The 144179-nt window shown below is 42.1% G+C and overlaps 7 protein-coding genes and 1 non-coding gene across 11 annotated transcripts; 1 reads left to right on the top strand and 7 right to left on the bottom strand.

Annotated features, from left to right (window-relative positions):
- Nucleotides 1-12657: 12657 nt before the first annotated feature.
- Nucleotides 12658-25679, bottom strand: Pgbd1 (piggyBac transposable element derived 1). The gene is given in 8 exon segments (XM_060372860.1): nt 12658-12823; nt 12826-13676; nt 16615-16672; nt 17569-17686; nt 20861-20949; nt 23116-23245; nt 24110-24579; nt 25370-25679. Coding segments are annotated over 7 exon segments (1704 nt in total). The 5' UTR covers nt 24536-24579; nt 25370-25679; the 3' UTR covers nt 12658-12791.
- Nucleotides 25680-26737: 1058 nt separating this feature from the next.
- Zscan26 (zinc finger and SCAN domain containing 26) lies at nt 26738-39271 on the bottom strand. 2 transcript variants are annotated; one of them, XM_021649809.2, is made up of 6 exons: nt 39131-39271; nt 34831-34906; nt 34661-34720; nt 33631-33948; nt 33250-33364; nt 26738-30159 (listed from the first exon to the last, which is right to left on the bottom strand). In XM_021649809.2, the coding sequence occupies exons 2-6, from the start codon at nt 34843-34845 to the stop codon at nt 29258-29260; spliced, it is 1410 nt and encodes a 469-aa protein (XP_021505484.1). In that variant the 5' UTR covers nt 34846-34906; nt 39131-39271; the 3' UTR covers nt 26738-29257. The 2 variants fall into 2 exon arrangements, with proteins under 2 accessions (XP_021505484.1, XP_021505485.1); XM_021649810.2 differs by having other exon boundaries at nt 34831-35017; nt 39131-39241.
- Nucleotides 39272-48631: 9360 nt separating this feature from the next.
- On the bottom strand, nt 48632-50136 carry Nkapl (NFKB activating protein like). Its single transcript, XM_021649811.2, has one exon. It carries the CDS (start codon nt 50096-50098, stop codon nt 48914-48916), a length of 1185 nt encoding a protein of 394 aa, XP_021505486.1. The 5' UTR covers nt 50099-50136; the 3' UTR covers nt 48632-48913.
- Nucleotides 50137-59785: 9649 nt separating this feature from the next.
- Nucleotides 59786-69683, top strand: LOC110556156 (zinc finger protein with KRAB and SCAN domains 4-like). The gene is made up of 3 exons (XM_021649808.2): nt 59786-60458; nt 62071-62227; nt 66152-69683. The coding sequence occupies exons 1-3, from the start codon at nt 60042-60044 to the stop codon at nt 67012-67014; spliced, it is 1437 nt and encodes a 478-aa protein (XP_021505483.1). The 5' UTR covers nt 59786-60041; the 3' UTR covers nt 67015-69683.
- An 8250-nt stretch (nt 69684-77933) lies between these two features.
- Nucleotides 77934-78015, bottom strand: Trnas-gcu (transfer RNA serine (anticodon GCU)). Its single transcript has one exon. It is a non-coding gene; the product is annotated as a tRNA-Ser (tRNA).
- Nucleotides 78016-99694: 21679 nt separating this feature from the next.
- On the bottom strand, nt 99695-118519 carry Zkscan8 (zinc finger with KRAB and SCAN domains 8). 3 transcript variants are annotated; one of them, XM_021649799.2, is made up of 6 exons: nt 118356-118519; nt 112979-113478; nt 111581-111749; nt 109037-109125; nt 108620-108743; nt 99695-107400 (listed from the first exon to the last, which is right to left on the bottom strand). In XM_021649799.2, exons 2-6 carry the CDS (start codon nt 113393-113395, stop codon nt 106439-106441), a joined length of 1761 nt encoding a protein of 586 aa, XP_021505474.1. In that variant the 5' UTR covers nt 113396-113478; nt 118356-118519; the 3' UTR covers nt 99695-106438. The 3 variants fall into 3 exon arrangements, with proteins under 3 accessions (XP_021505474.1, XP_060228848.1, XP_021505475.1); XM_060372865.1 differs by having other exon boundaries at nt 108620-108773; XM_021649800.2 differs by lacking the exons at nt 108620-108743; nt 109037-109125.
- A 6860-nt stretch (nt 118520-125379) lies between these two features.
- LOC110556152 (putative olfactory receptor 1F12P) lies at nt 125380-126366 on the bottom strand. The gene is given in 1 exon segment (XM_021649797.2): nt 125380-126366. A coding segment is annotated over 1 exon segment (987 nt).
- A 15762-nt stretch (nt 126367-142128) lies between these two features.
- On the bottom strand, nt 142129-143073 carry LOC110556163 (putative olfactory receptor 2B8). The gene has a single exon (XM_021649816.1). It carries the CDS (start codon nt 143071-143073, stop codon nt 142129-142131), a length of 945 nt encoding a protein of 314 aa, XP_021505491.1.
- Between the last annotated feature and the right edge of the window lie 1106 nt (nt 143074-144179).

Raw genomic sequence — 144179 nt, forward strand, 5'->3', positions numbered from 1 at the left:
TTAAGCAAACGAAAGTAGTGCAAAACTTACCCTGCCTGGCGTAAAGGTTAGTTTAAAATTCGGAGCAGTTTCAGCAGTGTCAACTGGCACGACTAAAGATAAGTAGATCTGTGAAACAGAATTGAGTATGGGAAACGAAACATGTATGTGTAGATGTTCAACGTGATAATAAGAGCATTGTGAATCGCAGGAGAAAGAAGGAACTACTTGACAAATAGCACAATGGAATTCAGGTAGCTAAGTGAAGACATAAAATATAATTGGGTTTTTACTTAACATGTCATACAAAGGTCAAGTCCATTCTAATGTCAAAAAGCACTTTCATACTTTAAAAAGAAAATATGGGATTTTTTCTTTATGAACTCCAGGCAGGATTTCTACTGAACTAAAGGTGGTGGTTTGAATGAGAAGATCTCCATAAGTACCTGCATTTGACTATGGCTGTCTGGGATTAGAAGGATTAGAAGGCACGGCCTTGCTGGGGTTTGAGGTTCAAAAGACTTCTGCCCTTTTGAGTTAACTCTTTCTGCTTTCTGTTTGTGGATGGAGGTGTGAGCAATCACCTGCTGCTCTGGCACCTGCTGTCATGCTCCCCATGGCGGTGATGGACTATTGTCCCTGTAGAACTGTAAGCCCCAAAGAAATCCTTCCTTCTATAGGTTTCCTTTATTTGGTGTCTGCCATGGCAATAGGAAAATTACTAAGACACTGAACAAAATACAAACTGAAGAAAAAAAAGCCTTACCTCATTAAAAATTAAAACTAGACATGTAGATATAGAAAGGCCAGAAGCTAGTAGAAAAGACAGTTGAAAGACTAAGAGAACACATTTGCAACACACAGCATCAAGAAAAGATCATTGCACTGAATATAATGCACACAAATATAAAAATCACAGCCAGATGGGAAAAGTAGATAATGATATATCCAGGCTATTTACAGAATAGAGATTTTGAGTGGCCATATTGTTGCATCTAGAACCTGAATCGCTAAACCAGGTCTGGTACTTTTTCCTTAGAGATTAAAGTATATGATACAGTGATATCTTCTCCCTGGAAAATTTGGTCTGGTATGTCCCAGATGGCATAACTCAGGTCTTGACTTACGTGGGTGGCACCTATGTCTTCACTGGAAATATTTCTGTCCTATAGCAAATGTATTTTACCAAGGCCTTCAGTATATCACATTTTGTTCATGTTTTCTGAATGATTTATCATCAGTGGAGATAACAAACACAATTGCTGGGCATGGTGGCATACGCCTTTAATCCCAGCACTCAGGGAGGCAAGGGAAGGCGGATCACAGTGTGTGTAAGACCAGCCTGTTCTACAGTGCAAGTCCAGGACAGCCACAGACAGAGAAACTCTGTCTCAAAAAACCAAGAATAAATAAATAAATAAATAAATAAATAAATTGTACTGCCACTCCGAGTCCTTTTGACCATAATATGATTCTTAGGAAAGGAATTGTCTTAGACACTGTCCTGTTGCTGTGAAGAGAAAGCATGATCATGGCAACATTTAGAAAAGAGAACATTTAACTGATATGGCTTACAGTTCAGAGGGTTAGTTCATTGTCATCATTGTGGTGATCATTGCAGACTGCATGCAGATATGATGTTGGAGAAGTAGCTGAGAGTACTGCATCGGGATCCAATGGCAGCAGGAAGAGAGAGACACTGGTACTGCCGGGCTTTTGAAACCTCAAAGCCCACCCCCAGTGACACAGTTTCTCCAACAAGGCCACACCCACTTCAACAAGGCCCCACCTCCTAATACCTCTCAAGAAGTGCCACTCCCTTATGATCAAGCATTTAAATCTATTAGCCTACGGGGCCATTCTTATTCAAACCATCAGAGTATCTCTGGAAAATGCCAGAAAAAATGTTCATCTTTTGCAAATATGAATTTCATATTCTCCTTTCCAAAAAAGAAAGAATACACCTACAAATTCAATAACTGCATATTACATGCCAGAGATCCTACTAGTCTGTCTTTTAGGAAACATACCACATCTGGCACTGCAGCTTTGATTGGCACAACTACCTTGTTTAGTCTGCAGTACCTAGCTGTCACTCCCTAGGATCTGTCTGGTTTTTCAGAGAAATGGCAGCTGAGAAAAAGGAGGGGGATGATGAGTACAATTTTGCATCCCCAATTAGCATTTTCCATTGGTGATTATTGTACAGGACACTGGATTGTGTAAGAACCTTTCTCAGGTAACTATATAATGTACTTTGAGCATATCCCTCCTTAACTCCCTTTCTCCCCATTCTGCATCTCTGTTTAGTACTGTACCTGTAGAGCAGTGATTCTCAACCTTCCTAATGCTGTATTCCTTTAACAATGTGTTGTGTTGTGGTGACCCTTAATTATAACATTATTTTCTTTCATTGTTACTTCGTAGCTGTTACTTTGTTGCTGTCATGAACTGTAATGTAAATATCTGAGGATCTTTTGATTCCCAAAGGGGTCATGACCCACATGTTAAGAACCCCTGCTTTAGACAGTTTTGTTTCTCCTTTTGTGCCATAAGCACATATATGATTTTATGTATCTGTATAAAATCTAGGAACTATAAATAAAAGTATGTAATATTTGTCTTTTTGAAACTGAACTAATTTGCTTAGTATAATTATCACTTTTGTACTCAATGAGTACACAATTGTACTCATTTTCTGTAAAAGATATAACTTTGTTCTTTGCAATGAAAAAAAATTCTGTTTTTACATTTTAACCCATTTCTCTGTTGAATAGATGCCCAGGTTGTCTTCAGAATTTAGTTATTGTAAATAGTGATGTGATAAACATTGCTATGTAATTATCTCTGTGTTATATTTACTCGGAGTCATTTGGGTAATATTCAGCAGTGATAAATTTGGGTCATATGGTACATCTGTGTATACCTTTTGAGCCTCCATACTGATTTCCACAGTGGCTGGACTAGTTTTTATTGCCACCAGCAGTAATTAAGTAGTCTGTTTTATTTAGCATTCTCATTAGCATTTTTAAAATGTCATCCTGACTAGAATAAAATGGAATCTCAATCTAGTTTTAATTTGACATTTCTGATATTTAGTGAGGTTGAGTTTTCATTTGTTTATTGGACATTTGCACATCATTTTTAAGAACTGCCTGTCGATTTTCAGAGGCCTATTTATTGATCGGGTTTTTAATTTACTTTGAGTTTTTTTGTACACTTTAGGTATTAATCCTGTCAGTGTTGTAGCTAATGAAGATTTTCTCCCATTCAGTAGACTCTTTTCACTTTTATTTCCCTTGCTGTACAAACACATTTTAATATTTTCAATCATAATGAAAGCCGGGGCTATTTGACTCTCTAATTAGTAGTTGTTTTAGCATTCCCTTTGATCCTAGCTGTCTTGAGGAAGGATTATTAGCCACAACCAGATAGACTGGTCTAATGTCAAATCCATGTGCTTTAAGCATCCCTAAGATACCTTAAGGAATCTACATGTCAACTTTAGTTGTCTCCTCAGATGGCACTATCCCAGCAACTGTTTCCGGTTATGCAGTGTCCCGATTGGCGGGAGTTCAGCAGATTCCTAAAGAGGGGGGTGGAAAGAATGGGGGGACACAGAGACGCAAGTAATGAAGCCAAGTCTGTTTGTCTGATCAAGGCCTCGTTTATTAGAAATTTTTACCCAACTTATATAGGGAGAAGGCAGGAAAAGGGGAAGGCTAAATTACTGCTGCAGGAGATAGGAAGAGTGCTTTCATGGTTTTAATATTGCATCTGCAAGATACCATAAGGATATTTTCTTAAGGTATCTCACGGATGCTCTAAAACTTACAGACGGATGTCCTCACAAATCTATCACCCATGATTTAGGGTCCTAGGTAACTCTTTCACTAAATAGCTTTGTCTCCACTAAATAGCTCTGGGTCACTATTTGACTTTGGCTTCAGTAAATAGCTTTGGCTCCAGGCAATGCAGGACCTTTTAACACATCACAAGCTTTGGTGAATTGCAGGAGCCTGCCAGCAGTAGGAGAGTGGGGAGTGAGGACTGAAATAATTAAAGCAAGTCACACTACACACGGAATCAGCTCAAGAGGGCTGTCAGTAAGACTGTAGCCATAAGTCTATTCCACAATTCCTTTTTAAAGGCAAAGCAAAACCAAGCCACATCAACACAAGAAAAAAGTTTATGGAACTGCCAAAGTTGTTTTCTTAAACTGCTTCCCTGTAGCAGATATGGTCCAAGGTCACACAAACACGTTTTAATGTCGAAAGTCCTCTTATCTCTGTCTCAAGGTGAAGGCCAGAGTGAAAACATGCTTTTCACTAAATACTCAACAACAAAGCAGCTTGACAAGCAAGCAGCCCTTCACAGTGAATTCACTCAGGCCAGAGGGAAAGTGCTTTCTCTGGTGATCCAACGAAAGAACTATAATGTGATTGGCACAAACAGTTCTTGCGTCAAAAGCTGCTATGATTGGTACAAACACCATTGCATCATTCTAACTATAAAGCAGGTTGTTCAGCTTACTTTTTCCAGTCAGCCAGAAAACACCCACTCATGCATCTCTCTGGGATTATCTGTTTGTAGGGTCCTCTTCCCCTGTTGCCATATGACTGAAGACTTAGGACCACGACCCAGAACTTCCTGGTGCCATTTGGGATAGGAAGTAGCAAAGGCTGGCCATAAGTGCTTCTGTTAATCAACTCTTTGTGGCTTTAACTTGGATGGTGGAGGGTATCATCAAGTTTCAGACAGAAACTGAGTAAATTATTATCGCCCCTATATGCTGAGTTGGGCAGGAACCTGACGTAGAGACATACAAATATGAAGAAATGATGGGCTTTTACCGTGGGTTTAGTTACCTTGTGGGTCTACTTTTCAGCAAATCAGTTTCTACATTACCTGCCAGACATATATAACTGATTCACAAATATTCGTTTTAATTCATTTCACATTCAAACCGTTCCTCTACAATTACTTGCTTCCATACTTGTCTTCTTCCAGAGCAGCAGTTCTTAACCATCCTAATGCTGCAACTTTTTAATACAGCTCCTTATGTTGTGGTCACCCCCAACCACAAAATTATTTCGTTGCTACTTCATAACTAAGTTTTCTACTGTTACGAATCGTAGTGTAAATACCTGATATGCAAGCTATCTGATATAGGACCCCTATGAAAAGGTCGTTCACCCCTCCAAAAGGGTCGCGACCCACAGGTTCAGAGCCGCTGTTCTAGCGTGTGCGACTCCAGAAGAGAAATACAGGAGGATTTAGGAAGGAAACAACACAAACAGACAAAAAAATAAAGGCGAGCAGGTTTACGTTTTCACCACCTCTCTCTTCTCTCTTCCCACTGTCGATTAAGAGTCAAGGCTGGGGCCGGATTTGACCCCGGAACTAATGAGTCAGAAACACAAGCGGCGAGCTAGCAGTCACTTCCGGTCCCCCTGCGCTGGTTTCCGAATCCACAACAGCGCCACCCTGCGAACTCAGCCTCCAACTGTGTGGCTGCGGATTGGGCCCATTCCTGACAGCCGTGCGTCATCGAGGCTCCATAATCTTGTAATTCCCGAGAAAAGCTGCTTTTAGAAAGAGGGAAGGAAGGCTTAATTTGGCGCCTGGGCTCGAAACCGATGACGCACTTCCCGTCTTTGTGGTGGTCAGTGGCTCCGGAGCTGGAAAGTTGAGACTGGGCGGCTTTGCCGACTCTGGGGTTTCCAGAAGGTTTAAGGCCCTTATTTGGAAAGTGGTGAGGGAACGGTTGAGCCGGCGCGATCCTGCGCTGATTCGGGGGCTCAGAGACTGGGTGAAATCCGAAAGAGGCTGGATCTTCCCGGCTCAACCCCAGTTTGGAGGTACCTGAGACGGGTAGAGAAGTGGATGATTAATTGATTGTGCTGGGAGTGGAACCCAGGGCATCTTCTCGTAGGCAAGAACTCTTTCCCGGAGTTGGATATCCAGACCTTATTTCTATTTCATGATGTTGGGAATTGAGACCACGGGCATGCTAAGCACCATTCTACCGGTGAGCTCGTTCTACCGCTGAGCTAGACCTTTAGCCATACCATCACTCTCCTTTCATAACCGTGAACACGAGGTAGCATCTGTTTCATACACTTTTCTTTGTCGTAAAATAAACTACAAGTATCATGACATGTCATTCCCTTAGTCTTTTTAAAAACAAATTATTGTTATTTATGTGTTTGAGGGTTTCACCTGAACGTGCCCACGGAGGCCATAAGGTGTATGGTACCCTGAAACTAGAGTTACGGATATTTTATAAACTGCCACAACTGTGCTGAGAACGGGGTCCTCTGCAAGAACCCCTGAGCCATCTCTCCAGACTTTAATGCATCAATGAATTAAGGTATGCACATGCTACGGTATGTGTGTGTAAGTGAGCAGACGTTTTGGGAGTTGGTCCTCCCATCTTGTTGAGGCATGGTCTCTCTTGTTGTTTTTTCTTTTTATAGACCATGCTAGCTGGTCTATAAGCTTCTGTACAATTCCATGTCCAGTCCCCATATATAACCCCAGGAGTGCAGATGTGAGCCGCTGCATCTGACTTTGTGGGTTCTGGGGATCGAACCCAGGTTATCAGGCTTGCTTGTCATGTGCCTCTACCCACCTCTACCCACTGAACCCTCTTGAAGCTCATAGTCCATTCTCTTTAAAAAATCTGCCACAGTTCTCTGGAAGTCACTTCATATATTTTATCCAGACTCTCATCAAGCTGCTCACTGGGGACAAAAGGGGGTGGTCTTGGGTCCCCTTCACATGAATCAGTTGCCCACATCCCCCAGTTGTATTAATTTTTTTGTTTTTCGAGACAGGGTTTCTCTGTAGCCTTGACTGTCCTGGACATGCTTTGTAGACCAGGCTAGCCTCAAACTCATATCGATCTGCCTTTCTCTGCCTCCCTGGGTGCTGGGATCAAAGGCAAGGGACACTATGCCTGGCTGCATTCTTTTTTAAAATCACATATATTTATATTTGTTTTTCAAATTTCAGATCTCTCTATCTATCTATCTAATTTTATGTGTTCTGCTTGCATTCATGTGTACCATGTGTATGCCTGTTGTCCACAGAGGTCAGAAAAGGGTGTTGCATCCCCTGGCACTGGAGTTATGGGTGGTCATGAGCCATCATGTGTGTGCTAGGAACCAAACCAGGCTCTCAAGAACATGGTAGTTTTAGTCTTGAGCTGTTTTGCTTTACCTCTTTACCTCTTGCCTCAGGGCCAGGGATGGGGCAGCCCATCCATCCCCAGACAAGAGGTCTTGAAGGATACTTCTAAACAAACATGCTTGGGCCTGAAGTGGAGCAGCCAAGCCCTCCTTCAAAACAAGCTTTCAAACAAGCTTACTAAGGTAAATTATATGTAATGAGGTATATTGCTTGTAATCATGGTATGTCACTTTTCTCCAGTGGAGAGAAACCAACAAGGAAAAGTCACAAAGCTTTTAAAAATTATCATTATAGAAGTTAGATACCATCACTTCTGCCATATTTCAATAAAAATGAGCCATGAGCATTCAAGGAGAAGAAAATTAGATTTCCCCAACCCCCTACTGTTCTTTGTGGTGGTGATGATTGAACCCATAGCCTTGCACAAGCTAAGCAAGTGCATTTCAACTGCACTATATCCTCATCCCATTTATATTATGTATCTTCACACTAAGTTCTCCAGGTTGAAATCTTCTCAGCCTCCTGTGTGTTTTGAATTTCAGGCCTGGGCTGGTAGGTTATCACCACCAAGGAAATGAGCCAGTTCTAGCCAAATTAAAGTATAAAGGAATATTTACTGGGGGCCACTCTAGGGTGGGTTCACTGGTACCAAGGAATGGGGCCAACGCAGTCACTATGCAGAGGGATGTGGTTCTCTGCTCTGCCGGCGCCAGGGCAGTCACTATGCAGAAGGTTGTGGTTCTCTGCTCTGCCGGGTGTCTGGATTTTGGCTTGGGTGTGGCTTCCCAGAGAGAGAAAGGGGTTTCTGTTTCTCTCAGGGGCAGCTTGAGAGCGCCCATGTGCTAGGCAGGGGTGTGGAAAACAGTGTTACAGTTTAGCTCTTTTAACAATGGAAGCTTCAGCATTCCAAAGCCTGTGGTGATCCCTAAGTGATCTCTTGATTAAGCTACTGTGGTAAGCACTGCAGAGGTGCTGGTAGAAGCCCATGCCTGGTCAGGGTGCAGCAGAGGCCCAGGCCCAGAGAGGCCTGGGCCCAGCAGGCCAGATGGCAGGCCTGGTGAGACAGGGCTGCAGCTGGTGGAGGAATGAATGACAATCTCAGGTGGTTGTGGTGGAAGGCTGATGGCATCACACAGCCAATCAGCAGCATGCACCCAGCACAGTTATTTGAAATCAGGGATTTATAAACCTTTGGGCAGTGGGAGGGATTTCGAGGATGAATGTGTTGGATTCCCTGGAGTTAGGGATACTTGATTTTTGTGCCTCATTTTCCATGCAGTATCGCGGTGCTAGCACAAGAAGGCAAACACAGTACTTAATTATCCTAGGCGTGAGGGGAAAATCTCCAAGTACAGGTGAAGGTCACTGAAGACTAAGATCCTTAGCAGGAGAAAGAGGCACCATGCTGTGTGGGCACACACTCCACTGGACCCAGCACTTGGGTGATGGTGGTAAGCCTGGCCTCTTGATAGCTCAGCAGCTGCCAGAGAGGCTTGGTCCCGCGCACATACCGTCAGCTGAAGACCTGACCGTCCGGATGGAGAAGGGCGAGAGCATGGCGGCGATACAGCATCGGCGCAGTTGCAGCAGCAGTTGGCCGCTGCTCCTTCTACTCTCATTGTTCGAATTGTTTGCATCAGTACTGGTAAAGCAGGCCACACTCATGAGCATATTGGGATGGCTTCAAAAGGTGGCTCAAACCCATCCAACACTAACCAGCGCATGGGTGAGAGACTATCTGAGTTCCGGAAGAGAGGCCAAACCTTCAACCAGAGTTCCCACAACGCGTTACGCCAGAGAGGTCTCAGGACCAGAGGCCTGTCGGTGTGTAAGGAATCCAGCAGTGCTCTCAGAGTACAACCCTTCCTAGTTGGTAGCATTGTGGACCTCAGTTAGGAACAGCATGGGTAAGGTTAGACTGTTCAGTGAAGTGACAAAGAACCTAATTCCCCACCACAGGGACAGTTTTTCCATTGCTTTGAAAAATTGTCTTTCATCAGAACTCACTTGTGCCAGCAGTACTCAGATGTTACAGAGCCTGCTGTGTCAGACTGCTGCTGAATGTCGCATGATAAATAACAGACCTGGAGATTGCCTTGATACTGACTTGATACTTGGAAGACAAATTCAAGTTACGTATTCAGCACCACCACAGATTTAGTGGACTTTAGTAAATGCATCCTAGAGAGCAATTTTATTATGTAGCTCAGTTGGGCATTTTTTTTCTTCCAGACCCAGACTTCTGCCCTCTGTGACAGTCCTTGTGGGCAAGAGGTCCCATGTTCATTTGTGATTTCCCTTGAATGGAAGGAAGGGCAAGCCTTAGTAAGGAAATTACTTCCTACTAATTATATGGTATATTTAGAGTGTCCCAGATGAGGGCCAAGTCTGGACCCTACTTCAGAGTATATAAGCAGATAGGCAAACCAGAAATCTAAGCTTTGTAATCATTTAATTATTTACTGATAATCAGAGGATTCCAAAGTCCTTGACTAGATCCCTGCATGTTTTTTGCTCTTGTTTTTGTTTTTTTTGAGACAGGGTTTCTCTATGTAGCCTTGGCTGTCTTGAACAGGCAGAGATCCACCTGTCTCTGCCTCCCAAGTGCTGGGACTGAAGGGATGCGTCACCACTGCGTGGTTTCCCTGCAAGTTTTTCTCATCAGTTATTATCTTACTCCAGTGTCCTCAAGTGCAGCAACAGGGCTAGTAAGATGGCGTGATGGATGAAGGATTGCTGCCAGGCCTCAAGACCCGAGTTTGATTTTAGAACTCATATGGAGAGAATGGACCCCTTTGTGCCTTGACCTCCACACAGACATGTGTATACCCACACATATACACACAAATAAATGTAATTAAAAGAAACTAAGTTGGCATTTGAAAAAATAATGATGCAGCTATTTATTTGGATAAGCTAAAATTTTTAGTTAAGTTTAAGTATCCTGCAAGTAACTTAAGATCCAGTATGGCTGTAGAAGACATTCTTTGGAAGTTTATTTCCTACTAATGGACAAGCACTGAAAAAAAAAAAGCCACTATTTAAGGCACTGTTCGGGCAGTTCTGTGAACGTGGTATGGGCAGATGTATGTTTTTAGTGCAAGGACACAGGAAGGTAAACAATGAGCGTCCTTTGGTACAGATCAGCAGGAACTGTAGGTAGCCCTTTTCTAAGGCTATGGTCCTTCTCAATTACAGAAGGTAGACCTCTTCCCGCAATGCCACTTCTGTGGCATCACTTTAAAGCAAAAGTCAAATGACGCTCGATGGCCCACACCTGTAGGGCCAACATTTGGGAGGCTAAGGATTGCCATAACTTCAAGGCCCGATTGGGCGGTTTTGTTTTCTTTTCATGACTCTGTCTGAAAAAGGGAGGAACGAAGGGGATAGGAGGGGAGAAAAGTGAAGGATGAGAGAGAAATAGAGAGGGAGAGTGCACTCAGTCTACTTCAGTGACAGGACATATACAGTTCTCAGCACCTTCTGTGGAATGGATGAATCTATTATTACACACGACTTAGACTTGCCCCTCAAGAGTACTGCCGAGATGGCTCCATGGTTAAGAGCACTTTTTTCAGAGTATCTGGGTTCAATTCTCAGCACCCATATTGTGGCTCACAACCATCCAGTTCCAGAGGATCCATCGCCTTCTTGCCTCCATGGGTACCAGGCTCTCTCGTACACAGACATACAGCAAGTAGAAGACTCGTACACATAAAATAAAATAATAATGACAAACTACAAAAAAATCCCTTTGTGGTGGTTTGAATGATAATGACCTCCACAGGCTCACATGCTTGAATATCTGGTCCCCAGCTGGTAGAAGTGTTTAGGAAGAACTAGGGGTAGTTTTGTTGGAAGAGGTAGATTAACTGAGGGCTGGCTTTGAAGTTTCAAAGCTCATATCATTCCTAGTTGACAATTTGCCTTGTGCTTATAGATCAAGTTTTAAACTCTCAGCTATCGCTCAGTGCCATGCCTGCTTGCCATGATCCCCACCATTATGGTCATGAATCCTCTGAAACTGTAACCCCTAATAAATACATTCTTTTATAAGTTGTCTCAGCAACTGGAAAGTGACTAAGACACCCTTCTACCACAGATACATACATAATAAAACAAATATTGAGATAAAACTGTTTCTAAAACACAGAAATGATATAGAATCTTTGTCTTTAGTCTAATCCACACCTACAACACTTCAGCACTATGAGGTCATAGTTCACTTATTCCAAATGTCTCTCATTGGATGAATAATCACTGATGACCTCAATCCATACTCATCCATCTTAGGAGATTTTAACATGGGGTTTATGTCAATAGCCTTATATTTGCTTTTCTCTCAAGATAACTCTATTGTTACTCAACTTGCTTCATGACCTCCCTGTCTTTTGACTTCTCCCAAATCATAGTCACGACATACCATTTCCTTCAGTATTCAAAGGTACGCCTTCACACACACACACAGCAATTTCATGGCCAGCCCTGTCTCAACTACATACAGTGTGAGGTACCTGAGATAGTTAGTCCCTTATACTTATGTCTTGTTAAAACATTCTTCCCTCATGAGTTGTATTTTGAACTATGGGTTCAGTGACATTCTATAGAGTGTAATATTGCCTGCATTTTCAAAATGCCAATCTCCAAAACAAAAGAAACAGGAAACAAACAAACAAACAGACAATGGGGAAATGGCAGGGTTTTAGTTTTGCTCTTTTAATATACAAAATAATTTAACAAGTGTTTTCACGTATCTGACACAAAATTAGACATAAAGGAAATACAAATTCAATACTCACAAAATGTTTTTAACATTATTTGCTGTAGCAATCCTTGTAAAAAATACCAGTTACTTACACCATCTCCATTCATTGGCTTTGGTAGGGTAGATCTAATTACAGTTATAATTTTTTGTGTCTTGTTACTGTGTACTTTATCTGCCCTAATCAGTCAGATTAATGTCATGTCCCAAGTAAAAGCATGCTACACACCTCCGGAAACCCAAGAGATCTAAAGGAGACCCTGGGTTACAGATTCTATGCAGCTGCCACGCATTGTTCATGGCTACATCGATCATGTAACTAACCAAAACCGAGTACCATTTCTTACTCCTTAGTCCCACCCTGTATGTGGAAATAATTTGATCCATTTTAGCTACACCTTTCCTGCAGTCCTCGTACAATTTCACTATGGATGGCTGGCTCACCTGAAGGAACTCTTCATCATCAGCTACACAGCTCACTTCACTGACTGGTTCTATGCCCACAGCATTTGAACACAGACTAATAAAGCCATCCCCATGCCAACGGCATAACATTATCTCATCATTTTCTTCCACCCTGAAATCAAAATACCCTCTGTTCATCTTTTTCATATGTTCTACCTTCATAAGTGGACATTTTTCCATTCTGTTTTCACGAATTGATCCTGTAGCCTTCACTCCCTTCTTCTTCAAAGCTGACATCAATTTAATACTTGTAAAGAAGTTATCAAAGCACAGATGATAGGGATAGTGACCTTTCTCCAAAAGGACATTAGCAAAGCTCATGATTAGATTTCCACCTAGCCCAAGGTCCAGCTCCTTATCTGCTTCCACAGCCGAGTCTTCTTGGTAGGGCTCAAACCAAACCAGATAACCTTGTGTAGTTGTACCACACCAAATTTTATAGCCAATTCTAAGAGGCTTTCCATTCAGAAATTGGTCACCATCAAAGCATTCACACATTGACTTGTCAAAACAATAGTATTCTTCTAGGGGGGCATATAAGAGGAAATTTTTATTCATTTGCCTTATGAGAGGCCTCAATTTTGAAAACTTATCTTTTTGATCTAGGTGGCTATTATCTGCAAAATGCAGGTATGAGAAAATCAATTCAAATCTGTCCCTTTTAATTGCATTTCTAACCAGGGACTGATCAGAATCAGAGACTTCCCAATACATGCCCCTCCTGGGATGCCTGACAAATCCACTCCAGAGCAGGACACCAAATACACACCGCATTTCCTGCACTGTGACTTCCAAGCTGACATTTTTCTGGGAAGCATAATTATTGGTTTCATTGACAATCAAGTTGAATGTTTCATCATCAAAAAATAATTCAAAGAGCTCTACTGGGTTCAACTTCTCACTCTTGAGATTCAGAAGTCCAGAATCCAGTGCTGACCAGCTTGGAAAGTTGGGCTTAATATCCCTTTTAGTCCAACTCTTCTCAGGGCCACTGGACACCTTTAACTTCTTTCTCTCAGGCTGCACCTCAGGCTCATTGTGTTCTTCTGCCTCTGAGTCATCAGAAAATGCAAGCCCTTGAAGCAGCTCACTCACTCGAGATTTGTCTTTTTCCCGCCCCTTCCGGGTAATGTCTCCAGCTGCATACTGCAAGGATGTAATGTGCATCCTGGCCCAGGAGTCACGGGGAGGGTGGAACTTCCTGAGAGTGTTCAAGTTTGAGACTGTCTGTTCAGTAGGGAAGGTAGTACTACCAGGAATGCGGGGTGCACAATCTCTGGGAAAGAAAAAAGAACATATGCTACAAAGAAAACAAAACGAAAACCCCCAAATCTTTCTTCCACACAATAAATGCAAAGTAGAATCCTTTTCTGGGGGAAATCTACTTCTATTTTTGGTGTTTTCCTGGAGAAGACTTGCTCCACTTGGTGTTCTGAATTCTCCCCACCTTGCACTTATTCTCACGTTGTAACTAGCTGCTGAATTTGAGAAGCTGGTACAAATCTGATAAGCTGGCACTTGGAGTACAGTGTAGGAGCAGGATGCAGACCTCTATGCTGGCCTCTATGGGAGGCACTCTTCCATTGTGAGCCTAGTTAGCTCTGCCTCTAAGCTCCTTAGCAAGGTTAGCTTCTGGCAGCATTACTTGAGATTTCCAGATCTCTCCCACTCTTGTGTCCCTGTTCTCTCTTAATGGGAACACAATCTTGTGTCAATTCACTGTTTACCAGGTCTTCCCACAGCTCTCAGGATTTCTGAGCAATGAGGACTTAGCACCCCTTAGCTTTACATTCATCTGACGGATAGATTTCTCTGAGGAGAGAAAAAAAAAGAAACTCAAATTCATTGTACTTGAACTAATTTGTGTGTGATCTACAAGAAAGCAAGCTAACACTAAGATGAGTATTTCATTATGCTTGTACAATTATGATACAATTTAATTATTATTATTGTGTGAGTGTACCATAGTGCTTGTGTGGATGTCAGAGGACAGCTGAGTAGAGCCACTTCTCTCCACTTTCTGTGGGTTCTGGAGGCTGAACTCAGAGCATCAGGCTTGAGTGGCATCCTCTACCTACTACCGAGTCAGCTCACCATTTCGCCTGTTATTCTGTGATTTGGGGGAGGAAAGACATTAGTACCTGGGCAACGTGTGGCAGTCAGAAGACAACTTTTGGGAGTTGGTTCTCTCCTTCCATCATGGGACCCTGGGATGAAACTCAGTTGGTCAGACTGTAGTGGGAGTTTTGGTTTCTTTAACAACCCAGTTCTATTATGTGAATACGTTTTTGTTTTAATCCCAGATGTGGGATAAGAGGCTGTTTCACAGCAGGTGATTATGATTTGCCTCCTGCACTTGCAGGGCTGTAATTTTGCCAGCTGAGGATAGTTCATGTTTGGAATTCTTAGGGTATAAATCCCAGAGCCTTGAGAAAGAACCAGGAGGGGGTGTTCTGAAGAAGGAGGCTGCTGCTTGCCCTGCTCCTGGTTACTGTTTCAGTTTGTCATGTGGATGTGAGCAAAGAAATGAAGTAGAAGAAATCGGATATCCTATTGGCAGAGATCAACTTTGCCAAAGATCAACTGCCCCCAAGGAACTTGATTAGCAGGAAGTAGTTTAGAGAGGTCTACACCCCTTTCCCCTCTAACCTTCTTTCTCTTCTACCTAGTGTTGGGGGATTGGGGTGGAGAAGGATGGCAGATATAAGAACCCAAATAAAATAGCTAAAGAAAATGCACCTATTGTCAGACTTGCATAGCAAGTATTCTTCTTAACTGCTGGGCCATCTTGCCGCCTTGCTGTTGTTAGTATTTTTATTTTGTTTTTTAAATTACATGTATATGTGTGTGTAATGCATATGTGAGCTCAAGTGCCAAAGGAGGCCAGATGTATCAGAACCCCTGAAGCTGGAGTTACAAGGAGTTGTGAGCCACCCAAAGTGGGTGCTGGGAATAGGACATGCATCTTCTGAAAGAGCAGCAAGAACTCTTAACTACTGAATCACCTCTCTAACCCTCTGTTGCTTTTTGTTTTAATTTTTAAAAAAATTTATTTTATTTTTGAGACATAGTCTCGCTCTATAGACCAGGTTGGCCTGGAACTTACTCTGTAGCCTAGGCTGAACTTGAAATAAAGGCAGTACTTTCTTCTTGCTCCATCCTTGTTAGTCCTGGAATTATATGTATGAGACATCACACTTGGCTCTTGGCTCTTAAGGTGATAATATGAGTTCTGTCATGACATGCCTTTCAATGTTGAAATCTAAACTCCAAGAACTATGGTGCATTAAGACCAATATGGTGAAGTCAGGCTCTAGGGAAGAGTGAGGTAAGGGACAGGAGTGGAAGAAGAATGTGGGGTTGCCAGAGGCTGGGGCTCTGAAATAGAAGGTCTGCTACCCCAGACTGTAACTACCTCAAAGTGTTTTGAAACAATAAAGTATTTTTATTCTAATAGGCACTGAGTCATGGTTTCAGGCATCCACTGCCGCATATGCCCAGCAAGCAAAAGGGCAGATTCTATGCTGCGGTTATAACTGCTAGATCAGTGGGTACTGCTTCTTGTTCTATACTGGAACTTAGCTCAGTCCTCACTAGCGTCATTAAATATTCACTCTTCTTTCTTTTAGCTCCAAGATACTTCTATGTTAGGCATTGTGGAATAGCTTAGTGGTGGAGTACAGAGCAAGGCTCTCGGGTTACTACAAGGAAGAGGAGGAAGAAAGAAAAGGAGATAGATTTCTATATCATCTCAGAACTAGCTTCCTCTTTCATGCATGCTCCCACCAAACACTTATGACATACCTACTACCATAATTGATTTGTCTGTATCACATTTCCTTTTGATCCGTCCCTACCTGCCTACCCTCAGTCCCCTCACCACTCTGACAGCTCCTTCTCAACTGTCATGGCAGTTTCACTCCTGCCAAGTCTGTCTTTTGGTTTCTCTACTTACACTTCTGTGAAAATATAAGGGAAGAGTGATCAGGCAGGACAGAATAATGAAGAGATGCTGGAGGTAACTGTGTGGCCTCGAGCTTTTGCAGTTGGTACATACTCACGGGACATCCTTGCATGTGGGTCTCATGATCACAGCAGAGCACTGCCTAGTCTATACTGTTTCAGGGAAGCAGGCTTTGACTCACTGGTTTTCCTGCTTCCATGTACCATCTTATGTCTGCAGGATCTGATCCACTCAGGACACAGACACTTACCTATTGGGTATTCTTGAGTTCTTCCCACCTTGTACCATTTCTTCAGAAGTGTCTACCTCTAAATTAATAAAATCATCATGAGTGGCAGTTCCTCTGCTAAAACAATACACTATTATCCCACAAGTTAAAATTAAATTAACAATTATTCCATAAATTCAGAAAAATAAAAGAAAATAATCTCTGGGAGTAATGAATAAATGTTCCCAATGAAAACAAGTAAAAAGCATCAACATATGTCTCAGAAACACACATTCCCAATCCTAGAAAGTGTGGCGCAGGGGCTGGGTGTGGTGGTGCACGCCTCTAATGCCAGCACTTGGGAGGTAGGTGTCAGGTGGATCTCTGAGTTTGAGGCCAGTCTAGTCTACATAAGTGAGTGCCAGGCTGGCCACGGCTATATAGTGAGACCCTGTCTCAAAACAAACAAATCCAAAGAACACACCTGCCCCCTCCAAAAAGAAAGTGTAGCATGGCATGGGAAGATAGTTAGAAAGGCCAACTAGGGTACCAGACCAGCTAGAAAGAGGTCCCAAGAGGGCAGTGGACATTTAAGGGAAGTTAAACATGGGCAGTAGTGTTCTCAACAAGGAGAACTTCCCTTGGGGTGATCAGGCAGAGGCACTCATGGGACTCTTTGGCGTGTGAAAGGATCTCTGAAAGTATTAAGCTATATGGAACCAGGCTGGGATTGAAGATGCACGGAAGGCATTGAGACAGAGTGCATAGGGACAGTAACTGTGGGTCACAGGGAGGACTAACAACCAGGGCCATCAACAGAAGACAATATGACCAGGAAGGGTGCAAAATGGCAAGGGCTGTGGTAGGTCTACAAGCAGAAGCCAGGATGGAGGGCAATAAACTGTAGCATGTGTGGGCTCCCAATGGCCAAGTAGAGTTGGGATTGATGATGGGAAAAGAAAAACACACATGGAGCCAGCCAGAACCTGTCCTTACTTATTCCACCCATGACCTCCTGCTGAGCCGAGCTCCCACTGAGCCTCTTCTGAGCCAGATGGGAGCACTCATCTGAGCCAAAGGCCTGGGCAGTTTCTTCCCCAGTTTTCACCAGTGGCTAAAAACAAAGAAAAAAAGAAAAAGAAAAGAAAAACTCGATGAAGAGCTAAAGATGGTGTGGTGGTTTGATAAGAATGGCCCTTAAATTCATAGGTTTGAATGCTTGGTCATCAGGGAGTGGAACTACCTGAGAGGCATTAAACAGTGGTTCTCAACTGTCTAATGCTTTGACACTTTAATGCAGTTCCTCATGTTGTGGTGACTCCAACCATCAAATTATTTTATAACGGTAATTTTGTTACTGTTATGAATCAAAATTAAATATCTTTGGAGATACAGGTTTGCCAAAAGGATCAAGACCCACAGGTTGAGAACTGCTGGATTAGGAAGTATGTCCTTGTTGGAGCAGGTGTGGCCTTGTTAGAGGAAGTGTGTCACTGGGGATGGGCTTTATGATTTCAAAAGCCTAAGTCAGTCCCAGTGTCTCTCGTCCTGCTGCCTGTGGTTTTATATCTGTGGTTCCAGATAGAGAGCTCTCAGCTACCCCTCCGGCACCACGCCTGCCTGCACACTGCCATGCTCCTCACCATGATAATGCACTAAGCCTCTGAAACTGTAAGCCGCCCCCAAGTAAATGCTTTCCTTTGTAAGAACTGCCATGGTCCTGGTGTCTCTTTACAGCAACAGGGCAGAGCCCTGACTAAGATGGTGTTAAGGATGTTGAATGCTGTAAACCTGTAGTGCCAGCCATGCAGGGCACTTTGTAAACATGTGTGATGCTTATGCTCGGCAGCAGCACATCCCACTGCCACTCAGGGCTGAGCAAACGCGGACAGCTGATAATGTGTGGGACGGCTCACACCGCAGCAAAGCTGTCCCGCGTGGTGCAGGGCTTTGGAGTGCCCTGCTGGGTGAAGCCTACCCCAATACACATCTACTGCGCCTGTGCAAAGATGTCTGAGCCTGTTATGAAATAACGATAAAAAGAAAGAAAATAATTTCAGACTGTTTCCTAGAAGAAAGCTGGCACAGAATAAAGATACCGTCACAAGCGTGGACTTGACTCAACTGTTCTGTTCAGGATCATTTCCTGCTGCAGTTGAAGAGCACATCAAAGATATAACAAGGAGTTGTGAGGCTCTTTTTAATAGACTTGGGTCTCTATAAATGTAGAAATCTGCAAAGGTTTCATTTATAAAATTACCTAAAATATTTCAAAGCTACATACGTTTAAAAAATATGTTATAATAATTATTTTGGTGGTTGCCTATGGTTCTTCATCTTTATTTGATACTGTCCTCAAAAATCTACCATGTAGCTTTTTATTAATCTCTTAACTTTTTGTTTCATATTCTTATTTATACTCTTTTTCCATTGCCTGAACAGGATAAACTCTCCAGTCTTTCCCAGACTGGATGTAGGCTCTGATAATGGGGTCCAGTGAGTTTCAAGATTACATAATTTCTGTTTGCCTCATGACTACCCCATCCCATATGGCACATTGACTTAATTCAATATTAAAAAGCTTTCCTTTTAAAAAAAGTTTTCTTTGAAGGTTATGATATAATCTCACTGCATCTCCTGTCCCTTGCCTCCCTCTAAACCCTCTCATATACTCCTCCTTTCTCTTTCAAATTCATGGCCTAATTTTTAATTAATTTTTGTTACATGCATATATATATATATATATATATATATATATTCCTGCTCATCTATATAATGTTACTTGTATGTCTGTTTTCAGCCCTGACCATTTGGTATTGGGAAGCTTTCCTTGTTTAAATAGTATAATCTCTTTTTACCAGTTCCCCTTTATCAACATATTTGCCTAGAAATCTGTATTGGTTTCCTTAGTTCCTTAAAAAAGGGCACAAACTTTATAGTTAAAAAAAAAACAAAAAACAAAAAACATATTCTCTCATTGTCCTGAAGGCAGAAGTCTAAGATCAAGGTATCAGCAGGTGCCCTTGAAAAGCCCTAGGAGAGGACCTTTCTTGCCTTTTTTCTTGGCTTCTGGATGTAATCAGTAATCCTGGGTATTTCTCTACTTGTGGGAGTGACACAGTTATCTCAGCCTCTGTCACCCCAGGTATTCTCCCTCTGCCTTCAAAAACAGACGTTAGTCATTGGGTTTAGGCCCACTCAACACAGAATGACCTCCTTTTAACTTCATTACATCTTCAAAGAGATCACTTTCAAATCAGGCCATCTTCATTGGCACCTACAGTTAGGACTTCCCATATCTTTTGAGGGGACAAAACGTTACCTCGGCTTCAGTTAAGTTTCTGTCTGTCTGGTCTTTCACAGTGTGACTCAGTATTAGTTTCCATCTGTGCACATGCACACCTTTGCCCTCCGACTCTCTTGGACTCCTTACATAATTCCATCCTAATTCCACCATTGGTTACACGTTGGCGCAGCTGTCTACTCTGTCATTTCCTCACATATAATTATGTCGAAGACTTCACAGTGTGGAATATATACTTTAAAATATATAAATTTTATATACTGGTTTTTGAGACAGGGTTTCTCTGTGTAGCCTTGGCTGTCCTGGACTCGCTTTATAGACCAGGCTGACTGCAAACACACAGAGATCCACTTGCCTCTGCCTCCTTGAGGGCACTGGGATTGCAGGCATGCGCCACCATGCCCAGCTCAATACTGTTTTATTTTGTTTTTCCTGTATCCATGTTACATTTATAGCAATTGGGTTTATATTTAAAGGATGTATAAGTAGGTTGCATTTACAGGTGAAGCGGTTGATAAGAACATGAGGTATTAGATGAAACCATAAAGATAGTTCCTGGAGGGAGCAACTAGAGCAAAAGACATGGAAAGACCCATCCCATCCTATGTGTTTGCGCTTCTTCCTGTCTCTGTATCTCCGAGACAGGGTATAGCTATGTAACCCATGCTGGCCTAGAACTTGTGACCCTCTTGCCTCCGTTTCCCAAGTGCAGGAATTATAGATGTGTGCCACCACCCTCTTTGTTCCTCTACCTTGAGATTAGAATGTGCCTCCAAAACATGGTACAAAATAAGGCTGAAGCCATTAGCATTGGCTCTCTGGATGATGAACACGTGGTCTGCGAAGGTCTGACAAAGTGAACGTGAAGAAACTGCACCTCCCTGAAGGCTTTCAGGCGGAGAGAGTGGGCCAAGAGAAGGGCAACAAACAGGTCAGGGGAAAGGAGGATCACATTTGGCTCCCATAAGCTTGACAGCTGCTCACCTGGAGTACAGGTGAGTTAGGCTCAGGCGGTGCTGCAGTGCCTTTGGAACTTTCTTCCTGGAGACAAGCTATCCCTAGAGGAGCACATCCTACGCAGAGAGAAGACAAGAGTCATGCACGAGACACTGTTGCCTTGGCAAGTTCCCTTTGTTTAGATTCAGCCTCCCAAATCTTCTGTTTTTAAAACATCTAAGCCAAGACACAGATTTTCTGAACTGAGATAAAAGCACTGCAGGTGTTTCTAAGCTTCAGAAGCTTGACTGTTGCTCATGCACAAAGCTAAGTGGGAGGAATAGACTTAGCAGTGTGCTTTACACACATAAGTAACACCAGTTAAGAGTGTAGGTAAGAGATAAGGAAAGCTGCTGGTGCATGCTGCACGTGGGCCACATAGTCCACTGTGGTCAATCCTCACACAAACCTGTTCTCCTGGTATAAGATAGACATGCGGTAGACAAAGGGCAAAGGTTAGGAGCCTTACATTTTAGAAGTAGCTCTGAATCTTTTGGCCTTTTAGTTTTCCTAACTATTAACTGAAGGTGTTACACAAGAAGATGTTATAATTCTGGGCTGGCAAGATGGCTCAGTGGTTAAAGGTATCTGCCACTAAGTCTCACGACCTGATTTTGATCCCCAGAATCCACATGGTGGAAGGTGAGAATTGATCCCCACAATTTGTTCTTTGAGCTACCCATTCTTGCATACTTGTATGTGCACAAACACTTCTCCCCACCAAACACACAAGGTAAATAAATATTATCATTCCACATATTATAACTTTGTATAATTTTGAAAACTGGCTTAGTTATGGGAATGGACAAAAACCACAGAACTTGCTGTTGGTCAAAACCATAAACTTATAGCTATAAAAAAAGTAATTTAGTGGATACTCAGTGAGTAACATGAATAATAAATTGCATGCTTGAGTATCACATATTATTATTAATATATTGAAACAATGTCTCACTATGTTGCCCTGGCTGGTCTTGATGTCCTGGGCTCCAGTTAGACTTGGTGGTATATGGGTATAAACCCAGCACTTAGGAAGTGAAGGCTGGAGGAGGAAGAGTTCAAGGTCATTCTTGACTACATAGTGAGCTTGAGGCTGACATGGGCTACATGAGACCCTTTCTCAATCTCTGCAATCCCAGCACCGTGGCAAAAAAAAGAGTGGGGACATAGCTCAGTTAGTAGAGTGCTTGCCTACCCTGGCTTTGAGTCCCAGCACAGTATTAAAAAAGAAGAAGACAAAAAGGAGGGACCAGGGAGATGGCTCAGTGGATAAAGATGCTTGCTGCTAAACTCACAGACCTGAACTTGATTCCCAGAACTCACACAGTGGAAGGAGAAAACTGAATCCTGCAAGCTGTCTTCTGATCTTCAGACTCGTGCCATGGCTCCTGTGAGCACACAAATACACGTGTACATGGCGGCGTGTGTCTTTAATCCCAGAAGTCGGGAGGCAGAGGCAGGTGAGTCTCTAGTTCAAGTCCATCTTGGTCTACATTAGTGAGTTCCAAGGCAGCCACGGTTACATAAGTGAGTCCCTGACTCAAAATACAAAGCAAGCAAACAAACAAAACCCCAATCCCCTCAACCAAAACAACAACAAACACACAACAAACACACATGGCAAGTAAATGTAGACAAAAGTTTTAATGTATCTGTGACTTGATTTTAAAAAAGTAAAAAAAAAAAAAAAAAATCCTGAGCTCAAGTAAATCTTTCTTCAGCCTCCTCCACCTCCTGCGTAGCTGGAACTATAGGCATATGTTGCTATGACTAATTTCACTCAAAATTTGTTAAGTAAATCTCAAGTATTTTAAGTTTTTAATCGGTTCTATCTATCTATCTATCTATCTATCTATCTATCTATCTATCGTGTGTGTGTGCGTGTTCATGTGTGTGTGTGCACTCACACAGACATGCCCACTGAGGTCAGAGGACAACTTGCAAGAGTCAGATCTCTCCTTCCACCATGTGGTTCCTGGAAATCTACCTTAGGTTGTCAGGCTGAGAGGCAAGCATGTTTATCCCTCTGAACCATCTTTCTAGCCCTTACATACTTTAAATATAACACACACACACACAAACATACACACACACACACACACACACACACAGAGGACAAATAACTTAATTACTTTATATACAAAGACAAGAAAGAAGGCTTCAAGGCCAGAGACAATCTCCTCTAAGGAGACCATGTGCCTACAGTGGCCTCCTCCCAGCGTCCCTCACCCTCTAGCACTCACCACTCACTTCTTGGGGGAGCTGTGGAGGGTCACATGTCAGGGGAGTGACCCCAGGCTGGAGAAACTGGAGGCTCTGATATGCCAAAGAGGCTCCTTGATAGTCTGTCACCACAAGGCGCATGTCCTGTTCCTGAACATAGAAAGTAGCCTGGAGACAACAGATTCACCGTGGCAAAGTATCCTGGTGGGAGCCAGTGACTCCCACAAGGGATCACGGAACAAGCTCCATTTACCCCTCCAAAGCATGAGCAAGAACCGACCCAGATTCATTCAGCAAATTAGCTCTGCAAACTCACTCAGACAGCCCTTCTCAGTACCTAGGGACTCAGCAATCAAGGCAGGCAAGACAGACAAAGGACCTACTCCCAGAAACACACAACAACAGCATGCCTGAGCTACTGGTAAAAATGTAGCGAGGACTGGAGTCAGTACACTATCTCAAAACGTCCTCTCTAATTTACAAAGTAACTACAAAGGGGAAAAACAATAATTCTCTAGAGAAGAAATCTGAAAGCACCGCCATGACCAGTGAGTAAAGGGCGGAAGCACCCCAGTGTGCTCCCTGAAAGGACTGACAAGAGGACACACTGCCCTCTGTGGCAGCTGTCTAGCAAAACGTACAACCTGGTGATCATGTGCGGACTGCAAAAGACATTTTCTTGCTCTTCATAAACATATACCAAGTACTCGGAGGTAAAGGAACATGTTTGCTATTATCTGTCATCTGGTTGGGGGGAGGGGTGGGTTTACATAAATGTGCCTGCCTATGCACAAAAAATGAATTGGGCTTGCACAGGAATATGGGGTTGGTGGGTGCACCATGGAACCAGTGATACCAAAAACTAAATCTGGGTGAAGAGAATACAAGTGTTCTCTACCGTTTTTGTAATCCTTCTCTAAATTACTAATTATTTCAGAACAGGTTAAGCGTTAGCAGACACACACTCCTCGCCCTACTGTTCCTCCCACATTAGCGCATTCCTTCCATTCCCACCTGCTGCCCCGTGTCTCCATGTTCCGAGGCGAAATTCTCCAGCAGTGTTGCTGCCTCATCACCGCTGCGCAGAGGATACATCTGCACCCAGGCCTGCAGCTCCCCTGGCAGTATGGTCAGGAACTGCTCCAGCACCAGCAGCTCCAGGATCTGCTCCTTGCTGTGGGTCTCTGGCCTCAGCCATTGACGGCAAAGTTCCCGAAGCTGGGCCAGAGCTTCGCAGGGACCGGGAGCCTCCTGGTAACAGAACTGCCGAAATTGCTGGCGGTAAAATTCCTGAGTGTGAGTCCTATCCTCATCTGAGTTGCCTGGCTGCCCCAAGGCAGGATCTTCCACCTTCACGGTCACAAGGCTGCCTTCCTTCTCAGGGGCGGAACCCGGCAAAACGTCATACATGTTGAGCTTAGAAACTGCAGAGAGGTTCATCTGGCTGAAGTCTATGCTTCAGAAGTGTATTTCTACATAAATATCTACAGCACAAAAATTGAACAGAAAATTAAAGTAAAAAAGATATTGAACAGACATTTAAAGTGAAGTTTAAATCTCATGAAACAATTTTATTTTTGTCTCCACTACGCTGTGCTCAAAGGCTAACCCTGTGCATCCAAATCATATCCTGAACACTAAAGGAATTGATCCCGGACGTAGGGGATATCCATGAGAGAAGAAAGGCAAGCAATAATAATGACAGCTCAGGCATGGTGGTGCATGGCTGAAATCCAAGCATGATGCAGTAACAGAAGCCAGTGTGGCCTGAATCGCAGTCCATTACTGTCATGACACCACCCTATCCCCCCCATCCCCAAGTTTCAAAAACTTCTCCCTGGTCCAACTTCAAACTCCCAGAATATAATCTCATTTGCGTTTTACCTTTAATTCACCACCAAGTGTATTAAATACCTGATTATTTTCTACGTGTAAAGTTAATCCTGGAATTAAAAAAAAGTTCCCACCTACAAGAAAATCATGGTCTTCCCAATTCCTCATTCACCACGCTGACATTTTTCCTCCCCACTTTGTACTGGTCCATCCTTCCAATGTAAAGTCCCATGACAGGTGACCTGTTCTGTAAGTGCATAATCTTCCATGGCCACCCTCAAACCTAATATACAGATGGGGGAAACTGAGCCACACAGGTGGCGGCGGGATGTGCACCGCTAGATGCATGCGCTCCGTTCTTCAGCTTCTATTACAGATCACAGCACAGCCATCCCTGCCCCTGGCAGACCGCTAAGTAACCTCTAGAAACGCGGCACGTACCTGGTACCCAACAAAGACCGGTAGACTTCCTGACGGATGTACTAGATGTACCTGAGGTGCATTAACCAGGGCTCAAGCGTGCCCAGAATATAAGCTAAGACTGTATGCCAGCGCCTGGCGCACGGTAGCTAAGCGTGTCTATTCGCTGCTTAAAAGTTTAGGGAATGTGTGCAACAAGGGATGCGCGGAAGCTCAGGAAAGGCTGCTACCGGAGGCCAGAGTGTCACAGCCTAGAGGCGCTTGCTGTCAGTCCCCGAGCCCGCGACGGCGCAGCTCGGTGGGAAGGGGTGAGGGACCGGGCCACTTCCTGCAGACGGAGCCGAGCGCCGAGGGGGCACTTCCTGTAGACGGAGCTGGAGACCCAGGGGCTACTTCCGGTGCGGTCCCGGTCTCTGGTTCCCCTGGTGGGGCCAGGTGGTGGTTTTCCCGCCTGGTACCACCTCCCGTGATGGTTCCCAAGAGCCCCAACACGCGCACATTTACATAAATAATTTCAACGAAAACCTGTGAGATGTACCTGACGGAGAGCTCTTGCTTGGCATACTTTATGGGTTCGGTCCCCTAGACAAAGCCAAGTCGGCCTTTACAGGCCTTGCTTGTAGTCAGATGAGTAAATACGCACAGGGCCACAAGCCAACTAAGGATACAGATTTTATATGCGTGCGAAAACCCACGTAGCGTGAACTAGCTATACTTACATTTATTTCCTATGTGTGTGTTTGAATGCCCGGTACTGGGTAGGCCAGAGAACAAACTGGAGTCGGTTCTCTCTTGCTATGAGGGTTTGAACTCAGGCCCTTGTGAGTCTATCCCCAGAGGACCCCTACACGCTTTCTAAATTCTCAGGACATCCCCTTGTGCGTTTTGTTCAGTGAGCTTTTGAAGCGCTTATGGAAATCACAATATAATTTTGCACTTCTTCTCTAAGACAGGGTATATATATTTTTTTCCACAGCAGCTTTCAAAGAAAAAAAGTTCTGTATGTTTGTGAGCATACGCATGTGCATGTGGGTGCAGAGGCCGGAGGTCGATGCCCAGATGCACTATTACTCTCCGTATTATGTTTTAGACACGGTCTCTCACTGAATCTGGAGCTCACTGGCTGGCCAGCAAGCACTCTTCACCCCCACGAGGATTGTATCTGTGTCCTACCATCTCTACCTTTTTACATGGGTGATGGGAATCTGAACTCAGGTGCACATGCTTGTGTCACTGGCATTTCACTTGAGCCTGTCCCAGCCCCATAAAGCTTGGTTTATAAACATCGCAACAATGGTATTCCATTGTATAGGTTACAATAATTTACTTAAGATCAATAATGCAGGCTTAGGTAAGCAATACCAAAGAAAACACCATTCAAAAAGGACATTCTTTTTTTGAAGTTTTAATTTTATTCAAAAATTACTCCGAAACTTTACAACTCCTTACAGTTTACAGTACTGTCAACATCACTATTTCCATAAGAAAGTATTCTCTTTACACATCAATAATTATTTTATGCTGCTTTAAATATATTTGTTGGGTAAATACCACACACACAAACAGACAAAAAAGATAATGTGCATTTAAAATTTAGATAGTTCTCTAATGTTTAAGGGTCATGCTCTCTAATGTTTAGGATTAAAAGGTGTTAATAGAAAGGCCAGGAAAAAAAAACATCACTCTCACACAACCAGTGATGATTAATCAACACAAAGAGTATGTTCACCGGTAGAAATACAAAGCATGTTCTAAAGCAGCCTCCATTTACTGAAGGACAGCTAGCTTTCTTCTGAGGTTTAGGAATTACAAGTGATAAAACTGCCTACATGCGGGTTTTTGTATGAACATATCAAGGAGATTGATCCTATGCTATAGTTATTTGGGTGGTGCTGGGGACCTAAACATAACCTATGCCATCAGTTCTTAAGGCCACACAACTGCTGAAGTTGCAACTATAACATGCAAAGTATGGGCAAGAGGTCAAAAAGAGGTTCTTTCTGGTCTAGTCAGCCCCCTTGAGCAGCTTTCCCCAAATTTACTTAGTGAGTATATCTTGGGCCAAAACTTAGACAAAGGAAGCAGGAGAGGGTCTTGCTTTGTGCAGAACTAAAAATTTGGCTAAAAAGGGATAAAAGGTAAGATTATTATCAGAATTGCACCTAGCAGTCCTGTTCCTTCCTTATATCTGACTGGCAGCATGCTGACCAGAGTTAGACTTGGTGACTGGCCCTTGGTCAGTCTTGGACAGACTCCAGCCTTTTCTATTGGGTAAGAAAAAAATAAAGTTTATAAGTTGCTATTTACTTGTAAGCCAAGTGGAGTGAAACCAAGTTGTAATCATCACAAGAGTCTCCGCTCATCTTTCCGGAGAGGCCTAAGTTAGGCCCCTTTCTTGGAGAACCACTACCATAAGCAGTAGTTACTGACGGGCTTGGGAACAGCCCTCCACGATGACTTCTCATCACTAGCAAGACAGTCAACATGACATGATGACCACAATCACCTCTCCAAGCAGATTCTAACGGTCGGTCAATATTATTCCAAAATAATATCATTTCAAATTTGCATCATTGGTATCAAAGGGAAAAAGCCATTTTCCCCCCTGAGACATTCATTAAAGAGTGTTTTTCCAGCAGTCACTGTACTGGCACGAGAGTTGCCCACTGCTACTGCTTGGAATACTTCCACACAGTTCATTCAAACGACTCATAAAGTCTCCTGCATAGTTAAAGGAAAACTTTGATTTATAACTTGAAGCTATACTAACACGGTGGTTAAAAGGGGTAGGAAATATCAAATGCACAAGCTAATCCTGAGAGCAAAAACTAACTTTGCTTTCAGAAATGCATTCATTGATCATATGTGGGTAAAGCCACATGAAACCAGTATGTGAATTCAACAGGGAAAATGTTCAGTTAATCTATGTTAGACTCTTGGAATATATTCTCAGAGAATATAGTCATAGGTGAACTGAACATAATTTCAAGCATTATTAGATTTATATTGCGCTCATATCTTTTTAAAAATAGTTTTTGTGGAACATTTGTGTACAGAAGCCTGAGCAGCCAGAAGAGGGAATCCGATCCTGTGGAACTGGAGTTGCAGGTGGTTGCGAGATGCCATGTAGGTGCTGGGAACAGAAAAGGGATGCATCCTTTGCGAGCGCAGAATGTGTTAACTGCTGTGTCATCACTCCACTCCCTGGGACTGTTTTTCACGTGTATGATGCTTACATGTATGGGTGTACATGTGTATGGGTGCCGGTGTACTGGTAGTAACATCAGGAGCCTTCCTTGATCACTCCACCAATCGCTTTCCAAACTCTCCCACCTGAATCCTGTTTGCTGATACAGCTACTCTGGCTAGCCAGCTTGCTCTGAGGATCCCATTTCTGCCTCCTGAGGGGTGGGGCCACAGGCAGGCTACTACATCTATTTGACTTCTATATGAGTGTTGGGGATCCAAAACATTGTCTTTACACTTGCATAGCAACTGGTTTAACAACTAAACCATCTTCCCAACCCTTATTAATTTTATTTTATAGGAGCCTGTTGCTATAGTACTTCCAAAAATATCAGCTTATTCTCATTGTATAAATCTATAGGCACTTGGCTTGCTGATTTAAAAGTTTTCATTCATATATGAGGCTTAAGAGACAAATAATCAAGTACTTATCACATTAAAAGCTCTGAGAAGTCCTGTAATGAATAGTTATTTCACTCTGATCCCACTATCTAGGGTGAAATTCTTATAGTTAATTATGGCTTTATGTAAAACAAAGAGGGAAACAATGGAGGCAAATGGATTCCAATTTGGCTTCCAAGAATGATGATGCCACTGTGACTTTTTAAAAAGCTCTATTTGCTTGTCAACGTAACATTCTACTATCTCAAACAGAGGACGTCATCAAGCCAGTTTGCTCTTGTGGTGATGTCTCTGATGCTGAAAGAGCCCTGACTTCTGCCTGAAGGCTTCTTTGCATTCACTACACTGATAGGGCTTTTCTTCATTGTGGATTCTCACGTGCTGATCCAGGTGGGAGTTTAGACGGAAAGCTTTCTGACACACTGTACATTTGAATGGTTTTTCTCCAGTGTGAATCCTGTGATGTCGAATAAGGTCAGAAGTCAAACTGAAGGCTTTCCCACAGTCGTTACAGTGATGTCTTTTGGAACGACCATGGACTCTCTGATGGTGGGTGAGGAGGAGAGCTTTGCTAAAGGTTTTTCCACACTCCTTGCATTCACGGGGCTCCTCCTGACTGTGAATTTTTTGGTGTCGATTAAGATGAGAGCTGCGCCTAAAATTCTTTCCACAATGGATACACAGATAGGGTCTTTCTCCAGTATGGATTCTGAGATGTTCCAAAAGACCTGCATTCTGGCTAAAGACTTTTCCACACTCTTTGCACTGGTAAGGCTTCTCACCAAGATGGATTTTCTGGTGTCTGATGAGGTGTGAACTCCTCTGAAAGACTTTTCCACACTCCTGGCAGAGGTGACCCTTCTCTTTAGAGAGCGTTTCCTGGGCTTCAGGAGGAACAGAACTCTGACACACTACAGCTTCACTAGGCTTTTCTCTTGCATGTCCCCCTTCATGTTCAGTTAGGTCTGAGTTTTGGACAAGTCCCTCCTTAGTTACCAAGCATTGGCTGCTAGTTTTTTCCTTGGGTATGGCTGGTTGCTTTACCAAGCGCAAGTCCACACACTGGGCCTCAATGGGTTCAGACGTTGTGCAAGATGATTCCATTCTTCCATAAGAGTCAGTCCCTGCAACAAACTTTCCATTTTCAATCCTTGCCTCCTCACCTGAAACATTAAATATATATACATATATATCACTATTTCATTTTTGGTGTTCAGGGAAAGGAATCTGCAAATAGGAGGAAAGTTTTGAAGTAAGCCATGTGTACAAATTTAAAAGAATTAAGAGAACAATTTTTTATATGTATGAATGTTTCACCTGCCTGTACACATGTGCACCCCATGCAAGTAGTGCCCATGGATACCACAGAGAGGATCTAGTTCCCTGGAACTGGAGTTACAGAATGTTGTAAGCTGCAATATGGCTGCTGGGAACTTAAACTTAAGCAAAAACCAGTGCTCTCAGCAGCTGAGACATCTTTTCAGCCCTCACAAATTACAACAAAACACAACACAACACCCAAAAAGTTTGCTATGATTAAATATACATGAAGTGGTTTACAAGAAATTATGGTGTTTTTGTTTTTTTTTTTTTTTTTTTTTTTTGAGATAGGGTTTCTTTGTGTAACAGAGTCCTGGACTCTCTTTGTAGAGCAGGCTGGCCTTAAACTCACAGAGATCTACCTGCCTCCACCTCCCAAGTGCTGGTATCATAGGCATGCGCCACAATGCTCAGCTTTTCGCTTTTTTTTTTCCTGAGGTAAGGTTTTAATATGCAGAATAACCTGGCCTGACCTAAACCTGGAAAGCAGTCCCTTTGCCTCAGCACCTCAAGTCCCAAGATTACAGTCATGTGCCAGCATATCCAGCTTGACATCCAAGAAATCGTTAAACATGTTGGCTTTGGGGAAGGATAGGGGTTGTGATGATTTATTTTAAATGTCCTCAATTTTATTATGTGATATATGTCACACACACAGAAGCTACTATGCATGACTGTATATTCTTGATTGATTTGTCACATAGGGAGCAAAATCACTATAAAACTGGGTCACCTGAGGCCCATCAGATTAAAGAGGGGTGATGGTACTTTGAAAAATGAAGATGTGTTGTCACAGTGCTGATTGTATCACTGAGTAGTATGTAATCTCAGGAAATAGTTTGTCCTTACTGATACATCAACTGCACCAGGACCATAAAGCCTTGAGAATAATGCATTCACAAAACATCATGTTGACATATGAAGTGTTCCCCTCCAAGAGAAGAACAGCAGTTTCCTTAACCTACGCAAAGGCTGCAAGTTTTCCTAACCCTGAACAAGGAAGGAGACAGCAGAGGCATGTAAAGTAACTGTTATTGGCCCGTTTCAGTTGTGGTCTAGTTACTGTCCCCTTCCGCTAACCTAGGCCTAGCCCTGGAAGCTTCTAGTCTTCACATAAACTCATCTAGGCCTGGAAAGTTTTCAGCCTATGAAACTTATGGCTTAATAAGCTCAGCCTTTCCTGTTCTTACTGAGCTCCGGGCTGGCTGGTTCAACCCAGCTGTTCTGGCTTAAACTCCTCTCCCAGCTGACTTATTCAATCTGTTACCTCCCCCCCCCCCCCCGGCCTCGAATTGCTCTTCTTGGGCTCAAGCTAACTCAAGAATCTGCTCTAATCTCCTGGTTCCTCATTCTCTTGCTCATTCAGTCTTCACCTATGTTCTCTCTCTGCAAGCTGTCCCTCTATTACTGTCCCAGTAAAACTGCTTCTTCTCTCTCATTACATATATATATATATATATATATATATATATATATATATATATATATATATACAGCATTCTGCCTGCACACCAGATCTCACTCTAGATGGTTATGAGCCATCATGTGGTTGTTGGGAATTGACTCAAGACCTTCGGCAGAACAGCGAGTGTCTTAACCTCTGAGCCATCTCTCCAGCCCCTCTCATTGCCTCTTAAGTAGCTTTCCTTTCATCGCTCTTCTTTTGTGAATTGGCCCTATCCTATTCTGTCAAACCTTTCTCTGATTGGTCGCATTTTCTGCCACTCAGGTAGACGTCACTGTCAAACATGGTAGTCCCTTCTACAAGCTAACTTTACCTTCAATGCTGGGACTAAAGGCGTGTACCGCCATGCCCGGATCTAAGGTTTGCTTTACTTGAAACTGGCTCTATACCAGGCTGCTCTTGAACACAGATCTGCTTACTTCTGTCTCCTGGATTAAAGGTGTGTTTGTATTCCAACTGGATCACAGACCTACAAGATCTATGCATGTGATCTCTTGCCAGAACAGCCATGTTTGGAATTAAAAAATTCTTCTACAGAGGTCAGTTTTGGAAAGAACACCCAGTCATTAGCAGATTTGTTTACTCAAGGTCAAGAGCTGAAACAGATCAGGGCACAAAACAAAACCTGACCCTTTAACTATGGAAAGAAAAAAAGAAGCCAGAAACTGTTAAGATAACGTAACATGAGAGCACAGATGGGGAAAGTGACCCAGACTCAGAGGAAGGATAAAGGGGGTGAATAGGGGAGCTGGGGAAGCAGGAAAACTGGAAGGAGAAATGAAATGGGGCATGATAGAAGGGCCTACACTTGGGAAGCACAGGACAACTTGTTATTAAACTTGGGGGGGGTCTCTTTCTTCTTTCCTCCCCAAGTGGCCACAGTGTTTCACATGTGAAAAAAATAAAATAGTATTAACCAGTTAACTCAGGGTTTTAAGTCAGGGGAAACATTAATACATTTGTATTTAAATAAAAGAAGGTAAGTAACTTAATGCAAGTATCAAGAAGCTGGTCTACACAGTTATAGGTGAAATCAGCAAAGGCTACACAGGAAGACTCTTGTTTCAAGAAAAGAAAAAGACACTAATTGTAAGAAATAGGGCAGTAACACAGGAGAGCCAAAGAGACTGATCTTAACTCTCCTACCCCCATCACTGCCATTTATGGTGATTTGAAGGAGATAAGAGAATGCATAAGGGACTCATGCCTGAGATTCTTTGCCTTAGCTAAGAGCAGCAGGTAGGTCTAGATCCACTTGGTGTGCTGTTCATTTAAGTTGTTTAGAGTGGCTGATCTTTCAAATCTTGACTGTGCTACTGACTAAGCCTACTGCATATGCAAAAAACCTGACTAGTGAGGCTACAGTGTAGGCTGTATATATAAATTACACGGCAACAGACCTAACAAAACCAAGAAAATGCCAAGGGTGCCATAACTCAAATGCAAAAGGATGCTAATTAGTTCTTACCCGTCTCCTCAGGCATCTGGACCTCATGCTCAGACAGGACCAGCTGCTCCTGTGCTTCTCTGTGAGAAGCTATCTCTCCAACCAGCACAGTCGGTCTGGTTCTTTGGGCTAAGTCCTAGAGATAAGAACAGATAATTAGGAAACTGGTTTACAAAAAAACCACTTCAGTGTTAGAAAAGAGAACAAAGAGAAACTTTAAAGAGGCTAAGAAAGAGGCAGAAGAGTGGAGAGCCTCCTCACACCAGGGGATGTCAAGGGTGAGGTGAAGCTGAAACTGACCAGCAGTGAGCAGTGCCCCTCCCACTGCTGTGCCGATGTCCACCTATGCGACCTCGGGGCTCACTTCTTACTTTCCTGCAAATGGGCACCTGTACCCCTTACCTTCTGCTGTCCTGCTTCTCCACGGTGCAGCTGCAAATCTTCCAGTATTCCCACCAGTTCCTCCCCAGTCTCTGGGTGGCGCTCGAGCACCTGGACCAGCAGATCTCCTGGCAGGATGGTCAGGAACTGCTCCAGCACCAGCAGCTCCAGGATCTGCTCCTTGCTGTGGGTCTCAGGCCGCAGCCACTGTCTGCAGAGCTCCCTGAGTCGGCGTAAAACCTCTCGAGGTCCAGTGCTTTCCTCATAGCGCAGCTGCCTGAACTGTTTGCACAATGGCTCCTGCACAAGGCCATTTCTTTTTCCTTGAACTTTGAATCCCTGTTCCCAAGTACAGTAGTTTTAACAGTGGCTTAAAGCAGTCTTGGATCTCTAACTATAACTCCTTTGCTACCTTAAACTTGAGTCTCCTTTCTACTCAACTCTGCACATATACCCTACGCATTTGAGAAATGTCTCTCTGAAAACTGGCAATCAAAGCTTGACAGTTTGCCTAGCCTTGCTAGTAGCCCCACTTCTCACTACATAGCTCTAGCTGGCCTGGAATTTGGAATATAGACCAGGCTGGCCTCACAGAGATCTACCTGCCACTGAGTGCTGGGATTAAAGTCCTATACCACCACACACAACTTCTAGCCCCTTTTAAGACTAATGTCACCAAGAAAAGAATAACTAAGTTATTCTTAAGACACCAAGAACTCTGTAGACAGATCAACCATGATGCGATCAACAGGCACCAGCACTAAATAATGACTGGCTAGTTTGTCCAAGACAGACTGACTGACAAGAACTGTTATGTGCTCCTCTTCCTCACAGCTTTTGTCCTTCCCCTGTTTAATCCTGAAGTTCTTGCCAGGGCCCTGAAGACAGGGCTCAGGACAGTCTTCCTGTTTCTTCCCAACATGGATTCCTATCTTATTTCACCACCACTCATCTCTCTCATTGGACTGAGTGACAAGTCACTAAATTTCATCTGCTAGGGCCCCCATGGTCAGACCTCCGATACCATGAACAGTAGTGATTTTCTCATTACCTGAAGCTCCTCCTTCAGATTCAGGGGAGCGAAAGAGTATGCACGATTGTGAGGGTGGATCTGGGAAGAGGTACGCGTGGGAACAGAATATGATCAGAACATGTTGTTGAAAACTCTTAAAGAACTTAAAAAAATAAATAAAAATAAAAAACACGTGAATACATACTTACCAAGGCCAGTGCCATATCTTGTTTCAGGCACTTTGTCTTGGAGAACTTTCTTTTGACTGTATCCTGAGGGACACTCCTAAAAGCGTAAGTCACAGAAACAGCACTGCTAGTAGTGAGAACAGCCACAAATGACCTTTCCTTAGGGTTGTTTCCTTCTATTCATTTGTTTTCTCCAAAACAGCTATTCCTAAATATATATAAACAAAGTGAGAAAATGTTGCCACCCAATCTAGAAATAGTAATAGATTTGAAAAATTACCATTTTAAAACTCTCAAATGGTTCAGTTGAGCACCACAAATGAATGCTAAAACCAATTGGGTGCCAAGAGGGAAGAACAGAATATTCCCCATGTTAACCACCTCGCTGTGTATTAATAAAGAGAAGATAAATGTGTCTGGCAGTTGCAAATGTAACCAAATGATCAAATGTAGCAGCATCAATAGTAAGACACCAATGCCCAGTAACCTATTACCTGTGGAACACTTTTAATAATTATTATTTATCATGAATTTACTAAAGAAAATTTCTGAGAAACCCAAAACTCAGTCCATCTACAACAGGAACGGTCCAATTTTCCCAAAGCAAAAAGCAGATGTTGGGAGGTTACCGTTTTAGATTAAGGAGACACAAGTAATTGAACAGTGTGAAATCTGGTACTTCATTAAGAACAAAACATTTAAAGCCAGGCGTGGTACAACTTTATGAGGCCATCCTAATATATTTAAAAGCACTACTAGTGTTTTCTTGTGATGTGGTCTTGCTTTGTTATTCAATGAAGCATTGTATGCCTGAGCTGAAACAACCCTTGCATTCCAACCTCTCAAGTAGCTAGCATGTAAGTGGCATGACATATTAATAGAGGCTTTAAAAAGTCCAAGAAAGTGATGATTATTGGACAGAAAATATTAGGTTGGTATTGTGGTGGTTAGTTTAAATGCCACTTCTGGGCACAGGGTATGAAGATATTTCATCAAACATTATTTTGGATGTTTCTGTATTTTTGGATGAGATTTAATGTTTAAATTAATAGACTATAGACTGAGAAAAGCAGATTATCCTTCATAATGTGGCAGGCCTAGCCAGATCAGCTGAAGGTCTGAGAACAAAGGACACACCCTCCCCCAAGTAAGAGAATAAGACTTCCTCTCTAGCAGCTGTCAAGTCAGACACCAGTGCTTTCCTTCTGCCTTCAGCTCTGAACTGAGAATTCAGTTACTCTGGGTTCTAAGTCTCTTGCCTTCAGATTTGAACTAAATAATAAGCTTTTGTGGTTCGTAGGTCTTTGGCTTGTACTAGAATGAAATTATTTGCGGTTTTGTTTTTAGCTTGCTAATTCCACCCTGAAGATATTAGGTGCCACAATCACGAGGCAATCCTTAGAATAAATATTTTGACTATTTTCCTGTTTTTTTTGAAAATTAGCACTTATTAACTGTGCACACTCATTATGACGTGTCACACACATATTCTTATAAATTACTACCTCCACTCCCAATGAGCCTCTTCCCAAACAATCCTTTCAACTCTCATGCTTTAATTTTAATAAATCTTTTTTGACATCTACTGACCAAAATCAATACGAACATTTGTCCTATTTCTCTACACAACTCTAATAAAGGGGCGGAGAAGATGATCCTGTGGTTAAGAGGACAGCCTGCTCTTTCAGAGAATACAACCCTTGCTGCGGGCTCTAGTCACAGCAGCCCCAGGAGATCTGAACACCTTTCAGGCATGCAAGGATAACTCAGCGCAAATACCTGCATTTACAGAGAATTTAAAAAACAAAACAGAACAAAACTCTTTTTAAAGGCAGTAAGAACTCTGACACAGGCATAAGGAATTAGTGGTGACTCAGGTCTCAGGTCTATGATGCCAACCCAGTACACAGTAGCTTAATATCTTTGGGAGGAGCTCCAGCTACCATGACATTGTATATATATAATTAATCAAGTTCTTTTTAAAAATATATGGCCAGGTGGTGGTGATGCACGCCTTTAATCCCAGCACTGGGGAGGCAGGGGCAGGCAGATCTCTGTGAGTTCAAGGCCAGCCTAGTTTACAGAGTTCCAGGACAGCTATGGCTACACAAAGTGTCTCGTAAAACCAAATAAATGAATGAATGAATGATAACGTGTGTGGGTATTCTGCCTGCATGTCTGTCTCTATCTGTGCATGGCATGCCTGAAGAGAGACACAAGAGGATGTAGGTCTGTTGAAACTGGAGTTACCAGTGTTGGAGCTGCTATGTGGGTGCTGGCATTTGAATGGGGTCTCTGGAAGACTGGCTAGAGCTCTTAACTGCTGGGCTATCTCTCTAGCAGCCCCGAGTTCCTTTGTTTCTACAGCTTCGTATCCCTCCAATACACTCTTCTTGAATTTTCTTGATGACATGGTCTCCTACTCAGAGTACTTGAACTCAGTGGCTCTCAATCTTTCAGAGGCGACCCCTTTGGCAAAACCATATCTTAAAAAAAAAAAAAGGTATTTACGCTACAATTCATAACAGTAGCAGAATTACAGTTATGAAGAAGCCATGAAATAATTTTATGGTTGGGGGGCCACCACAATATAAGAAACCGTACTACAGGGTCCCAGCATTAGGGAGGTTGAGAACCACCGCTCTAACTGGTCTTCCCGACACCAACATATTTCCCACACTGCACTTGTGATCACCCTAAGAAGGAAATGAGGCACATCTCTCTTGTGCCTGTTGCGCAAGACTCACCATCACCATTAGGGACAAGCTTAACACATCTAACATGGTCTACATTTTTCTTATGCTTTAAAAACCAAACCTGTGATACTTTGCTCTTGGTTCCTTATGTGGAAAACCCCTCAGAATTTTTAATTCTTCTTAGTGATCAGTCATAGCTCCTGTCTCAGCACAAGCCAAAAGAGTTGTTCCACCTGTGCTTCGCTTGCTAATTCAATCTCTGCGGGAGACCTATTAAGAACTTACACCCTTATCCTACATATAAAACTTGATGTGGAGAGTTGAAGAATTTGGGAATTTACATAGTTCTCAAAGCTGATCTTCAGTTTTTTGTTGTTTTTTTTTTTTTGGGGGGGGGGCGGGCGACAGTTCGAGACAGGGTTTCTCTGTGTAGACCTAGCTGTCCTCCTGAAACTCACTCTGTAGATCAGGCTGGCCTCGAACTCAAGAGATCAGCCTGCCTCTACCTCCTGCCTGAACGCTGGGATTAAAGGCATGCACCACCACGCCCGGGCAAACCAGATCTTTTGTTAAATTTTTTTTTTTTTTTTTTTAATCCACAGACCCCAAATTTTTAATTTGTTTTTCCCTTCCCTTTTGCTTGTGTGCATCGGAGCCAGAAGCGAACGCTGTGGGCTCCACCTAGCTACAAATATCACACTCAGTCTTCACTTTCCGCCAGAAATCCTGCCAGTTTTTCTTTCTCCCAAGGGTCGTATTCTGTAGCCACTAACGGCAATCCTCCTGCCTCGGTTTCCCAAGTGCTAGATTTATAGAAATTAGCCACCACGTTCAGACGCAGGTTTTTAATTACATCCAACTTTGAATTATTCTTGATTTCATTCTGCCCATTTCATAATACTCCCATCATGACTTTCCAACTGCAAGTGCTTTAAAACGTCAGATTATGTATTTCACCCTAAAACCAAGTTCCACACACACACACACACACACACACACACACACACCTTGTCCACACACTTATTCTGGCAATCTCACTCACAGCGCACGAAGCGAAACACCTTGGTGACGTTATTCCCTAAGACAGACAGACAAGCTCCAGCTTTAGCTCTGTTTTCGCTGTTCTCTCACGAATGCCTCTTAGAGCCGCCCGCGTCTACCCATCGTCTTCGGATTTCCTATTTACCTACAGTGGAAACTGATTAAACAGGCAGCAGAAGCCGTGCGTGGTAGCGCCAGCCTACGAGCTCAGAGCTTGGGGGGTGGCAGAAGGAGAAACTGGACTTCCAATCCGGGGTATCCTCCGCCAAAAGAGCGAGGCCAATACGGGCTTCATGAAACGAGCCCCTTCCCCCCCCCCAAAAAAAAAGAATCTACAACAAACTAAAACCAACCGAACGCAGGCTCACGTCTGCAATCTCAGCATCGGGATGCTAAAGCAGGAGGCCAGTCGGGAGTCTGAGCTCAGCCTGAGCCACACAGCGCGTTCCAGGATTAGCTTGCGCAGCACCAAAGTGTCTCCACAACTACGTCCTCCGCTTCGTCCCTCTCCCGTGCCCAAGAGCAGCAGCCCCGCACCCGCTTCGGGTCCTCCCAGCCCCGAGGTGTGGAGCGCGTCTGTATACCTGCCGGACACGGTGCTCAGGGGTCCAAGGGTTGCGGTTCTCACTCCGCTGGAACACGACCGCCCCGCGTCCTCTCGCCCCGGCCGCAGGGTCAGTCACGTGTCTCTCAGTGTCGGCGTTCCAGCCCAGTAGCTTCCGGCTCCACTCTAGGACGGTGGGAGGACCACGACTCCACTCGGTGGTGTGTTGGCTGCGTCTAAGCTGAAACATTTTGTTTACATAAAACAGACCCTTTCATTTTGACTGTTTCCACACACAGCCGTCATGTCTATCACTAGAATTACAAAGCTCTCCCTGTAACTACAGACACCAACAGAGGCAGGAACTGAAGCTAAGTGGGGCTTTAGCTAAAAGCTGGCGTGAAGTTCCAAAGACTCCTATCTGTGCCTCCCCCTTGTTTGCAGCCAAGAGCGCTTAGTCTGATTAATATCCGGTGGCATCAAAAGTGAGTTCTGCAGTACCTTAGGCCAGTGGGGTGTAAGCTCAGTACAAACGCGGCATTAAGATGGTTTGTGTGCAGATTAACCCAGAACAAACAGATCGTTACTAGGCTTTAAGTGCACAGTCCTTTGTATACTGTCTAATACAAAGTCCCCTACTATCCTCACCTCCCCTGTCATTCCCCACTGTTACCCATTGACTTTAATGAACAGGCTATTTATCATGATCCAATCATCTGAGTGAGAACTCCAGAAAGGCCTCCAACTCGTTCATGAACCCGTACCTGAGAAGACTTTTGCATGCTTGGAATTCCCACGGTATGAACAGATGTCAAATGCCCTTTTAAAGCTTCAGAAACCCATAAATATTCCTGGGTCCATTCAGAACTTCAGAAAAGGGCTTAGCCGTGAAATCAAAATTTGAGGTCAAATTCTACAGTAGTCTGTCATACCTAGGAATATTTTCAGTTCTCTGAGAATTACAATGCTTTTTTCCATTTGTCTAATTGTCCTCCCCTTTCTAGGTTGGAAGAGTGAAACCAATATTTCTTAGCCTGCTGACAGATTTTAGCCTTGCCAGCTAACAGTTCTGGTAAATGGCTTAAAGTCTCCTACTTTCCAGTTATCAGAAAGTGTTGGGAGACACTGGTCTGCTTTGATATTTAGATGTCAGCGGAAAGACTGCTTTCATCCAGGCCTGCACTGGAGTCAGTGATAAGTCACCAAGTCATCTCCTTTTGTTTGAGACAGCGGGTGGGATGTCTTGTCAAGGTCACACCTTTTGCTTGACTTCCTTGTGAATTCACTCATTGTGCTGAGGTGCTTTTGCTCTGACTTAAAAGGAGTCTGGAATAAAGCAAGCTTCCGATAGAGCCTCTCAGAAAGGCCCCATGTGTTGTGTGTTGGTTTATTAATTTCAATCCTCACTCCCGACTTAAGAACTGTTCAATTCTGCGGGCAGGCTCCGACAAGAAAGTCACTGATATTCTGCTGTAACACGTCCCCTTTCAATGTTAGAGCTTTTAAATCTTAACCCAGAGAAATGGTCCAGAGGTTAAGAGCCCTTGCTGCTCTTCTAGAGGACCCAGTTCACAACAGTTTGGTCCTCAGCTTACAACAGGCCGAAACTCCAGCTGCAGGAGATCCAGTGGTTCTTCTGACCTCCCGTGGTCACACACACACACACACACACACACACACACACACACACTCACACACACACACACTCACACACTTTAGAAAGAAAACTGGCACGTCTTGATCATCTCTCCAAAGATCATTGAATTCTAAATTGTAAATCCCACCCTCAGGTCACCTAATCTCCAAGTTCTAGCAGCTGTAGAGTTTAGAGTTGTAAACTGTTAAGTCGGGTTCCTGCCACTCAAAGATCAAAAGTATCCTTCAAGTCCAATAACAAAAACCTGAGCAGTCTCAGGGAATGCGGTTCACCAGACTGCAATGGCTGAGTGCACAGCTTACAAAATGTCATGAATTGCCTGCAGGTCTTATGTAAATACGCTCCTGAGAGTAGAGCTTCTCTCTTAGAAACACTAATGGTGATGTGTGGCTATATTGCTGATAAGTCCTAGTTCAAAAAGGAACCTAATAAATCCTTTCAATAAAATCTGAATTACCAGACAGATTCCTTCTCTTTCCCGTTGAGCCTTAGTTAGCAATTCAGATGCCCAGAACTCGGGATTTATTCCAGTTGGGACCTCACCAGGCCATACCTAGCAGACCCTTCTTTCAAAATGAATTACTAGGTATGCTCTAAGAGCAGCGGATCCTAACCTGTGGGTTGTGACTCCTTTAACAAACCCTCTATCTCCAAGAATATTTACATTATTATTTATAACAGCAGCAACATTACAGGTATGAAGTAGCAATGAAAATAATTTTATGGTTGGGAATCACCACAACATGAGGGACTGTGTTAAGGGGATAGCATTAGGAAGGTTGAGAACCACTGTTCCTGAGGAACTTGCAGATACTGCTGCTGACTTCTGTGAAATTTTTTTGATTACCAATATTTGGTGGTATCTGGGATTTTGGACTATGGAGGAATCTGTGAGTCAACCAGCTTCCTGGGTAACCAAAGCTGTCAGTTTTCTTTCTTTCTGGCCTTGTTTCATAGCCTCCCTCCCCCTCATGGTTGACTTTCCAATAGTCTTGTTGAAGATCTTTAGAACTGCTTCAGATTATTGTTTTTTAATGTGTGTGTAGGTGTTTTGTTTGGATGCCTGTGTATCTCTTAGAAGATAACCTCCTGGTTGTTACATACTATTTACAACTTGAAAGGGTTCATGCCCACACTCTCTTCTACCTTCTGTAATTTCTTTCTGAAGTCAGGGATACTTTTGTGAAAGATACATCAGAGTCACCCAGGGCTTCAGGATCCATACTGACAATTTCTGATACAATTCAAAAGAATTGCTTCAAGAATTTGGATGGTCTTTATTGGATTTTTGTTGTACTTACAGGACCATGTGCAGTCCTAAATTTGGGGCCCCTTTCTAAGTCCTTTGGGACTTAGATACATTTCCAGATGTTGCTACCCAACTAATTTTGAATTCCAGTTGTCTACGAGCCTGGTGGCTAGAGAAAGGGTCCTGGGACCCAGTTTCTTCTCTGACCTTACTCAGTACCAGCCCCCCACAAGCCTGGTGAAGAAGACACACAGGGCCTGAGAGCCTGTTACTGAAAAGTAACAAAACGGGGCTAAGGAAATCAGCCCCTCTTGTGGGGTCATCCTAGTAAAATGTCCCTGAGTCTTTCCAACTCAGGAGGTCAAAGGTAAAAAGGGGAGTGAAGGCCCAGTAATACCCCAGTGGCTGTTCATCTTGGCCTACCCCCAGAGGGATATTTTTAAATTTTTACAGCATTTATTGTGTTTTATACAATTGTTTGTATATGTGTGTGCACACGTGAGCCACAGCATGCATATGGAGGTCAGAGGACAACGTGCAGAGTCCATTATGTCTTCCTACTATGTGAAGAATCAGCTCAGGATTGCAGGCTTGCTGGCAAATGAAATCAGTGGGGATAATTTTCAAACAGCCAAAGATGAATCTACCGGGTACTACCCCGCACTGCCACTCATACCGCCACACCATAGCAGCGCTTTCTGTCCTTTTCTCTACTTCTATAGTACAGCAATGTTTCAGTCACTATTCTGAGTGTGTGTGTGCGTGAACATATTGAGGGCAGAGGTCACCCTCAGATGTTGTTCTTCAGGAGCTGCCTACTTTGATTTTTGAAACAGGGTCTGTAACCAGGTCCGGGGGTTTGCCAGCTAAGCTGGGCAGTCTGGCAGTGAGCATCAGGGATCTGTCTCCTGCGTGCTGGGATTTGAAAGCACATGGCACATCTGGTTTTATGTCACCGCTAGGGTTGAATTTAGGTCCTGGAGATTAGGCAGCAAATACTTCATCAGCTGAACTGTTTTCCTTAGCCCCCATTACTCTGAACTTTGAGAAAGAAAGTTACTACATATTCACAAAAACAGGCATATTAATAAATAAACCTTCCAGGGGAAGGACTGGATAGATGGCCCAGTGGTAAAGAAAACAACATTGTTCTTTCAGAAAACCTGGGTTCGGTAACCAGAATCCAGCTCACAACTGCCTGTAATTCCAGTTCCAGGGGATCCAACACTCTCTTCCACCCTCCATGACTATCCACGAATACATGACATACATTCACACAAATACTTACACCCATAAATAAAAATACATCTAAAACTGAAAAAAAAAAAACAAAAAAACAAAAACAAAGCTATGGGACTGGTAATTATTATAAACAGTAAAAATCTTACAAATAAAAATCTTACAAATAAAAACCTACTAAATTTAATTCAAAGTTAAATATTAGCAAACCTGTAAATTTCTCATACAAATGGACTGATAAAGGTAGATGATTTTCACTCATGCTAAATATTTTAGTAAAACCCAGTATGCATTTCTGACCAAAAGGAGAAATATTAAAATAAGAATTGGGGGACACTTCCTATATAAAGTAAAAATAAATATTGTCAACCCAACCTTCCCTTTGATGGTAAAGTATTAAAAGCACCTCCATAAAAATCTAGCTGAACTTGTTAGATTATACAGAGATTTGTATTTTGTTTTCCAAAGACAAGATGTTGAAAGCTTCATTTCCAGCCTGCAGTATTATTGGGTTGTGTTAAAACTTTCATGAGGGGCCTAATGCAAGAGATCTAGGTCACCACGGGGATGCGTGCCCTTGAGGAATTATTAGGACCTCAGTGTTTGCTTCTTGGCTGTCATGAAGTAAGCATACCTCTGACCTGTTCCCTGCCACGATTTCCTGCCTGTCACAGGCCCCAGCCTGAAATCCCTGAACATAAGCCAGAATAAACGTTTCATACTTTCAAGTTGTCTTAGGCATTTTGTCACAGCCATGCAAAGCTAACAAATACAGAGAATTGGTGCTGAGGGGTAGACTTGATGATGTTCTGCCTGCCGCAGGCAGAAGACAAGAATTTTGATAAATTTGGGCCACTAGGATGGCTCAGGGGGGTAAAGGTACTTGTTGCCAAGCCTGACAAAACCCAATTCGAACCCACTTTTGAAAGGAAGAACAAAAGAAAAACTTGTATGCACAACATATACATATCAAAGAAATAAATATAAAAAATCAAAAAAGAAAATTTCCAAATCTAGTGTTTTAAAGAAGTTGTGACCCTTTGCTGCCTGAATGCTAGTATTGCATGTATGTACCAGGCCCAGTTCTTACCAAGCTATTCATAGCTGAGGATCAGAAATCTTTCTCTGTGTTATAGATACTTAAAAAATGATTTTTTTGTATGTTTGTCTGCATGCATGTGTGCACCATGTTTGTGTCTGGTTCATGCAGAGGACAGAAGGTGGCATTGGGTCTCCTGAACTGAGGGTACAGATGCTGCGAGTATTCATGTGGGTGTTGGGAACTGAACCCAGGTCCTCTGAAAGAACTGATAGTGACCGTAACCAGAGAGCCATTTCTTCAGCCCAATGTTAGAGATATTGAAAGAAAGAAAAAAAGAAAGAAAGAAAGAAAGAAAGAAAGAAAGAAAGAAAGAAAAGGTAGGTGGTGGTGGCACACACCTTTAATGCCAGCACTCAGGAGGCAGATGCAGGCAGATCTCTAAGTTCAAGGCTAGCTTGGTCTATAGAGTGCGTTCCAGGGTAGCCTGGAATACACACAGAAACCCATGCCTTGAAACACCAAAACCAAGCAACATTAAACACACACACACACACACACACACACACACACACACACACACACAGAGAGAGAGAGAGAGAGAGAGAGAGAGAGAGCTATCATAAAATACTTTTTAGGACCCCCTTATGGGAGGGATTTTCATATTTTATAAAAGCGTATTTTTTTGTGAACCCATAAAATAATGGCCTATGAGAAAATCATGCTTCAAGTGTCCAATTGTAAGTTAATCAGCAGCAGCACTAATTTACTTCCTCTACCCCAACTAAAACTCACTTTAATTCTGGAGAGTTGATCAACTCCCTGTATCAGCCAAGTTTACTTATAACTTGATTCTAAAGTCAAGCACTTGACCCATGCCTGCAATCCCAGTTAAGGCTGGATCAGGAGGACCACTTTGAATTGGAGGCTACAGAGTGAATTCAACACTCAAAGTAAGCCTGGGCTATATAACAAAACCCTGACTCAGAAAATGGGGGAGGCTGGGTGGGAGGTGATTCTAATGATTTCTTCAAATATTAGACATTTCTGTCCTATTTTTATTCTACAACCCACAATTATGTAAATCCATAAAAAAATCACTTCAAAGAAAAAGCTGCTGTCTATTTATAGCATAGCCTCCTGAGGCAAATGGGATATACACTCAAATTACATACCTCTTTTAAGGCAGACTCGCCGGCCAGGTCCCTCTCTGATGGCGGCATCCTATGGTGAGCAAGTTGTGCGCGCAACAGAACCGCTGTGTGCACTGAGAAGCCGTGCACTTGCTCAAATGGCGCCTTTTCTCAAGTGAGAAAGACAAAGGTCTGAACAACCAAGAAGAAAGAAAAGTGACAGAGAAAGGTTAGCAGGACCGTTGATAAGTTAACTTTTTATTAGTTGGAGAGTTTTTATGATAACAAGAATGCCACAGTCCCCAAATAAAATGGCCAAATGAACACATTAAAAGGACAGCAAAATCAGAAATACTGAAAAAGATGCCTTACTCTTGAAAAGGGAAAATAATAATAATAAAAAAAGCCACTTTCACTGACCAGAAAAAAAAAGTTTTTTGAAAAAGTACAATGCTGGTGGTGATGTTGGATTATGAACTGGGGAATCTTACTAGAAAGAACCATTTTCTACTCAAAATCAAATTCACGGAGCTTAGGTTTTCACTCATAATTGTCCCAGCAAAGGCAATTTCTTAGACTCCTAGCCTTCTATTTTTTCATGCTGTGCTGCAATTTGTAATTATTTAACTTTTTTCGTTTGACCCCAGTAGATCGTACATTCTATGGTGGCAGTGGCTAAGACCAACTTACAGACTTAGCCACAGCACTTCCAACAAAGCACCGTTTTCCTCTTTACCCAACAAATATTTGTACATATGAAATACATTTCAAGGCTGGTGCTCACAGCTGATGAAAAGGAGCGACCACAACCACAGCCCACTTCTGCAAGCCTCCATAGTCCTTGCCCTTGCCTGGGGCACCAGCCTGCTGTCTCTCCTCACTCCCATGTCATGAACCAACACGTGTCATTTGGCTTGAGTTCATTTCTAGTGACATTAAATCAGAAGAGTTCCACATGCCCAGTAACACTTAAATACAATGGGAAGTGGAAAATCACTTAAAAATTAGATTTATATGTACTGGCAAAAACCCTTTTAAAGATGTACTGTTAAGTGAAAACAAAAGTCTCTACCCCTGTATATAATGAGGTATAGTTTCTAAAAAATGGAATGTGCAGATGTACAAGCTAAGCTTTCACCAATTTCCCTCAACGTCTGTTATTGAGACCTGGAACAAGTTACAACATTGAATGAAATTGTCCTTCCATACCATATTGTCCTTCAAGATTCTTGAACCCACTCCATCCTGTCAACTCTATGGGCCTGACTAGTTAGTGTTTTGATACTTGTAAAGGAAGTTTCCCACCTGAGATAAGTTAGTTTGGGTAGCGCTGAGATACTAGGGGCAGTAAATATCAACCTCCTTAAGGACAACAAAGGCCTTATTGCAGATCTGAAGTGCAGCTCACTCCGAGGTCTTCCTCAGAAACAAGAGATCTCTTCAGACACTGCAACTATCTCCTCCCTTGTGTCTTCACAAGTGTTTTCTATTTCTAGGTGGCCCCAGTCTACCCTTTGGAAGACTTAAGTGCATGGATCTTCTGCTTTTCTATCTTGATGTATGGATAAACCCTGTGTCCATTTCAAATAGGATTCAGCCAATAAAGCCAAGCTTTTATTACGAACACACACATTTTAAAATTCAAAGTTAGCACACATTTGTTGTTTATCGTGTTTGTTGAACATATTCGCAGGTAGCCACATCTTCCTTATGTAGCCGCCACACTGACCATGCCTGCAGCTCCCAGAGTAAGCTATTCTGTTCATTAGGCAACAGCACTTATTTTAGGCAAGTATGTAAAATCTTGTTAAGAGTACCACGTCAGGAATGTTCTCTTCTGGAAGTGACTTTGGAAGCCCTACTAATATGGTGCTGTGGTGAGGGTCATGGAGTACACAGCCTATGGTGTACCCATTGGGTGCTGGTACCTGAGGGTAGGTGCTCTTGGGAAACTGTGCGCAGGAGCCACACTTCTCTCACTGTGGAAATGGAATGAAAACAAGTGGAAAACAGAAAAATGGTATTGAAATGGTGGGAACAGGTAATTCTGGGAGATGTTTACTATAGTCTGCTTGGTGTAGGGACATGATTGAAGATGGGTTTGTTGCTTTGGAAAATGTGGAGGCTGCCAGTGAGCTCTTCTCTCCTACAACGGGGGAGGTAACTGTAGTTAAAGAACTTGCAGAAAATCCAGAGATTCTCAGCAAATCTTGTTTAAAAAATGCTTCACTGATAAAGATGGCACTAAATACTAAGACTCAGTGAAGAACCAAATGAGAAATACCTAAGAATCTAAAATACATGACATCTTAAACCACTGTAAAACACTTATTTCAGTTTGAATGCCTTAAATTAGTGGTGGATAAAGCTTTCAGTAACTTTTAGTAATATAGGTGGAGAAGAAACTACTCTCAAGTACTGCTATTGGCAGAAAATACCTCAGCTTCTAAAAGACTGCAGATAAACACAATATACATGTTTTTATATCTATTCTCAAACTAAACTAGGCTCTGATGTTCAGAATTTATGAACTCACCTCTTATAAAGTGTTTATAAAAGTTCTGTTATATCAGTAATTTCAAGAATAGTACATATTAACAGGTCACCAGAATACAGCACTGCAGTTTGCATCTATGTATCCCATCTGGCTCAAAACCGTGGTCTTCCCATTGACAGTGAATGGAAGCAGGGGAAAAGTGTGGCACAGGGTCCAACGAAGAGCAATGTTTTCTTAATTTTACAATGCACAGCACTTGACTACTTTCATATTATGAAGAAACAGCATTGTATCAAAGCAGGAAACTGTGCAACCCCTTCAAAAACAAATGTTCTTTCAAGAGATTTGGCAGCTCTTTTGTTCTATGAAGGAAACCACTCTAAATGAGCCATGAAAGAGGAAGAGGGAGAAAAAGCCCAAGTTCTATTATCATTATGCTGAAAACAGTTTCTCAGAGATTTCAGTTACAAAAATTCAATTTCTTTAACCAAGTCTGTTAACTACAGCTGAAGAACACAGTCCATTGAATCCAAACAGCTCCAAATGATTTCAACTTCTTGGGATATTGTTCTCAAAATTGTTTTGTCCTCTTGGGACAAATGACTCCAAAAGGTAAAATCCTCCTAGGAGGGAAAACCAAACCAAACCACCCCTCCTCCCCAAGGAAAAAAAAAAAAAACCGATCACAATAGCAGATGGGAACAGGGCACACATCAGCATAGTGGCATTAACTTTTATTCTGCAAAATATGGCCTTGTATATGCACAAAACCGTGGAAGGATACATAAGATAACTTGCTTTTTGGCGGGTGGGAATCGGTACTCGTAAACCAGGGACAGGGGTGACATTCACTTTTTTATTCATCTCCTGTAATGTTTGTAAGACTGTCTCAGACATCTCAAGAAGTACTTTGTAACACAGTAAGTACAACAGCGCTGGTAAACGGTAAAGCCATTTACTATTATTTTGGTCATACAAAACCGTTGTTGTTAAAAGACCCGCAGTATTCTCACTTGTCGTCTTTCCCTTTTGTCTTCCTGTATACCATTTCTCGGAAGCTGGCTAGGATCTTATTCTCTCTCTTCCGCCTCTCTTCTTGGTTGAAGGACGCAAGGGCTCTTTTCTCATCAGCACTGTAAATCTGGTTCTCCTTACGCAGTCTCACGGCCTCCATTCGGCGATGCCTGCTACCACTCATGACGTAGCCTGAACATTCAAATGAGGCAATCTCTTCACTAGTCAACCCAATTTCACCTCTTCGCGGGATCCGCTTTCCAGCTTTTACATATTCAGCCATAGCTGCGCCTTCACCTGGAAGCAAGGCGTGGCCATAATTCAAAGGTTTCTCGTCTTGAGAGGTGTGTAGTATAGGTGCTTCTGGGCCTATTAAATCCGTGCTATCTGCACTCACCAACTGTTCCTTCCACGTGTAAGCTTCGCGGCTTATATCACTGCATTCCTTTTTAGCCCTCTTCTTCTTCTTGAGCTGTTTCGCCCGGTGTTTCTTTTTCTTCTCCTTCTTCTTGGTTTTAACTTTCTTTTTATCACTATCGGAGCTGGAATGAATGTCCGAGTCTGAACTGCTGTCATCACAGTGCTCCCTGTGCTTCCTTTTGGAGGGCTTTTTCTTTCTCTTTTTCCTCGTGGAATGACCGATCTTTGTCCTTTTTTCCTCAGTGGTGAAGTCTGAGCTGCTGCTCTTCTGATTCCTCAGCTCATCTTCGGCCGGTGTATGTTCATCAGAATCTGGGTCGGGAACCTTGGGTGACAATCCCCACACCTCGGGCGCTCCCAGCTCTCCGATCCTCTCTCTCTCCTTCAGCCTCCGCTGCCGGTAGCTCTCCGCCTTTTCCTTCTCCTGGTCCTCGGCCCACGAGCGGTCCCCCGCGTAGTGGTGGTGGTGGGAGCGGTGGTCGCCGCACACGGAGGAGGAGGGCGAGGAGGCAAACGCGCGGATGCCCAGCGGGGGCGGCCGCTCTCCGAACCTCGGGCGGCCGAAGGCGTGCGCTGGGCGGGCGCCCTCGGCCCCCAGCGGAGGCAGGACACGCTTGGGGCCGCCGAGGTGAGGGTCCAAACCTCCCCCGCGCGGGGACCGTCGGGTCGGCCAGGCCGACGGGGGGCTCTCCGAGCCCCGTCGTCGTCTCTGAGAGCCCAGGCTGTCTTCACTGGGGCGGGGCCGGGATACAGGCGACATGGGCCGACTTCAAGCAGCGGATGCGGCGGTTACGCAAGAAGCCACGACGGCGCGGAGAGCGTCCACCGCGGGCAGCCCCGGCGCACGGCGCAGGCGCACTAGGAACCGGCGGGGCGAGATTCCCAGCGCGGCCCCGTGCAGGCCTAGTTCCGCGCCTTCGACGGAAGCGGAAGCGGCCGGAGGCTGCGGTGGAGACCCGTCCTCGGCCTCTGTGATTGGGACGTCCGCTTCACTTTTCACGGTTACATTCCCTGCTCTGAGCCTCCTGGGCACCAAAAGGCATTTTCATTAATGAGTCCTTCTGCTTTGTGTGTTTTTTCCGTGTAGTCCTGGTTGTCTCCCCTGGAACTCGCAGGGAAATCCACCTGCCTCTGCCCCCGGGGTGCTGGGATCAAAGGCCTGCGCCACCACCTCAACGCTCTTTTTAAGCGGCACCTATGCAGCCACGGCTGGCTTGGAACTTGCGAGGCAAGCAAAGGATGATCTTGAACTCCTAATCCTCTTGTCTCCACCACTCAAGCACCAAGATGGACGGTTTTCATAACCACAGCTGTGATGGCTATAAAAACTTAACTCTGCACCAGGCATCCCTTTAAATGGGAATTTTAGAGCAAAGATCAACAAAAACTCCCATGGGTTCCCAGTTGCCTGCCTCCTCCACAGAATGATGTTGACTGCTGTAAGATAAGAACGTAAGAATGCCTACTATGAGATAGTTACACCCCTGCCTTGGGTTTTTGCAAAACGCGTATCTGTTCGGGAAAGGGAATGAAGCAGTATTCTCTATCCCTGTGAAAGAGACAGTTCAGGGGAGCAAAACAATTTCCCCGCGCAGCTGCCAAATTTCAGTCTTCCTCCGTGGATTCGAACTCTGGAACACACCCATTTGCTTTGTCTGTTTGTTTGGGTTTCTTGTTTGATTTGGATTTTTGTGTTATGCTGCCATTTCATTCCTGCCTCCACCTTCTCTGCTTAGTTAGGGGAGGATTCCTATTACCTGTACTGCCTCTACTACCTGCTGCAAAAGGACTTGACAGCTGGCTGGTGTTGCAGGTCTGCACTCCCAGGAGCTAAGGAAATTGAGTCAAGAGGATCTCTAGTTCAGGGTCTTATGGCAAGTTTATGAGATTCTGCGTCAAAAAGTAGAAGAGTGTTGGGGGAGGGGCTGCATAGTAGCAGTGGAGTAGGCCTAGCGGTCATAAAAACAAAGGCACGAGCGGTCATAAAAACAAAGGCACGGTGGTTGCCGGTGGCTCAGCAGACAATCCTGTTTATCCCCATTGGAAACAACCCAGATGACTTCTGGAACCAAAGTTTGCGTTTAAGTTTCTGAGCTAAATGAAGTAATTCCAGAGTCTTCTTTTACTTTGGGTCACAGACTTCCGCTCCAGAAACATAGATGTGTTAGTCCGTAGGTTTTTCGTTAGCTAGGGACTTTTCTTCAGAAATCAGTCACTTGGAATTACCTTCTGAATCTGAAGTGGCAAACTTTGCTGCAGAATCTGAAAATACAAACAGACATTACCATTCAGCAGGCTGAGCTCAGCTGAAAAACTCCCAAAGAAAGTAAGATAAGTCAAAACTTAGGAATGATGCCTTGCTGAAGGTTCGCCTGTTTAATGTTTGTCTTTTAAAGGGGGCTTTACTATTTATTTATTTATTTATTTATTTATGGATATACCATTTGTATGTGAGTGCCTACACAGGCCAGAAGAGGATGTTGAACCCCCAATAGCTATAGTTGCAGGCAGTTGTGAGCTGCCTGATGTGGGTGCTGGGAACCAAATTCAGGTCTTCTGGAAGAGCAGCAAGTACTCATAACTGCGGAGCCATTTCTTTAGCCCTGTGGTTCTTGTATGTTTGCTTGCTTTGTTTTAGACAAAAATCTCATGTAGACCACTACTTGAGACTCACTACATAGACTCCTGAGGCTGACCTTGAACTCCTAATCCTCCAGCCTCTTCTTCCTGAGGGTTTGGTTTATAAGCATATGTCACCACACTCAGCTCTGATACTAGGACTCCTAAACAATAAAATGAGGTGAAATTGAATATGAATGGGGCAGGGCACACTGTTCTAATAATATTCTTCAAATGAAAAAAATCTTTTAAAAATCTAGACTCAGGGGCCGGAGAGATGGTTCAGTAGATAAGCACATCAGTTGTTCTTCCAGATAATTGGAGTTCAGTTTCTAGCACTTACTTACACAGTAGCTCACAATGGTCTGTAATTCCAGACCCAGGAAATCCAATGCCCTCTGCTGACCTCTGCAGGCACCACGTATGCACTTGGTACATAGACATACATGTAGCCAAAATACCCATGTACGTAAAATAATGATTGTAAAAATTAAAAACAATCGAGAACCCATTTAATGATCATGGGTTGCATTTAATCTTTTAAATCTATAGCCTGTATCTACATAAATGACCTGCATGTTTCAAATTCAATGTGTTGGTGTTAGGAAGTAATTAGCACAAGGGGTTAGCCTTCAAGGTTGAAATCAGTGATGTTATAAAAGTCCCAGAGAGCTGTGTTGCCCCTTCAATAGCTAGATGATGCCCTCAGTTGAGAATGACAGATGTCTGAAGCATCTCATATTCCAGAACCACAAGAAATAAGTTTCTGTTATCTATAAGCCATTTAGCTTAATGGTATTTATTTATAGCAATCCAAAAATACTCAACTTTATTTTTTGTCATAAGTTTGAAGAGTCCAGTGTAATTGTTTTGTAATGTGCCCTATAAATTTATCTGACTGGTTTTGATGTAATACAGGGTTATCTTGCCAGATCACGATGGTGAAATTATGTAAAATGCAAGGTTTTTTTTCAGCGCCTGCCCTTGGAGACCTTTTTCAATGCCGGCATGGAGACCTTTATATTTTTTAAAAGTTTCAGGCACTATAGCTGGGCAGATACCCAGCTATTCTAACGCACCTATAGTGGCCTGGCCTACGTGCCCAGCCACATGGCCCATTACCTGCCACTTTAGTCTAGCCTTGGCACCTCCTTCTTTGCCGGTGTCTCAATGGCGACCTCCATCTCCTCTTTCCTCACCTGAAACCCCCTCACTGGGATCGGAAGTCCCCCTTTAACACTCCAGCTTAGCTGTTGTGTTCAGTTCTTTATTAAAACTGATCAGAAGGTGATGGAGACAATGTTTATCAAACATTGATGCCAGAGATGCTTCATAAAAATGACAATGCTATAGTCAGGCCTGTAATCAGATCTGCACCTGGCACAGACATCAATATTTGAATAATGCTGGTATAATCTTTACACAGTGCAAAAACATCACCCCAACAATATAACAGCAGGCATTTAACATCATTTTGTTCCAACATGTATTCAGTAAGAATTCGTAACAAGTGAATTAAAGTACAAATTAACAACAAGGGTAAGCTGGAATTAAGTTTCTTTCCAAATTGCTTTAAATTGCTTTTACAGAAACATTTAACGATCTTTGCACACAACATATCTACAAAGGCAATATTTTACTTTGCTTCAATTGAGATATTTACTAAGGAAAACCACTTGCAAAAATGGAAAAAAAAGTTGATATGGAGAAGAGTGTAGAACATAAGTTTGCTAAAACATTGAATCAAGTATTATGTCTGTTTAGTGGTTAATACTGTGGGGAAAACTCCTGAGCAACGTTTAATCTCTCTGTTCAGCATTTGCTGCTTTGTAAGTGGGGTTAATGACATCCTTTAACTTATGGGATGAAAATGTGAAGATTGTCCTTGGGAAATTTGTTTTGTGATGTTTTGTTTGAGACAGAGATTCACGTAGCCCAGGCTGGCCTCAAAATTGCTATGAAACATGGATGAGCTTGAACTCCTGATTCTACTTTCTAAGTGATGCTGCAACTGTAACTATTATTCTTTCTTTCTGTAAATGGACACATTGTTTTTAGAATTTTATAACAATTCTCATTGTAATAGTAATTTCCTATGGGGGGTGGGTGAGGGCACAGGAAATTAATTGTTTGTGTGTGTGCTTGTGTCTTTGTGTGTGTGTGTGTGTGTGTGTGTATCTTTGTGTGGGTAGTACTTGCAGGCAGGTGCCTTTAGAGGGCAGGGTCGCTGGATTCCCTGGACCTATTGTTACAGGTAGTTGTGACGGCCTGAGGTGGGTACTGGCAATGTAACTCAGCTCTTGAGGAAGACAGTACCTGCTCTTAATCACTCAGCAACCTCTCCAGCTCCAGAGACAGTACATTGGGAAGAGAATCTTGCTGTGGTTGGTGTGCAGACTCTTGGACTCAAGCCTTTAGGATGACTTTTTTGTTTGGTTGGTTGGTTTTTGTTTCTTTGGTTTAGGAAGAGCAAGAGAGTTAAGAGTAGGGAGGGACTGCGATATATAGATCCTAATCATTTGTGGATATGTTAAAAGTCTTGTTTCTGGAAGACTCCTGTTTCGTGTGCTGTTCCATATGTGTGTGTCCCCTATGTATATGGTGTCTTAGTTTCTATGATAAAACACATGCTGTGATAAAACACATAACTGAAAATAACTTGGGAAGTAAAGTCAGGAACCCACAACCAGGAACTGAAGCGGAGACCATGGAGAAACACTGCTTACCAGCTTGCTCCTCCTGGCTCACTTGGCTTGCATTTTTATGCAGTGGAGGACCACCTCCTTGGAATGACACTGGCCGTAGTGAGACAGGCCGTCCCACATCAATCATCAAGCATATACCTTCACAGACTAGCTTGGAATTTGATGGAGGCACTTGCTCAACTCAATTTCCCATTTCCCATGGTATCCCAGTTGATGTCAAGTTGATAAAAACAAACAAACAAACAAACACAAAACTAGACAGCACATCTGGATACCTATTTCTGTAGGTAACTGTAGATAATGAGATCTTAGTTCACACTGACATCTTAAATCTCAATCTAGTCCTACAGGATGCATTTTGAGTTTTTTCAATATTTATAACTTCCAAGAGAGTAAAATGGTCTAATGTCTTTAGTGTATTTACTTGTTTAATTACTTGTTCCTGCTTATGATCATTTTCCACAGATCTCCTCTCAGTTTGGCTCAGTCCTTATATGGTACTACTAGTGTGGTAATTAATTACCGTGTGTGTGTGTGTGTGTGTGTGTGTGTGTGTGCGTGTGCGCACGCACGTGCCGTATTAGCACAGCTCAGTCAGAAAAGTGCTTGCTGAGAAAGATGAGGACTTGAGTTTGATCTGCAGAACTGGTGTAAAGACTCTTGTAATCCCAGTGCTGGGGAAATGGAGACAGGGGGATCCCTGAGGCTCGCTGGCCAGCTAGCCTCTCCTACTTGGTGAATCTCAGACCAATGGAGCTTAAAAGCCAAGGCTTTTCTGTGGTCTCCACAGTCAGGAGACCTGCTCAACTGTGCACACACACCTGCCTCACAAATGAATAAACAACTTGTGGCACTAATTCCGGACACCTTTGAATGCATCTGTGCTGGCATCTCCAGAAAGGACTGGCTGAGGGGAGCAGAAACACAGTGATTGTGGGTGGTGCTGACCCATAGGCTAGAATCCCAGGCTAAATAAAATGAGTATTAGAAGAGAGGCAGATGGCCAACCGACTTTATCTTTCTCTGCTTCCTGATAAGCCAGGATGTAGACACGACCAAGCTCCTTCACGTTGCTTCTGCTGCCATGCTCCTGCCATGATGGGCTGTACCTACCCTCCAACGGAGAGCCCAGATGCGTCTTTCTTAGGTTGCCTCTTGTTGGATGTTTATCACAGCTGTGAGATATAACCTCTGGTGTATTAGTTAAGTCTGTGCCCCTCTGACAATATCCCAGATGGACACAGCTTGGGAGAGAAGATTTGTTTTGGCTCATGGTTTTAGGTGGATTTCAAGCCATTGTGACAAGAAAGGAACAGTGGCAGTAGCATGAGGCAGGGGCTCTGCATTGAGAGACCAAAAGATTAAAAATCAGTGACTATTATTTTAAAGTCTAAAGCACAGGGCTAAACTAAGGCTAGCTAGCTGGAAACAAGTCCAGTAATGCCCTGAGGGGAAGAACTAGTCTCACTGCATTCTTTTCCTGCCCATTAGAGATAAAGTTGCTAGGAAACTGGCCCATCCCCCTAGGGAGGGACACCAGATCATTAATGTTTTGGGGACCTTCCTATAGCTAATCAATTCAAAATGCAATATCCCTTTTGCGTTTCGACCAATAGATGCTTGCCAGGCAGGAATCGCCCCTGCTTTGGGCATGCTGGGAGGGACCAGAATCTTTAAATCACCAAACTAATCTGAGCACAAGGCTCTTGGCTCTCACCGCTTTGGCAGTGGGGGGTGTGGGCCCAAGCTGCAGCTTGTAATGATTTGTAATAAAAAGATCCTCATGTGTTTTGCAACGGACTCGACTCCTTGCGGTGGTCTTTTGGGGTATCTCAATTCGGGCACAACAGCACAGGTTAGCTAACTAGAAAGAAAAAAAGGGAGGGGGAGACAGAGGAAGTTACAAAGACCTACTTCCTCCACTTAGGCTCTGCTTCCCATTTTCCACCCCCACCCCAATTAGGTCATCATATTACGAATGCATTAAGACATTATTCTGTTTGTGGGATAAAAGTGTTTGTGACCACAGTATAGAAGGTGTAAGGTTTATCAATCTCAATAGGTTTTTCTGAAGCCACTCAAATTGACAAGATACACAACTGCCTAAACCAGAATGGGGCTTCACTCTGGGCTGAACTGCCATCTCCTTTCCTGTTTCTATTAGTCCTACTTAGTAGTTTTTGGACTGAATTAGTAGTTTTTGGACTAAAGAAGAAAGGTAGATTTTACTATAGAAACTTTTTTTTTGTAAGTGTACAAAGAACATTACAATGAATCCCATATGCCTCTCGCCCAGCTTCAGCAATTACCTTGTTTGCATTATTTTATTTGTTTTATTTTTTTCCCCTAAGTATTTGCTTTAGCAAATCTCACACATGTATCGGCTCACTTATCTTTACAAGGATTTCAATATAAACTTCTAATGAATAATTTTAAACAATGATAGAGAGGCAGGAGAGATGTCTCGGTAGTTAAGACCCTTTGCTGTTCTTGCAGAGGACCTGACCTGTGTTAGCTAGGTTTTTGTTTGTTTGTTTGTTTGCCAACTTGACAAAACTAGAGCCATCTAAGAAGAGGGAACCTCAATTGAAAAGTGACCCTATTAGACCAACCTGTAGACAAGTCTGTGCGGTACTTTCTTGACTGGTGATTGACGTGAAAGAGCCCAAACCCACTGTGGACTGTGCCGTCCTTACACAGGCAATCTGGGGAGAGATATGAAAGCAACCCAGATAAACCAGGACAGCATGCCAAAGAGCAGCATTCCTCCAAGGGTTCTGCTTCTGCTCCTGTCCTGACTTCATGATGGATGGTGATTTGAACTTGTAAGCCAAATAACCTCTTTTCTCCCCAAGCTGCTTTTGGTCGTTACAGCAATAGAAACCCTAACTATGACAGGAACTGTGTTGAATCATAACTGCCTGCAGCTCTAGCTCCGGGGGACCTCATATCCTTGTCTGTCTTCTTCAAGCACCAGCATACATATAGCACACACACAGACACACTAAATAAAAGTAAGTCTTATAAGAATGATGGCACCATTCTAATAGTTAAACTGCCAATAATTGCTTAGTTCTACTGAGCTCTAGTTTTTCCCATTGTCTCAGCTATATCTTTTTACAGATTTATGGGAAGCTTACCAGAGAAGACCTCTCAGACACAGTGTACATCCAATCAAATTCTTTATTCCAGCCAGCCTCGGACCACACCCAAGTGTTGGTTGGGGGATGGGTCATCTAGGTGTGGCCCAGAGTGTTTTGGGGAGCAAGCAGTTTAAAGCAAGCAGTTTTAACAGAAGCTATGATAAGCAGTTAGCCAGCTGGAGAGGGGATTCCATACAAACAGGCAGTTAAGATAAAGGGTTAGCTGGAGGGGCTTTCCACACAAATAAGCAATTTCAACAAAGGTTAAATTTAGCTAGGACATCTTCACCTTTAGTTCCTAGAACAGAACTGGGTAGTTTTCCATGGGATACTCCAAAGAGATCAGATTCCAGTTAAACCTGGAAACAACCTCAGGAAGAATATAAGATGGAGGAACCTCTGCACTAGCCCCATCACAACAGTTGTTTGTTTTATCATTGAACCTGGCTGAGCAGTCTATTGGGTTTCTTTTAATTAATGACAGCCCACCTTTTTCAGGTATGGGAGCCTCCACATCTAACCCTTGTGCTAGTGTGTCAGTCAAGGCTGTAGAGAAACAGGAAGGAAAGAAAGAGTAGAAAAGGAACTGGAGGCCATAAGAAAAAGGAACTTTTATTCACTTGTTTCAATTGCTGTCTCAGAGGATTACTGCCTCTGTCTGCTAACCTAGTCAGAGTTAGTTAGTCCTGGAAGCTTCTAGACTCTATGCAATCTACCCTAGACCTAAATGCTTTCAGCCTCTGAGGTTTACAGCTTAATAAACTCATCCTTTCTTGTTCTTTCTGAGCTCTTGGCTGGCTGGTGCATTTCAGCTCTCTGGCTCAAATTCCTCTCCCAGCTGACTTACTCAATCTGGCTTCTTCCTCAGTCTGTGAATTGCTCTCATTGGCCACAAAATAACTTAAAGCAATTTTTTCTAATCTTCTGGCTCCTTCTCATTCTTTGGCTCCTTCTGTCTTCACCTATGTCTAGCTTGTTCTCTTTTCCACCTGCCTCTGTTTATCTGTCCCAGTAAAACTCTCTTTCTCTCACCATTTCCCATTAAGTAGCTTCCCTTTACTTTTTCTTCTAAGAGTTGGGCATATCCTGCCAAGTTTTTCTCTGATTTGTCACTGTTTCTGCCACTCAATTAAACATCACTTTCATTCATGAGTGTGTCCTTCTACAAACTAACTTCATCTTCAATGTTTGCGATTAAAGGCATGTACCACCACGCTTGGACCCAAGGTTTTCTTTATCTGAAACTTGCTCTATACCAGGCTGGTCTTGAGCTCAGATCTCCTTGCCTCTGTCTCCTGGATTAAAGGTGTGTTTGTAGCACACAAAGTTAGAAGGTCTTTGGATGTGCTCTTTTGCCAGAGCAGCCATGTTCTAAGTTGAAATTTCTCTACAAAGTAGGAATTGGGTGTCCATGAAGCTGGGACTAGAGAGTTTCTGGAAGTGCAGAGAGGCAGCTTGGATGCTTGCCATGCACAAGCTTTGCTGCTGAAGAACACAAAAGAGTTGGGAATTTCTAGTTATTTGGGTAGGTGCCATAGTCGTGGCTGTACTGGCGCTTTTCATGCCTATAGTATGTTAAGAAGTAGTGGGAAGCAGGGTCTAGAGTCATGCTCGGGAGGATTTTTCTCTCAAGTAGTTTGGCCTGGAGAGAGAGGAAAGGGAGCAGCAAGAAGAGGGCGGGACCAGGGGCACCGGACCCTCCCGGCAAGTGTTTCAGGGTTTCTAAGAGATACCAATTTTCCTACAATTTCCCACCTTTGCCTTCCGTAAAGTCTACTTCCAGGCTGAATTTTCGTGTCAGCATTGCGACAACTGTGAAGAACCAAAGACCTCGGGTAATTTACTTCCTAGGCTTAAACCTAGACTCCAGTGTTTCGGGGTCTATAATCCTTTCCACAACAATAATGGGTTAATTTGGAGAGGACCATCGAGAAGAGCATCCTAGAGAGCCCAGGAAACGGTTTGCGTTCCCACAATGCTTTCTGTGCTCCAGACAGTGTCTGGATGGATTCTGTCGGTCCCGGAGCACCCCTTAGAATATTCACTGCGGGTTTAGAGAGGGGTGCAGAGGAGGGCTCCGCAAAGGCCAGGGTTGTAGGTGACAGCTGTGCAGTTGTGCCTCTGGGTGTCCGGGGCACGAGGATAGGGAGGAGACATCCATACCGAGTTCCCATCTTCCAAGAATCTTCTGCAGATCCACATCTTGCAGCTAGCGTGAGCCCTGGCTTGGCCCAGAATGGCTAGAGAGCCAGGAGAGAACGCAGCCCTATCCTCTAGATCTGCAGAAGAGGAGATTGGGTTTCTGGTGGTGAAAGTGGAACAGGAAGAGGCCTCCCCCTTGGCAGAGGAGGCCAGTTGGCTGGGCAGCCCTGGGCCCGACCGCTCACGCCAGCGCTTCCGTGCTTTCCGATACCCTGAGGCGGCCGGACCCCGGCAGGCGCTGAGCCGGCTCCGTGAGCTCTGCAGACAGTGGCTGCGGCCTGACATGCACAGTAAGGAGCAGATCCTGGAGCTGCTGGTGCTGGAGCAGTTCCTGACCATCCTGCCAGGGGAGCTGCAGGCCTGGGTGCGGGAGCAGCACCCCGACAGCGGGGAGGAGGTGGTGGCGCTGCTGGAGTACTTGGAGAGGCAGCTGGATGAGACTCCTCCACAGGTCTGAGACCTTTGCCCTGTGCAAAGCAAGATCCCAGGGGGTCATTGCTTAGATCCCGAGAAGTGACTGGACCCGCTCAGAATAGTTCAGTGCGTAAAGGAAAATACAAGTGTTGCGGAAGAACTCAGTCCCAGTGAAGCTAGGGTAGACTGTGCTGAGCAGGGTGGTGAACGTTTATGTAAGTGCTTCCTTAACTCGTGTGTTAAGACACAAGTAAAGGTTTGAGCACGGTGGCATTGGCACAAACGACTTTGTAGGTGTTTTCTTAGCTTATCAAGGTGTGACAATGGAGGGAAATAGTTTTCTTAGAATCTAGAATCTATAAAGTTTTGTGTTTTTTGTTTTTTGTTTTCTATCCAAATTCATGGACCTCTTGTTTGAGCCTCTGGTAGAAAACAGGTTGGTTTAAACCTCCATCTTCTGGCCTTAAAAACACAACACAAAACAAAACGACAACAACAAAACTACCACCAACAAACCCAAATCCTTTTCTTTTTCTTTTCTTTTTTTTTTTTGGAACTTCAGACACAACAAAAATATCAACAATGTGTCTATCATATTGACCCAAATCCCCCTTTCAGTCTCCCCCAGTCACCACATGGCCCTTCTCTCCTACATACAACCCTCCTTTTGTAACCTACTAAGTTAGTGTCACTTGTGGAACACTGATTGTTGTCTTGATCCTGTGCACAAGATCAAGCCACAGCCACACTGAGTTCATGAGTTATGTCTGTTCCAGAGGGTAGCCCTTTGCATTATTCTTCCCCACCCCAGGTTCTTATGTTCTTTCTGCCTTATCGTCCATGAGCCCTGGGGACCAGGGGTTGGTGTAAATGTCCTGTTTAAGGATGAGTACTCAATAGTAAGTTATTCTCAGCTCATCAACCCACTCAACTCTTTGACCAGTTATGTATGGGTCTCTGAATTAACCAATGCATGAACACCCACTGCATGGACACCCTATACACCAGAAGAGGGCAGATAGATGGTTGTGAGCCGCCACGTGGTTGCTGGGAGTTGAACCCAGGACCCCTGCAAGAGCAAACAGTGCTCTTAACCATGGAGCTGTCTATCCAGCGTTAGAACTGGATTTTCTGTAAAAGATGTAGGAAATTTGAGCATCATCCTACTATCGATGCTTGCAAGGAAACTAGACTTTAATGAGGCTGTACCACTGCTTATGGTCTCTGTTAATTGGTTCCACATGCTGCAATTAAATTTGTTAGTTTCTTTAAAAATCCTGTTGGGTAGAAATTATTATGCTTAATTTTCAGATAAGAGGTTGATCTTTTCAAAAATAGATTTTTTCCCCCATCAACTTTATAAACATAGAGGTACGAAACAAGAAAGCAAAGTAAGGGTTCATAGTAGGCTCTGCAGTGATCCGCCTGAGCTCTTGTTATAGCATCACTACTTAGGAGCTGGATGGCATGCACAAGCCGCTTAAACTGGGCCTCAGTTTCAAGTTACAAAGTTCCAAACAATTCCATAGTTCACAGGGCCGTCTGTATTTCAGCGAGTTTGTATTTTCATGATGCTCTTAGCAAGTCTTCACACTAAGTGTGATGGGAAGGTTTGATTGAGTAAATGACAGGAAATGGATGACTTTTAGGTCCCTTCTGGTGAATGGAGCCGAGAACATCTCTGCTGCAAGGTGGCATTGCTGACGCCATCCCAGGACTCACAAGGTATCCGGTCCCCGCCAATGAAGCCTTTGTTCAAGCAGGAATCTCAGGAATCTTTGGAGTGTTCACCCTTACAAGCCAGAGGTGAGAGGATGTTTGTGAGGGTATGTGTGTGTGTGTGTGTGTGTAAGGGTGTGGAGTGAAAGAGAGGAGACCCAACTCAGCGCCCTGCACATGCCTAGGGAGGATGCTATACCACATTCCCGGTACTGCACTATATGAACTATTATAAAGACTTCATTTCGTTTTATTCAATGGTCACCCAAAAGATTTTTGACAGTGACTTTCTAAGCCTACCACCGATCAATTCAAAGACTAAGACTGAAATGAAAACAAACAAACAAACAAAAAAACCAGAAAACTTTTTTAACCAGTCCTGTGAATGGTAAGATGTAATTAAAATTGATATCTGGAAAGAATGAATCTACCTTTAGCAACATACTGTTCTCCGGATATTTAATATGTATGTGTGTATATGTGTGTATTTTTGGAGGCCTCTCTACCATACCCATTGTTGTTTGGCACTAGGAATAGAGCAATCAGTAAAACTGAATTTTTTGCTCTGATAGATATTAAATTCTACTGGTACAAGATACATAAAAGAAAGTCAGTAGTGTGATTTTGGGTCTTCAATAGTGCTACCAAGAAAATAAGGTAGAATTTGTGAAGCCAGGCTATCCCAGGGTCTTAGTTACTTTTCTGTTGCTATGATAAGACACAATGACCAAGGCAGCTTGTAGAAGAAAGAGTTTATTGAGGTTTTGCCGACAATTTCAGAGAGTTAGAGGTCATGACCATCATGGCAGGGTATGGCAGTCGGGAAGCAGGTAGGGCACTGGAGACAAAGCTGAGAGCTTACATTTTCATCCACAAGCATGGCACAGAGAGAACTACTTGGCAGTAGTATAGGCTTTTGACGCCCCAAAGTCCACCCCAGTGACACACCTCCTCCAACAAGGCCATACCTACTAGCCCTTCCCAAACTGTTCTGCCATCTGGGGACCAAGACTCCAAACATACCAGACTATGGAAGCCATTTATACAGACCACAAGACCCGGAAATCATAGAACTGCTATAAATAAAGCCTGTTAACCTTGCAAGACATGGAGGCTACATCCCAGGGTAGATCCAGAGCTTCTTTCTGTCTTAGCTGGGCTAGCCTCATGGGTGCGGGGGCAGAGGAGATTCTATGGCAGCCACCAGGTCCGCTCCACAGCCCCAGATGAACCTCTTTCCCCTTTCAACATTCAGTGTCTTCCTTACTGGTGGTCTTTCCATTAGGTCCCTGTGGTGGTTTGACTAAGAATGGCCCCAATGGGCTCATATATTTCAGTGGTTTGTCATCAGGCAGTGGCACTATTTGAAAAGGATTAGGAGGTGTGGCCTTCTTGGAAGAAGTATGTCACTAGGAGTGGGCTTCGGGGTTTCAAAAGCCCACTACAGCCTAGAGTCTCTCTGTTTGCTTACAGAGCAGGATATAGTTCCCAGCTACTGCTCCAAAACCATGCCTGCTTGCTGCTATGCTCCCTGCTGTGATGATAATGGACTAACCACCCCCTGAGACTGGAAGCAAGGCCCCAATTAGGTGCTTTCTCGTCTAAGAGTTGCTGTGGTCATGATGCCTCTTCACAGCTGTAAAACAGCTGTCAAGACAGTCTTTTTCTCTGCAGTTCTCCATCCTCATCCTAAGTTTCCACTTGACTTTCTCATCATTTCATAACAGCATAAGTCTTCATTTTGAGCTCACTCAAGAGGACTTTTCTGTTCTCTGGCTGCCTTGGAGGATTCTCTGTGTTCTCAGATCTCTTCTAATCCATCGCTTTGAACAGGCTCCTCATTGGTGGGGTTTCTTTTTTAACAAGCACAATTCAGGAAATCAAATTAAAGGATATATATATATATATATATATATATATATATATATATATAAAATGGTAGTTTACATGTTTGGCTTTGCTTGTTTTTAGCACTGTTGGGACTTCAGCCAACGGTTTTACACATGCTGGGTAAGCACCCTGCCACTCAGCCGCTGCTGAAGCTTTACTTTGTTGTTTTAAAGTATAATAAAGAATGATCTCAGCAAAGGACCCAAAAGCCAGGCTTCTGCTCTCAAAGATTTATAGTTGAAGGGGATAGATACAGCATGTCATTTGGGGCTACTAAAGTATGATTATATAATCTAGATTTTCATATTCATTTAGTTTTTCATGTCCTGCTTGAAGTTATCAGTGTTTGGGATGGTACTAACATTCTTTCCTTTTTCTCCTGATTTGTTTTTTCTCACCCCAGACCCAGATTTTATTTTATTAAAAACAAAAAGCAAAAAAACAAACAAAGAAACAAAAACCTAATGCAATGAGCCTTCACCTTCATTTTAAGAAAGCAAACCACAGGTCTTTGGAAGTTTGGAAATTTGTTTTCTAAGCTTTTTCATTTCCTGGACCATTTATATGTTCATATGAAGGTACTTATTCTTGGAGTAGTTCTTACCATTCATATAGCCACAGGAAAGCACTCACCTTAGTTCATGCAGTATTTCTTATCTTTGACAGTTTGGGTTTTTTTGAGACAAGGTCTCTCGGTATAGGCTAGGCTGGACATGAACTGAGATCTTCATTGTTTAGAGCCTCAGGTGCTTGGATTATAGGCATGCACCACTGAACCTGGTTAGTTTTGTGTACAGTTAAATAGGTAGAGATATGCCTTAAAATACCTGCCCCCTTTTGAGACCCCCTTTAAACAGTTTGTATGTGACTTTGCATGTACCTCAGTTTGGGAATGTGAAAAGGAGGTACCAGTGGGATTAGTTATTGTTTTAGGGTTGCTGATCCTCTAACTTGGGTGGATAGAGCAGATTCATGTCAGATGAATTTCTATAGAGATGAAAGGCAGGAGAACTCTGTTATCCTAGTTTCGTTGGAAAAACCTAGCAAGCACTATCAGCTCCCAGTATCTTTTTCTTTGTGTGTTAGAAGCTGTTTGACTCTTAGAAGCAGATGGCTGTTTTTTTTTTTTTTTTTTTTTTTTGTGTGTGTGTGTGTGTGTGTGTGTTTGTGTTATGGTTGGTTTGAGTGGGATGAAGTAGATTCAACCCTTGGGAAGAGTCTTGCTCTCGCATAAACTCTCAGTAAATGTTGACCCCTTTCCATTCTGTACGCTGGCAGGGAATGGAGGCTGGGGGACACTTCAGGAAGTGGGCCACAAAGCATAGTTGGGAGTCTAGAAGTGACTTTAGATGCTAACTACAGTCCTTGACCTTAGAGGCGAGCATGGCAAATCACAGAGGGTAAGGTGGCTTATCAGAGGCCACAGAGTCCTTTGATGGGTGCCTCTTAGAACTCCCTTGTCAGTGATTGTGAGGTACTGTCTCTGCCTTGAATAAAAAGAACAGAGTGACAGTGCATATCACGGACCAGCGATGGATTTCTGGGAGTCCTTACTTCCTAGGTTCTTATAACATGTTTCAGAAATACTTTTACTTGCTTTATGTTGCTTTTGTCCAATCGTTATTTGGAAAACATTTAATCTTAGGTGTGTATCTCAGCCTTACTATTCTTAGGGTCCATGCCCTCACCCGTGGATCATAAGACAGTGCTTCCTTTCTTTAGGCTTCTGGGTAAAACCTCCCTAGAAAAGAGAGGAATGCAGAAAAAGAAATATTTTTAGAGCCTACTATTCTAGACAGTGAAAAGGACTTATAAAGTACAAAAGTTTTAGAATTTTCATGTTGAATTAAATGGTTTTTAGGAATTTTTTTATTCACTGGTTGGCCATTCTGTATCATGGTCTTCTCCCCTCTTACTGTTTTTCATTTAATTCCAATTCATTGGCAAGTTTCTTTCCTCACCAGCATTCCGGTTGTTCCTTTTATTCCCACCCCTATTCCTGCATGTAAATACTTGCTCTAGGCATGAGGTGAGCTCTGTAACTTTTGCCTCCTTGCTGTTTTCCTCAGAGCTTTCTCCATTGCAAAGCATAATTGACACCTGCTGACAATTGTGTTTCAGGGCTGGAAATGAAGACTGAGACCAGCGACTTGCCTCCAGCTGAGGAATACATGGAGCAAAAGCCTGAGCAGACAGTGTGCTTCCTGGGTGAAGACACTGTCCCCGTTCCTGCAGGTGCAGAAGCCAGTGAGCAGGAAGGCAAGTTACAGACAATGCAGAAGACTGCCACGGGAAATAGGCGGTTTTATTGCTGTGAATGTGGAAAGAGTTTTGCTCAGAGTTCAGGCTTGACCAAACATAGGAGAATCCACACTGGAGAGAAACCCTATGAGTGTGACGACTGTGGAAAGACCTTCATTGGGAGCTCTGCCCTTGTCATTCATCAGAGAGTTCATACTGGTGAGAAGCCATATGAGTGTGAAGAATGTGGCAAGGTCTTCAGTCACAGCTCAAACCTCATCAAGCACCAGAGAACCCACACTGGGGAGAAGCCCTACGAGTGTGATGACTGTGGGAAAACCTTCACTCAGAGCTGCAGCCTCCTGGAACATCACAAAATTCACACTGGAGAGAAGCCATTCCAGTGCAACTTGTGTCCTAAAGCCTTTAGGCGCAGCTCACATCTCCTGAGACATCAGAGGACCCACGGTGATAAAACTGCTCACAAGCCTCTGCAGGGAGAGGCCTTGGAAGGTCAGAGTAGGTTGCAACGCCAGTGGGATGGCGCCGGAGCTCCAGAGACTTATCCGTGCGATGAGTGTGAGAGAAGTTTCACCCGGAACAGAAGCCTTATCGAACATAAAAAAATCCACACTGGTGAGAAACCCTATCAGTGCGATGCGTGTGGAAAAGGCTTTAGCCGAACTTCATACCTTGTTCAACATCAGAGAAGCCATGTGGGGAAAAAAACTGCCTCGCACTGATCTGTACCGCATCTGCCAGAGCTGGTGCTTCCGAGACAGGGAGCCGAGGACACCGTGCAGCCCTTACTGACTGCGGAGGGGCCTGGGTGTGGCCGATACACACCAGTGTTAGATGTGATAGTCTGGCTGAGGTGAATTACCTTTTGTGTTCGAAAAGACTAGAATAAGACTTAATAGTAGGAGGATATGGGGTTATTCCCTGGATGAGGTAGCACTGAGGTGCTTTGTTCCCACTCTTTGGGTTTACAAGGCCTCCCAGAACAGTCGCCCTTAGCCCACACATTTTCCTCTTGTGCGGATGGTTCCAGATTTTGGAGTATGTCCTTCTTACCATTTGTTTGTCATCATGAATCATGTTTTGGTCAGATCCCTGAGGTCTTGGCTCCCCTCTCTTGCCTTGTGTTTGGGTGTTAGTGAACGTTTACTACAGGGACTGGTGAAATTACCTTCAAAACTCTGAAAAGCGACATAACTTGGACTGTTTGTGTGTGCATCTCATTCGCTCAACACACTTGAGTCAGCACAACACACTTCATACTGCAATGAGCTCGCGTAGGAGATTCCATGTATCTTTATGAGGATGGAGAGTATGGCAAGGATGCCTCAAGCAACTTCTGCAGACATAGAAAGACTTCCCTGCCCAAAAAACTCCATTAGGGCACATTTACTTGTTCAGTTTTCAGTTAGTTAAAGAAAAAGCAATCTTATCTTCATAGAACAAAATATTTGGTTAGGGGTTCTATTGCTGTGAGGAACAGCATGGCAAAAAGCAACCTGTAATGGGTAGGGTTTTCATTTCCACTTAGAACTCATTTGTTACACTGTATCACTGAAGGAAGTCTAGGCTGGAGTGCAAGGCAGGAACCCGGAGACAGGAGCTGAAGCAGCGGCCATGAAGGAGTGCTGCTTCCTAGCTTGCTCCTAAAGGTTTGCTCAGCCTGCACCTAGGACCACCAGCCCTGGGGTGTCTCCACCCACAGTGACCAGGGCTTTCCCACATCACTCACCAAAATTGAGGTTTCATCTTCCCAAATATTGTGTTGACTTAAACTTGCCAGCACAACAAAGGATGACACAGTTGGTGTTGATTCTGTAGTGCTTAATGTATCAGTTACTTTTCTCAGGGCCGTGAAACAAACAAACAAACAAACAAAAAACTGAGAAAAACAACTTGAGGAAGGGATGGTGTTTTGGGTTCATGGTTTGAGCTGAAACATGGTGGAGAAGGCATGGGGCAGACGTGAGACAGCTGGTTGTGGTGTGTCAGCAGGCAGGAAGCAGGGATCAGTGCTGATGTTCTAGTTGGCTTCCACTTTTTTTTTCCACTTAATTAATTCCTGGACCGCAGTCTGTGGGATGCTGATGCTCACATCCGGGTGAATCTTCTCTCTTGGATTAAAACTATCTGGGTTTACCCTCACAGACATGCCCAGAACTGTGTCTCCCAGGTGATTTAAAATCCAGTCAAGTTAACAGTGAAGATGGACAATCACACTCAACATCTCATTTCTCACTTTTCCTATTCTTTGGGCCTAGTCAAATTTTAGGACACGTTTTATATCCCTCTCCTCTTTGTATCAAACTGAGTCAAGCTAAAAGTTCCTCCAGGTCACCAGAAGATCCACACCAAATGTTTATCATTATTATTTATGCCTCCAAAACTGCCCAGTAGGTTGAAAATGGAAAAGCATTGATACACGTATCATACACTTAGGTGTATGAAAGCAACCACAGTGGAGAGCAGGAGACAGAAATGTCTGCTAGAAAGCTGGCTGAGAATCCTGAATGGAAAGTGCCCCGCAGTACCAACCTGGGAAGTCAGGGCTCAGGACGGTGGGTTAGTTCTAAGAAGGAGGGTTCGAATGATAGCCCACATGGTTCGTCCAGGTCATCTGTGGTTTTTGAAGGCTGACATTTTCTCCTATGTTTTTTTTTTTTTTTTTTTTTTTTGGTGAAATGATGCCATGCTTTAGTAAACCATCAGCATGGTATTCTGTCTGCTCACGGCACCTTTTTCGAATTTCTGCTTTGAAGTCTCACAAGCTAATTTCTGGCTTTCAAAATGTAAGGGCTCTCCCTTTAATAATCCCTTAAAAATCTTTCATTGCCTTCATTATTGCCTCGTTTCTGTCTGATTAAAACTAATTTAGCCTTCCATAATCCTTTAGACTTATCCATGGAATCTGATAGCATTATATTTTTCCTTTTTTTTTTTTTTTTACTTACTGTCATCATGAAGCAGCTAGCCGATTACTCTTCTCCTTAATGGTTTTTTTTTAGGTTCAAAACCAAGTTGAGACATAGTATAAAATTCAAGCAGGTTTAAAATAAGTGATGTGACAATTTTTTTTTTTTTTAATATTTGTTTATAGCCCTCAACTTCAATACTCAGACTCTCCATAGACTGCTCAGCTATGTTTTTTTTTTTTTTTGGTCTGTAGTTTGGTTAGTTACTACATAAATGTTTGTGAAGGCATTTTACAAATCAGAAGACTTCAAATGGAACTTATATTAACAAAAAAGCCCTGTGCCTCCTTTTGGCTTTTGAACTTAAAGTGTCTCTGCAGAGGAGGGAAATATGTAAAATTGTTTCTAGAGCCTACTATTCTAGACACTTATAAAGTACAAAAAATGCTACTTTTAATGTTTTATTAAACAATTTTTAGGAATTTTGTGTTGGCTGACTGATTGACCATTCTGTTTCATTTGTACAATTGAAGTGAAACATAACCTGTTTCCTTCCTTCCTTCCTTCCTTCCTTCCTTCCTTCCTTCCTTCCTTCCTTCCTGCCTTCCTTCCTTCCCTTTCTTTCTTTGAGTCAAGCCTTTTCTATGTGGTTTTGACTAACCTGGAACTCAATATGTAGAACAGACTGGTCTTGAACTCGCAGAGATCTGAGTCCCTGGAGTAAAGGCATGTGCCACAATGCCTGAATTAACTTACTCATTTTCCTGTCTCTTTTGAGTAAGATATTGGTTTTGGCACTTTTCCCGTACTTGGTAGAATAAGACTTTTCAGTGAATGACCCATCTAACTTTCTTCTTTTTCTCATTTTTAATTTCTTTTTCTGGTGCTGTCGATTTAACCCAGAATCTTGAATATCCCAGATATACCACTGATCTGTCTCCTCAGATCTCTTGCTTTTTATTTTTAAGACAGAGTTGCCCATCCAGGCCTTGAACTCAGTTTGTATCTCAGGTTGGACTTGAACTATTGATCCTCCTTCTTCAACCTCTTACATAGCTGGAATTGTAGACTAATATCACCAGGCCCAGCTAGATTTCTTCTTCATTTTAGTAAGGAATGTGTGTATACCTGCAAAAGATCTTATCTGTCTTTCCTTTACTAGAATAATTTACCTCATAAGGTTGTGAGCATATACAAACAAGAAGTAATATGTGAGTACTCTGAAAATGCACATTGGTAGAGAAATGGAGATGAAATGCTTTGTTGTCTCAAACCTCTATTAGAAGTACATTTGCTAATGGCAAAGATTGTGTTGATAGGGTTCTTAAAGTTTTGTGATGGTGATGCTCTTCTTGTAATCCAGTCTGTGCTCTCATCTCCTTAGAGACCCACAGTGAGAACTTCAACCACTAAGAGACTTAGCTAGCTACTTTCCTCCTTTTAACTCATCTTTGTTTTTATCTCATGATAGCCAAAAGTAGGCTTGACAAGTTCATCCAAGGAAAGTTTTCCAGTCAGCTTTAGGTACCGTCTGTGTATTTCAGTACTTCCTACCACAGAAACTTGTTCAAGATGATTTGCTTTTTGTGAGGTTTATGTCGCTGTGGTAAAACACCCTGAGAAAAGCAGCTTATGGAAGAAAGGATTTATTTGGCTTTCAATTCTGTCACTGTGGAGAAGTCAGGGAGGCAGGAACTTGAAGCAGCGAGTCACCCACAGTCAGGAGTAGAGAGCAAAGAATCAATGCATACATGCTAGTTCCTGGCCAGAGTTCCCCTCTCTTACATCTTTCAGAGTCCTCTTCCTAGGGAATGGAGCCACCCACAAAGGCTAGGCCTTCCTACCTTGATTAACATAATTGAGACAATCTCTTGTAGACAAGGTCCCGCCAACCTAATCTCCAAGTGATTCTAGATTGTGTTAACTTCACGAATAAAACTAACCTGCACACTGACTACAGAAATATATTTTTGCATTTGTGTCTGCTCAGACTTTTTGCTTGGTTTCTAGTGTTAGCTATAACTTCTTTTTAACAACACCAGCCAGTTCAACATGCTGGAGTTTGAACATAGCAAGTTTCTGTCTACTTTCTTGATTCAGAGTTTAACACTGAAAAGTCAGGTGTGGTAGTACAGGCTGTAATTCCAGTGTTTATTGGATAGAGGCAGGAGCTTAGCTCCATAGTAAGTTTGAAGTCAGCCTGGAATACATGACAGCCTGTCTCAAACAACAACGCCAACAAAAAACAAAAACAAAAAAAAGATTTCATACATTCTTACTTACTTGCATTTTCTCTTTAGAGTTTGGGTAATTATCTAAAAATCCTTGAGGAGTTCATTTGCTTACTTGTTGCTCCTGATAAGCCAGTCCATCCCATGCTTAGTCAGCTGTTAGATCCACATGAAGGGAGTGAACTGCTTCCCCTGACCAAGACTACAAAGCTCCTCCTCTCCTCCCTTGCTGCCCCTCAGTGAACCCTCCCCAAAGAATATTGAACCCACTACAAGAGAAACCAGGGACAAGGATGCAGGCCCTGCACAATTTCCTGGGCAGGGGGGCGGGAATGAAGGTTCGGTGAGGACGGTGCTAGCTGGCCAGTTTTCATGAGTGGACCCCTGAGACACTTACGGTCTGGTCTAGAACTCCCAGCCTCAGTGTCCTACCTCTTCCTAGCCACAGAGGAGCCCACTGGGGCTTTCCTGAGATCCAGTTCTTGAAAGTACTGGATCTCATAATCTGAATTTCATGCATTTGTGGAACACATACAACAAACTTTAAACAGAAACACTGAGAAGACAAATGCCATTAAATAGTGAAAATGCCTATCTTAAAAGCATTTAAAAGCCACATTATTTCTGGATTATAGAAAACCCAGACAATGCCAAAGTCAAAAAAGTCAAAGATGAGAACATACTTATTCCTCCTCAGTCCCATCACCAGCAGTAGCCACTGTTTTTGTTGGTTTGGATTTTTATGTTTATAGCTCTGACATTTAGCTTTTAATCCCCATTCGTGTTTACATTTTCACTTCATGTACTGTGTCTTAGCCATCTTTAATCCATCATATAAGTTCAGTTTAGTAGCTGCAGTAAGAGTCCCCATAGCCTGTGCACAATGTTCTTATAGTGACCCCTCCCCCCTCACTTTCTTCATCCCATCTCCGTTCTTTCCTTTCTCTTTCTCTCATTCTGCTATAAAAGTCGTCAGGGTCCTTAGTAAGGCAAGCTAAAACCAATTAAAGAAGCATTATTATCAGAAAAGTAGAATTACTGTTAGTTATAACTTTATTGTGTCAATCACAGTAGTGGCACTGGACAGGCTAGATGATGCTTCCTTTAAGCAGAATCTCATTGTTTATTACTGAGGGCACATTCTGTTACACATGGCACAGAGTTCATCCAGGGACAAGGCTGCTTTTGTATCATATTGGGCTAGACTCAGAGCAAGAGGACCCCTGGCACCTCTGAGCAGGACTAGACAGAGTTAATCTTAGCACTGTGAATGCAAATTGTCTTAAGGCACCCTGACACCACTGCAGAGGATTCCACTGTTGACTGAGCAGCCTCAGATTTTCAGAAGTCTGATACTTACTAGCTGCAGTGCCTTGCACAGGTAGCCAGTGCCAAGAAGTGACAAGCTACACTGTAAAATTTATTTCTCAACAAAATAATGAGATGTCTGCCTATCTGCCCACTCATGAGCTCCACCCACCAAGTGTCTCAGCCAGGAAGACAGGCTAACACTTCTTTAAATCTTGTAAAAAGAGCTTTCCCTTCCAGTGGGTGTGACAATTTCTCTGAGAACTTGCCCAGCGAGGCTTTGGCAGTTATCATATTAAACCATCTTTTTCTATCTTTGGTCTTCGGTGAATTTGTTCACAGAAGGGTCATCACTAGCCTGTCACTGCTATTCCCAATATGGTAATTAAAACAGTGAAAACACATTTATGTATTTGTGGAGGTTCCATGATGTATTTTAACCATGGTTAAAAACCTGTAGTTCTTGGTTGGAGTATCAGTCTCAGGAAAGACCCCTGTGCTCAGAGTTTTTGCTTCTGTTGCTCTCCTTGTGGAGTTCCTGTCCTCTCCAGATCTTACTGTTTCCCACTTCTTTCCTAAGATTCCCTGCACTCTGCCCAAAGGTTGCCCATAAGTCTCAGCATCTGCATTGATACCCTGCAGGGTAGAGCCTTTCAGAGGTCCTCTGTGTCAGGCTCCTGACTTGTTCCCTCTTTTCTCCTTCTTCTGATGTCCATCTTTTTTGCCTATGCATGGAGATAACGTAAAGACCCCTGTACAGATTTAGCCCATGGCAGTTTAATATCCAAGTGGGTTCCATTGTAATAAGAACAGGGACTGTCTCTGACATGAACTGATTGGCCTGCTCTTTAATTACCTCCCTCTGAGGGGGAAGCAGCATTACCAGGCTACAGAAGAAGACAATGCAGCCACTCCTGATGAGACCTAATTGACTAGGATCAGAAGGAAGGAAAAGAAGACTTCCCCTATCAGTGGACTTGGGGAGGGGCATGCATGCAGAGGGTGGAGGAAGGGAGGGATTGGGATGGAAGGAGGGAGAGAACCACACGGGAGATACAAAGTGAATAAAGTGTAATTAATAAAGAATTAAAAAAAAAGGAAAGAAAAACCCTGTAGTTCTCAACATTACTTTAGCTATTCTCTCCAGCTTACTTTTCTGAGGGCATTAAATAAACCCATGCTTTACTTCATTTTCTTCCACAGAGTAGGTAGTCATTAAGAGCACCAGCCTGAAGAGATTGCCAAGGCCTCACTGCTTTCTACAACATGTCATGTTCACTTGTCTTTACAAACTTCTTACCAACTGTGTAACAGGAGTAAATGCCCCATCGCCCTTACAACGGGAAACTGTTTACAGAACACATTATATTCTTCCATTCTGAGCAGCAATTTGTAACAAGTAGGCACGATTTTCATATTTGTGGGCAACTTCCCAAATGTCTCACCGGCAGTTGGTTAGGCTCTATAATTGGTGTGTGTGTGTGTGTGTGTGTGTGTGTGTGTGTGTGTTCATTAAGTGGGTTAACTTGCCGGAGACCGAGAGGGAGATGCCGGAGGCTGACCGCCCCAGTAAAATTCCTATGACTCGAACTCCCCTGTTCCTGGCCTTGAGTAACTTCCTAACAAAGGGCCTTCAAGACAAATGGCCTTCAAGATAAATTGTCTCCTCGGAGACAGGCAGGCTGGAACTTCCGAGAGAAACTGCAAGATGTTCCTTTTCCAGGCCTGCTGAGGCTGACTCCCCCCGCCCTGCTTGCCTGCTTCCTGATAAGACTGCCTTAAAATGAAGTAGCTTTCTTTCAATAAACAGACTTTGACAAGACTTAGCTTGGTCTCGCTCTTCTTTCTCGCCCGGTTTGCCTTTCAGGTAGAGGGCCTTCTCGAATCCTACCCAATAACTAAGTCCCGAGGGTCGGGGCATTAACTGTAGAGCTCAGGTAGGTGCCACCCTAGAGTTGTAAGTTGGACAGGACATTGGCCTTGAGGTGAAGGCAGGTCTGTCCATTTCCTATTCATAGATGCTTAATATTCATTATGCAAATTTACTTAGCATAGTCTACATATGGCCAACGAGGTGGTTTCAGTCCTTTCTATTTGTAGACAATGCTGAAACCAAGTGGTTTCAAGCACATATCATCTTACACAGGTATGAATTCATCTCCAGGATACAGTTAAAGAAATGAAAGATGATTTGCATTTTTAAAATTTCCATGTGCTGCCAGTTTGATTTTCAGCGAGGTGATGTAAGCGTGCTTGGTAGAACCATAGAATGTACTAAGTAGAATTATAGATACATACTACAGGTATTTTTCCAAGTAAGAGTCCCCCTTCCCAATTAACTTTAGTGTGTCTCAAGGTGACACTAGACTAATCAGGACACTTGGAGTACTGGAGGAAGAGAAAACAGAGGAAGTGGATCTGGGACAAAAAGGATAGTGGGAGTCCAAGGTGGCAGGGTTCTGCTACACGAATGGTGGTACCTGGACTGGCGCCAGCAGGATTGCACCAGTCCACTTGACCATCTCCGCCAGCCAAAAAGATAGCAAATCCTTTGCGGTTAGGAGTGTGTGTGTGTGTGTGTGTGTCTGTGTGTGTGTCTGTGTGTGTGTAGGTGGGGGGGTACGTCAGTTATATTCCTCAGTTACTCTTCACCTTGTTTTTTAATGCAGCAGAGCCTACTGAATCTTGCTTGGCTGTCGAGCAAGCCCCAGAGTCCTGTTTCTAAAGCACTGAGATTCCATAAGGTTCTGGGGATTCAACTCAGGACCTACCAGGAGAAAGAGTTTCTATTTTTCCAGCCTTTTGTTTTGTTTTCTTTCCTCCTGAGTCCGAGCCTCAGTGCTGGCCAGGCTGGCTCCCTCCTTAGCTGCTTACGTCTTTATGCTCTTACACTCACCCTGATTCCTGCTACCTCTGCCCCAGGGACTTACATTTTATTCATTTATTTATTTCTATTTTATTGATGTGCCAAATTTCCCCCACAAAAAGACAGGTTTTTTTTTTTTCTTTCCCCCTCTCTCACGAAGAGTGTTTTGACAATGGCTTTACAGCTGTCCCTCACTCATTGACTTTCTGTTTTTTGTCCTGCGCCCTGGTCTCCATTTCCTTGACTTAAAATTTAAGAGCTGAAGCGATCACGTGGCAGCTCCCCCCCCCCCCCCCGCATGGCTTGAGCACTTCTAGTTTCAGCAGGAAATCCTCAGGATGTTTTGTGACCAGTTCATTTCTCCACAGGGACCCATTTGGGGCAGCTTCTGTCCTGTGTCTGGGATTGATATCATGGTTTTGGATCTGTGATGTGCTTTCAAGTGTAACCAGGTTTTGTATCCATCTCTGCAGTTACTGCTCATTGCTCTCTTTTCTAAGAAGAACCCCTTTCAAGAAACATGAGGTGGGGAACTTATGTCAAAAAGTAATTCTATGGCCTAATACTTCTGTAACTCAAACTGAACTGATCCTGGAGAACTCTGGAAGCTGCCTCTCAAAGTTTGCAAGGTTGCATGCCAAAAGGACGGTATTATCTTTGAAAAAGGAACCTCAGGCCTTTGAGCCAACTAGGGTGGGAAACTCTAGTTTTTGGTCTGGTCCTGAGGCGGAACTACCAACCAGAGTGCTTCCTTAGTATATAAATTATTTTCGTTCTTTGTTAGTAATTTAGCTTTAATTGAATGTTTAAAATTTTTTTTTTCTTTTCAGTATTCCATGACAACCTTACTGACACACTTTTCTGAGTGTGAGGCATGTATCCTAGTTCAGTTTCCATATCTCAGAGGGGCCAAGCCCCAACTCACTGTTCAACTCCTTCTGTGTAGAATTGGTACTGCCCGTAGTGGCATCAATTGCAATAAAAATGCCCCCAGGCATGTCCAAGACCAAGCTGATGGAGGCAACCCTGAATGAGATTTCCTCAGATAACTCTGGGTCAACTTGACAGTGAAGCTAACTAGGAGATATATTGATAAATTTTTTTTTCAAGTAGCACTCTTTCATACATATGCATTATATCATGCTCTTCCCTTCCTCCAACAATTTTTATCTTTGTTTGATCTCAAAAGTGCAAACTCAAACCAAAAAGGAACAAAACGAAAATAATATTTGCTGTGTCTGGTGTGAAGGGTGATGGACAACAATTTTGCTGTGTAATCTTTTTACTGTTTGAATTGTGTGAATGCAGTACTTACCCAACACAGAAATAATAAAATAAAAATGTAAGGAAACATGTTATTCATTTTCCCTTTTGAAGATCAGCCAAGAATAAGCCACAAGCAGAAACTGTGCAATGCTGATGTTTCTCAGGAAGCAATCTCCAGTATAAGCAAGGACTGTTTCATAGAACAAACTGTTTCTGTTTGTGATATTTCTAAGAGAAACATACCTGTTCTTGTGAAAGACAAGGTCTGTGAACAATGGGAGCTTTAAATGTGAGCAGAGTTATCCAGGTATGATGACTGTATCTCTCCCCAGATACTCAGGGTTGAGGAAGATCCTGTCAGCCAAGGGTTCAAACTAGCCTCTATGAGACTCTGTGAAAAATATTATTAAATATAAAATTATTGTTAAATATAATTATCAAAAACTTTAGCAAGAATAAGATTGATCTCTTTCCTTCCTTCCTTCCTTCCTTCCTTCCTTCCTTTCTTTCTTTCTTTCTTTCTTTCTTTCTTTTGTATACACTTACACAGTTTCTCTTTGAGACTGAGTTTTTCTCTGTTTCTGAGGCTGACCTGGAAGTCACTAGGCAGCCTCAGACTAGCCTTGAACTTGTGGTAATCTTCTTGGTCCTGGCTCCTTTGTATTAAAGATATTTTTTGTCACGCACAGCTGAGACACATATATTTTCATGAATATAACTCCTTGGATTATTTTTGAGCTCCTTTGGGTTGTTATGCAACATTTTTCTATGGTCTTCAATCTATTTGATTATTTTCTTAGTGGAAAATGAAAAATTGGTGGAGCATTGAGGCATAAATCAAAGAACTGACAGAACTGAGTTCACAGTAGAGATAAAGAGCAAGTGTGGAAACAGAATGTAAAGATTGGAGGGAATTATTCAACTGGGTGTTGAAAAAGGAATTAACTGATCAAAAGTGAACACCCGTTATCTAAGATTCCCTCTACAAGGGAATCCAACCAAAAACAGGACCCTCAAGCACTTAGCAACTAGGACTGATGCTAGAGCACACAACAGTCAGTCGATGAGGATGGGATTCGAACCCATGCGTGCAGAGCACAATGGATTAGCAGTCCATCGCCTTAACCACTCGGCCACCTCATCTTGTGGGGAGCTGCTATTTATAATTTCTTCTCCCATGAAAGATTCCAAGAAACCTTTTGTATTACTTATTTTAATAACCTCTGTCTAGCTGAATCTTCAAAACTGTCTGAGTCATATATCATAAAAACCACAACAAAGAAAGACGTAAGCTTATTTGGCACATTTGATGGGTTGAGCCAGTATTTGGCACTCAGGACTGGGCAGGCAAGGTAAGGTCTTGCCAACTTGGCTCCACGCAGTTCTGAGTATGTCTTGGGACCAGGGACAGCAGGGAGCTTTCATGTACCTTGCTCCTCCACAGCTGCTGTTTACACTCAAGGGAAAGAATGTCCCAGCTTTTCATACAGAACTCCTCCCAATCCCTGGTTTCTGGGTTTCCATTAAAGGCTCTTCAACTCCTTTTCTTTTGTTTCTTACATACTCTTAGTGGAACTCATAATGCTCCCTAGATCTGGCACCAATCACCCTATTGGTGGGAACTTGGTTTGAAAGGAAGTGGTGGGCAGCAAAGCTGTTCTGGCTTTGGTGAAGGCAGTGAAAGTTGATGTTGCATCTAAGGCAAGGGTGGCCTGACTGGGAACCTCTGCTGTTAACTAAAGAAGAATCTCACTGAAGTTTGACAGAGATCATTCTCTTTCCAGCGGCAAGGTGGAGAATATATTTGTCTTCATCATCTTGGTTACTGGTTACTTAGGTGTACAAGTAAGCAAGAAAACAAAACAAAAAAACCACTACAACAAAACAAAAAAGCCTATCCCTAAATTTGTTGAATTATTGAAGTAATCTAAAGTTAATTAAAAATTGAAGCATCAGAATTAAGGTGAACAGATATTTCAAGTCGTTAAAACTTCTTAGTTAACAACCAAAGTTTTCTAAAGGAAAACCAAAAAAAGTTCAAGCTGGTGTGTGCTGCCTTATATCTATAATCCCAATACTTGGGAAGCTGATGCAGGAGAATTGCCATGAAAGTGAGGCCAGCCTGAACTACATGTGAAATCTTGTCTAGAAAAAGTAATAAAATTGTGATGTTAAATGTGTTATCGGCAAAAGTGCTTTTTGAAAGTTATGTAACACATAACTTACCATTTTTTAGGTCATTTGCTATAAAGGTTGCTGCTTTTATCACCTAAGTAAACAGAATAAATACAGAATACTAATCAATTACTTGCAATTACATCTACTAAGAAAAGAAAACGTAGTAGAGAAAAAGACCTCTCCAAATATTCCATATTTACTCTTGAGAAAGAGCAAGTGATGAATGAATGTATTTGAAGCTACTTATCCAACTTGCATGAAAGGCTATCAAGATGTTAGTGTATCTCCTTTGTGAAGGGAGAAAGCCTTGGGCATATTGGAGAAGTACTATTCCACCCAGCTGTATCCCCAGCCCTAAAAAAGCTACTGTATCATCTGCCTTTCTCTAACCTCACTTAAGATTTCTGAAATATTGCCCACAAAAACTCAAATAGGCCAAACAAGGTTGCTAGAGAATTGCATGACACTTATTAAGCTAACAGCTTTAGGACTGGGAATGTGGCTTAGAGGTAGAGCACTGGGCTTACGTGAATGAGGATCTGGGTTCAAATCCCATGGTTCACAAAAGAAAGTTACGAAGTGCATGCTTTCCTTTAAGACTTGGGCACAGAATTATGACCTGTAATGACTCACTGACTGATCGTTTAAAAAGTATCCCAAGGCAGGATGTAGTCATACCAGCAGTCTCGGCGGGTCAGCCCAGCCAGGGGGACACAGCGAGACCCTGTCTCAAAAAAAAGCAAACAGAGAAAAAAAATCATTTTCCTGCATAAATATGCCATATTTTGTGGTCTGGCCTGAGAAGAACCAATAATAAAGAAGACAGATAGACTAACAGATACAGTGAAAGTTGAAGCGAAAGGTCACTATCATAGTTTCTGAAATTCTCAACTTCAACCTCAAGTAACCAGACAAAATTACAAATCTGAAGCCTGATCCATGGGGTAATAGAAACAGGGAAAAGTGCTCATAAGCCAAGCCTGGCTCCGCTACGTGGGCAGGGTCAGCAGCTGTCCCCCACACTGGCTAAACCTCTGGGAGGCAGAGGTACCAGCGGGTGGTGGCACCAAGCTGGGGCTGCAGGGCAGGCGATGGAGCAGCGTCCTTCCATCAGACTCTATTCTATATCTGGAGTTTAAGGCCTGAACAGTAATAGTTCCTTAGCTTGGACTATGCTGAGCTCTCTTCTACAAGGTACCTTTTTTTTCTTTTCTTTTTTTTCTCTCTCCCTCTTTCTTTCTTGTCTTTCTTCCTTCCTTCTTTTTTTTCTCCTTCCTTCCTTCCTTCCTTCCTTCCTTCCTTCCTTCCTTCCTTCCTTCCTTCCTTCCTTCCTTCTTTCCTTTCTCCATTAATTAATTTTTATCTGGGTGGAAAGTTTCCCTCCTTCCTCTCCTTCCAGTTCCTCCCTCTCTACTCCCCTCCCCTCCTTTCCTCCCAGTCCCTTACTCTCTCCTCCCCTCTCCTTCCCCTGCTCCCCCTCCCTTCCGTCTCAGAGAAGGAGAGACCTCCATGGGTATTAACCCTCCTTGGCATATGGTACCTTTTTCAAGTCATAGAATCCCAGAGCCATGACTAAGAGATACAGTCTTTTCTTTTCTACTTGTCCAGGGTCACAGGACGTGCAGGATTTTGTTTGTTTGTTTGTTTTTGTTCTGTTTTAAAACAAGCTTAGTTTGTGTCTGTTCATCTCTAATTCTTACCGAGTATCCGATAAACACTGATATATATCAGATACTAGAATATGGATTGCACCCCCTGCCAAAGTTCAAGGGATACGTAATCAAGTTAGAATGGTTTAAGGTTTGGTGAAATCCTTAAGAGTTGGTGAAATCCATGGTATTCCTAAAATTAAGGAAAAGTCTTGGAATAGCTGATGCTGTTCATCCTAGCAGTTGGGAGGCAGAAGCAGGAGGATAGCCTAGATTATTGAGTTGGACTGCTTCAGAAATCTCCCCAAGTAAAGGAGTAAAATAAAACAAATGAGAAAGGGCCAGAAGGCACTCTTAGAACATTGCAGTATCCTGATCCCCAAACTGGAATCTCCGAACTATGTTGCGGTGGCAACTTTCTCAGGGTGTGCGCTGAACTTGAGTTCTCAGACAGCAGGAAGTGTGTGAGAGCTGTGTCCCTGTGGGTTCCCAGAGCCTCATCTAGGTCCATGCCCCTCTAAGTCAGTTGCCAGTGGCGGGACTTTCCCACCTGAATGCTTCAAGTGTGGACATGAGCACACATCTGGTTCATTCTCATCAGGAGTGGACCAGATGATCCGCAGGGAATTCAGGCATGGGCGGCTGTGTGAGTGCCATCCCAGGTTGCTCTAATGCATGATGAATCCAGGTTTTTTTCTAGGTACTCGGTTTATATGAGATCCCAGGAGAGTGCCCAGATACTCTCAGATTTTTCTCCAAGGTGATGTTAAAGGAATTGAGAATTATGGCGAGTACCAAGTTTTAGGACCTTCCAAAGGCCACCATAGCTGGATAGAGATCCTAGCTATATTCTCTCACCCAGAAATGTAAATCGGGTGGATATAGAATAAAGCTTCCAGGATACTGCTATGTGCTTGGTGGCTTGCTTGGGGCTCGTCAGCCTTGCCATTATGCCTTCCTTGTCGCTAAGTTTTGCACTCTAAGTGGAATAACTCATTTTCCTGGGTTAACAAACCAAAGTTATTTTGGATATGCTTATTTCTGATGCTGCAGTCACTTATTTTATACAAGAAATTATAAACATTTTTGTCTCCCTTAACACCACCTTTAGGAGAATAAAAAACATTCATATTCCCAAAGAAAAGGGATATATTTCATACCTGTTCATTTGTCCTTGATGAGAATCTATAGTATCAACCACGAGATTTTACTGCTTATAAGCCAGGCTGTTGTCCACCCTCCCCTTCTCTTTCTCACTACTGTGGCCCTAAATGATGTAGCCTGGGCTGCTCTAAAATCTGTGCTCCTCCTGCCTCAGCTACTGAGGTACTGGGATCACAGCGTTTAGCTGGTGCTCCTTACGAAAGCTTTGCTTGATGACCAAGTGCTGAAAGCAGGAAACAGCAATTCCACTGAGGTAAAAATCTCCCATGAGAAATTAGGTCAACAAGTGTCCCATCTGTTTTACATAGTGCTTGGAGACCTTTCCAAGAGGACAGTGTCTTCTTATGAATGAACTGTGGAAGAAACATACTTCCTTCCCTATGTCAGCAATTCATCTTCCTTACTGGCCTTTTCCATTCAAAATGTTGTTTTTGGAGCATTTATATCTAGGTGTTTGAGAGTTCGAATAGCAGGTGCTTTTTGAAGGTGACCTTAGCTTATGTTTTCCCAGCCTTCAGAGTTCTGGTAGTTCCCCTGGGCTGCCACATGGGGCCACATTGATATCTGAGAACTGAGAAGAGATGGTCCTGCCCCCCACTGGCTGCAGCACTTGGGAGAGCACCAAAGTGGAGCTGGCCCTGGTGGTGTGGGCACCGGTGAGCCAGCCACTCGTGTGTGGGCACCGGTGAGCCAGCCACTCGTGGGTGGTCTCCGGAAAGCAGGTGCTGCCTCTTGTCTGAGTGGCTTGGGAGAGCTGGCCCCAAAGACATGAGAACAGGCAGACAAAAAGGGACGAGGAGATGAGTGAAATTGGGGTGCATAATGTTGTAATGCCAGGTTCATGGGACCCTCAGAGATGACCAGGAGACGACTCCATGCAAGAGCAAGAGAGCTTTATTATGAGAGAGACTGAACTCGGGACCCAAGTCTCACTGACACAGCAGTAGAGAAGTGGGACCTTGAGCTCTGAGTGAGCAGGGTTTTTAAAGAGAAAGTCTGTGAGCAGGGGGTTTCCATGACAGCAAGCAGGGGGGCATATGTCTTGACGTTACAGGATTAGGTAAAAGTTAGAGGGGTGAGGTGACCTTCTCTGAGGCACATAATCACAATTGCCTAAGGCATATGATCACAATTGTTATTCTTCTGAACTATATCTGAAACATTGGGGAGAATTTTCCCAGCTGATTCCCAACTGATTCTCACTGATTATTGCCAGGGAGATTGTCTCTATTTTTCTATGAAGTATTTATTCTGTGATATTTCCTGGTACCTGAGTTCAGCTCCCAGTTAAGATGGCTCTTTATTTCAAAATGGAGTTATACCCAGGCTAACTTAAACTCTTTAATGTGAAATTCAAAGAATCAATAAAAATACTCTTTTTTTTTAAGATTTTAAGGTCTCATCATTTATCCTTGGCTGACCTTAAAAATCTTGTGAAGCAATATTTTTAGTGGAGGATCATCATGAGTTTTTGATTTTTCTGCCCCACCTTCTAAGTGCTGGGATCATAGGTGTTTATCACTACCTCTAGCTGGTTGTCCATATTCTTGAAGGCTACTTTCCCAAATTATTCTATCAAACCTAGCACCTTGATAACTGTTTTACCATGAGCTACACCCAGAGAAAATGGGCTCCTAATGCTCTTCCCATGAAATAGAATTAAAAATGAGATGATTATTTTAAATAGTCATGCAGCTATTCATGAAAGAATGATCTAATCAATTTACACTGAAGCTGAGTCATGTGAGCCAGGAAGGAAACTACTGCCAAGAATTGGACTAATCTGGAGAGTCCTGAGATGCCAGTTACATCTGGCAGGTGACAGTAATTGATCAGCAGTCCAGCCTTTAGTCCCTGTGATAGCATTAGCATGAAGAGGGATAATCTCAGGAAGTACCAAGCCAGGGGCAGCAGATGAATCAGGACAGATGTGGCGACTGTTTCTCTACCAACAGAACCTCAAACTGAAGTCTTTATCTGGGTAATGCAACTGGAAACCCAGACAAAAAGATGAGGGGGAAATGTTCCAAGTGGGAAACAAGTATTGGCAGGGGGAATGTCTTGGTTCTCCATTTGCAATAAAAGGGTCTTAGATTTATTTGCAGAAAGTCCCAATAAAAGAAGCCTCAGAATGAAGGTGTCTAGGCTTGGATTATACATACACCCAGTGGAGTGGCTCACCAGACTCTTGACTCTACTCCTTTCTAAGACTACCCTGAGCTATCTGTGCCCCAAGTCTGGTATGAGAGGATAGCTTTTTCTCACCAAAGGTAAGACTTTTGTAACTGCCTTAGCTGGGCCTGAAAAAAAACAAACTCGGACTGGAGCCTACCTCCTTATGTAGAATGATTTACTGCATCAGACACAAAATGTAATGCAGAGCAACCAGAAGACTATAGGGTTTGATTCAGGGATTGTCTAATAAATCAGTGGGACAAATGTCTGTACATTTTGAGCAATTAATGTATGACAAACTGGTCCTGTACAACAATGGGCAAAGACGGAAACCTCGTAGTTAGTAAGTCCCAGTGTCATTTGCTGGGTGGCTGACTGGTCACGACAGCCCTTTGATGTGCTGGAGAATTGTTGTGCAGACTCACGCATGCAGATCCACTTAAATTTCAAGGGGCACCTTTGCTCCGGAACTTGCCAGTCCACACGGTGCCAAGGCTAAATTTTATAAAGAATTCAACTTGAAGACTATACCAAAGGAATATTAAGGCTGACAGTCTGAATCACTGATAAGTCTATGCCAAATTATTCAGTTACTTCCACGATCATTGTTCCAAGGGTGTTATTTGTACTTCACTGACTTTTATACGAAATTCAGGAAAAAAAAATCTGTTCATATGTGGATTAAAAAGATGAAAATAAAAAAACAAAAAGTTTTCTTTTCTCAAGAAGCAAATGCTTTCTAGGTTTTAAAAATCATATTCAAAGTAAAAGGATAATGTTGCAGTTGTCAGGGTGGCTTAATGAGCCTAGCTCTGTTCAGAAAGTTGATTTACCAAGTAAAAGCCAGACACGGTGGCACATGCCCCTAACCCTGCCATCTGGGAGGTAGGAGCAGGCACATCACATGATCTAGGCTATCCGATCCTGTTTTTTGAGATGAATGCAAGCCTGGGTTACGTGAGACTACGAGATTTTACATTGTCTTATAAAATCAAATAAAAATGTATCAAATGGTCAAAACAACAACAACAACAAAGAAAACAGTGGGCAAAGGTAGAAATTACAGTTTCTACAGTATATGTAGCTGTAACTCAATGTCCATATGGAACAAGTCTGAAGATTGAATTGGCTCTTTTATTCATGTACAAAAATTTATATCAAACGGATTATAAAGCATGCAAATTATATTATTTAAGGATTATAGTGATAACCTTCAAGATTTAAGGGACAAAAATTCTTCACAAGACATTCAAGGTAAGATGTGTATGTGTGTTTTTGTGTTTAAGAATAATAAGAATAAAATAATAATATTGGGGCCAGGCACGATGACACATGCCTGTAATCCCAGCACTCAGGAGGCAGAGGCAGGCAGATCTCTGTGAGTTCAAGGCTAGCCTGGTCTACAAAGTGAGCCCAGGACAGCCAAGGCTACACAGAGAAACCCTGTCTTGAGAAACAAACACACAAACAAAAAGAAAAAAGGAAAAAATAATATTGGTGAACTAGGATATATTAAAATTAAGAACTCTATCAAAAGACATCATTAAAGATTAGAGGAATTATAGATTTGGAAATGTTATTTGAATGTCCATGTTGAAGGGTTCATATTCAGAATATGTAAATAATTCATATAAGAACTTTCCAAAAGAATGCCAAGTAATCAATATATTAGACTACAGACATTAGAAAGTCATGTAGGAAGGCAATAGTTCTAAGGAGGACTTACTTTCAAGCTCATATACATTATTTCAAGGCTGAGAATAATTTCAGTCATGTTAAGTAGGCTTGAAAAATTAAAGTACAAAACGAAACAATATGAAGTACAAACTTCTCATGTATACAAATAGTGCTTATGGATTGAGGTGAGGAAGCGAGGCTATGGCCTGACTGACAGAGCCCCACTGAGATTCCTACACATATTTTCCCCACTTGGCTCATTAACTTCCATCTTTCAAATCTGACCTCTCCTGGTTGATGCTGTCACACCAGTTAAATAATCTGTGAAACTTACCCCCAAACAAATGCTAATCATAATCTAACAAGCACCCTCTCTCCCCCGACCCCCCAGCTCAGTTTTCACATCTACCTTTGCATACTGCTAGAGGAACACCAATTGGAAGGGTCGGAAGGCAGTAGCTCCTCCTCAGAAACTCTTTAGGACATGGTTTTCATTTTGTTTTGGCTCAGGAATTTCAGCCACGTTAGAAGCATATGTGGCTAAGCCACAAGGACAAGGGCTTTTTGATCACTCAAAAATTACCTACTGGGGTTCCTACGCAAATGTAACAAAGCACAGAAAATTACTCTGGAAAAGCACAGTGGTCATCAAAAGGGATATAGAATCATTAGATAGGACTTAGGTTTAGTGGAAATAGTCTTTCTTGACTCAACCACATTGCAATTCAAACTTTAATGCCTCAACAATAAGAATGGTGACACCAAAAGCTTGCATGTAGTAACATTGAAAATATTTTAATTTTGCATACGCATGTATGTACATATGTGCTTTTATGAATGTGTAGGTCAAAAGACAATTTGCTGGAGCCAGTTCTCTCCTTCCACCATGTGGGTTCCAGAACACACTCAGGTCATCAGGTTTGGTAGCAAGCTCATTTACTTGCTACCTATCTCCCTAGCCCAAGGTAATGCTTAAGCTGTTCATTCTTACTAAAGGACAAGGTTATGGAGTTTGACTTAAGAGCATGATGTACAAGTGTGGGCAGATGGCAAGCCAGTGTGCATGTGGATAGCTGAGACCTTTCGGGAGGTGGTTCTTCTCTTCCACCTTGACGCTTTCTTCTTTCTGTAGCTGTGCTGCAAACTCCAGGTGCTGAGCCAGGAGCTTCATGGGGCAATTCTCCTGCCTTCGTCTCTATTCTCACTACAGGCAGTACAGAGGCTGGCTACACCTGCCATCTGGCTTTCTTATGTGGGCTGTGAAGAACTGAACTTACATGCTTTTGGTGAGTTACCTCCCTGGCCCCTGGAATATGACTTATGTTTTTAAAAAAACCTTATGAGTTGTGAAGCTGAATTCTAAATAGAGAGGACAGGTTAACTTCAGAGGCTGTGTACAGTGATGGAGCTGTTTCCAGTGACTTATGTTCTTCAGTATTTCAAGGAAGGGCATATTGATGAGTTTATTTCTGTCATACTCTTTTGATGCAACCAAAGGTCTCTAGAGTACCTTCACCACATACATCACTGTTGATGGTTTCTCTTGACATGTACTTTTCTAATATTTGGTGAGATTTAGAGCATCTTTCACACACTCATCACACTTGTAGGGTTTTTCCCCAGTATGGATTCTCTGGTGATGAATGAGAGTCTGACTGAATGCTTTTCCACATTCCCCACACACATTTGTTTTTTCACCAGAGTGAGTCCTCTGGTGATTAATAAGGGTTGAGTCCACATAGAAGGCTTTGCCACATTCCTTACACTTATATGTCTTCTCTCTTATATGGATTTCTCTGATGTTTGACGAGGGCTGAGCTCACACTGAAGGCTTTCCCACACTTATCACATTCATATGGCTTCTCACCTGTATGTACTCCGATGTTTGATTAGGTCTAAGCTCACATTGAAAGCTTCCCCAAACTCACTGCAGTCATATAGCATCTCTCTGGTGTATAATCAGGTGTCCTCTCGAACTAAAGGCTTTCTTACATGGTTTCAACCCAGTGTGAACTCTTCCGTGCACAGTGAGGGTTGATCAAACAGAAGGCTTTTCCACAGTGACCGTACTCTTACGGTTTCTCTCCAGTGTGAATTCCCTGATGTTGAACAAGGTCTGAGTTCTGGGTAAACATCCTCCCACATTCATTAAGTTGTACCATCTGCCCTCTGTGGGCTTGACTTTGTCATCTTCCAACTGGTCCTCATTAGGAGAGACTTCTTCATTCTCAGGAATCTGAAAAGGTTCCTTAGTATGTACTTTTTGGACTGGATCCATCCTTACAAAATCTTGTTTCAAAGTTAATGCTTTGCCCACAACTCTGGTCTTGATTCCTGAAATAATAAATATTTTTATTTTTTTGCAAATATACTTCATGCACTGAAGGTATGGCAATATAATGTGATTCAGACACAACTAGAACTCTCAAGCATCTGTTCAGTAATCTGAGGACACAGCAACCAAACAGGAGTCAGATCACAGATCATATGTGTTCATTCACCTGCAGCAAGAGAGGAGCATCACAGAACTACCAGAATGGACACATGACACAAATAGCTATTCATGTCTGTCTTTCTTAAAGCTATCTAAAACAATCGGAGTATACATGAATACAAAACCAACGAGTATGGGCTGGGAACAAAGATCACTGGTATAGCACTTGCTTAACTTGTACAAGGCCTTGGGTTTGCACAGTGGCATTAGAAAAGAATAATGTACAGTGCACACTTTATAAAATATCTAAAATCACATTAAAATAAATTTAAAACAAAATAGATGTTGAAGAGATTAGAAAATAGGGTAGATGAAGGCGTTTAAGAATAAATAAGAGTCAATTTAAGTTTGGAAGAAGAAATGATAACATCACCGACAGAAATGTTTACCACTAAGGATCCCCATCATTTCAACTGCAAGGGAGTTCAGGGAGATCCTTGGCTCATTGTAACAAGATGGTACACTGTAACACTATTCTTATGGGCTGCTGTTATGAAAAACAGTATCTTAGCAAAAGGGTTGTCTTGTCCCCTGTGAAAACTGTGAGAAAGACAACGCTTTATTAGTTTACTAATTTTTACCGGGTGGAGAACGTGGCCTTCTACCAGTCGCAGCCCTTGAGAGCGAACCTAATTTGTCCTGTAAACTCTGGCTATAATCACTGCCTTCCTGTCTTTTTCCAGGTACAGTCTCTGCAGTGCCAGTGCCGGTATACTGCCCAATACAACACCCGTGAAAATGGCAGATGAGTGAAACAGCGACAATTTGAATCACATTTTACAAAAATTAACATAAACCAACCCAAGGGGGAACCCCAAAGCAGGGACAAAGCCAGACCTCCATGCACCCACTCCTCCGGAAATTCAGTCTTCAGCAGAATCAGCCAGTGGCTCCACAGACCGCAGTTCTGAGGTTCAGGCGCAACAGGACCCCCAGCTCGACCTAACGCCAGCTTCGCCCTGGCCGCGCCCCACCTCAAACTTGCCCCACTCCACCCACCCCTCGCCCCGGGGGAAGGGAAGAGCAAACAAGAGGGACCCACGGGAGAAGAGCAGGGCTGGACGAACAAGGCAAGAACAGGATTGCCCTCCGCAAAACCCCGGGGCTAGCTGGGAGCTAACGAACTCACCTGGAGAGTAACCGACTCGGGGAGGGGGGGGGGCAACTGCCAGGTGAGAGCGGACCAGCTTGGCCCGCTGGCGCGCGAAAGCTCGGTGTTCTTTAGGATGCCGGAGCTTTTCTTCTCTGTGGTCGGTGAGCTCCGGCTGGCTGGGCGAGGTGGAGGCTGTGATTACTCAGAACGTCTTTGACAACTTTTTATTTCTTTAATCACGCTGGGAAGAAGATAAAATACTTTTCTACAGTGTAGGAAAACTCAGAAGTAAAATTTCTGAAGTCAGACATCATTTTGAACCCGAGTTTTGCCTCTCGCGTGGGTCACTTTCAGAGACTGGTGCTTGAGTGATCAATCTCAGAATTAGTTTGTAGTGGCTGAGGATGTAGACCAGTAGTGGAGTTTGCCTAGAATAAACAACAGCAACTTGTAAATTTAAAGCAGTATTCTACAAAACTACCAACTCTTTAAACGTAGATTTTCACATTCACATAGAAAATAAAACTAGGAAAAAAAAAGAAGCATTTTATTAAAGGCTGTCAAGCATATTATAAAGCCATAAGGCACCAATAGAGTAATACCAGCAAGGCAAACAAATGGTACGGATGTCCAGAGATGGGTGTACCAATAACAACAACAACAACAAAAACAAGGATATTCAATACTTGTATAAGAATAAATGAAGCCAGGCGGTGGTGGTGCACGCCTTTAATACCAGCACTCAGAGAGGCAGAGGCAGACACATCTCTGAGTTAGAGGCCAGCCTGGTCTACAGGGTGAGTTCCAGGACAGCCAAGGTTACACAGAGAAACCTTGTCTTGAAAAATCCAAGAACAAAAACAAACAAACAAAAAAAAAACCCACCCAAACCCAACCCAACCCAACCCAAAAAAGAATAAATGGATAATCTTTTGGAAAGACATCAAACTGGATCCCTACTCAGTGCAACAGAAAGCGTTCCTAATTAGTTAAGAATAAATATTAAAAATATTAATATTAAAATAAAACCATAAATATTAATAATAAAAGTATGTTATCAGGATAATGTGAGAGACATCTTTTATAACATAAGACTAGGAAGGATACTGCACATTGTGAACGCAGCCAGAGGTCCTACGTGAAAGGACTGAAAAGATGAAGCTTCTGAACAACCCAGGTTATCCATGTGTCACAAGCAGCTTGGATTCCTTTCAGTTCCAGCTTCATTCTGAACAGAGTTATCAAGCAGTCAGGACATGCCTTCTGACCAGATGAAGTGATGGGGTTTGTGTTTTCTTTCAGGTCTCAGGCTGGGGATGCCGTTTAGTTTCACAAGAATTGCTATAGTTTAAGGGTATGATCCCAGCATGGAGGGAAACATCTTAAAAACTAACAAACAAAAACTTGCAAAAATTATTCCAGGACTTTCAGAAGACTACAGAATGTCAAAGACTAGCACTTACAACTACCATGCAAGGATGTAACTGACAACTCAGGGATCTGTACTCGAGTGAACTGGAAAGACTGCGTGTTTGCAACTTTTCTTGGCTGTGATAAAGCACCATGGCCAAGTGTCCTGGTTAGTGGGCTTTGTTGTTGATGTTGGCTTTGCTTTCAGCTTGGCACAAGCCAGAGTTATTTGAGCAGAGGGAACCATGCACGGCTGAGAAAATGCCTCCATAATACCGGCCTGTCGGCAAGCCTGTGGGGGCATTTTATTGATTAGGATAGACGTGGGATGGCCCATGGGCGGTGCACCCCTGGGGAAGTGTACTTGAAGTTTTGGTTGTGTAGTTGTTGTCCTGAGTGTGGGATGCAGGAATGCTTTGTCCATAGCTGACTGCAGCCCATGAGAGGGCAAGTGATCCTAGTCAATAAAAAACTGCCTCCTTCGGGGGAATGGGTTGTGTCAGCTGAACAACACCCTGGTATGGACTCTGAGAAGGTATAAATAGCATGGGGCGAGGAGGATGCTTTGATTTGCTTCACTCCTAGAGAGAAAAGCTCTTCATGGCACTTCTGCTGACCCCTGCTGCTGCTGGTGGTGGTGGTGGTGGTGGTGGTTCTTGTTACCATCTTTGCTATTGATGGATTGCTGGTTTGTAGGACTGTTGGAATCTAGATAGGACTGTTGGAATCCTGACAACAGAGTGGAATTATCCTAAGAGGTAAAGGTACTCTAAAGAGGACTACATTGTTACACTAACCCCAGAAAGTCTGTGTAGCATAAACATGTGTTATGCAAGCATAAAATTATGCAAACAGACGAGGAGATACGTTTCCTACGGGAATTGGCTCCCTGAAGTCCCTGGCAAAAATACCCTATTGAAATAGGACGTGCTCTTATAATCCTGCTTTCTCAAATGCAAGACTGGAATTGATGAGCTCCTTTTTTTGCTGTTTCTCTATGATTCTTGAAACAGTACAAGTAACTATTCAAGGAAACATTTCTAATAGATCACTAAAAGCTTTAGCAAATAAGAGTAAAAGGAAAATAAAATTTTAGGAGAGGTAATAAATCAGATTCAGAATCAGGAATTGCTTGTGGAAAAACCAAACATTGTAGGTAGTAAAAGGACAAGAGTTTTAGGGCTTTCTAAAGAAAATGTTTAATCGGGATCTGTTAGGATAAATGCTCTGGATATTCCCACTGCAGTAAAGCTACTACAAAACCATTACCTAACACAGGTATTTATGATGAGGCAGAAAGAAGATAGGCAAACATAGGAGGTCAAAAAGTTTTGTATTATACTATAAGTTTTAAGGACAGGCTAGCTCAAACATCTTAAGGAAAGACTGTAAATCCTTAGCAAGACAAACAGGAGGAATTCCCCTCAGTGCTTACCTCCAGGGGGGGTTGTAAATCTTTAGCTGACCTAGTTCGGAGGATTATTAACAACCCCTAATTAACTAACAATAAACTATGTAAACAGACCACAAGTTTAACAAGCCCCTGGCCCTCCACTCACTAAATTGGCAAACAAGTCACTAGTTCTATGTTTGCTCTGCTTAAGAGGCTGTTAGATCAAGATTTTTTGTAGACACTGCTTCTACCAGATTACTCTTTCAGTTAAAATATAAACTTTGTAAATGTTCTGGGGGATATGTCAACTTTAAGGTTCTTCTTTGTAAGATTACTATAAAAGTGTTGGCTTGACTTCAGTAAAGCGCAGAAAATCCAAACCAATACCATCTGGTGTGGGTCTGACTGTCATTTCGCCTACCTGTGCCTTCCTGATATCTGAATTCCCTGATTTTCCCAAGGACGCAGGGCACCCGAAGGGGCCGGTTCGTGGCACTACATCCCCTGTCCCTACTAACTTTTCTCTCCTTCCTAAGGTCAGGGGTTTGAAGGGAGGTAGAGGTGTTTAGGAACCCAAAGACCCTAACCAGCAGGAAGTAGCTAAAGAGAACTATGATCACTCTCCCCACTAATCTTTCTCTGTTACTGGGTGTTGGGGTGTTGGGATTGGGGTAAAAGGAGAAAGAGACATAAGGTTTAATAAAAAGCCAAAGCGTACAGGGAATGGTCCTGGGTTGTATGAGAGAGCAGTCTGAGCAAGTGAAAGGAACAGACTAACTTTACAGGTTTTTATGAATTTTATACCCCATATTAAACTTAGTTCTCTCAGTACTAATCCAGATAGCAGAGGGACATGAGCAAAAAAGGGTGAAACAGGCAGATTGAGACAGAGAACCATGGACCCACCCTGTTGAAAGCAGTGACCAGGCTGGCAGTTTTGAGATATCGTTGCCCAGCAACTGAGCCGAGGCCTCCACCCTGCTGCAAGAAGAATGACCAGGCCTGCAGTTTCAGGACAGTGGTGCCTGACAACCGGTCCAGATGGTCCCAACTCCCCACCCAGATAACCCCAGTACTTTGCTTCCCAGAAAAACCAAAGAGTGGGCTAATCGCTCCTTCTCCCCAACAGCAGCCAAATCTGCATGCCCAGATGTCTGGGGCAGGACTGACTGGACTTGGGCGCCTGAAATAAACCAATCATTTTAAAAGTCAACTACCCTATAGCCCCTCACCCAATCCCAAGCCTGTAACCCACGAGCTTCCCGGTGCTTTTTCCTTTAAAAACCTGAGGCTTTTCTTCCTTGGGACTGCACTTTGCTGACCTGCAGAGTAACCCCAGTGCGCTTTGCCTTGAATAAACCTCTTGCTGTTTGCATCAATGTGGCCTCTGAGTTTCCTTCAGCTGTCTCCCTGGCAATTGGGCTCCCGTTGGGCCTAACCCAAGCCTTGGGAGAAAGGCAGTAAGTAGAGTTTCTGCCATGACTTCCCTCACTGATGGAGTATGACCTGAGAGTTGTAAACTGAAATAAACCTTTTCATGCTCAGGTTGCTTTTGGTCATGGTGTATTATCGCAGCAATAGTAGTTTGACACACTGAGCAACTTTAGAAGGGTTTATTTGGGTTTGCAGTTCCCAAGGGATAAGAGTCTGTCATGGCAGGAACTCACAGCAACAAGCAGCAGGCTGAAGCAGGATGCTGAGGGCTAGTCTCTTGAACCACAAGCAGGAAACAGAGAGAGCAAATTAGCAATGGTGTGAGTCTTTAAACTCTCAAAGCTTGATTTTAGCAGCATACTTCCTTCAGCAAGGCCATACCTCTTACCCTGACCTACACAGTGCCAACTGTTCAAGTGCTCAGGACTATGGGAGGTATCTCTCTCAAACCACCACAGATAGTTATATTCTCTCAGGTCCAAGAGCTGATATTTCTTGCCAGGTTAGACTGTGAAAGACCAGGAACTTAGAGAAAGGAAACATGAATTTATGAAGGGATCATTGTAGAAACCAATAAATCAGGAAACAGAACAGGCTAAACAAGGGAAGTAAGGAGAGCACGAAATAATAAGGTATATAGAAATGTGAGTCTGGCGCTGAGGCAACCTGTCACCCAACTGCCCACTGCCGCAGACGGACGCCCCAGGATGAGGCAATTCCAAACCTCTGCTGTCCCAACCCACCCCAAGGCCTGGAGTGGCCCACCAAGCTGAGGTAGCCTGCCACTCCCAGCCACGCTGATGGCCCTCCCGCCTCGAGGCAGCCGGGAATCCCAAAGGCCCACTGTCCTTCTCAAGAGCTATCTATGTTTAGAGGCCAGTTAAATAGCAAGTGGCTCTCAGCTCCCCTTCCGCTTCAGGGGCGGTCAACCCCTTCTTCCTGCCCTGGGGCTATGGAGGCAGGAGACAAACCGGCTGCTACGCCTCAGGGGGGGGCTCCTCATGGTGACTACGCCTCATGGTGACTCCTCCTGCCTGAGCCTTTGGAAACCCTACGGCTTTCCTGCCTCAGAAGGCCTACTGCCGCTGCCAAGGGAGCTGCCTTTCCTGCTTCAGTCTGCCACCTTCACAGTGAACCCTTTGTAAATAGTGGACACTTTATACTTTATATCCCCTCAACACAGAAAAGCCACCAGACCTCTGCCCGAGGAAGCTCCAGCAGCGCAGCTCCCCTCTTCTCTTCCCTCACCCCCTCAGCCCCCACCAGACCTCTGTAACTGTCATTTCCAGCTCCTCAGCAGGATTCATCTCAGATTATGCAAATTTGAAGCGAAAAGACTGGACAAAACCCCGCCAATCCCTGGGGCAGGAAAATTGACCAATCCCTGAGTGTCTCACTAAACCCCACCAATCCCTGAACAGGAAAGCCCACCAATCCACACTCTGGAAATCCTTGCCCTAAGAAACCCCATGTTAAGGTTGTGTCTGTCCAGTTCCCTGCTGCCGTTTCCCAGGAGTGGAGGCAGCCACTCCAGGATTCGTCTGTCCAATAAATCTCTTATGAGATTTACTGCGTGCTGTGACTCACTTGTCGGAAGAAGAGAAGAAACAAGAAACGAAGACAGAGCAGAGCTCCTAGGCACCTAGGATCCTCAGCCCATCCAGGGTTGGGCAACCTCTGTCTCTGTTGAGGAGGCCTCCTCTCAGCTGTGTGGTTCCTAGGTTCCCGTGCCCCTTAGGACACTGTTCCACCTCAGAGCTGGGATACCTTCCCAGACCTCAGAGCTGTGACTAGGATTTGCAGCCTTGGAGTTGTGGGTTTTCTGGACACCTTCTCACCTGATCAGGAGGGTAGGCCAGCAGCCCAAACAAACAGTAATACTTCTAATATCAAGTCTGGTCACATAATCCCCTAAAAGCTCAGGGAAGGTACTTTATCACTGTCGTTTATAGTTGAGAAAATAGAGGCACAAAGATTAATGGACCTGGTCCAAATACTAGGCAATTTGGAGTTACATTCCTAAAAGTGGAAAAGGGAGACGAAGAGATGTGTGGGTACGTGTGTGTGAGGTGGGTGGGGTTGAAAGAACCCCTATGACGTCAATAGTTTCATTTTGTTTTTAAACAGTGTCTTACTATGTAGCCCTGGCTGAAACTCACCGACTTCTTCCTGCCTCCCCCATCCCTCCAGTGCTGATCTTAACACGTGCATCACAACGCCCAGCAGTGACGCGAGTTTTAAGAAAGTAAGTCTCTTCCCAGCTACTGTCTGGGTTCATCCAACTCCTCAGAGTTCATCCAGTTTACCACTTTCCCAAAGGTGACCAGACCCCCCACCCCCCGCCCCGCCGATCCCACCGTGAGACAGTTCTGTTTTCTATTATCGGTGTTCTTCAGGCTGTTGAAACCAGCTCCGTGTTGGCGTCGTTATTTTATTCATAGAATTGTCGGGACCACTGAAAGCATTTTTCTGTAAACGTGTTGCCACATAATGTCTATCATTGGAGACCAATTCGCTGACTGAGAGATCATCAAGAAGACTTCTGAAAAAAAAAGGTATTATTTTATCAAGAAATATAGACTGCCAGAATTGTTACCCTAACTACAAGGAGTTGTGGGAGAGAAAAAAAGCACAATGTCAAACACAGAACAAATTTGCTAAGGGCCGTGAGTGACATTCTGGAGGAGCAGGTGGGAACTGGCACCTCCCTCCCATGCTTTTTGCCTCCAAAGCTGCTGCAGAACATGGAAGTCATCGAGAGATCTGCGCCAGTTGCTAGAATGGGGGCTTGTGTGGATGGAAAGAATTGCTATAGTGCCCTATTACCAGCAAGCTGAAATAAACGAGTCTACATTAAAAGGGAAATAGCACGCGAACTGTGAGTAGAGGTGGAAGAGCAAGCAAGTATCCCTTTAATTTAGAGCGCCTGATATTATTTTCCAGATATCTGTACTCCCCACCCTGACCCCCTCCCTGTGCACTTTTACTAGGAAAAGCAAACTGATAGTGTGAAACTGTGTCAGGAGCACACTTGCAGTTAAGACCCACTAATGATGGCAAGAAAAACTAGGATTGCGTCTCAAGAGGAAAGCAACTCCAACTCACTGCAGCAATGAATATTGAGAAAGTCCTCTACATATAGAAAACTCCTTGTCAACCCTGCAGAAAAGCATCTGACAGCTCCCAGGAATTCTGGAGAGGCTGAAATCTCGTTTCTTCCCTGGAGGAGCCAGGAGTCCCCCCAAACCCTGGGCAAGGCCTGACTTCGCCCTGGAGTAGCTCAGACTATAGTTTCTTTTCCCTTGCTTTGTGTTTGCTATATAAATTTGGTTCTGTTCCAGAACCCTTTCTGCTCCTGGTCATCAACAAGACTGATTTGCTTTTTTACCTTCTAAGAAAGTGGGTTTTGCTTCTTTTTTACAAGGTAGGAAAACCATTGGATCTTGGGATTTCAAGTCATTACAGCTGTGAAATTTCTCTAGCATAGCGTCACTACAGCCACAGTTCTAGTCTTAGTAGTGATCCTGTGTGCTCTTTTAAAGACTAGAGACCAGACACAAGCGATTTCAAAACAGTTTGGCTCACTGCAAAATTTCTCAAGTCATTTATTTAAGAAATTAGCTTAATACATTATAGCCAGTATACTGGTGTGGATATACAAGCTGATAAAGAGTTCTTAAGTGATACACTAAGTTGGAGTCATAAATTCATTCTGTGGCAGAGTATGGATTAATAACACATAGTACACTTACTAAGTGATCCAGTGTAAATCAGCTTCTCTGGCCTTTCAATGTCAGAATGAGTTGACAAGCTAAACAATACGGCATCCATTCTTTTAGACTGACTACTTCAACAGAACAGAGAAATGCCAGTCTTTGGTGAGCTACCCATCAGCTTTGCTAACTCTGGAGCTGATCTTGCTAAACTTGAAGGATGTACCGCTGAACTGCAAATGGAGACTACAGTGTTTTCAAATGCTGGTTTAGTGACTGAATTTAATTTCCTTAGACAGCCATGTCTTCTAAGCAGAACTGGTAGAGAATATAACATGTTACTGAGTTCTGCTTGCAAACAGAACATTCTAGTTTGTTTTTGGACAGGATGCTAGTTAATTCTTACTGAGGGCCTCCTTATAGAAGATAAGGAGGGAGTCAGGCATGAGGGTCAGGGGAACCTTTCAGCTTGACTGATTGGTAGAGTGCTTCTTTATTTATACAGAACTCAGTAGGCAGGGTTGAATTCATGTTGTTCCAAAACATAGATCCTATCCTTTTTGTCCCTGGACACATGCTTTAACTTCCCCTTGGTCATAAGTTTAGTCATCATTGATAAACCGTGACAGAATAAAGTTATCTTTTATAATCATTTTCCCTTATCAACCCCACAACCAACCTTTTAAGAATCTTGCAGTTTTAAGGGCATTAGACAGAAAATCTTCAAGGCAGCCTGGGCAAATTGTTATGTCCTAGACAGTGTATTATCAACTTTTAATGGTCAGAGGACCAGTTGTCCCTAGACCCAAGAAAAACTTCAAACCAAAGCTGTTGCAGTTCTTATTCAGTTTCTGCCATATTACAATGTTTATATTTTATATATTTGTAGAATTTATTTATATGTCTAATCTTGGCATTCTTTTGTTCCTTGGCCATATGACACATTGGTCCTGCATGAACTAACTTTTCTAAGAAGGGTCTTAATATTTCATTTTTATCATTTTATCCATACCTTCTTTGTCCACCACCCTGTATAGGCAGAGATAACTCCAGCCAATCTAACTTTGTTGCTCTATCTTTTCCTTGAGGGGCATGCAATACGTGGGCCCCAATCTTATGTCATGTACTCACCTGAGCATACAGACTTAACCTGATCTCCTGCCAACTTCTCTAGTTCACTGAATTTTGTTTACCCTTTAAAGTTTACTTTGTTCTGAATATCTTGTTCCCGAGTAAGTGGAGGGGAAGATGTTCCAAGAGTATCTTGGAGTCAGAGCCGCATAAGGAGGTCTCTGGCATCTTTTGAGTCACAACCTCTGGGGCATAAGGAGAAACTTCAGGTAGGTCCAGATAAGAATATCTCCCTAAAAGTGGGAGGGGTAACATGCTCAGTACCTTCCTGGGAAAGCTTAGAAACAGTACTTTTGAGAGAGGGCATAAATGATTCATAAGAAATTTCCCATCAATTCAATATCCCCAAGTTGTACCAATATTAAAAACTACCCCAAGCATGTAACACGTGAAGACCAAGACCAAAGGTGAAAGGACAGCACAATGGTAATTGCACCATACAGCTCAGCTTTGCTAAGCCTTTGTCAAGCAGCTGTGCGGACTTCATGACTTTTGCTATTTCCATTAGCTATGGCTATGCCAAATTCTGTGATCACCAAAGAGTGGGTGTTCATTGCCATGTTGTTCCCAAAGCTAAACCTTTGGTACACTGCAGTTTCTTTTCCTTATCTTTGATGGTATGTATAGCAATGAGTCAACATGCAAAGATAATGTAGATATCTGATATGCAACCTGTGATAGGGTTGAGAACTGATGGAGTAAAGCTTGGTCTTGTGAAGGATACCAAGGATCCATAGCAGTCTTTAAAAATTTAGATTTCAGAAGCATCCCAGCTGCTCACCAACGGTATAACCCTAAATGTCTCTAGTCATAGCTAAATTTGTAAACAACAGATGCAAAACTTATTTTCCAGCTCATTCTAGAGTTCTTACCAGATTAGGTTTTCTGTGTGTATGTTTTCTATTTTGTTTTCTCTTTAATTTTGGAAACAAGGTCATATGTAGTCTAGGTTGGTATGAAACTCCTTATATAGCAAGGGGAGACCCCTGAACTCTTGATCTTCCTACCATCACCTCCCAAGTGCTGGGATTCTAGAGTTGTGGCACTATACATGGATTGTTTCCCATTTCTTTCTCTTTCTTTTTAATTCATCAATAAGTTTGGCTAAGAAAACAGTTTATAACTTCAAATTTTTACATAGACCCTCCTAGAATTTGTGTGTGTGTGTGTGTGTGGCTTTACTCCTTGATGCAGGCACATCCTGATTACTATAGTACTTTATGGATCACATTCTGTAGTTTTTGTGTGCACTAAATAGGCCATGGTAACGGAAAACCCTTAAAAATTTCAACATCACAAAAAATCCACACATGAATTCAACAAGCATTTATTAAACACCTACTGTGTGCTCAGCACTGTACTAGGCACTAAGAGAGTGCAGTGATACAAATGTTACAGTTATCATCCCTGCCCTCAAGGAGCTTACAATTTAATTTTAGAAATAAATAAAATGTTAAACTACTATACAGACTGCTAGAAAATGATTACAGAGCAAGGTATTAGTAAGTGCATGTATTACATTACAAACCTGAAAGTTAAGTGCTCAGGCAGAACAGAGTAAGGAAAGATATTGGTGTGAGGTGAACTCAATCAAGAAGTGCTGAATTGGAAGACATAAAGGAAGTGAGTTTTGAGGAATGCCAAAGAGTAGTCTAAGCAGAGAGATGGGTGGGGGCAGGGAGAGGAAGAGAGGAAGACATGAGAGATGAGAAAGGCACAGAGGCAAAAGCTTTTGAAACAGTAGAAAGCTGTAGGAGGTTTGAATGTGATGTAAACATACTAGAGAGAGATGAAGGCTGAGGCAGATTAAGAATGGAGAACAAGGTTACAGGACACTGGTGAGAAATACCTGCTGGGGCCTGAGTAAAATTGAGATTCCATGAAAATGGAGTTTGAGGATCACTTTATAAGTGTTATATATTTTGTATATACTAAAAGAAAACAGAAGAAATTATAATAACTTGAGCCTACACAGGATGAGAATCTATGAGAAGGCTATAAGGGTATGGTAGAAATACAAAACAAAACCTAAGCAACAACAAAAACAAGCCTCAAGAAGAATATATGAGTGAGATCAACAAGATTCTAGACTGGGAGAGTGGAGGGCAGAAAAAGATGAAATGATAAAGTCAAAGTTATGATGAGAAACATGAAAGACAATGATTGTATTTTAGGGTACCAGCAATTAAGCAATGATATCTATTTTAAAAGAAAATATAAGCTGAGGGAGAAGAATGGCAAGTTTTGGTTTCAAATACCAGGTTGTGTAGGTAACTGAGGAAAGTTCCCCAAGCTGTGAGATGACAGAGAAGGTGGGGAATATGAAGTCACTCAAATACATGACGTAAAAAGACAAACAGGGACACAGAAAAGGTGAATAAAAGCAGGATATGAAGATTACTTTTAGTATAGAGGAGAAAAAAAGACTAATAAAGTCAGATATTGAAGAGAAATGATCTAAAAAGATAGCATGAGACAAAGAAAAGATTCTTGAAGTATGGTGAATTAGTCAAGGTTCTCTAAAGAACAGACCTTACAGAATAAATCTACATATTTGTAGAGGAAGGGAATTTATTAGAGTAGCTTACAGGCTGTGGTTCACAAAGTCCAACAATGACTGTCTGTCAATGGAAAGCCTAAGAATCCAGCAGTTGTTTATTCCACGAGGCTGTCAGAACCCTGAAGAAACAGGCTCTAATTCTAGTGAAGGCATGGACTTGCTTGCAAGAGCAAGGAAGTAAAAGCTTTCTTCTTTCGTATCTTTATATAGACTGCCATCAGAAGTAGCCCCAGACTAAAGGTGTATCTTCCAACCTCAAAGGATCCAGATTAAAAGTAGGTCTTTTCACGTGAAATGGTTTAATTAAGAAAAATAAAAAATCCCTCACAGGTGTACCCACCAGTTTGGTTTTAGTTAATTCCAAATGTAGTCAAGTTGACAACCAAGAAGAGCCATCTTAAGTCTGTCCCTTGTAAACTTGACACACAATCATATCTCCTTATGCCATGCTTAATTTCCAATGAAAATAGTAACCAGGTCATAATTACACCTAACATGATATAACTATCCCATGTACAATTGCAAATGCACTGTGTATTTAATCTGGTCATTTTTATGCCTAATATGATAAAACTATCTCTTGTAGAACATTAAACGCATTATAAATTTTAGAATAACAACAATGTCCCTTGAGAGAAATTCTTTTGGTTATTTCAAAACTTAACTATGGTAACTACAGATAATATCTTAATTGATTTTATATTACATGATAAAGAAATTGAGGAAAGAAAAAACAAATATTTGGACAAACACATTCTTAACAAAATATGACAGAAACAGTCATGATAATTATAATCCTTATTTCTGCAACTGGTCACATGGCCTTAGCTGATACTGGTAACTACCTTCCTCTCCTGCCCATTCTGTATTTTCTCAAGCGCAGAAAAGGCAATCTATGAGGGGTGGGAGTACATCTTCCGCTGAGGACAGCAAGATATCCCCTCAGGTAAGGCAAACCTGTGAGAACCTGAGGGTTCAAAGTTCTCAGCTTCAACAGGGTCTTCCCACACATCTCCATCCCAAGTTACAGGATCCCATGCTTTACCAATTAATGTTCCTACTTTAACCATTAACACTCTCTGAGCCAGGGACTTAAACTAATTCAGCTAACCTTCTAGTGAGGGCTTTGGTTTGATTTTCCACAATCTGAGCTATGGCTGTTGGAGGATTCTCTTCCAGGGCACTTAGAAGCCTTTAGACTGTTTATGTGTATCTGGAGCTGGCCAATTTTATCACTCACTGTTGTTCTTCACTGTATTCTGAGATCCTAGAAGTTGGTTAATTATATCAAGCAGTACACTCTTTTCCTTTGTCAATTTATCCAGAGATGCTAGAAGCAACTAACCAGCATTGTCATTTTCCTTATTTTTTTCTACAAATTGTCAAGTTTTATATACAGTCATCAAATCTCTTGCCTCTCACAACTGGTGAATCAGGATAATTAAATGCATTTGTCCATTTAAATTTGTAAAATAGTTCAAACCATGGGCTTTCAATAAACCTCAAGTTTCTGAGGCTTCAGTAACTGTAGGTGTTAGTAAAAAGCCTATTCCAAATACTTAAAGAAAAATTCATCCTTACACTTCTCCTGCTCTAGAACCACTTGTGGTATGAAAACCTGTATTACTCAGGTTCTCTAAAAGAGTAGAACTTACAGAATGAATATGGGATTTATGAGAACGGCTTACAAGCTGTTGTTCAGTTAGTCCAACAACGGCTGTCTACCAACAAAAGGCCTAAGAGTCTAGTAGTCCTCAAGATGACAACCAAAAATAGCCATTACATATTGGGAAAGTCAACATTATGAAATATAAATGAGATAAGGGCAACAACAACAAAAGCCTTTCTACACTGGCTATTCTACATATATTTTAGTGGAATGCTGACTATAAAAATCAGTATCTTAAGAGCTAAGGCAGAAATGGGTTAAAATGAATAATATATCTAAAAAAAAAATCAAGAAAAATACAAGACACACAGAATAGTGACTGGAAACGGGCAAGAAGCTTACGAGGTTTCTTAAGACTGTGGATGAACTTGCTACCGCCACCTGTGCATTCGGCCAACCTGGACTCTACCCACTTCCCTTTCCGTTAGCCAGTTTACAGAGAAACATGTTTTCTTGACAAAATTTACCCCTCTTGTACTAAAAATCAAGAATACCAATGTCTAAGGATGCTCTCACCCCCAACAGTATTTAAACCGATTTTCCAATAACCGCAGTGGATCCAACCACACTACTGTACGTTATTTTACTTATTATCTCTTACGACCAATAGTAAGTCCACGGTTTCATTTGGCCAGTTTAATAAATTGGTCATCACACTGTAGCATCTCTGTATAGGGTAGAATCTTGTCATTTTCTGGCTCTGTGATGTTAGTTAGTTCTCTAGTCTTCTGTTTTATCATCTAAAAATGGAGCACATAGTGATACTAGCTCTTAAGTTGGATAAATGTTTAGCTCAGAGTCTGGCTCATGGCAACTGCTCAAAAACAAACAAACAAAAAATGTTAGTTATCACTCTGGAGATGTAGAAACAAGCGCAAAGCTATATACTGGTCCATGTTAGAATCAACCACCACATTCTTGAATACCTATCTGGCCTCATGGAGAAATTTTTGAAACTGTAGAGGTTTTTCCCAGTAGTATGTTGACAGCAAGTGAGTGAGAGAAGAGCCATTTTACCATGCCATATCCTCAACTGAGCAGCTGGGCATGGGAGATTTCAGAAAGAAAACTTTGATTCTATAGGATAAAAGTTTAATGAATGCCACTGACAGTTAAGAGCTATAAATAATGTCATATAGATTGATTAATGCTTGGTGACTTCAAGGCTAAAAATAACTTCTATGTATTTCTTCAAAGACTCCACAGCCTTTCTATTATCATATACTGTAACAGTGGGCTCTTTCTATACATGTGCTTAATTAGCTTTGATAATTCATTTAAATTTTGTTTTGTAATTTTGTTTATGTATGTCTGTGTGCAGGTGCCTGCGGAGGCCACAGATTTTGGATCCTCTGGAGCTTGGGTTACTGCAAGTTGTGAGCCACCCAACATGAGTTTTGGGAACTGAATGCAATGGTCCTATGCAAGAACAGTCTGCATTTTAACCTCTAGCCAATTACCTTTTTTTTTTTTTTTTTTGAGATTGGTCTCACTATATTCAAGCCTAGCTTTGCATTTGCTTTGCAGACCAGGCTGGCCCATCTGCCTCTGTCTCCTGAGTGCTATGATTAAAGGTGTGCCTCGCCATAATGGCTCCAATAACTCATTTTTAAATGAAAACCTCCTTTCACATTTACACCAGTATAACATGAATCTTCCCAATCATATTATTTTCTTTTCTCTGGACTTCTGCCAGAAGCTTAGTAATTCTGAGACTGAAGTAATCTGGTATACATTGCTCTGGGTACAAATGCTAAAAAAAGGGGCAATTTCTTAGAAACGAAGGAAGGTGCTCCACAAAAGTTTATGAAAGGAGTGGGCATGCATATATGCACACACACAGACATCTACCTTCTCTGACAATGCTTTCACCCTATGTAATTTCCACATAAGGTAGCACTGACATGCAGAAATCCTGTCACATAGAGCAGGTAAGGCACAACTCAAGCAGGAAGGAAGGGTGTAGACATAGGCAGATTTACCTGCTTCTGGTTTCTTAAACTTTTGCGATCCTGTCTCAAACAAACAAACAAACAAACAAACACGACAACAACAAAAACAACAACCAACCAAACAAACAAACAAAAGAAGTTATTGGGGCTGGAGTTGATGGTTCAGTTGTTAAGAGTATTAGAGAAAAGTTAGGAATGGTAATCTACATTAAAAGGAAAGAAGCAAACAGAGAAGAGGATAAGAAAATAAATAATAATAAAAATTCTGAGAAAGTTAACCAAAGAAACTAAAAAGATCCTTTTCAGGGCACAGTGTGAAATTGTTTTTTTCGGAGAGTTCATCAGAACCTACTTATGTGTCTTTTGAGTAAGATTATTGCAATAATTTTAAGTGTGAGGAAAGGCAAAAGTTATTTAACTCCAAGCCCACTGTCTAATCAATTGGTCAAACAAGAAATATAATAGTAACAGATGGTTTTCTTGCTCCTCATTAAATGAGAATTCTAAGAATGTTTCCAATATTTGGAGGACTAATAGCACTACTAGAATAACAGTACTTTAGAATATGTATTTTAATAAGTATTTATTAAATAATTAAGCATAATTAATTAACTGAAAAGATACTACATATTAGATGCACAAAATTCTGTTGTGTTATTTTAAAAGCAGTCTCATTACTTTGCACAATATTCTGTTGTGCTGATAGCCACAGAGGTGAAATATGATGACTGGTGACAATGGGTGCAATAGTGTATCTTTGTTAGATAACTGATGGAGTGTGCCACAACTCACAAGAATGAGGACTCACAAGTGAGATATTTGACAGATTACCATTTGGGATACTGAAGACACACAAATGAAAGAAACAGATGGAAGATAATGATGGAGCTGCAGAGGCTATCTGAAAAGGTTGGTCCAGGCTGACCATGTAGTTAGCTAGTTTATATAGACTGATAAGAAACAGAGCAGTACCATAACAGACCAGAAGGGATGATGTACATTCTTTGTAAGGATTTTTAATGTCTTCAAGCACCTCCTGTCTCCTATGTGGAGCCAAAACTTCGATGGAGCAAATAGTTTTCAAACCACAGAGGACAGTAGGGAGGTAGAAGGAGAGTCAGAAGTCACCTTGAGGTACAACTGTGCATGCTCAAGAATAGTCAGGCTGACTCTCCGTTCACCTCTTTCTTTCCATCACTCCCACCATCATTATTAATGTGTCCACTTCCTTTGCTGATACAGGTACTGAGACTGGAGGTGGTAAAGGATATGAACAGATGCTCTAGGATTCAATGGAGTCAGTAAAGGCGCTAAACGAAGAAAAATGCTACTGTGTTGTTAAAAATATAGCATTGACTTTATAGAGAAATATGGATTGCTATCCATCTAGGAGTATTGTACAATAATTTAAGTGTCTAACAATTTCCCTCTAGTTAGGGTATTAGAAAGCTAAATACAAATCAGTCTTATTGGGGTTGCCTTGGACTCTAGCAGCTTCTTAGATTAGGATTTACAAGGGCATTTTCAGAGGTATGATAGAGAGGGACCACAGGAAATGGCTTGGAGGAGTTGCCCCTCTCAAACTTAACAGCTACTCATGAGAAAGACAAAATATAGCATTTTAAGTCACAATATTCAATTTGCTGTTATTTTAAAGTTCTGAAAAATATATTGAGCTTCTAGAGGTTTGCTTCATCAGATGCCTCCAAAGACAGTCAAGCTAAACAGTTCATAGCAGGGATTGGGCCCAAACTACTCAAGTGCTAATCTTAGCTTTGTTACCGCTACAGCTTCTGCCCCTTTTCACTAGACTTTCCATTACTACATGGTTTCGCTAATGCTGAATAGTGCTCAAACTACAACCAAAGCTTTCCCTAAACTCCTGTGGGTTCAGGCTTTTCTCCACTGTGGATTCTCTGATGTCGAATGAGACTTGATCTCTGAATGAAGGCTTTCCCACACTCATTGCATTGATAGGGCTTCTCCCCTGTATGTATTCTCAGATGCTGAATGAGACCAGTATTCCCATTGAAAGCTTTCCCACATTCTTTACACTTATAGGGTCTTTCTCCAGTATGGATTCTCTGATGTTCAATAAGGCCTGACTTCTGACTGAAGGCCCTCCCACACTCACTACATTTGTAGGGTTTTTCCCCAGTGTGGCTTCTTTGGTGGCCAATAAGATGTGAGCTCCGCCTGAAGGTTTTCCCACACTCATCACACTCATAGGGTTTCTCCCCAGTGTGAATTCTCTGATGTCCAATGAGGTGTGAACTATGACTGAAAGCTTTTCCACATTCATTACATTCATACGGTCTCTCCCCACTGTGGATTCTCTGGTGCAAAATAAGGCCTGCACTCTGACTAAAGGCCTTCCCACACTGATTACACTGATAGGGCTTCTCCCCAGTGTGGATTCTCTGGTGCAGGATCAAGCCCGTGTTCTGACTGAAGGCCTTACCACATTCCTTGCAGTGATAGCGCTTCACTTTGTTGTGGATATCCTGATGGGAAAGGAGGGCTGACCTGTAGCTGAAGGCTTTACTACACACATTACACTGATAGGGTTTCTCTCCAGTGTGGATTCTCCAGTGGCGAACAAGGCCTGAGTTCTGAGCAAAGCTTTTCCCACATTCATCACATTTATGTCGTCTCTCCTGTATGGGCTTTCCCTGCTGCCTCTCTAATCTGCCCAGAAGGTCTCGGGTTTCTCCATGCGCAAGACCCACGATAACATCCCCGTTGCACTTGGCAGGTGCCTCTCCATGTAGCTGGATTCCAGTAGATATTACCTGTTTTGAAAATAGTTCCTTGTTCTCATTTCTGGTCTCACCATCTGAAATAAACACGTAGTAAACAATCATTCTCAGTCATTTTCTATTTTTATACCAGAGGAAAAGGGGAATTGAAGTTCTCATGGAATCCACAAGAAAATACAAACTTCTTTATCCAAAATAGGGGCAGTTAAATGCAAGTTGATCGAGCAGAAGTGCCAAATAAAAAAGGCACTGGGAAAGAGGGGCCAGAAAAAAAAAAAAAAAAAAGGTTTCCTGATAGATGACTAAAGTTGACAAGGAATCAACTGAGAAGTGTAAGTAGGGAGAGAATAAGAACCCCTACAAGCTCTACTTAGAGGGAGAGAATGCACCAAACAGTCCCAAAAGGAAAGTACAACTAGCTTATGTGACAGACATATTCCAATATGGTGGTCCAACGGGAACTGGAAGGTATGAACTCAGGGAGTACTACAGAGATGTCAATTTAACTGTCAAAATGAACAGTACTCACTATACAGATAAAAACTATAAAGAATTTTGGGTTGGAGAACAAAATCGTTTCATTTCAGACCTCAAGAAGTCTCAATCTAGTATCTATCTTCTGAGTTTCTTTTCTTTGAGATTAAAGAATTTCAATGCAAATATATGACTATTTGTGTCAAATATGTAGGGCGTTTATAGAGGCCAGAAGGCATTGTATCCCCTGGAGTTAGTTACTGGTGCTTATGAGGTATTTCATGTAGATGCTGGGAACAGAACTCCAGTCTTCTAGAAGAACAAAATGTATTCTTTTTTGTTGTTGTTGTTTTGTTTTGTTTTTTTGAGACAGGGTTTCTCTGTGTAGTCCTGGCTGTCCTGGAACTCTCTCCGTAGACCAGATTGGCCTTGACCTCAGAGAGATCCGCTTGCCTCTGCAGGGATTAGAACTGTTTAGATTAAAAGTGTTTGACACCAACACCCCAAAAAGATTTACTTAATATGTATGAGTGCTTTATCTCATATAAAGCCTGCATGTCAGAAGAGGGCACCAGATCACATTATAGATGGTTGTGAGCCGCTATGTGGTTGCTGATAATAGATCTCAGGACCTCTGCAAGAACAGCCAGTACTCTTAACTGCTGAACCATCTCTCCAGCCCTAGCAGGAAAGCACTCTTAACCACTGAGCCATCTCTACAGTCCCGAATCAACTAAGTCCTCCAGACAATGTATAAAGCTACCAACAACACAACAAACAAAGAGAAAATTCTTAAGTTATGATAACTACAGCTCTCCTTACCCAGGGAGAACATGTTTCTGTACTTCTCAGGCCTGTTATCTCTATTCAGATCCTTCTGTGATGGATCAAGAAGCCACTCCTCTCGAATGAGAGACACAGCCATGTCTTCGATCTTTTCCAAAGTCTGAAACAAAACAAGACCCTCATTTGGGGTCTAAAAAGGTTCCATAGCTCAAAACCAGTGTTGGAGATAACTATAGTGTTAATAGAGGTGAAGAAACAGGAGTATGCTAGGTACAGGGGTATAAACAACTAGGAAGAAGAGAAAAGTGCACTAGATTTATTGGGAGAACCAAAGATTGGTTTGTTGCTAAGCAAAAAGTTTTTAAATAGGCACTACTACAGATAGATATGGGCATTTGCTATGATACTGTCAAACACAGATATGGGCTCTTGTTGGGAAGGAACACAACTCACCTGGAACCCTGCAGTGAGAAGTCTAGCTGTCACCTCCTGGTCTCCAGAACTTCCTTTCTGGGAAGGAGTAGGACTCTGAGTAGACATGGCTGAGAGGAAAAAGGAGCTATGAATTGACTAGCTTACTGTGTGGTTGTGGGAGTTGGCATTCACTTAATGCAAAATTTTATTTCAGCTATATTTGCGAAGGATTTGCACATAAAGTGTTGTCATCTTGGATTCTGGCCTATATCCATGAATGCCCACAGAACATCTATACTTTAATGTACCTTGAATTTATAGTTAAATAAACAAAGCATACTGATTTCCTAACAGGAGCTGCTTTCTAATTTCTTCTCTGCCAATAGTATTATCTTTGTGTTTGTGTATAGTAGTCCTTTAGATCCTGATGTCCTAGAAAACTTAATATGAGAACCAACCAATCTCTAGTAAGTCTTTCTGATATCTGCCATGGCTGTTAGTGTCTGATTCTCACGGATAATAAGCATCTTATCACCAAAATCAACTAATAGTTAAGCAATGTATGTTTTGGGCAACAAGATTTAGACTTCAGTCAGGAATTATATAATTAGCCAAAGTGTTTCTATAAATGCTTTCTTAGAAATACTATAAAAATTCTTAGCCTTTTGATTAAGATCAAGTGCAGAAATATTAAAAATTTACTTATAAGCTGGTGAAGTAGCAAATGTTTACTGCCCCAGCACTCATGGTGTAGGCAGAAGGACCACAAGTTTTAGGCCAGAAAAGTGTACACAAAAACCGTGCTTCAAAATGCAAACAAACAAACAAAAATATAATTCACTAACATAAAACAAAGTATTATAAATCTCATTAATTGAAAAAAAACCCAAGCCAAATAATGACAAATAGCCCAGAATATGCTGCTCTGCTGAAAATAAGTTTTTTTTCTGAAAAAAATAATAGGAAAATGCCAAAAAAAAGACAAAGAAACCAGAATTAAGAGGCTTAATCTGGCCAAATATGATTTAAGCACAGTTAAACACAATGTTTCTGAAGAATTAATATGGCCATGTGTAAATAACAGCAATAAAAGGGGAGGGCTGAGGACATGGCTCCTCAGTTAGAAGGGTGCTTGCCTCGGATAAATAAAACCCTGAGTTAAGACACTTCACACTGCCCCGAAACAACACAGACACGCCCACACACACTCCGGGCTGGGAGGATGGCTCAGTGGTAAAGTGCTTGCTGTGGAAATACAAGGAAATAAGTTCAGAATCCCACACCCACATAAAAGCCTTATGTTTGTAGCCCCAGAGTTGGGGGTTGGAAGAGAACAGAGACAGGCAGATCCTGGGGGCCTACAGGCCAGGCAGTTTAGCTGAAATGGACCGACATATTCAGGGAAAGACCCCATCTCAAAAAACAAGGTAAAGTGGCTAGAGAGAACTTGGGCAGCAGGGGTGGAGGCTTGGGGGTGGCGGCGGGTAACAGTGTTGTTGACGGCTCAAGCTCAATTTCTGGAGCCCATGATGAACACACAGATGCAACTCTTGAAGAAAACTGTTCTCTGCCCACCAGGTTCATGTCTGTGTACACTAATGATAACAACAAAATGTGGGGAGAAACACAAGACACCTACCATGACTTCTAGTCTCCACATTTGCACCCACGGTAAACTAGAATCACATTATAGATGGTTTTGAGCCACTGACTGAGAAATTACCATTTGTAGTTTCAAATTTAGTAATAATCACTGATTCAGTTGAGAAGCTTCAATAAAATAAAGTAAAAAAAAAACATCAATAAATATAAAAACTAATGTTTTAGCAACAAGTTTGATAAGGGCTTAGATATTTACACAGCTTCATGAGAATTTTCTCTTAAATTCTTAAATTATAAAGGGAAGAACAGTAACTTTACAGTGATTAACTTAGCAAGATTAATCTTAAGTCATCAAATATATCATCACAACAGACTAAATTTCTGGAGTTTTTTTTTGTCAAATACACACAACTTGAACCTAAATATGAGAAAATATGAAACAAACCTAATTTGCAGCCATTCTACTAATTCTAATCTATGTTCTTTAAGATTGCTACGGTCATGAAAAGAAAGATTAAGAAATAATACAAAAAATACCAAATTAAAGTACACCGAAGAGACTTATGACTAACTTCCCAATGGTCATTTGGTGGACTCTGGACTAGAGAAAACTTTGGGACAACTAGCAAACCATGAGTATGAACTATTAGGTTAGAACCACTACAGCAACACAATTCCAAACTGTGTCATCTTAAAAAAAAAAAAAAAATCAGCAAATACAATGTTATGATACTAGCAGTATACTTACTGCGGTAACAAATTTGAGAACTCATTAAAAACAACAACAACAAAACTCTCAAGTTCTTTATTCTTCATAAGTTCACCCTAGAACTGATGGTCTATTGTCCTCTGGGCATGACACGGCCTTTGCCCTCTTTTAGCAGCTGTCGCTGCATAGGTAAGACCTGCGAAAGACTGGGCCCATCAACAACTTCTGCAGACGGGGAAGGATCACAATCCTTTGCTTTCTATTTTCCTCACCTTTGTGAGTGAAATCTGGCTTCTCTCCTCTGTCCTTCGGCTTCTGGGACACTGTAGAGTTATGCGTGGTTGCCACGGGTTGGATCTTAATCCTTGGAGGTTCTGGTGCAGATTCGGAAGGCAGGACTTCCTCCCAGAGTACTCTGCGCCCATGTTTATGAGTGGAGACCTAGAAACAGCAGGATGGCTGAATTACAAAGAATTCCTCTGAGAAATGACGTGAAGGTGGCGGTGGAGTCAACACCTTTGACCGATGTTCATACTTGGGAAAGCAAGCAGTATAATGTCATTTACTTCCTCGAAGTAAGAAACACTATTCTGCATTAGCACAGAAAGAAAGCATTTACTTCTGATCAGTACTAAATAAGAACTTTCTGTTGATTTTTCTCTACTATATCAAACACCATATTTTGTGCTCCAACCCTAGGATAGAGAATGAATAACACAGATAACTAAAACAGGGCCATAAAATAGCAAAACACTCTTTTGTTAAGGAACTAGGAAGCCTGTGTTCTAGAAAGCTGTCATCTTTAACCATCCAGGGAAGGCAAACAAACACAAATGTTTAGCAAGCTGGGCTTTGTTTTGTGCTAAGACTGCTCCACCCTCACCCCCAAACACACACCCTCTGAACAATGGACCTAGTACCTGTTAGTGATCTAGGACCCCCTACCTGCATTGAGCTGTACCTACACCCTACTCTGAACAGTGGAATAAATTTCTTCTTCTCTTAACAACCATGAAAGTTAGCTTGTACCCAGTCATAGTCCATTTATATCTGGGTAAGGAAGGTAGGGGGTCAAGAAGGCCTAGACTGATTTTGGGTGCATGAGCAGTAAGGCAAACTGTGTCTTGTGGGTAAATGAAGAACCATCTAACATCTAGCCATGCTAACACCATGTCTGCTAGCAACCAAACTCCTTTTTCTCTAGAATCTCATAAGCGGAAGCTCCAAATAATTGGGCTCTTGAGTATACTCAAGTGGCCTGTCACTCTTGACTGTATTTCTTGCTTTGTGCTATTGTTCTGCCATTATATAGTGTCTCCTTGCTACTTGTACAATTTGTGTGTATCTTTATTTCAATTTCTTAAGTAAAAGGCCAAAACTATGGAAACACCTGGTCCAAACCCTGACCACTGGTCTTATGGGTACCCCAGAAAAACAGTAATGTAAGCTTCTTGCATACCATGGTCCCATTTAGCACACAAGGGCAATAATAGGACTGTAGGTACCTTGTGAGTATAAAAAAATGGATTTTACCCTTTACAAAAAAGAATTATTAAAATAATTTCCATCCACATTCATGAGAAACCAGTTGGGGAAAATTTACTCCTCAAAATAAAGTCAATGTCTAAATAGCTTCCAGGAATTCAGTCACAGCATGCACAGCTACTTACTGGTTGTCCTAGGACATTAATCTGCCTTTCCAAGTCCTCCAGCAGGGTCACCACCTCCTCACCATTCTCTAACTGGTGTTCCTTAGCCAGCGCCTGCAGCTCCTCCGGCAGGATGGTCAGGAACTGCTCCAGCACCAAGAGCTCCAGGATCTGCTCTTTGCTGTTCAAGTCTGGCCGCAGCCACTGATGGCAAAGTGCACGGAGCTGGATCAGAGCTTCCCGGGGGCCTAATGTCTCCTGGTAGCAGAGCTGCCTGAAGCGGAGGCGAAACAGTTCTTGGCCAGGAGTGTTACTTTCACGTACACTAGATTCCTCATCCCAACCATGATCCTCCTCTATCTTGACAATGACAAGGTCCTCTTCAGGAGTCTGGTCTGGTGAAGAGGGTGCCGAAGGAGGCTTTCTTGATTCTGCCATTTAGGGCCAGAAAAACTTAAAAGGTTCCTTTTTTCCTCTACCTTCTGTATCTTCTTAAAAGTCTTCTCAGGCCTTCCAGGGTACTTTTTCCAGAACAGAAAATGATAAATATGTTAAGGTAAGGCAAAAGTCATAGTAACTTAACAAGTGCCTGTTAAAAATCTGCCACACCAATCCTACCCAGGGTACAAACCCTTCCTTTTGCTTTCTGTTTAAGGTTGTCGAAGATGGAGACCACGTATTTTCATGCCTAACTGAAATTCTGTATTAGGTAATTCTTGTGGCACCTTGTATATCTGCCACTCTCAACTGATGTTAATTTTCGTATCTGCTAGTTCAAGAATCTTCCTAAGCCTTTTCTCTTCATTACCTAAGATTCAGTACCTGACTTATGTTCCCTAATTTCTCTCCTGTCTCAGGACTAACTCTCAGACTTCATCTCTTACTCCTAGAAATCTATCTGGAACAGTGGGTCTGCAAAGCACCAGAATTTCTTATCAGCATCTACAATGCCCAAATCTAAACCCATATATCAATGACATTCCAGGGTGTTACAGAAATAAAATATAATAGTGTTTTGAGTTTGACAACTTTCACTTAGCGGAAGACGCCTGATATTAATCAATATTCTATCTGTTTATTCTTATACAAATGAGTATATCCCCCCACCAGGTGAGTTGTTTCCTGTTCTTGATTATGAATAAAGCCACTATGATCATGTAGATACATGGTCTTGTATGAACAGTTTTTAAAACAATGGGGAAAAACCCAGAATTAAGAAGTCAATTGCTGATGGCTCAGTGGTTAACAGCACTGTCTGCTCTTCCAAATGAACCTGGGTTCAATTCCCAGGACTCTTATGGTAGCTCACAACTGTCTGTAACGCCAATTCCAAGGGACCTGACACCTTCACACTAATGCACATAAAATTAAAAAAAAAAAATTAAATAAATTAAAATAAGTCAATTGCTGAGTCTTATGTGTTGTATCTAAAAAAATTGTTGAATTATTTTCCAAAGTGGATGTAATATTTTCTATTTCACTATCACTTGATACTATATTTAAAAATTTAAATATAATAGGTGTATAGTAATGTGTCATGGTTTTAACTTGTTTCCTTACTAACAATGTTGAACATGTATCTATTTTGGTAAAGTACCTACCTAAAAATTTTGGTTCACTTTGCTCTTGTTTTTTGACAAAGTCTCATTCTGTAAGCAAAGAAAGCATCTAACTTGTGATTCTCACACCTCAGCTTCCTCAGTGTTGGGACTCCCAGCACGTGCCACCATTTATTTATTTGTATATTATATGTTATTGACATATCTCCCTAGCTCATCTAGGCTGTTGAGGCAGGGTCTTATCATGCCGCCCAGTCTGGTCTCGAATCCAATGCGTAGCCCGGGCTGATCTGTACCTGGTGATCCTACTGCCTCCATCTCTCAAGTATTGGGATTACACGCATGCATCATCATACTTTGCCCACTATTATTTTGTAACTGAGGTTTTACATTGTTTGTATGTTTAAGATTTGAGAGCTCTTCATATATTCTGGATACAGGTCCTTTATGATACATGATTTACAAGTATTTACACATATTGACTCCTTTCTATCTATTCTTTTCACAGTAGCCTTTGAAGTTGGTATTTGTAATTTTTGATGCATAATTTATCAAAATCTTAAAAGATTGTATGTTGATACCAAATCTAAGAAATGTCTGATTAACCCCAAATCACAAAGGTTTTCTTCTAGAAGTTTACGGTTTTAATTTTTACTTTAAAGTCTACGGTCTGTTTTGAATTGAGCTTTGCAGCAGTGAGGGTGTGGTTCAGGTCCTCCTCCTTACTCTAGCACTACTCACAGAAAGCACTGCACACTGAACTGTTTACCTTTTCGTCTGTCAGCAAGAGAGAGAAAAAAAAGCTGACTGGCCATAAACAATATTTCTGGAGTCTCTATTCTGTTACCTTGACCAATAAATTTACCTTTCCTTGATACAAAGCTATCTGAAGATGAATTTTCAAATGTTGAAATTAAGTGGTTCCAATTTTGCAACTTTTCTCTTTTAGAAGCAGTTTTGGCTTTGCTGGTTCTCTCACTTTTGATACACATATTAGAATAAGCTTATTGATTCCCAGTAATGCTGGAATTGAACTTGTGCTGAATCTATAGCTCAGTGTAGAGATACTGTCGTAACAGTATTGATATCACACTAGGAATGATACCTTAACATGGTTCTCCAGTCCATGAATATTGACAGCTCATTTCATTTAAGTCTTAGACTTTCATTACTGATCAAACCATTTATTTTCCTCACTCTCCATATCTACACATACTACTTTTCTCAGAACTGTACCATATTGGTTGCAAAAAGTTTTACTCTCTTAATTTCATACTCCTCATGAAAATTTTATCTTATTAATAGAATTAAAGAACAGCGGAGGGCTATATTGGCAGCACAACACAGAACGTGTCTACATTTGTTTTAAGAGTAAAGGTTACAGCTAGAACTCCAGGTCCATAGAGCTCACTCTGAAGGCCTGTTTCCTTGTGGGGAATATGGTTTCTGCTCTTGTGCAGATAGGCTGCAGTGGTGACTTCTCCTTGACTTTGGTTATACTTCTCTTTCATTCATGTTCCATAATGGTACTAGCTGTCTTCACAAAAGATGCCCTCCGCAGTCCCTGTGACACCTATGAATGCAACCTTATTTGCAAATAGTAGGTAGATATAATCAAATGAGCATGAAGTTATAACTGGAATGAGACCTTAGTTCAGTACGACTAGACTATTGTTAAAAAGACACGGGGGTCTGTGAGACAGTTCAGGAGGTAAGCGCACCTGCGGCCAAGCCTGACAACCTGAGTTTACATTCCCACAACCCCTGTGGTGGAAAGAGGACTGACTCCTGCAAGTAGTCCTCTGACCTCCACTAGGGCATTGTGGCATTGGCATGAATTGACCTTACTCATCCCCCCCAAACAAAACATGACAAAAGTCTCACTCTCCAACTCAGGCTGGTTTCAAATTGGTATTTCCCAAGCTCAGTGTCCTAAATACTGCATGCAACTGCAGGAGTGAACCACCATAGATGGCCCTTTCTTTCTAATGATCAATATTAAACTTTAAAAACAAGTGTCTCCCTTTCCCAACACGCTTTTATTTCTTCCTCAATGTTAAAATTCAGAGCTGAGAAGAAGAAAACAGGAAACAACCTAGGAACCTGACACAGAGGGAAAGGCTCTGCTCTGCAGACTATCAAAGCAGACGCTGAGACTTATGGCCAACTGTTGGGCAGAGTGCATGGAATCTTATGAAAGAAGTGGGAAATAGTAAGAGCTGGAGAGGACGGGAACCACACAAGGAGAGCAACAGAACCAGAAAATTTGAACACAGGGAACTTCCCAGAGACTCATACTCCAACCAAGGACTATTCCTGGAGATAACCTAGAACCCCTGCACAGATGTGGCACATTACAGTTCAGTGTCCAAGTGGGTTACACAGTGATGTGAAGAGGGACCTCCTCTGACATAATCTGATTGGCCTGCTCTTTGATCACCTCCCCCTGAGGGGGGAGCATCCTTACCAGGCCACAGAGGATGACAGTGCAGCCACTCCTGATGTGATCTGATAGCCTAAGATCAGAAGGAAGGAGAGGAGGACCTCCCCTATCAGTGGACTTGGGGAGGGGCATGCATGAAGAAGGGGGAAAGAGGGTGGGATCGGCAGGGGAGGAGGGTGGGGCTTATGGGGGGGATGCAGAGTGAATAAAGTGTAATTACTAGTAAAAAAAAAATCAGAGCTGAGTAAAAAAATGAGTCCTCTAGGTATTCTTCCCTCTAATAACTTTGTACATACACAGTGCAATATTGGCAAGCACCTATAAACACTCTCCTTACATCCTATCCTTAAAGAACTTCCAGTCAGGTTTATTGACTTACAGAAGCACAGGCAACAATTTTAAGCTTCTTTTAGATCTACCAAGCTAATGCCTCGACAACTAAGGAAGGCCAACTCAATTCAAACAATACTAGCTTTCAATAGATGTAGATGTATTTTCTTTTCAGATTAATTAAGCTTGAGAAATGTCTGGGAACTGGATGCAAACCAGGAAAGATAATCTCCATGTTTTAAGAGATCAAGGAAAAGTAGATGAAACAAATGCTATGTTATATCAAACGGTATTCAGTGAAATTTTCCCTTTTGGAGATGTTAAGTTATAATGCAGGCATGAAGTTAGGAGGCCAGGCAGTCAGGAGAGGACCAGACACACAAGCGTGGGTTCCTCAAGGGAGTTCCTTTGAGGAGTGTCCACATTTCAAGATTAATTACAAGGAACTCAAAACGTTCACATTCGCTAAAATAATGACTGCTGAATATGTCAGTGAACTTAACCAACTGAAAAGTATGTTGTCAGGTGGGGGTCAAAGATCATTCGTTTGACAAAGAATATTCATGACTGACTTTTGGAAATGGAAACCCACTGAGGTTTTAAGCATCTACTTCAGCTTAATCAATTAAGTAAAGTATTCTGAATACGGTTTAATTTTGCAATTACTGAATATTTCTTTTGCACACAACTGTCCAGCCATTACATCTACCATTTTCTGAATGCACTTCTTTTATGGCCAGAAAAAAAACCAGTAACAAAACAAAACAAACAAAAATCAAAGGTTTCCACGAGAGGCTTCGAAACAAAAATATATAAATCTTGAAAAAAGGAATTTTGAGACCGAAAGGCAAATTTGTTGAGTACAAACAGTGGACACAGGGGCCGGCTTTACAAGTAAGAGCGACTGCAAAATAAGAGAGGACGACGGGCGATGGAGAGAGCAACCCGGAGGGAGGTTGGGGTCGGGTGCCGGGGCCTGCCGGACTGGCGCAGGCCCTCGGGCGCCCCGCTCCCCTCGCTCGGGCCTCCGCCGCCCGCGCGCCCCTGCTCGGCCGACCGCACTCACCGAGAGCTCCGCACGCTGCCCGAGGGCGGGAGGCGGCACAGCGCGGACCGGGAAGCGCGCGAGGAGGCGCGAAGGACACCGAACCCGGGCGGGACCCCTCCAACCGCTAACTTGCAAACCCTCGGAGCCGCAGAACCGGGCGGCACGCATCTTGCCCGCAGCCACTTCCGGAAGCTCTCTAGGAAGCTGGGAGGTCTGATAGCTCTATGGTAGGCCGGCGAAAGGACCCAGCGCCGCGCCTCCTGGCTGTCAGCTGCGCCTGGTGGCTGAGTCGCTCCTGGGGCCTAGGCACATCCTGAGGAGTGTGGTAGCTCTAGGTCACCAACGCGTTAGCTCGGCCAGCCTCGGGCTTCAGCTGGCAAGCGCAAGAGTTGGTTGTAGACCCAGAGGCCTGGGCTGGGCTCAAGGAGTGTACCTAACGGATTTCTCTTCTACACAGTGCTTTCCTGTTAATGCTTCATGAATGACTCCACATTTCCAGCACACCGCAAACTGAGGAGATTAGCCCTTCACAATCCCTAGGAATAGTAGTACATCTTACACTATAAAGTTCCTACTGACCACTGTATTCCCTTTAGCTGTGATGTGTTTTCAGCCTCCCGATACTTTATCATTGGAAACAACAAAACTACAAAATAACCTCACCCCTAAACGTAAGATTTAAAGAGGGTATTTAGGTTATTAATAATGGTGGAAAACAATGAACATTGGTTTACTTCTTAATTTCAAAGATGACTTTTTAATCTATTGTAACTTGTCAAAACAGAGCTGGTGGGTCTCATTCTCATCTAGGGGGAATGAGGCACAGGAAAGTTGAACATCTTACCTAGCGTCATGTAATGAAATGGCCAAGTGAAACCTAGATAGAGGTAGAGGTCATATTCAACCAGGAACTGGCACACTTGGGTGACACATTAACAAAGTTTCCCTTTTGTTCTTATTCTGTTAGTTTGTTTAGACGGAATCTCTCTGTAGCCCTAGCCGGCCTCAATTCAGGGCAAATCTCCTGCTTTACCTTCCCAAGTGCTGGGATTATAAACATAAGCCAACACACCAGTTTAAAGTCTTCTACAGTAACAGTGATTTGTCTTTTAAAACTGAACTAAATGAGAAATAAGATAACATTTGACCCGCATTGTTTGGTTAGGGGTTTTAAATGATGTCTGCCTTTTTGCCCACATTAAGGAAGCCTCATGGACTCTGCAGTAGGTTCTGACCACTACTTAGGCCTAAGCATTAAAGAACTTTCGGTACTTTTCTCCTTTTAGCAGAGTTTATTTACCATATAAATTCTCCGATATCTAATAAAAGCTAGACTTACACAGAACTCTTCCACCCATAGGGTTTTCAGCTGTGCGGATTCTCTGATGTTGAAGAATACCTGTGCACCCACTGGGATCTTACTCTCTACTATAGGGCCTCACTGCAGTGTGTACTCTACAATGTCCAACAAGGTGTGATCATTGAACGAAGGTTTTTTTTTTTTTAAAAAACAAAACAAAACAAAACAATTATTACATTTATAGAGCTTCTCCCCAGTGTAAGTTCTCCTCTGAGCTACTACTGAAAGTTTTGTCATATTCATCACATTTTCAGTCTTCTTTTCCTCTGTTGCAATTTTAATCACTTGCCATTTTTAACAGCAGGTTTGGAGTTAGGATGCTGAGAAATATCTTTGCTAAGTCTGTTTATCACCCCAAGGAATTCTGTATCTACAGGCATATCTTCCTTTTGGGATGACTCTTCATTCTCATTCCTGATTTTATCACCATTAACACACAGTACATAAGTGGATTCTTTTCTAGGTTTGAGAAAGAAAAAGCCAATGGAAGAAACAATGTATAAATATAAAATAACAAAACAATATATATATCATATATTACATATATAATACATTTGATACTCTATTTTGGTTTTGGTAATATTCTAGCATACTCAATATAAAAAAGAAATACTAAGAGAGATAAGCAGGGGGATAATTTATTTGTGAATTTGTTAAGAAGAAGAGGCAAAAACGTGGATCAATGGATTATCTAGCAATGCTATACTCTGGGAAATGGAGAGACTGTAAATATGCCAAGAATAAGGAGGGACATCAAGGCCAGAGTATAGTGAGGCAGACTGTAGAAGAGGATAAAGACACAGAGCATCTTCAGTGCTTTTCAGAATTGATCAATATTTTGATTTTATAATTGACAGCACTGCGAGAGATCAGCTCCAGCACACAGAGTGAGGTGGGTCGCAGTGTCAGCCATGACCAGATGATGGCTGGTGTTTCCCTCTCCTACTCTTAAACTCTCAGGCTGGTAGCCTTGTTACTTTGTATACACACTTTAACTCTTAAACTTCCAGGCTGGTATCCTTGCTATTTGGTGCTCTCTATATATACAGTTTAACTCTATATACAGTTTAATTCCCAGGGGCCGCTGGTCATGACAGCCTTTAAAGGAAAAGGCAGCAAAGGGTCTTAATCAGCCAAGCCAGGGGGCTCCTTTGACTCAGAGTACAAGTGGCTGCAGCCCTGACAGTTTCTTGCTGTAAATACAAGGGGTTGTAAAAAGAAAAACCTTAGTTCCTTTCAACTTAATGGCTGAGCAGTGAACAGTTCCTTGCTGGCAAGTAGAGTCCTAATGAGGGCCCACCCGAGAATGAAAACAACTGTAAAAGAAAAACAGCTGTACTATTCCCATCCTTGAATTAAAGCCAGAGGCACGTAGCTCTTGAATAGCAGGATGAACTGCTCTGAGATAGCCTTGAATTGAAGCCAGAGGCAGATAGCTCTCCAAGGGCAGAATGAACTGCTCCGAGATAGTTTTTAAAGAAATAAGGGCAGGGTGAATTGTTTTGAGAAAACTCACAAACGGCCAAAAACTGCAAACAATTAGCTGTAAACTATCTTCACGCTATCCTTGCTGACCAATCAATGTATAGAGCAGAAGTGGCCAGATTTTTAAGTTTAAAAACCCTGTGCTTTGCATGCTTGGGGTCGTCTCCTGCCTTTGGAGGGTGACCCTATTGTGATTGGAATAAAAAAACCTCTTGCTTTTGCATCGAGTTGTGGTCTGTGGGAATTCCTGGGAAGGGCTCGATCTTGAACTCCTGAGCTGTGAGACCCCAGGTCTTACACTAATTAAGAAGGGCGTTAAGACTGCTTATCGCTTACTAAACTTAATAACTTAGAAACATGCAAAAATGTACACCTTTGGCAGACAAAGCAGGTAGATATTTACAAACTTCACACACACGTACACATACAATCAATAGACAAAACAAGGAAGCTCCAAAGGCACCATTCTTCCACATATATAAACACATATATATAAGTATACATATATACAATATATACAATTAGACAGACACATTGTTGGATGACCTCAACAACTGTATAATTCTGTCTTGGGTTTTTATAATCTCTAATACAAAGGTTCTCTATGTATGGAAAAATTACATCATTGAAAAATAGATAAACAAAAGGGGAGTTACAGTAGGACTACTAATCCTAATATCTAACTAGATATTTTGTTTAATATAAGTTAAAAGCAGCAGTTTTATCTATATGCTCAGTATGAGTTCAGAGCAGAGGTTTTATCTTATTTCAAATGTGCAAGTTTTTTATGTCAAGGTTGTTTCTAAGAAACAGGTGTCTGTCTTGTATAGCTAATCATTTATTGTTTTTTATATTCATATGGTCTTATCATGGTGTACAACACCTGGCCCTTTTCCTTGGATCCAACTTAGAATGAATGTAAATCATATGGAAGTTCATATAGCTCCTAGCAGTTTTAGTTAAACTGCAGGAGGGTTTCAAAATTACTTTAATCAAGTCAGAAATTCTTTTAAAATCACCGTCAGGGGTTATGAAGTCATCAGTTCGTTTAAACAGCACTGTGAAGGTACATCTTCAAAATAATCTGCAGGGAATCTGCCCAACAGCATGAAGCAATAAGCAGTGAGGGTCTCTGCCAGGCCAGATATATGCGACATGCATGGAAAGGCAGTATAGCAACAATAAGTAGTCTTGAGGCAAAATCTTTGGGGCCTTGCTTACACCAAGCATACACCCATTTGTCAGCCGTGCAAAACGAGTGGGCTGCCTCCAGGAAGCTCGCTTGCTTGCTTCTGCTAATCCAGCATGCAATTGCTCCCATCACTAAGAATCCTACTTCGCAAAAGCATATAGTCCCAAACAGCACAAGTATGGTTGGGGCCATTTCAGGAATTGTTTGGAATTCTGTCTTAATCACAAGCTAAAATTCATTCAATGATTTTGTTTTTCTTTATGGCAAAGTTTTGTAAAGTTCAAGTCTGCTTCAAACTATGTATTTGAGGATGACATTGAACTCTTCGTGTCCTCCTATCTCTATGGGCCAAGTGCTGGATTATGGGCGTGTCTCACGATCCCTAGCCCCCTTAACATTTTTCTTAAAAATGAAACTCAAGTCAGCACCTCCGACAGAAATTACAAATTTAAAATGTTCTAAAATGAATCAACCAAAGATATGCTAGTATGCATTATTTAATACATTCTGAGGAACAGTGGTAGAAAAATCTAAAAAATATTTTGTTGTCCACGATTAAATCACCTCTCTATAAAAGAAGAAAACTTTGTAAGTGTGGTAGAAACTCTGAGGGCTGTAAGATACGATAGTCCTGCTTTTGAGCTGAGGTGTTTGCTGTCATCGTGCAGCTTGATGGCAAGGGTTTCGTGGAGCGCTCACGTTGCGTGTTTAGAAGCACATCTGCAGTGAAGTCACGTGTTACAGCACGGGAAAATGCTGCCAGAGATGTCTGTAATTCATTAGATATTTGAGCTAGAATTTACACTTATTACATGTTCATAAGTCTTTGGGTCTTCTTGAGAGACATTTGTACTTTTGTGGGGGTTTTGCTTTTTTAGACAATGTCACACTCTGTGTCGCCCGTACTGGCCCACAGCTCATCCTCTCCCTGCCTTGTCTTTTGGTATGCTACAGTTGCAGGTTTGGTTCACTGTGTTCACCCATCTGTACTTTTACTAGTGCCAACTCATTCATGAAGAAATCCACTGGCAATGTTTTTGTTTGCCTGTGCTTATCAACTCAGTGTTACATATTTTCTTTTTCTTTGCAAATCCAGTAGCTGAAAAAAAACAACCAAAAAACCTTGTCCTGATTTTGTCTTCCCCTTTCCATTTTCTGCTACAAATGCCATTCAGCGCCTTCTGTGACAGACATTATTCTGAAAAGCAGAACTAGTCTTGAGCAGAAGAGTATGCACTTACTTTCATGGAATTTATAATTTGTGTGTTCGTCCGTGTATGTGCGTGTGTTTGTGTGTGTGTGTGTGTGTGCACTTGTTGTTATTTATTACTCGCTCTTTCTGTAAGGAAGTATTCTTTGGCCCAGTCTTGTGCTGTTCTCAGTGTAGATTATCATAGCTTCTCTAATTGCAAGGTGGCAACAGACATGCCATAACCAAAGGACAGAACTCCATAACCTTTTTGACCTGAAATGCTTTTCCCTCTTAGTAATTTCCTAACTAAATACCCACTCTATATTTTAGGGTAGAGTACACATGTTGCATCCTTTAAAGGATTTCTCTGACTACTTTCTCCCTACTATATAATTCATCAGTATACTTATTTACTGCCTCTGGAACACCTGTCTCCATGAACGCAATAATCATATTTGCTTTGCTCACTATTCTTAGTGCCTTTCATAAAAATGATATATTATTTACTGAATGATGAATGATTTAAGGTTTCCAGGAAGTCCGGTGTCAGCACTAACCATATCGTTTTGTTTTTGAGAGTCCCAAGAGTCACCCATGAGTTGGCTTTCCCTGGGTTAAGGCTGGAACTATCTAGGGTGAAGCCCAAAACATGTAGGCTCGTTTTGACATTTGAAAAACCAGCAGCTCACGTGAGCTCCAGAGAGGCTTTCATAATGCACAAAACCCAATTGTTTATCCCATGATATAGAAATGCCTGCAGTAGAGACAGGAAGATAGAAGCTTATCCACAGGGAGAAAGCTAAATTGAGAACTCCAGTAGGTTGCTCCAATGTCCTTATTCTATTTCTGCTGGTTGTTCGTGAGTATTTATTTAGTGACATCATCTTTCTCGTTCTCTAAGTCATGATTCTCCCATCAACTCTGCTGGATGTTACAAACCCTTGACTTGAAGATCATTTACTACCTGCTACTCGCCACTTGTCCTTTTACTTTTGCTTGCTATCTCTTTAATTAATTCGGACATTTAAAATCTAAGTACTGGCTATCTTAGATCATTGTCGATACTCTGCAGAGCATCTGCTTCTAGGAATCTCCTTGTCCTGCATGTATAAGCATTTCTCCCAGGAGTAGAACTGCCGTGTAGAGCATATAAGTATCCTTCCAGTATGAGCCTTTCACAACAATGGCTTTATTCTTTAATGTATTTTTTTTATGCCTGATAGATATTGTTACACACTTTTGTCAATGATTAGAGGCATGCAGTTCTGAGAAAATGAGCCATGCTTTACTCCCTGTGGCGTATACTGCTATTAATTTGGACTGTTAATTTTCTTATTTAGTTTTTAGTTTAGTGTTTTGTTTTTTTTTTTTGTTTGTTTGTTTTTTTTTGAGACAGGATCTCATTGTATAGCCCTGGCTGGCCTAGAACTCACTATATAGACCAGACTGACTTCAAACTCTTAAGGATACTTCTACTACTGTCTCCTGAGTTCAGGAGACAGTGTGGGGGATTATAGGTGGGCACTATCACATCTGGCAACTTGGGCTGTCTTATGAACACATACAAATGTTGATTTCATATTTTATTATGACTTTTCAAGAATTTAAACTTTAAATATTTGTCTACATCAATGAAATATTATGGGACTCAAATGAATAAGTTCTAGGGTTACGTCAGTTTTTAAAATTTGTAGCAAATTGAGGTGAGTGACACATTTCATTAAGTAGTTAGTGATAGCTTTTAAAATGACAATAACAATAATGACATCAGCAGGCTTTCCTGCCTGTTGAACTTCCTTCAGAGCAGTGCAAATCACCAGGAAAGTATTTTACCATGGCCAAGAGTCTTTCTGAAAGTTTTCTTCAGCTCATTGTTCCTTAAGCTGTAGATGAAGGGATTCACTACAGGGGCTACAACCATAAAAATTACTGATGCAGCTGAATCATTTTCGGTCGACTGGTTGGGCGAAGGGCTCATATAGATTCCTGTGATGGCCCCATAGAAAAGAATGACCAGGGCAAGGTGGGACCCACAGGTTGAGAAGGCCTTGAGTTTTCCTTCTAGAGAAGTAATTTTCATCACAGCAAAGACAATGCGGCCATACGATGCTAAGATACACACTGATGGTACCACAAAGATCAGTCCCACCACAGACAGAACCATCAGCTGATTGAGACTGGTGTCAGAGCAGGAGAGAGGCAGGAGAGAGTTGATGTCACAGAAGAAATGGTGAATAATATTTTCAGAGCAGAAATGCAGTTGAGCCATCATGAGGGTATGCAAGAGAGGATTAAAGGTTGCAACGATCCAAGATAAGGCCAGCAGAGAGCTGCAGAGGCGTGGGGTCATGATGGTGGAGTAGTGCAAAGGATGGCAGATGGCCACATAGCGGTCATATGCCATCACAGTGAGGAGGAAATTGTCCATGTTAGCAAACATCATACAGAAATACATCTGAGCCAGGCACCCTGGGTAGGAGATGGATTGAGACTTGGTTTGGATGTTCAGTAGCATCTTGGGGACCGTAGCTGAAGGAAGGCAGAGGTCTACCAAGGACAAATTGGCAAGGAAAAAATACATGGGTGTGTGGAGGTGATTGTTTGAGACAATGGCTAGCAAGATGAGTAGGTTTCCAAATAGACCTGTTAAATAGAGACAAAGGAAGAGTGCAAAGAGGAACCCTTGCTGGCCTGGCCAACTTGAGAAGCCCAGGAGGAGAAACTCAGAGATGCTGGTTTGGTTTCCCTGTTCCATTGGATGTACCTGTATGAAGAACTAAATAGATAAATAAAACTTCATTTGGTAAAACACAACTTCCTTTGGTATTTTTCTTTAAATATCTACCCAGTCTCAGCCCCATTTACCACATGATCTTCTTTTAGGCCATCCTGTCTCTTCTCTGCTGCTCTTTGTGAAAGTTCATTGAGCCTCAAGTGTGCCACTCTGTCTCATCTGTTGTCTTTATAACTGTTCTCTTTTGCTTTAAACGCACATCTCTCTCTGCTCAGTAGGCAGAGGCTCTTTTACTGCTCATTTTTATTAGTTTATATTAGCTGAACAAAGTAAGACGATACATTATGATATTTCTATTCATACATGGTTTGCTCATACTCTATTACCCTATCCTACTTCTCTTCCCCTCCCCCTCCACTCTTGTAAAAACCAAATTGTGCCCTCTTTGCTTTTACAGCCATTCCTTCGTCTAGATTACTTTTATAAATTCAGCACTGTGTGTGGCTGCCTGGCTATCTGCTGTTGAAACACATCCATAGGTCTGACCTCCGGCTACTTGCCCAACACTGAGATTCCAGTAAGGTTCTCTTCTCCAGATATGTGTCCATCATCATGAAAACCATCCTACGTGAAAACCTGCCGGATACCTATCATTTAGGACATGTAAGATAAGGCTTAAAATGGCTCATCTCCTTAAGTTTTAAAACAAAATAAATTCATTTCTCAACAATTATACAAAGTTACGCCTCCAAATTTAGCTTTTTTAAGCTGCATATATAAAAAAAATTAAAATAAGTTTAAAAGTTATATAACACACATGGCTGTAGGATGGCTATAGAAAAAGCCAAAGGAGAACATGGGTGTAAGGACATGGGTTTAAAGTAAAAACATTCTTTTAAATGTTTTTGTGTTTGTTTGTTTGTTTTTTTCCAAGGCAGGGTTTCTCTGTGTAGCCTTGGCTGTCCTGGACTCATGTTGTAGATCTGGATGGCCTTGAACTCACAGAGATCCACCTGCCTCTGATTCCCAGAATGCTGGGATTACAGATAGACGTGAGCCACTGTGCCTGGCTGTTTTTGTGATATTTTAATTAAACTTCAAACAAGGGCTCATGTACACCAACTATCATCATAGTATTACTTCAGTTACTGTATTTCTAGGAGTTTTAGAAAACACGGCATACTAATACAAGCGTTCCTTACCAGAGACAATTGTATTAAGACTACATTTGTAAGAGTAGGAACAGATGCTAGAATGTGGGCTTGTTTAGTCAGTGTTGAAACCAGACTCCATCATCTGTGGGCTCTGGTCACTTGTGGATTCCATCACCAATGGGCTGTGTGGTCCACTTAGACTCACTGTCTCTGTCCTGGATAGGTGCAATAAACATCTGACCAGCCTTCCTTCCTATAGTCTTTCCCCTTGGAGTGCCACTTTCATCCCTCCTGTAGGATTATCCTTCAATCTAAAACAAAGCCAGATACTAGAGATGTTCATTTCTCCCTGGACCTGTCATCCTCCTTGAATCTGCCTGGACCACAACAGCTGCCATCATCCAGACACACCTGACCGGAGACTTTTGAAACAAATTCGACCAGGTGATGGAATCTACATGAAGACAGCCCTGAATTTCTCCAGTGGCAGATGAACTCTCTTGCTGGAGTTATGCTCAAAAGCCAAAGAACACTAGACTAACTGATAATCATGGGAACTTGCATGGGAAAATAATGTTATTTTTATGGAAATGTATCAAATGCCTTTTTAAAACCAATGTTAATACCCTCAAAAAACTCTGCACACACTATTTGGATTTCAACCCACTGAACAATTAAGCTTGTTCTTGTAGCTCCTGCCCCTTATTAGCCCTCTAATTGTGCCATGTTTTCATTTGATGCTCACACAGTCTCCCCCGTGACAGATTACCATCATTGCTAGAATCACCACCAGTCAGGCCATGGTACATTACCAGGCCCTAGGGCCCTCTAATATAGATGATAGATTTCTTAAAGCTCATGATGACACTTTTCCATTATAAAATAAAACAGTGGGAGATGTTGGAAGGACCCTGCTGTTTGAGGTTGCAGTCTTTACAGTCCAGATAGCCCTTGTGAGCTCAGTGCTAAGATGCAGGACTCCCTCTCCTCAGCAGGGCCTCCTGCTCTCTGCCTGACTTCATCTGGAGAGTGTCTTTAGACACAAATGCCCCTAATCACATTTGATATATGGCCTTTGGCACAGCTCGCTGCTAGCTCTCTACTTCCTCTGCCTATAGGATAATTAGGTACTGTGTTTCTGTTCATATGTTTCTGTTTAATGCAAATCAAGCATCCTTGAAGTGCCTAGTTCCAACCAATTATGTACACCTGTGCCTGGAGCCAACCCCGCCCAGCCTCCATACACGCCCCAAGGGGCAAACAGCCTTTGTTCTCTGGAATTAAAGTTGAACTAGCTCCCTGAAGTGGTTCCTGGGATGTGTGAGCCCTGAAAAGTTCTTGCTGGCCATTCCAGGCATGCTCCTTGTCCCGTGCCCCTCCTGATGTCATGGGCTTGTGGGAGACAGCCTCCAGGCAGGAGGAGAACCACATCTGTCCGCTTTCTTTCTTAAACTACTCTGATTTTTACAGTTATTTTTAGTTAGTATGTAAGCAAATAGATCTCATTATGACATTTCTGATATATATTATCATTATACTTTGTTCTTTATTTAAATCTATTCAGGTAAAATGTGAATTTTTATATACACAGAAAACATTTAAACTATTACATACCTAGAATAGTGTTTGGCTTAGGTCTTTAGTATGTATTTGTTGAATAAATCAGCGAAACTTATTGAAGACTCGAGTCTTTTCTGCTATTATCAGAGACTTCCCCAGTGTACATCTGCGGTGACTTCCTCTCTAGCAGTACGCTATAGAGTCATTTTGTTTTCATTATGTGGATTTTGGAAAGCATATAAACTGAATCTTGCTCATCTTTCTAGAGGCATTCAGTTTTATAAGTACTTTATGTTTGCTCATCAAGTCAGACTAAGGTGTTTTTTTTTTTTTTTTTTTTTTTTTTTTTTTTTTTTGGCATGAACTGCATACCACAGAAAGTAAGATAACTCTATAGGAAACTCCTTTGTTGCACTAGTGGTAGGATAGTGGCTTGCTACCCTAGTCTACTGGCTTATGTCTGGGGCAGGCATTGAAGTCTTTTGGTGAAAACTAAGGAAAATGAAGTGACTCTCCCAGATTACTTGTCATTGGCTGAATCATCGGGTGGAAATCTGAGTGTGAAAGAGCACTGGTGCTTTGGACACTGGGGAACACACGGATCAAGGGGGACTTTTCTGGCAATTTCCAGAAATGACTAGAACCTCTTTCCATAGTTTGAAGATTTATAGTAGATAAACTACCATCCTATAAGTGTTTATAACTGTTCTTCTGCCAAAAGACATAGATGATTTCAGAAAACACAGGTTGGATAGTATTATATCACTTGGCAGTCTCTTCCATGTAGCACTTGAAATTTTAGTTGCGTAGGTGTTCTCTAGCATATGTCAAGAACATAAGGGATAGGATTTTTGTAATAGGCTACCAAGGGACCACAGATGAAGCAAAAGGCAAACTATGAGCTTTGCAGGAAGCAGAATTAATAAAATATTTACACCCGGAAGCCTTCTTCTTGGGCTTTGCTCCATCTCTACCTCACGTTGTCCCAGAAGAAATGGCTGCTTTTACCTCTTACCATAATTTCATTTGTGATCCCAGGAAGTTCTCATATGAGCTCGTGCCCTCTTCTTGGTAATGGAGTCTGTTAACCTTTTTTGTTCTAATCCAGGCTGCTCTTTGCTAATGTTCTGCCAGGGCCTGCTTCTGCAAACTCAATGCCAGGGGCATCACTCCTCCCACATCCGTGGTTGACAGGCAACCTCGTGATCTTTGGAGTCCACAGCACCAGCCCCTTTCTCTGTTTGGGATATCAGTTTTAGTATTCTCTGCCTTGAGAGCAACTACTTCCAGTGTGTGACTCAAAAGAGAAAGTTCCAACAGAGTACAACTCCTGTCTTCTCTTTTCTTCTACTCTGTTGCCTGGGAAACTTTACGGGAGGCAGGGACTGGCCAGCTGAACCGGGTTAATTCTTGGATAGAGGAAGTATTATTACTATTTAGGATTTGAACTACAACCACCTTATGCTGTATGGACTGTACAAGAGAGGGCATCTGCTTGCTGAGAGGGAGGAAAATAGATTTATAGAAAAAGAGATTAAAGCTACAGTATGTTCATCACCCATTCCTCATGGCTTAATCTCTGTGCCTTTGGCCTTCACGCCAAAATGGAATTAGAGTCTAATTCCACTTAGTTCTGAAGGCACAGGCTCCTTCATTTTGATTATGGTTTTGGCCAACTATATCCTTGTTGTTTGCCTAGAAATTTCAACTACAGATAATCTTTTTCTAGTATTTTCTCCCTTTTATTTTCACTCGTGCCTCTTATTAGAGATTATCTTAAGCTCTTAGTACGGTTCTGGAACAAGGCAGTTGTTTACAGAGCACGCATAGAAGGACTGTTCTGCAGCAGTATCCTGTAAGGAGCAAAAGCAGCTTCTCAATAATTGATGGCACACACAAAGAAGTACAGCTGCTGCAGAGTCCTGTGTGGCCATGTGAAGACATAAAAGGTACAGTGGCCACAGCCCATCAAAGACACTACACCTTTCACTTTCCCTGAACAAAGACTTTTTTTTTCTATTAAGAGTACACAAAGCCAAATGAATACATTCTACAGCAGCACAGGAAATCACAACTTCTTCACCACGATAAAAACAGCAACAACAGCAACACGGTAGTCACCACTATTCAGCACTCTCTGCCACACCACACATTTTCAACATCTGCTGGTAACCATAGCAACCTCGTAAGCATATGTCTTCATCTTGGCCATCATCACATGTGCATTGCACTCTTATGCTGTCAATGTTTTAGTAGAGTCAGGACCTGAAATAAGGTTTTTTTTCTTTCCATTCTTCCTTCCTTTCTTTCCTCCTTTTCTTCCCTCCCCCTCGCCCTCCTCCTTCCCCTTCTTTTTGTGTTTCTGGGGACTGAACTCAGGGCCTCACACATGCTAAGAAAGCTCCCTGATATTAAGCTTCTGACAGAATTCCTTGATTTGAAATCTAGTCCATTTTCCACCATGTCTCTGCTGAATCATGGATTTCATATTTTCAAAGGCAGGCACCCACTATTTGGTTAATAAATTCTAAGGTGGTTTTAGGTACTGACTGTAGGCTGCCTACAGTCCGAACTGATCCTGCTTGTCTAAAGACTGACACATGCTCTTCCCGATTTTCCCGATCTGCTCACTTCCCCTGTTCACTTCCATGCACACTTACCAGGTGCTGATGTAATTTCTTTCAGTGAATTAACATCTACGTCTCACTTGGAGGTAATGAAAAATACAAAACGTGAGACTGTGGTCCTTTGCTCAGAATGCACACAGATGAGAGAAGAACCAATTTTAAAGCAGGTTTCCAAAGGTGTAGTGTGAATGAGCGTGGCCAAAGGACTTCTCCGTATTAAAGCTCAAAGCTTCTTTGAGGCCTGTGGGGACCCAATCTTGACAAAGTCCCTGAACTCCAGTAATAATTACTTTATATCCTTTGTGGTTTTCCACTTGTTACTGTAGGGACAATACTATGGAAGATGATTCCCCAGGGAGACCCAGAGAAAACATCTAGAGATTGCTTGCATGCTTCCAACAAGGTTGCAGCTTTTCTTCTTTCCCACTCTCAGACAGTCAAACAACAAACATCACAACAGCTTGAAGAACAGCTTCTTATTTAGTAGGGCTGACAGTTCCCTAAATGTAGGTTCTATGTTCCATGGTCAAAGCATTCTGTTAGCATTACCTTCTTGAGCTTACAAATGCCTGATCTTTCAATGGTACCTGACGTTCAAGGACTCCTTTTGTGACAAAGGAGATGAGACAATGTGTATGTAGCCAGGATTCGTGTATTTCATCATGTGTTCTATTCCTCAGTACTGGGAGTAACATAATAGCGGAGTGAGCTTTTATAGGCTCAGTGCAAAGGTTTTCCTGGGGCTAATACCAAAGGTCTTGGAAATGTTCTGCTCCAGAATTTTTTATACACATGGGAAAGATGGCCAGTTTGTGCGGTGCATGCATGCTATTACTATTCTTATAATGCATATCTTTAACTGTCAATAGGTTTGCACCAGCAAGTAGTTTTCTGTATAACGAATCTCTGCAAAACTAAATAGCTTAACAACAATCATTTATATATTGTGCAATTAGGTGCATCAGGAATTTGAACTGTACCAAGTTGAGTAGTTGTTTTTTTAATTGACACAGATAATTTGTTTGACTTAGGTACAAGGTTAGCTTGGGGTCACTAGCCTTGGATGGCTCATGCCTGCTTATATCATCCCTCTCCCCATCGTCTAGTAGAATAAATAGCCTGGGCATCTTCATATGATGTAAGGCGAGAGAGAAGAGAGATAACTAGATAGATAGATAGATCCAATATCTCCTGCAAAGAAGTTCTCTAGTTATCTAAATTTCTCCCTCTGGGCTTTACCTTTTAAAAGTTCTAATGCTTCCCATTAGCATCATAGCCAGTGGCTAAGCTTTTAATATACAGGTTATTGGGGAATATTTCTCTAAACCATGGGAATCAACAATGTATGTTTTTTAAATTAAATTTTTATATATTAATTATAGTTTATTCATTTTGTATTCCAGCTGAAACTCCTTCCTTCATTCCCTCCCCATCCCACCCTTCCTCCTTCATCTCCTCCCATGCCCTTCTCCAAGTACACTGATAGGGGAGGTCCTCCTCCCCTTCCATCTGACCCTAGCTTATCAGGTCTTGTCAAGACTGGTTGCATTGTCCTCCTCTGTGGCCTGGTAAGGCTGTTCCCATCTCAGGGGGAGGTGATCAAAGAGTCAGCCACTGAGTTCAAGTCAAAGACAGTCCCTGTTCCCCTTACTAGGCAACCCACATGGAGACTGAGCTGCCATGGGCTACATCTGAGCAGGGGTTCTAGGTTGTATCCATGAATGGTCCTTGGTTGGAATATCAGTCTCAGAAAATACCTCTGTGTCTAGATTTTTTTGGTTCTGTTGCTTTCCCTGTGGAGCTCCTATTCTCTCCAGGTCTTACTATCTCAGCATCTGCTTTGGGTAGATTCTTTCAGAGGCCCTCTGTGGAAGGAGAGAACAATGTATGTTTTAAAGATAATATCTCATGTATCCCAGGCTGGCTCTGAACTAACTATGTAGCTGGAGATAGCTTTGAACTCCTGATCCTCTTGCTTCCACCTTCTGAGTGGAGTTATGGTTTTGTACCCCCTCCTCATTTTATGCAGTGCTTCATTTATGCCAGGCACATACTTTATCACCTGAGCAACATACCTAGCAACAGCTCATTCTTTTATCTATACATAACATGTATGTCCATACAGTCAAGCTGACAACCAAGATTACTCACATAAACAGCATACATTTTATGTATGCTGATGTATATGTGGAATGAATTATAGCAATGACTTAAGGGACAACAAGGAAGAATTAGAAATATTTTGTTATTATAAGACATTTGGGGTGCTGGAGAGATGGCCCAGAAGTTAAGAATACTGGTTGTTCTTCCAAAGGTCCTGAGTTCATTTTCCAGCAACCACATGGTGGCTCATGACGATCTATATATAGTGAGAGCTGGTGCTCTCTCTTCTGTTGCACAGGCACACATACAGACAGAATACTGTATAAATAATAAATAAATCTTCAAAAAAAAAGAGACACTTGATATCTGTGAAACTGTTTTTTTTTAAAACATATTTAAATTATATGTAGATGAGTAATGCACACTTTGGGGCGGCTACCTAAGATTTATTATTTTATTAGTTCAATTCAGGAAAAGTAAGTGTCATGATACATAAAATGTACAATTAAAAAATACAAGGCAAAATCAGAGTAGAAAACAAATACAAAACAATGACCAGGGCAGTGAGAACAAAACGTTAGCAAATACAATAGATATTTATTTAACTGTGTGAATAATAACTTTAAGCCCCAATGATATAAATATGCTAATGAACATATCAAGGTTGCCAAGAGGAATCAAAAGATAAGGCTCAAATATATTATCTATAAATATCCCATAGTGATTATGAATACAGAAATAGAAGTATATAGTTCTAGTGAGTACTAATTTTAGATAGAGAAGATTCCAAAGCATAAAAAATTACCAGCAATAACGAGAAACTTGGTAAACTGATACAAAGGTTAAATACAAGAGAAGACCTAACAACCCTTGGCGTGCATGCACCTGACAACAAAGATTATAAAATATTTATAAAATATATTATAAAATATACAAAAAGATTATTACAAAATAATCTTGTGTTTTAAAGTACACAGGAAAACATTGTTTAAACTGTAAGATGAAATTGGTGAATCCACTATTGTAGTTAGATATTATGGTTAGATGTCTTTTTTTGCTGATGGTTACCCGTCTGTACTAAAGTTCTCCAGATGAATAGAAACAGAGGATATTTATGGTTATGAGGAGGAATTTATTTGATTGCCTCAGAAGATTAGAGGCTGTGAAATTTCACAATGACTACCTGAAAAGGAGGAATGCAAACTGGTAGAGATCAAGAGGGACCTATAATGAAATCCCAACCTGAAGAGGAAGATCTGGAAGACCCAGGAAGATTTTGTTCAGCGGCTGAAGGTTCTGGAATCAGACATGTATGGAGCCTGTGGCAGCTCTTATAAAAGTGTGGCAATAGAAGGCCAAGAATGCTTGAATATGAAATCTTTCCTTCTATTTCATTGACTCACCCAAGCCCCTAGACTGCTGGACAGTGCTGCCCACAGCAGAGTGCCTCTTTACTGACCGATACGTCAATCTTCTCTGAAAGTATCCTTATTGACATACCCTGAGTTTTCTTTACTCGCATTCTATGTGTCTGTCCATACAGTCAAGCTGACAACCAAGATTACTCACAATACTTGATATCTAGAAGGCAGAAGATCAGTTAGGACACAGCTGAATTCCACAGCACTGTCAATTGACTGTGGCACACTGAGGGCTATAGGGTACTTTATCCAAGAATATGAGACTATGAATTCTGTTAAATTTCATATGAGACATGTATGGAGATAGTTCATATTCTCAACTATAAACATCCTTTCATAAATTAAAGAAATAGAAGCAATATGATATGAATTCTAAAATTATACACAAAGAGTGCGAACTGGAACCTAATAAAAGAAAAATGACTGAAGAAGCCCCACATGGTTATATATTAATCTATAATACAGACATACACACACATATATACATATGTATATACACATATGTATATGTATATATCTATAATACAGACACACACATATATACATATATATGCATATACATATATACATATATATGTACACACATATACACACATATTTTTACATATATACATATATGTATATATGTGTGTATGTCTGTATTATAGTTTATATATATATATGTATATATGAAATGATAGTTACAGTTGTAAGAGCTGCCTGACATGGATGCCAGAAACTGAATCCTGGTCCTCTGGAAGAGCAGATAAAGCTCTTAACTACTGAATGATCTCTCTAGCTTTAAACTATACTTCTTAATAACATCCATGCTAAACAAGAAATGTGAAGAGAAAGGTGAAACATAGTTGAGCTTAGTGAATATAATTTATCTAAATTTCTGGGATGCTGTGAAAGCAGTGCTTACAGGGGAAAATATGGATGCATCACTAGAAAAGAAAAAAGACCTAAAATCAACAGTGTAAAATTTTATCTTAGGAAACTAGAAAAAGAAGAGCAACTGAAATCCAAAGTAGAACAAACAAACAAACCAATTTAGACTAGAAATAAATGAAATTAAAAACAGAAAAACATTACTGGAGACAAACAACAAAACTGTTCTTAGTGCTTCTGAATGATAAAGATACTTTCCTTTTGTAGAAAGAAATGGAGAGGCCAAGAGTAAAACTTCCTGTTGTGGTTTGAATGTCATTATCCAAAAAGATATTGTACCAATAAATCAGCCTCATTTGGAGACTATATCTTTGCATATGTAATCAGTTGAGTGCATATTTGATGTAAAAGGCCCTTATACAGTGTAATTGGTCCTTCAAGAATACAGAGACACAGAGCTACGTAGATGGCCAGAATGTCACATGAGAATAAAAAAATTGGAATGTTGTGTCTCTCTGCCAAGGAATACCAAGATTGCTGACAGCACTAGAAAGGCATGGAACAATTTAGATATAGCAGCTCATGCCTGTAATCCCAGCACCTGGAAGATAGAGATAGGAGGATGAGTTCAAGGCTTTAGTGAAGGCAGCTACAATGAAGAAAGGACTACAAATTTCAGGGCTCAACATGGTGCTTTTGTTTGGTGGCAATTGATAGGAAGTCATAGGCTTCCTGGACTTTTTCCTGCTTTCCTCGTTTCCACTCCAAGGTGGAGGAAGTGGAGAAAGGGAAGGAGCAGTGGTCCCTAAGAGAACTCTCATGTTTAAAGGCTCTCTCTCTTTCTGTACTTGCTGATGTTTGACAGCTTGTTTTTGATTGGTCCTAATTTTATGCCTTTATTTGCATCACCTAGCCAATCAGGGTTTACTTGAGTCTCTGTAAGTTTAACCAGTTAGGTATTGTTATGGCTCTTAGGTCTAGCTGTTGGTCTTTTGGGAGAGCATGTCCTAGAGAGGGAAGTGAAGGAAGGGTGTTGCAACAGAGTAAAAAGGAAGAATGCTCCAGTCTTCCAGATATCTAACAGACATTTTCAAGGAACTCCAGGCTTTGAAACTTGACAGACTCCAGTTGGATCTGCTGCTTTGAGTGCAAGCAGGGGGACTTTCTCCACTCTTTGAAGACTTTTCAATCTGTTAATCTAAAATTATATGGTACTGTGCTGATTTGTATTCTCACGGCAAGGACAATTTGTCTGGACCAACGCCAGTGTTCAATTCACATTCAGGTTGTATTCTATCATTTTAGTTTTTATATTAAAAAGTATTAATGGAAAAGCTGTGAAAGCAAACAATCCAGAGGTTTTCAGTTTGGTGCTACTATCAGTAGCGATGACATCTTTTTGAGTCTCATGGTGTCCCACTTTGCATGTGAATCAACCTTTGTTTAGTACTGCCTTAGTTTGGATTTTATTACTGTGAAGAGACACCATGAGCACAGCAACTCTTATAAAGGAAAACACTTAATTGGGGCTGGCTCACAGTTTCTGAGGCTTAGTCCATTATCATCATGGCAGGAAACATGGCAGTGCGCAGGCAGACATGGTGTTGGAGAAGATGCTGAAAGTTCTACATCTTGATCCAAAGGCAGCAAAAGGAGACTTTGTCACTGGGCATAGCTTGAGCATATATAAGACCTCAAAGCCCACCTTCAAAGTGACACACTTCCTCCAAAAAGGCCACACCTACTTCAATGAGGCCACACCTCCTGATAGTGCTACTTCCTATGGGTCAAGCATTCAAACGCATGAGTCTGTAGGGGCCATACATATTCAAACCACCACAACCACATACACTCTCTGTGTCATACCAATTCTTTGGTCACTTAGTAGTTTCATTGGTTATGGGATAGACTGACAGATTACTGTAGTACTTGTCTTTAAGCTACCACTATTTTATTTACTTATTGTCTCAAAGTTCAAGAGTACTCAAACTAAAAGTGTGAAAAAGAGACTTGCTAAAGATAAGTTACAAAGTACTTTTAAGTTAGAAGGTGATAGCTATGGTCTTAGTGAAAAAACAAGAAAGACTGTATGCTGAGCTTGTACAATAAAAATCAATCTTCTTGTAGGTTACACTACGAAGAAAATTTGTTCTGGTTTTATGGGTACACCCTGAATTACAAAATATACAGCTATAGTGTGTGTTAAGTAATGAGCTAAGACTGAAAAATATGTTTGTGGGCAAAAGCAAAGCAGAAGTATCAAATTTACAGCAATGCAATGCTCCAAAGCACCAATGTAAAGGCAACGCAAAAGATCCTCAAACTAAGTGTCTCTTAGTTAGGTTGAGTAAAGGATGGCAACACAGGCTCAAGAATAGTTGGACTAAAAATATAAGAGTTACCAGAGAGACCATTTTGGGGGATGAAGAAATTGATGGAGAAAGGGTACCACCCACAACAAATCTTCAGCTGTCACACATTCATCTGTAGAGTTTTGGAAAAGATGCCTAGCAGACCACATAAATGCAAAGAAGGCACAAGGACAGGATGGGGAGGGGCAGTTTCTCCCTGCTATTATGTGTCTATGCTACATATAGGATGATGTCACATGCTTCAGGACATACATACAGAGCACAGACTTTCAGAAATAAAATTTATGGCCAGGTGTGGGAGCAAACCTTTAATTCTAGTACTCAGGGATCAGAGGTAGGTGGAATCTCCGTGGGTTTGAAACCACCCTGGTCTATGTATTGAGTTTCAGGCCAACCAGAGCTACATAGTTATACCCTGTCTCAAAAACAAGCAAAGAAACAAACAGACAAACAACTGCACCATAACAACAACAAACAAAGAAGGAAATAAAAACTCTGTGTTGTGCCAACATAATCAGACAGTGTAGATGGCAGCAATCTTTCCATAGAAACTTTTTAAAAATTTAAATTTATTTATATATTTATTTATTATGATTTATTCACTCTGTATCTCTGCTGCAGCCCCCCCCCTTGTCTCCTTCCTGTCCCACCCTCCCTCCCTCTTCTCCCCCCTATGCTCTTTCCTTAGTCTCCTGATAGGGAGGACCTTCTCCCCTTCTATCTGACCCTAGCTCATTAAGGCTGGCTGCAACAACTTCCTCTGTGGCCTGGCAAGACTGCACCCCCCAGGGGGAGGTGATCAAAGAGCTGGTCACTGAGTTCATGTCAGAGACAGCACCCTGTACCCCTTACTAGGGAACCCACTTGGAAACTGAGCAGCCAATGGGCTTCCTTTGAACAGGGATCTAGGTCCTCTCCCTGCATGGTCCTTAGTTGGAGTATCAGTCTCTGCAGGCCTCCATGGGCCCAGGCATTTTGCCTCTGTTGTTCTCTTTGTGGAGTTCCTGTCCCTTCCAGGTCTTTCTGTTGCCCTCTGCTTCCATAAGGATTCCGGTACTCTGCCCAAAGTTTGGCTAGGTGTCTCAGTATCACTTTCGATAACCTGGTGGGTAGAGTCTTTCAGAGGTCTTCTGTGGAAGGCTCCTGTCCTGTTCCTTGTCTTTTCCTACTTCCAATGTCTATCCGTTTGCCCTTCTGAGTGAAGATTAGGCACCTTCCCTAGGGTCCTCCTTGTTGTTTACCTTCTTTAGGGCTATAGATTTTAGTATGTTTATCCTATATTATTATATGGCTAATATCTATTTAAAAGTGAATATATATATCATATGTGTCTTTCTGCTTCTGGGTTACCTTGCTCAGGATGATTTTTTCTAGTTCCCACCATTTGCCTAAAAATTTCATGATTTTTTTTTTAATTGCTGAATAGTATTCCATTGTGTAAATGTACCACACTTTCTGCATCCATTCCTCTGTTGAGGGAGACCTAGGTTGTATCCAGATTCTGCTATTATGTATAGAGTTGCTACAAGCAAATGTCCATATCGAATGGTGGGGCATCTTTTGGGAATATGCCTAGGAGTGGTATAGCTGGATATTGGATTATTGGAATAGCACTATTCCTAATTTTTTGAGGAAGCGCCAGATTGATTTCCAAAGTCATTGTACAAGGTTACATTCCCACCAGCAATGGAGGAGGGTTGCCCTTTCTCCACATCCTCTCCAGCATGGATCATCCCTTGAGTTTTTGATCTTAGCCATTCTGATGGGTGTGAGTTAAAATCTCAGGGTCGTTTCCCAAATGACTAAGGATGTTGAGCATCTCTTTAAGTGTATCTCTGTCATTTGATATTCCTCTGTTGAGAATTCTCTGTTTAGCTCTGTACTGGCATAGAAACAGAACTGGTGGACCAATGGAATTGAATTGAAGACCCAGAAGTAAACGCACACACCTATGGAAACTTAATTTTTGACACAGAAGCCAAAACCATACAATGGAAAAAAGAGAGCATCTTCAACAAATGGTGTTGGTCTAACAGGATGTCTACATGTAGAAAAATGAAAATAGACCCATATTTATTACCCTACACAACATTAAAGTCCAAGTGGATCAAAGACCTCAACATAAAACCAGACACTCTAAATCTGTTAGAAGAAAAAGTGGGGAAGAACCTTGACCTCATTGGCCCATGAGACAACTTCCTGAACAGAACACCAACAGCATAGGCTCTAAGATCAACCATTAATAAATGGGACCTCATGAAACTGAAAAGCTTCTGTAAAGCAAAGGACACTGTCATCAGAACAAAATGACAGCCTATAGACTGGGAAAGGATCTTCCCCAACCCTAATACGCAGAATATATAAAGGGCTAATATGCAGAATATATAAAGAACTGAAGTTAAACACCAATAAACCAAATAATCCAATTAAAAAAGTGAGGTACAGAACTATGGAAACATTTTATCCCAGAAATGAAAAAAAAAATCAGTGGAATTGCTAGGTTTGAAATTTAATTCCTGTTTATATCAGATGACACTGAAAATGTCAAAGTTATATTTTCATCCAAAATCTTGCCATCGCTTCAGGCGTGGTACTAAATATGATCTGGCATCCACTAAAGGTCTTGCAAAATATTTTTTCTATGAAACTTTTGTATCATAAACCAATGTTTTCAATGAAACTAGTTGTTATAGATGTAAAGAAAAGTCCAACAAATTATCATTAAAATAAATCATTCTTTTGTATTGTACACTAAAAAAAAAAGAAGTCATCAAAAGTTATTTAGTATAGAGGCAAAAATCATTACAGAATTCACTCAACAATGTGCTAATTGATTTTAATTGATACAATGAAAGCTTTGTTCCATCATTTAATTAATGTAGTAATAGCAAACCTTCAAACTCACTGTTGTCAAAATAAGAAACATTCAAGAATTTATAAGCACCCTGAGTTTTCCAGATAATTTGATTGTGTCTTTTGCTTAATTTTTACAGTTTCAGTATATACTGTATTAACATGCACAAAATGTCTAAATAAATGTTAAAATCATTGGTTAGTTAAAATATTTTTAGCTTTTTATTAAATTTGGATTTTGTGAAAACAGTCATTCATATACAGATATACAAACACAAACCTAAATATTGTTTTAAGAAATTATAAGTTAATTCACGGTCATTAAAATTTTAATTTAAAACAGATAGCATTTCACTCAAATTTTTGCTTTGAGGTTTACCCAGCAGATTGCATTTTTTAAAAGATAGGATTACTGTGTATCCTTGACCAGCTTGATACTCACTCTATAGCCAAAGGCTGGCTTTGGACTTAATGGTCCTCCTGATATGTAATGCCTAATGCTGGGATTACAAGCATGTACCATAACACGTTAGACTTCATTTCTAAGAAAAACACCCACATGGTTATACAGAAATTATATGTGCTTATTATTTATTCATTCCACGTGGCACTCTAATATATATCCAATTTAGGTTACCTTATCTTACTTATATTCTCTCTGTAAGGTTTATTCCATAGTAACAAGACTTAGATTATCTACCTATCATCTGTCTCTAATCATTTCTTCATCTATCAACCCAACTGAGTTCTCAAAACAGTGCTTGGTTCCTTAAATGATTCGTGAAGGCTTATTAGCGTAAATTGAAACTAGTTTTTAGATACACAGAAGTCTCCCAAAGCTCAAGGGTTGAGGACCGGAAGCCTTGAGTTAACTCTTTCTTGAATCTGCGGTTCTTCCCACCATTCTCCTGAGCGCGCTTTTGACTTCCTTGTTCCTCAGCGTGTAAATCAGGGGATTCAGCAGAGGAGTCACCAGAGTGTAGAAAAGTGCGATGCTTTTGTTCACGTCTTGTGAGTAACTGGAGGGAGGCTGGAGGTACATGGAGATGAGTGTGCCGAAGAAGATGATCACCACCAGAAGGTGCGAGCCGCAGGTTCCAAACGCCTTGCGCCTCCCCTGGGCCGACTTTATCTTCAGAACTGCACGGGTAATGTGGCCATAGGACACTAAGATGAGCGAGAGGGGTACCACCAAGAAAAAGACGCTGACAGCGAAGAGCTCAGCCTCGTTAATGAAGGTGTTGGTGCAGGCTAGTTTCAGCATCACTGGAACTTCACAGAAGAAATGGTCCAGCTGGTTTCTGCCGCAGAGGGGGAGAGTCATGGTCAGTACTGTCTGTACCACGGAGTTACCGAAGCCCGTGAGCCAGGCGGTTATAACCAGCTGCAAGCAGAGCTGTGGATGCATTATCACCATGTAGTGGAGCGGGCGGCAGACAGCGGCGTAGCGGTCGTAAGCCATCACCGATAAGAGAACACACTCCACTCCCCCGAGTCCCAGGGCAATAAACAGCTGGGTCACACAGCCACCGTACGTGATGGTCTTGTCCTTACCCTTGAAGTTGAACAGCGTCTGAGGGACAGTGCAAGTAGTCAGACACAGATCCATGAAGGAGAGGTTAGAAAGGAAGAAATACATGGGGGTGTGGAGGTGAAGGTCTACCACAGACAGCAGGATGATGGTACTGTTGCCCAGGAAGCTCAAGAAATAGATGACAAGAATGACCACGAAGAGGGCTGTTTCCAGCTGAGGCCTGTTGGAGAAGCCCAGGAGAATGAATCCGGAAAAGATGCTGCCGTTAGCTCTGTCCATTGCAGTCTATCTGTGGGAAGCAAGAGAGCTAACTCTTATCTGGAGGCCTATGCTGTGTTCTTCTCCTGCATAAATGCAGCTTCACTGGGAAACGGCTCATACTTTTGCTTGCAAGCAGCTACCGTGTTGCTGTTTTCCACAGCAGCAGCATTTTCTATGTGTTTTCTTGAAACAGCTTCATTTAGTGTTACCTTTGTTGAGAGCGTGAGTGTGTTAAGCAGTAGGAGGCACAGCTCTTCATCTGGGTCAAGTCGCCTAATAAATGGCAGAGGAAAGGCTTAATCTGGATTTACAGTGTGCTCTCATAACAGCCAAGCACCGTGCCTTTTTGTGATTGGATGAACTTTAGAGAGAGTTGAGTGTCTCGAAATTAAATCCAAATTTCCTCAGTAAGATACAAATTTGCTTTTTGTCTTGATCCTTCTATCTTAGGTCTCATCAAAGAATTGAAATATTTTAGAATGCTTTTTCTAGTTCTTTTCTGCACAGGGAAAACATTAATTGTTTGAAAACACATAGGAAAGGAAAGACAGCATTTGACAACTGATAGTAGAGCAACGGATTTTAATACTTATGCAAATGGAATATGGACAGGTCCCATAACCCAGAATAATTTGGGTGATTGGAAAGCCACTACTGCAAATGGTTTTAGATTTCAGGGCATTGATTCCTTATTGGTGCCCTCCAGCAAAGAGCTGGGGACTGTCCAATGCTTGCTCCTTTTCTCACTTTATAATTTAAAAAAAAAAATTCTCAGTATAACAGAGCTTTTTTTCCCCACCTTTTTACTCTGAACTTTAATATCAGCTTCATAAAAGAGTCCTCTTTCTTATTTAAATAACTGGTCATGAAGTCCCTTTTGCATTTCTTTCTCTCATAGGCCTCCCATGATTAAATGTATAGTACTACATAACACCAGAGCCACCAGCATGCTGAACAGTTCTACAACTGAGCTCCATCTTCAGCCCTAACAGCAACATAGCTGTAACCTACAAAGGGGTCTGGGCAGCAGAGGAGGGGGGTAAATTAGAATAAAGTATGACATATATGCACGAAGACACCATAAAGAAACCAATTGCTTTGCATGATAATTTAAACAGTTAAAA

The sequence above is a fragment of the Meriones unguiculatus genome, chromosome 19, assembly GCF_030254825.1.
Source record: "Meriones unguiculatus strain TT.TT164.6M chromosome 19, Bangor_MerUng_6.1, whole genome shotgun sequence".
In the NCBI taxonomy this organism is placed as follows: Eukaryota; Metazoa; Chordata; class Mammalia; order Rodentia; family Muridae; genus Meriones; species Meriones unguiculatus.

Coding starts and splice junctions, on each gene's coding strand:
- Zscan26 (XM_021649809.2), bottom strand. Junction 33,949..34,660: donor ATCTGAAGGAGGAGCTTCAG/GTAATGAGAAAA, acceptor ACTTGGGAACAG/GGATTCAAAGTTCAAGGAAA. Junction 30,160..33,249: donor CCAGATGCCTGAGGAGACGG/GTAAGAACTAAT, acceptor TTAATGTTTCAG/GTGAGGAGGCAAGGATTGAA.
- Nkapl (XM_021649811.2), bottom strand. CDS start 50,098: ATGTCGCCTGTATCCCGGCCCCGCCCCAGTGAAGACAGCCTGGGCTCT.
- LOC110556156 (XM_021649808.2), top strand. CDS start 60,042: ATGGCTAGAGAGCCAGGAGAGAACGCAGCCCTATCCTCTAGATCTGCA. Junction 60,459..62,070: donor TGGATGAGACTCCTCCACAG/GTCTGAGACCTT, acceptor GATGACTTTTAG/GTCCCTTCTGGTGAATGGAG. Junction 62,228..66,151: donor TTCACCCTTACAAGCCAGAG/GTGAGAGGATGT, acceptor ATTGTGTTTCAG/GGCTGGAAATGAAGACTGAG.
- Zkscan8 (XM_060372865.1), bottom strand. CDS start 113,395: ATGGCAGAATCAAGAAAGCCTCCTTCGGCACCCTCTTCACCAGACCAG. Junction 111,750..112,978: donor TTAATGTCCTAGGACAACCA/GTAAGTAGCTGT, acceptor TGCTGTTTCTAG/GTCTCCACTCATAAACATGG. Junction 107,401..108,619: donor CAGAAACATGTTCTCCCTGG/GTAAGGAGAGCT, acceptor TGTTTATTTCAG/ATGGTGAGACCAGAAATGAG.
- LOC110556163 (XM_021649816.1), bottom strand. CDS start 143,073: ATGGACAGAGCTAACGGCAGCATCTTTTCCGGATTCATTCTCCTGGGC.